The 144,179-nt window shown below is 44.5% G+C and overlaps 1 protein-coding gene, 1 long non-coding RNA gene and 1 pseudogene across 4 annotated transcripts; 1 reads left to right on the top strand and 2 right to left on the bottom strand.

Moving 5' to 3' along the window:
• The first annotated feature begins 17,881 nt into the window (after nucleotides 1–17,881).
• On the top strand, nucleotides 17,882–57,615 carry LOC148534441 (alpha-1,4-N-acetylglucosaminyltransferase-like). 3 transcript variants are annotated; one of them, XM_088466865.1, is made up of 3 exons: nucleotides 17,882–18,076; nucleotides 18,167–18,499; nucleotides 57,028–57,615. In XM_088466865.1, exons 1-3 carry the CDS (start codon nucleotides 17,906–17,908, stop codon nucleotides 57,613–57,615), a joined length of 1,092 nt encoding a protein of 363 aa, XP_088322991.1. In that variant the 5' UTR covers nucleotides 17,882–17,905. The 3 variants fall into 3 exon arrangements, with proteins under 3 accessions (XP_088322991.1, XP_088322990.1, XP_088322989.1); XM_088466864.1 differs by having other exon boundaries at nucleotides 17,906–18,082; XM_088466863.1 differs by having other exon boundaries at nucleotides 17,906–18,499.
• Nucleotides 28,902–73,439, bottom strand: LOC148534442 (uncharacterized). Its single transcript, XR_015877643.1, has 4 exons — nucleotides 73,391–73,439; nucleotides 59,247–59,656; nucleotides 57,335–57,483; nucleotides 28,902–29,687 (listed from the first exon to the last, which is right to left on the bottom strand). It is a non-coding gene; the product is annotated as an uncharacterized LOC148534442 (long non-coding RNA).
• LOC148534443 (N-alpha-acetyltransferase 40 pseudogene) lies at nucleotides 40,218–41,410 on the bottom strand (annotated as a pseudogene).
• Nucleotides 73,440–144,179: the final 70,740 nt, after the last annotated feature.

The raw sequence follows: 144,179 nt of genomic DNA on the forward strand, positions 1-144,179 counted from the left end.
AGTTTCCATTTAGTTTAATTAGTCACTAATACTCACCTTCTGAAGTGCTATCTTCTGCATCCAGCATCGGGACCCGGTCTCCTGGAGCAGTGCTGAGTATGTCGTTGTGTATGAGTAGCACACCCTTTGCCTCCCTGCAGCCCATGGAGCCTCCCAGCAGCCCCCAGGACTCCCACCAGTCTCCTTCCTCCCCAGTGAGAAGATGGATGCAGAGGCCACCGGGCATGGGGGTCTCTGAAAACCATGCAACCACTTCTTTTAATTGGATACCATGGGTATCGGGAGTGCGCATACTTGCTGTAATCCAAAATTGGGTGCAAGGTTTTTTCCTTGCTAAACCTCGCGCCCAATTGAATATGCCCCAAAGTATTTAGGTCTGTCAGGATCATTTTGGTCATAAGTAGTTGAGTGTAAATCAATGCTGCCAAAATGCACTTTTCAGTACTGCACATATGCAGCAAAAAGCAATATGTCTGAAGCTGCGTACAAACTAGACGAATAATATGGATGATTTTGATATCATTAAATGATATATCGTTCATAGTGTGCATGCACTGAATGAACAACGATGCATGCACCTGCTGGATGATAATGATATCCCTTATTGGCTGAACTTGCAGCTCAATCTGGGGATATTGTTAATGACAGCCTACTCACTGGTGCAAGATTCATGTTGATGATGGTGATAATAAACATGGACCATGTTTTCTCTGTTAAGTAAAAATATAATATAAAAGAAAATCAGCATGCCATCCTACTGCCCTTAAAAAAAACAACCACACTAGTGCACATCCTAGGCTGGTAGCAGCAAAATCAATGGACATAAACCATGAGCGTCTCATAAATATCCACTACCAGCAATAGGCTATGCCAGCCAGCAGGGAAATCCACAACGTGGTATGCCCTTGTCAAAATGCCAGCTAACCCTAAGCTGGTCAGCACAGAGGACCTCATTCAGAGTCGGTCGAAGCGGCCGCATGGTCGTACGGGAAAAGGGGCCGGATATGTAAATGATTCCCTCGCAAGTTGCGTCCCTAAGTTCGGATCGGTAGCTGGCCAACCAAGGGGAGGAAGCGGCCGGAATACAAAACAATACGCCCCCTTCTCATACGCATTACACATCATCTCCGGGCATATAAGGATTAATCGAGACCATCAGGAACCATCGGAACTTGTCGTAGAGCTTAAGGTTGACCATACCCTCTCTTAAGCTCTACGATCATGTCAGTGTAAAAACCTCCCATGTCACATGTGCCACGACGCTACTTTGTTAATTATGCACTCCCATAAACCATATGCACTCCCATAAAATGCCGTTTGCATAATTAGGCACGCCTGCGTTCAGATCTCCACTCCCCCGTTTTCAAGCAGCTTCCCCTGTTACCTCCCACGCCTCAATCTGTCACTCAAACTACCAACCTGGCTGTGTTCAAGGAGAGAGAAATTTCTGATCGTAGCGGCTAGTTTGCGCACACGCATTGTGGACTTTACGCATGCGCAGTATAGCGAACATTGGTGGCGTACGACCGTGCGGCCGCTTCGACCGACTCTGAATGAGGTCCAGAGTTCTTTCACCAGGGTGAATTGGGTCTGTGGTGGCCATTTTCCTAGTGTTTTGCAGAGGCGCAGTAGGGAAATCACTGGGAAAATGGCTGTCATGCCATTTCCCCGGTGACCTGCGCATGCACAGTAAACTCTGGGCTAGCACTAGAGTCTACTCTAATGCTTGGAGTCAGCTGCACTCAGTGCAATGCCAGCTGCAGGGTAGAGAGGAGGGGTCTAAAGAGAGACTGCACATGGGACCACTCCTCCCTTAATATGCCCCTGAGCCTGTAGATGTAGTTCTTATACCTGTGATCCACCAAGGGTTGGCTTGGGAAACAATTTATCTATTACTAATAGGTTAGTGAATTACTTCTTAAATCTGTCCCCTACCCAGGAATTGGACACATGTATTCTGAATGACACTTAACCATAAAATGCTAGTTTATTATACATAGAGATGTGTGCAGACTAGGGATGAGCGGGTTCGGATTTCAGAAATCCGAACCCCACGAGCCGCCCCCGATCCGAGCCGGGAACCGAGTCCGGCTCGGGTTTTCCCGTCTGACTCGGAACTGAAATCATGGCAAAACTTCATCATCCCGCCTTCCGGATCTCACGGGTTATGGATTCTATAAAAGATCCCCGCATTTCTCACTCCGGCTGTGGACAGTGAAGAGGGAGGGTGGGAGTTAGGGCTGGCAGGGCTGTGTTGTCCATAGGGGCTGTGTCCACTCCTCCAAAGTCCAAAGGGGCTGGCTGGACTGTGTTGTGCTGCTGTTGTCCATAGTGGCTGGCTGGGCTGTGTTGCGCAGTCAGTTGTCCATAGGGTCGGTGTCCACTCCAAAAGTCTATAGGGGCTGGCTGGGCTGTGTTGTGCTGCTGTTGTCCATAGGGGCTGGCTGGACTGTGTTGTGCTGCTGTTGTCCTTAGGGGCTGGCTGGGCTGTGTTGTGCTGCTGTTGTCCTTAGGGGCTGGCTGGACTGTGTTGTGCTGCTGTTGTCCATAGGGGCTGGCTGGGCTGTGTTGTGCAGTCAGTTGTCCATAGGGGCTGTGGGCCTGATTCAGACCCGCTCGTGAGCACTGAGCGCTCGCAAGCGGGTCGATGTTGCCCAAGTGCGCATGCGCACGACGGAGTCTGCTCCATGGTGCGCATGCGCGAGACCCGAATAATGACGGCCAAGCCGTCATTATGGGTCTCGCACCAAAGGGGGCATGCTGTCGATGGTGATTGACAGCACGCCCCCTTTGGTGGGTGTGCCGGGGGTGTGGCTGCCCAGACGGAGGCGTTCCCATGGGAACGCCTACCATCTGGGGCAGGCCCCACTGACATAAGAGCTGGCAAGGCTGTGTTGTTAAGTGCCCCATAAAGGCTGTAGTCCTAAAGGGGTACTCTAGTGTTGTCCTGGGGGTGATCTGTCCATCAGGGGTGCTCCACCCAAGTGCAAAAAAACATTTATTTCTGTGCTTGTGAATTGTGTACACTGTAGCTGCACGTGCATCAACAAAGGAGCAGTGCCAAGCGTGCGCCTGTGTCATAAGTAAAGGGCCGGCTGGTTCATCTCTTAAAGGGTGGTGTAACCCCCATAGTGCACTTCAAAAAAAAAATTCTTCTTTTCTGTGTTATGAATTGTGTGCGCTGTTGCCGCACGTGCATCAACAAAGGAGCAGCGCCAAACATGCGCCTTGTCATAAGTCTGTTAAAGGGTGGTGTAACCCCCAAAAGTGCACTTCAAAAAAAAATATTATTTTCTGTGTTTGTGAATTGTGTGCGCAGTAGCCACACGTGCATCATCAAAGGAGCAGCGCCAAGCGTGCGCCTGTGTCATAAGTAAAGGGCCGGCTGGCTCATCTCTTAAAGGGTGGTGTAACCCCCCAAAGTGCACTTAAAAAAAAATAAAAAATTCTTCTTTTCTGTGTTGTGAATTGTATGCGCTGTAGCCGCACGTGCATCAACAAAGGAGCAGCGCCAAGCATGTGCCTGTGTCATAAACCAAGGGCCGGCTGGCTTGGCTGTTAAAGGGTGGTGTAACCCCCAAAGTGCACTTCAAAAAAATTTTAAAATTTTTCTTTTCTGTGTTGTGAATTGTATGCACTGTAGCCGTACGTGCATCAACAAAGGAGCAGCACTAAGCATGCACCTGTGTCATAAATCAAGGGCCGGCTGGCTCGGCTGTTAAAGGGTGGTGTAACCCCCAAAGTGCGCTCCAAAAAAATAAAAAATAATTATTTTCTGTGTTTGTGTGCTCCTTAGCCACACGTATACATCAATATGACATAAATGGAGGACCAAACTTTGTGTGCGCTGTAGCCGCACGTGCATCAACAAAGAAGCAGCGCCAAACATGCACCTGTGTCATAAGTCTATTAAAGGGTGGTGTAACCCCCAAAGTGCACTCCAAAAAAATCACAAATTCTTCTTTTCTGTGTTTGTGTGCGCCTTAGCTGCACGTATATATCAATATAACATAAATTGAGGACCAAACTTTGTCCGATAAAATAAAATAGGGAAAGATCAATGCCCAATGACATAGTAGAGGGCATATAAAATCCCAAATGACAAAGTTCAGGAAAATGACCTTAAAAAAAAACCATTTAAATCATCTGAGGAGAAACGTAAACTTGCCAACATGCCATTTACGACATGGAGTGGCAAGGAACGACTAAGGTCTTTCCCTATGTTCATGACTAGTGATTCAGCTTCACATGACAATGGAAGCCCTCCTCCCGCTACAAAAATCAAACGAGTTAAGCTGGCAAAAACACAGCAAAGAACTGTGCATTCTAAGATGATATCACAAATCCCCAAGGAGAGTCCAAGTGTGGTGGCGGTTGCGATGCCTAACCTTCCCAACACTGGACAGGAAGAGGGGGCTCTTTCCACCATTTGCACGCCCTCTGCAAGTGCTGGAAGGAGCACCCACAGTCCACTTGCTGATATTCAAATTGAAGATGTCACTGTTGAAGTACAACAGGGTGAGGTTACAGGTGTAGCTGGTGCTGAGGAGGAAGTTGACGAGGATTTTGATGGTGTTGTGGTTTGTTTAAATCAGGCTCTGGGGGAGACAGTTGTTGTCTGTGGGATGAAAAAGCCCATCACGGTCATGCCTGGGCAGAAGACCAAACATTCCACCTCTTTGGTCTGGCAATATTTCTATCCAAATCCGGACAACAACTGTCTTGCCATATGTACCATATGTAAAGGTGAAATATGTAGGTGTAGGGACGCTAACCACCTAGGAACATCCTCCCTTATACGTCACCTGCAGCGCGTTCATAAAAGGTTACTGTCAAGTTCAGAAACTTTGGCTAAGACCGTAAGCAGTCCAGGGACACCTAAATACCTTTGTCGTGTTGTATCCAAGTGCCTGCAAACCACACCGTCAACTTCCTCCTCATCAACTTCCTCCTTTGTCAGGATCGGAAGTAGGACCTCATTCAGAGGCGGTCACAAGAAGCGATCTCTCTCTCTGAATGAGGGCGGGCGCTTCTTTTTTTTTTAGTGCGGCCTCCTGGTCGCAAGCTAAGCTGTGGATTACCACCCACAGCTTAGCTAGCGACCAGGGTGATGGTCGCGATGGTGATCACCATCAAGACCATCGGGGCTTGCGACCAGACCCTAAGGTTGGGTCTGAGCACTCGCAGCCCCAGGGAGCTTTCTGCTCTGATGGAGCAGGAAGCTCCCCACTGACATCACTGATGATGTCAGTGAGGCTGCCCACAAAACGGTAGGTGTTCCTTAAGGAACGCCTCCATTTTGGAATCCACCCCCCGGGCCGCCTACAAAAAGGGGTGAGCTGTCGATCAACATCGACAGCCACCCCTTTTGTAGCGAGCTCCAGAGCGAGAGAGTTTCTCTCTTGCTCCGGGGCTTGCACGCGCATAGTGCGGCCGCTGCGCGTGCGCATGTCTACCCATTGACCCAGTTGCAAGCACATTGGTGCTTGCGACCGGGTCTGAATGACCCCCGTAGTCCTGCAGGCCATGTGACTGGCATGACTGACTCTCCTATCTGGGATTCCTCCGGAGAATCCTGCATTGCAAAGCCTACTGCTGCCACTGCTGCTATTGCTGCTGGGAGTCGTTCATCATCCCAGAGAGGAAGTAGGAACCACTACTTTTACTAAACAATTGACCCTTCAACAGTCCTTAGCGAGGAGGGTGAAGTACGACAGCAGTCATCCTGAAGCAAAATGGATAACTGAGGTCTTGACTGCTATGTTGGTGTTAGACATGCATCCGGTATCCGCCATTAGTGCAGTGGGATTTAGACAATTGATGGAGGTAGTGTGTCCCCGGTACCAAATCCCATCTAGATTCCATTTCACTAGGCAGGTGATACCGAGACTGTACAGACACGGCAGAAAAAGTGTCCTCAGTTTCCTAAAAAATGCGGTTGTACCCAATGTCCACTTAACCACGGACATGTGGACAAGTGGAACAGGGCAGACTAAGGACTGTATGACTGTGACAGCCCACTGGGTAGATGTATCACCTTACGCAGCAACAACAGCAGCATCACCAGTAGCAACAGCTCAGAAACGTCAGCTTGTTCCAAGGCAGGCTACGCTGTGTATAACCGGTTTCAGTAAGAGGCACACCGCTGACAACGTCTTAGAGAAACTGAGGGAAATCATCGCCCAGTGGCTTACCCCACTTAGACTCTCCTGGGGATTTGTGAAATCTGACAATGCCACCAATATTGTGCGGGCATTACATCTGGGCAAATTCCAGCACGTCCCATGTTTTGCTCACACAATAAATTTGGTGGTGCAGAATATTCTGAAAAATGACAGTGGCGTGCAGGAGATGCTTTGGGTGGCCCTGAAAAATTTCTGCCCACTTTTGCCATTCAGCAACTGCGTGCCGAAGACTGGAGCGCCTGCAAACACTCTTGAACCTGCCCCGCCATCACTTGAAGCAAGAGGTTGTGACACAGTGGATTTCAACCCTCTATATGTTTCAGAGGATGGAGGAGCAGCAAAAGGCCATTCAAACCTATACAGTCAACATCAGTGGCAAACCAGCGCTGAGGAGTCTGGTGGGGCCAGATGCACCTGACTAGCAGTCAGTGGTGGCTCCAGATGTGGGGCTGCAGCACAGTCCAAAATTCAAATAGGGGAACCACACCAACTGCCAGTGAGTCCTGAGTGGCAATGTTTGTCAACGTATGAAAGGACAGTTGGTGCGGCTCCCATATTTGAATTTTGGACTGCACTGCAGCCCCACCACTAGCAGTATTTATACCAAGGTGTTCATTCCTACAGCTATTGCAGGAAAACTATTTAGCACAGTAGAATACTAACATTGATATAAATACCCAGCAGTATTTATTTGCTAAAACAAACTAAACTTGTTTTAGAAGATAGATGAGCAATGACATGTTTCAATTTATCTTCAGATTACTGTTTAATCATCCAGCCAACTAATACAATATCATTTTAAATAAAGTAGCTTAGGGGTAGTCTAGTGGCCCCTCTTTGCAGCAATTTATTTTTCACTTGAAATAAACAGCAATTATGGCATTTTTACAGGCTGATTAGTCAACGGAGGGGAGATATTTTCTTAGACTATTGCAGTTTTTTAAGAATTTAGGACCAGCATCTGCAGGACTACATATGGAGCACTTGAAATGATAAGTGTGCCTGCATGTTATTGGAGAATAAAGGCAAAGGAGGGGGTTTGCACCTAACTCAAGCGCAGTGGAGAATGATTTCTGTGTTGTGCAAGGTTCTCCAGCCCTTCGAACTTGCCACACGTGAAGTCAGTTCAGCACTGCCAGCTTGAGTCAGGTCATTCCCCTCATCAGGCTTTTGCAGAAGCAGCTGGAGAAAGTGAAGGAGGAGCTAAGACGGAGCGATTCCCCTCGGCATGTGGGACTTGTGGATGAAGCCCTCCATTCGCTTTGCCAGGATTCCAGGGTGGTCAATCTGTTGAAATCAGACCACTATATTTTGGACACCGCGCTTGATCCTAGGTTTAAAGCCTATGTGGTGTCTCTTTTTCTGGCCGACACAAGCCTGCAGAGGTGCAAAGACCTGCTGGTGAAAACACTGTCAGCTGAAGCATAATGTGACATGTCAACAGCTCCTTCTTCATTTTATCCCGCAACTGGGGCTGCCAGGAAACAACTTAAGTATCCTAAGCAACCTGCTGGGGGTGATGCAGGGCAGGCAGAACCAAGGTTGGACATCTGGTCCGGACTGAAGGACCTGGCAACAATTTCTGACATGTCTACTGTCACTGCATATGATACTGTCACCATTGACAGAATGGTGGAGGATTACATCGGTGACAGCATCCAAGTAAGCATGTCAGACAGTCCATACCTGTACTGGCAGTAAAAAGAGGCAACTTGGAGGCCCCTGTACAAACTGGCTCTATTTTACCTGAGTTTCCCCCCCTCCAGTGTGTACTCTGAAAGAGTGCTTAGTGTGGCCGGGAACCTTGTCAGCGAAAGGCATAGGAGGTTGCTTCCACAAAATGTGGAGAAGATGATGTTCATCAAAATGAATTATCAATTCTTCCAGGGAGACCAGCCTCCAGAACGTACAGAGGGACCTGTGGTGGTGGATTCCAGCAGGGGTGAATTAATACTCTGTGAGGATGAGGATGTACACAACACTGAAGAGGATGAGGAATCGGTGGATGAGTAGGATGAGGACGACATCTTGCCTACGTAGAGCCAATTGTGCAGGGACAGATTAATTGCCAGCTTGTTTTGTGGGGGCCCAAATGAACCAATCATTTCAGTCATAGTCGTGTGGCAGACCCTGGCACTGAAATGATTGGTTTGTTAAAGTGTGCATGTCCTGTTTATACAACATAAGGGTGGGTAAGAGGGCCCAAGGACAATTCCATCTTGCACCTCTTTTTTTTCTTTGCATTATGTACTCTTTGGGGCCTAGTTTTTCAAACTGCCATCCTGTCTGCCACTGCAGTATCACTCCTAGATGGTCCATGTGTTTGTGCCGCCCACTTGTGTCGCTTAGCATAGTTATACAGCTACCTCGGTGCAACCTTTTGGCCTAAAAACAATATTGTGAGGTGTGATGTGTTCTGAATAGACTGGAAATGTGGAAAGCAATGTTATTGAGGTTAAAAATAGCATAGGAACAGAAAAACCCACAAATTCTGTGATTTTAGCTGTTTTTATGCTTTTTACCAAAAAAATACAGACCCAAAACACGGAAGGGTGGTTTTGGCAAAACCAATCCAGATCCAAAACACAAAGAAAGATCCAGATCCAAAACTAAAACACAAAACACGAAAAGTGGCCGGTGCACACCCCTAGTGCAGACCCCATGCTTTAGTTTTGATCCTAAATCTACATTGTATTTGGTTTTGGTAAAACCACCCCCACAGTGTTTTGTTTTGGATCTCTTTAAAAAATTATAAAATCAGCTAAAATCATGCAATTTAGACCATATTTTGTTCCTACAATATTATTAACATCAATAATATTTATTTCTAGTCATTTCCAGTCAATTTTGACCACCTCACAGCTCACAGTATTATTTTCAGCAATATTGGCCAAAGGCTGCAACAAGCTGGCTGGCTAAACAAATTGACAGATCAGTGGCACAAACACATGGCAGGGTAAAAGAATATAACACATCTATGAAACAGTGACATAACAGTGGCAGACAGGATGGCATTTTAATAAGCTATACAACCCTATTAAATATTAATCAAGAACAAATAGCCTACAATTAAAAGTCTAGTAGAAAATATTACCAACACACCATCAACCAGCAAATCCGAAATCACAGGCCTCAGGCCAATACAGACGATTCAAGCCAGAGTAACAGAAGAGAAACAGGTTAGTGACAAGAAATTGATAATTAATAATTAATTAAGAGTTATAAATTAAACTAAGCAACAGAGCAGTGGCACAAGCACATGACATATTAAAAGAATACAGCACAAATATGAAATACAGTTGCACAGCAGTGGCATACAAAATGGCAGATTAAAAAATTATATTACCCTATAGAATGTTTTCATTAAACAAGAACTAATTACCTAAAATTAAAAGCCTATTAGAAAATATAATATACTAGCTGTAGTGCCTTGCATTACACAGGCAAATCAACGACCAAACATCATTACTACATATTAAATTGATAAGGGATTTTGTATGTTGACATCTGAGTGACGTTTAAAGAAACATTATGAAGAACATAAACAAAAGTAGTGTAGTTCACCACAGGCCAGTTTTGTAGACAACATTTAATGTTTTTCTTCTGGTCCTAATATATACAGATTGCCATTGCTTGAAACTCAAGAGAAAAGCAAGACGTCTAAGTGTATACCAGCCACTTTCAGAGCTTGGCCCTGTGATTTGCTGATGGACATTGCAAATGCTAGCTTCAGGGGGAATTGGAGACACTTAAATTGAAATGGTAAATCCCTAGGGATTATGGGAATCCTGGGTATGAGTACATTTTCTCCCTTTACCAATCCTGTCAAAATTGTAGCTCTGTTGATATTTTTTCTGAGACTTGTAATACATAATATCATACCGTTACATAGTTTGCACTCATTCTCCATCTTCTCGATGACTACTGTATTAGGAGCTAAGTGCTGTATTCAATGAAAGGATCATAGTGAAATGCAGCCTTTAGCATAGAAGCCCAGAGATGGTCAAAATGAATTATTATAGTCGGTGCATAATCGTCTGCTCTTGGGTCTCAGATGCTCGAAGCTTTATTTGTCACCTTGCTTGCCTGTGGACTCTCACTTGTGTTTGTGCAGAAGGTCCCACTGCAAGCAATTATTGCTGCTCTAGCCTTAGAGGATATTTTTTAACAAAGTGCTCTTACGTTGCCTGGCATTAATGTTGGAATAAAATGTGTGTGTGAAATTATTGAAATAACACTGGAGGCAAATTATACTGGAAAGTGTGCAGCATCCTCTGCTGGGGAAAGATAGTAATGCTATATTCTTGTAATGCTATATTCTTATTCTTTTCAGTGCTTATCAGTGGGAGTTATGGGAAAAATATAGCCTATGTTCTAATAAAGCCTCTAAAACTATTCTCATGCCAATTTTCAAGTCAATCAATTAAAAAGTTTGCTCGTGATTGAGCAACAAACATACATTTCATGTTTATATATTAGTTGGGATTACCAACACACTTCCCCAAAGCTGCAAATTCTGATGGTGCTGGTAAATTAGCTGCTAAATAGTTAAATTATTTTAATGCACTCCCAAAATTAATAAACAACCCTGGACTTATGAGGTTGGTCTGGTATTTTGAGATCCTCTCTTTCTGAGGAATTACAACACTGGACTAACAAGTTTGGAGCTGGTTAATGTTATGGCAGGGAGAATGCATGCTGTGTGTCTCCCTGCTACAATATTATCCCCCTGGCTGGTTCAGCCTGGTGCTGGTTACTGGAGAATTGGAGGAACCACACCGTTTTCCCCCCTATTTTTCATTACCAGATCAATCGTATAGGTCTGGGGCTGGTTACTGATTTCGGGGTTGACTCCACAATTTTTCAAATTGACCATGTATTCTATTACTTTTGCTACACAGTGTATGCAGATCTGTGCAGTGCTTTCATCTCACTCATAAAAGTGGAGCAACTTCAGGGAGGAATAGGTTCTACATTATGCAGACAAAAGTAATTGAACACTGACAGCAACTGGATCAATAAGATTTTATTGATGCCACCATGTACAGTGATTACTGCAGACACCCTTCTTGGCAAACTGTCAACAAATTCTTGCACAACAGCAGGTAGTATGTTTTGCCATTCCACCTTAAGTACAGTGATCAACTGTGACACTTAAGGTCTAGTCGGCCTAGACTGCACCCGTCACTCCAATTCATCCCAGAGGTTCTCAATGGGGTTAAGATCTGGACTCTGAGCTGACCAGTCCATCCAGGTTACCGAAGTTTCTGTATATCAGTCTAGCGTTGCCTGGAAATATGACAGGTGGCATTGTAGTCATGATAAAAACCATTTGTTGTTTCCATAGAATTGCAAGTGCATGGGCCTCCCTATGAAGTGTTCTTGTCGAAAACTCCACATTAGTGGCCATTTGGAACTCGTTTGCAATGGCATGCATGGTATGCATTTCGCTTGCGCGGGGATGTCTAATCACTTTTGTCTACATAGTATATAATGTAAAAGTAAACATGGAGAGATGTATTTGTAATCCAAAACACTTGAGATCCAACATTTATGGGATTATGCCTTGGTTTGACTCGGTACCCCCAAATTTGGGTGTGTTTGCTTTTCAGCAAAACCAAATCGCTCATCTCTAATTATTCAGCAATTCTTCTGGAAGTTAAAAGTTTCCAATGTTATTTCAGTAGAAGCAATAACATTAGTAAAACATACTGTATAAAGCCACACAAAGAATATAGTATTGGAAAAACAAAACTTAGCTATGAATTGTCTTATTGTTGCACTTGCTAAATTACCAAACATTCCAATAACTACCCTTAGACACACACCCAATTCTGCCTTGAGTATTCCAACTAATATTTCCCAAGGTTACTCCTCAATAATGCACTATGCTGTTCCTGCATGTGCTCTCAGTTGAGCTTATAGTTTTCAGTATCCATACCCTTTTCTTACATTAAACCAAATGAACGTACCAGAGACCTTATTGTTGAGTACTGCCTTGTCCCCCAAATCAGCTCTGCTATCCGCTAAGGTTCTTCTTCCAGAGAGCTGTCATTGCATCAGGTGGTAAGTTGGTCTCTGCAGTAAATTTTCCCTTATGTGACTAACTAGGAGGTGTTTCAGAAAGTGAGTGCACTGGAATGGCCATACATAGTGTTTGTTTCAAATTGGTCTAGTCATTCTTGCAAGTGGTGATCAGTTTACTGGTTTCAGCAGTGCCCAATAGTTTGGTTAGTTCAGTTACATGAGATTCCAGAGAGCAAATTTGTTTTTCTTCTTGCAATGATATCTCCTGGTTAGTCTGCTCTCTCTCTTTCTTCATTCATTTCTCCTTAGGGAACATGATTTCTAACTGTCTCTTTAAAGCTCTAAGCTTCTCTTGGAGTTCTTAATTTTGCTTCACTTTCTGATGCTTATGCAATTGTACCTCATCAACATTCACTCACAGATTAGCCCCATCCAATCTTTTTTTTTTGTTTTCTTGTTCCTGAAGAGTGGTGAGCCTTAAAATATGATGAACCATATATTTCTATGTGTTCGATTATATCTGCATGCTATTGTTCATCACTTCATCTACTGTATGCCTTAACAACTGTTAATGTTCTTTAAATAGCCATTCCATAATGTCCATCCTTCTCTGCTCTTTAATATCTGTGTCCCCTTCGTCCAACTTCAATTTCTGTTTACACCAATCCTTCTCCAGTTGTTTCAAAGCATCTTGAAGGGCCAATTTATTACCATAACTGTGGCACTATTTGTCCTCTTATTATCTATATTCTAAATTTCTCTACTAACATCTCTTCATGTCAACAGAAACAGAAGACTATTTTTCCCTTGGAACGGTCTCTTCCTGTTGGTAAACTGTTCTGTCTTCTGGTTCTTTACCAACTTACTGGAGGCAGTAGGTTTAGCTATTTTGTCCATGACACTTGAATTACTATCTTAATTGTTAAGTTTAAATCTCACTCCCTTGCCTTTGGATTTTTTTTCTCTTTTCCATCCCTACAAAGAAATCTTTAAACCCTCTTTCATCTGTTCCTCCTGGAGCACCTGGAATTAATTCCTCCCTTTGGTTCGGCACATCTTCTTCATCAAAATCTCACCCCCTCTTGCCTCCTTGTTCCTTATGGTCTCCCAATCCCCTAATTGTGGCCACTAGGGCAGTTAGGCTGCCTTTGTCTATGTTCTTTTGTTTCTTTTCCATAATGTGTAATGTCATAAAGTAGAGGCACCAATCAATTCTAATTAATGGTTGCTGACACCTGGATGGTAAACAGGCTCTGAGTGTGACTTGATCTCAGCAGTGCCTCCAACTATAACCACTGCTCACCTGAGTCTTAATAAGGAAGCTGAGACATGAAATCTTTTGAATAATAAAGCTGACTAGTGGCTCAACCCAAGCTATCTCTAGATGTTACCCTTATGCTTGTAATTTGGTTAGCTTGGTAAACCTTTTATCTATTACCATTAGGTTAGTAAATTATCTTTTAAATATGTCCCCTTCCTCAGTATTTGGACAGGTACTTTGAATGATACTGTACTTAATTGTAAATGTTATTATTATACAGCACATGTTATCGAAGTGAAAACAATATTATTAGTAAAACATATAAAGTCACAATAAAAATACAATATTGGAAATACAACTGACTGACTGTTGCAATCCTTAAATGACCAAAATTTTCTATATTCTCGATATTCCAATAACTACAGTACTTTTAGCCACTCACCCAATTCACTCTAAGAGGAGCCCTATTAATTAATGTACTTGAGTATGTTTGTTACCAAACTAAATGCATTGAATTATGCTATTTTATGGTTCCAGCTTTTTATTGGACATTCACGATAAAGACCTGGGTGAAACACTGTTTTATTTAAATGCTTTGTGTCATTCTTTTTATTATTGGGCCAAGACCTTCAATGGTGAATTAGAGTCCTGAGAGAGGACTATACCATAAGCTTTATTGGATTCAGATAAGCTTCACAAATTCTAAATTTAAGTATGCATAATTAGGGATGTGCAGGCTCGGATAGGTTCGAGTTTGCACATTGAGTTCGGATTTTTCCCTCCAAAAAAATGGAACTCAGAAATAGGCAAAACGTCATCTTGCATGGACGAACATCATCATTCCTGGACTTTTGTGCAGGAATGATGATGTTCTTCCATGCAAGATGACGTTTTGCCTCTTTCTGAGTTCCGTTTTTTTGGAGGGAAAAATCCGAACTCAACGTGCAAACTCGAACCTATCCGAGCCTGCACATCCCTATGCATAAAACTTACCTCAGAATTCACCTATCATTGTGTATTGAATTGCTACACTATGAGCTCGCTCATGTTCTGTTGTGTGTGTGCATACGTATGTATATGTGTGTGTGTATATTTACTGTATATATATATATATGCATATATATGTATATATATATATATTTATGTACATATTGAAACACACACATTATATATATGTATATATATATATATATATATATATATGACAAAAAGAAACAGGACGGCACTCCAGCGGTTGACAACCAATTACGCAGCTGAAGTGTCTGCTTTTTTGTATGGATGTAGAGAGCCGGAGTGCTGTCCTGTTTCTTTTTGTGTCTCTATTGTTATTGGGGAAAGGACCTGGCAACGCTGCCTACCATTCTGTGGAGTGCTGAGCATACACAATCTATATATCTATATATATATATATATATATATATATATATATATATATATATATATATATATATAAAAAGACAACCACTCTAAAGCATACAATAAGTTAGAGTGCTGGGATGTCACAATTCTGACACCAGCATAGTGCAAATGGCAGCACTCGGTGTCTTTATGCAAAATTCATCATATTTTGCATCAAGATGCTGAGTGCCACCATTTGTCCCATATATATATATATATATATATATATATATATATATATATATATATATGTACCAAGCTAATCTATTTCTGAGCCATTACCAGTCCATTGTCTCTGTAGTTATAGCTAGCTTTCTGTTTGGCCAAACAATCATGTAGTGAAGCCTGTTTAGACAGCACAGTGGCTGCTCAGAAGGATTTAGCTATTGTAGGTAAGCAGTATTACAAGATTATACAAAATCATTGGCATCACAAATTGATGGTAAGAGTCTGCCTTTTAATAGTTAAAATATTTTCAAAAGATTACACCTCAATAATAACCTATATAGCGTTCCTGTATTTTCTGTTAGTTGAGTTTATAGTTATTAGAAACCAGTTTATAGTTATTAGAAACCAGTATGTTAAGTGCTTAGATTAGTATTTTGATCATTCAATACTGATTTTATACTGTGCAGATATACTGATATACTGATTTTATACTGTTATAGTTAGCTTATCCTGCTAGACCAGCACCTCACCAAGAGAATCATTATTCACAGGTAACTCTTTTACTGACTGAAGTTCCATATTTTGAATTATTTCTGCTGAGAGTTTTCCACTGTATTTTATGTGATGCAGTAATTGTGAGGTTCAAAGACCTGCTTCATATTGATCTCTCTCAGTAGTGTGTTACATACTTAGCTATGTTGACACAGCCCTAGCAGCATCTCTAATCATCAGGTATGCAGTCATAGGATCATTCTTTCTAAAGATGAATAATCCATATTTGGCTGTACTCCACCCCCTCACCTCATCAATGCTGGACTCTCTGAAGGGCCCTAGGCCTGCCAGCTAACTGACCAGCCACAGGCCCCAAGCTTTTCCTGGCTCCTCCTTCAGTACAACCAGCTGACTAATGCAGACCTCCTCCGCTAACAAGGACCACAGTTCCAACTTTCACTCTTCTTGCCTCAGTGCATAGCTTCTCTTATGTTGTATTGAATGATAATAATAATAATAATAATAATAATAATAATAATAATAATAAAAATAATAATAATAATGTTGTCATGGCAGCCTCCTTCAAATCACCTCATAGCTGAACAAATAACAAACACCCCTATTTTAACCCCCATAGTGTTGACAGTAGCACAAATTGCAGTTAATTACATTTAAAAAATCACTAGAAATATATAAATAATCTTCAGAACATTCAGGACTAAATGTAGTATGGTATTAACCTACAGGTGGATTTTAAATCTGAAGACTGACACCTAAACCTTTTGGTACAGTATTCTTATTTGGCAACTTATTTATTGCTGAACTGCGATAACTGGTCATTTGCTCATAACCCTGTGATATTTCTCAATGTACAGCAGACTTTAAATGAACTATGTGACCATCTCACGGTCTGACATCTTGCTGCCACCAACTCCAAGGGGAGTGTAAAGTCTTTCCTTTAATAAGACCCCCTTCTAAATGCAAATTAATATTAGTACAGTGTGTCTTTCTGTTTTACATTATGTGCAGCAACTCAGTCTGACCCTAATTCTGATGCAAGTCCTGAAGCAGGCACATCTAGCGATTATTATTAGACTATGCATGCACCGGTAAAGCAATCATAGACTGTGCATGCACCACACCATGCATATGCACTGTGATGGAGTGTACAAGTGTGGTCAATTTACTCTGGGCATGGTCGCTTCTCTCTGTTCATGAAATAAGTGCTTCTGGGCAGCAACTGGGTGGTTGCCATATGGACACATGGAAAAGATATGCCTGATGGTAGTGTAATGTGAGTGTAGTGAGTGTGTAGCCTGGTGTCCATGCTTGTTTTATCATGAGCAAGCAGCTGGAACCGCTGTTTCAGGATGATTTTTTTTTCACCCAGCAAGGAGTGGGTTTAAGTGCTGGTACTAATAATGATAGCTGTGGATGGAAAAACTGCAGGCGGTGTGATGCATATGGATGAAGATGGACGGAAACTCATACAGATGGCAGGATACTTGTGGTAGCATAAGGTAGTAAATCTAGCTAGAAACAACGTCGGCATTGTGGCTACTTTGCATCTGACTCAGAATCAGAGCCCCTGTAGATAGAGCTATCTCAGCTAGGGCACCAAATCTAAAGTATAAAGGGATCGGTTTTAAGTTAGGTCTTGTAGCCTTGAAGGGGGAGGAATCTCCCTCTTTCCTGTAGGAGATCTCTGCCCACCCTTGCATATTTCTGCTTACTTGATGGTGGGCTGTCTTGAAGTTGATTTGGTTCTCTGGTTTGATTTTTGTATTTTTCAGGATTCAGGTTCTTCCATGATTGGTGGAAAAGCATTACTCTTCATTTGCAAAAGTTTATATTGTAGGACTGGGAAGCACCACCCCTTTGAAGCTAGGTAGGTGGTCCTGCTCTTGAGAGGGGATTTGGATCTGTTCATTAGGATCATTTTGTCTCACTCAGTGAGCAGGTATCATTTCCCAAAATCCAGCTCACATTTGGACTTATGTTATGTCCCTGTATTTTGTATCTCCTGTAACCTTGTGCTATGCGGACTGTCTGCAATGCTTTATCACCTTTATTCTAGTTTTTGCCATATCAATTACCTTTAACCACAAACTATGTTGTTGTGTCATTATTGTATTGGGGAGAAAGAAGGTCATTTCATATTATTAATTAAGCCAGAACTTGAAACTTCCCCAGGAAATCAGTCTATGCCTAGTTTTCTGGATTTGCAAATCAACCTGAATATACTGAACTTTGGTGGAAAGATTACAATTATTAATTTATATTAATTTCCGGGTTCAACCTACCATTACAAATATCAATAAATGTTAATAGAGTAATGTGCTTTCTCTTGCAGTCTGACAACCGTTTTACGACAATGTTAAAAGTGCTGAGGATATTGGTCTTCATGCTTCTCTTGGTAGTCCTTGCGTTCTTCTGCGGAATCACCTACAAAGAGAGTATTATTTCTTACATGTCTCTCTTCCCAGAAAGAAATATATTTAATGCTTTGAACTCAAAACTGTTGACAACTCAGGAGGATGACACCGTATATGTGCAGTTTACCAAAACAACCTCATCAAGTTCTGAAACATTAAGTGAACACAATGGTGCAAGCCAAGAAAACACCTATTTAGAGACCAGCAAAACCTCTTCAGATACAACAGAAAACATTCCCTCCTATCCTATAAATTCATCAGACATTTTAGAAGGTGGTGATAGTATTATATTTTTGGAGACATCGGATAGGATTCAACTCCCTCCATTGGTGTTATGTGCTATTGAATCTGCTGCTCATCTGTACAAGGACAGACCAGTGGTTTACTTCATGAAAGGACTGAATGACACTAACTCTAAAGAGACAGCAAAGGAATATTTCCCAACGCTGTCATCTTTTAACAATGTGTATTTCTTCCCTCTCAGAATGGACAATGTTTTTAGAGACACGCCACTTCTCTCCTGGTACAAAAAGGTATGTTATGTTACTTTCCAATTTATTTCCTCAAAGCATAGACCAAATAGACTATTTACTGTATATACCTGCACCTTTTTTTATGCAGCATACTATATTGCTTATCTGTCCAAAAAATACTCTACTGTGTTTGAGGCTGCTGCACCCAAGGATACCTCTTTCTTTTTTCCTAGTTATATATAAAATAAATTGTGTATTTCAAGAAGTGTGTGTTCAGTTCAGATGAGTGATGCAGTGTATACTGTTCTGTGTCTGGCGGTGTCCCTCTCTTAATCTGCACCCCAAAACAATTCTCACAAACACCTGTTCTTCCAAGTGCATGAAAACAATTGCCAGTGTTGTCTGTGTCTAAAAAAAAAGCCATTAATGCAAAAAAAATTGCATAGTATGTTATCCTTCCAGTGTAAGCGACGGTGTGTGCAGTAGTATGACCCCATCATCTGCACCCCAAAACAATTTTCACAAAGATGGCATGACAATGTCTCCTGCCCAAAATTATTGACATCTCTTCCATGACTCTACAGGATACAGTAAATATCAATAGAATGGTGGAGAATTATTTTAATAAAAATGTACAAATGAGCATGTCGCACAGTCCCTTTGAAGAATGAGAGGAAAAAAAAGGAATTTGGTGCTCCTTGTACAGATTAGCTTTGCTTTACTTAAGCTGCCCACCCTCCAATGTGTACTTGGAAAGAGTATTTAGCACAGCCTGGAACCTTGTGAGCAATCGGCATAGGAGGCTGCTTCATAAAAATGTGGAAAAACTGATGTTCATAAAAATGAACTACAAATTCTAAGCAAAAGAACTTTGCTGCCAATTACAAGAAAGTCCAGAGACTTATGTAATGGTAGATTCCTATGGGGATGAGCTAATATTGTGTGATGATCATATTAACAACACTGATGAAGGTGAGGATGAGGATGATAATGACATCTTCCCAATGTAGACATTATTAATAACACTGTTAATCACCTTAAACCCATTGGTAGCTTGTTTTGTGGGCGCCCAAACAAATTAAGCACTTCAGCCCCTGCCGCTGTAGTGCTTGGTTTGTTAATCTGTGAATGTCCTTTTTAATATACAACATAAGGGTGGGTGGGAGGTCCCAAGGTAGTTCCATCATGCACCACTTTTCATTATGAGCTTTGACAAGATTGTGTGTGTTTGACAGGCAGTGTACTGTACATTACTGTACTTTACTGGGGCATTCATTTTATTTTGTATCTTGGAGTGCCATCCATCACCTGCAACTTCTCAGCAGATACAGACTAGTATCATCAAATCATAAAACGCTGCCTTAAATTCTGAGGAATCACTGTCATTAGGATTTTGGGTGCTTGTTTTTTAGTAGTGTTTTTCTATTTCTATGATTTACATTTTTATAGTTAAATTATTAACAGTAATCAATCAATATTAATAATGAACTGTTTGATTGATTAATAATTAATTGACTGACTGATTAGTGTTAATAATTTAACTATAAAACAGTAAATCGTTTTGTTTTTTAGTACTGTTTTTATTTGATTTACTTTTTTATAGTTAAATTATTAACACTAATCAATCAATATTAATAATGAACTGATTGATTAGTGTTAATAATTTAACTATAAAAAAAGTAAATCAAAGAAAAAGAAAAACAGTACTAAAAAACAAAACAATTTACTGTTTTATAGTTAAATTATTAACACTAATCAGTCAGTAAATTAACTATTAATCAATCAATCTCATTTGGATTCTTATTTTTTTACAGTTTGTTCCATTTATCAATTCTTTATTTTAATGTATAATTATATAGTTATATTCTATAATCAATCAATCTCATTGTAATTTTTGTTTGTTAATGGTTTGCTCAATTTATTCAATTATTTTTAATTTATAGTTATATTCTGTAATCAATCAATCAATTAATCAATCAACTTCATTGGGTTTTGAAGTCTTTTTTTAAAGTCTTTTATTTTTCATTTCTCTGATTTACTTTTTTATAAGTCAATTATTTACACTAATCAATCAATTATTAAATTAATAAATAAATTAATTAATAAATCAATAAATCTCATTTGGATTCTTGTTTTTTAATAATTTGTGCCATTTATCAAATTATTTTCAATTGAAAGTTAAATTCTGTAATCAATCAATAATTTAATCAATTAATTATTAATTGGATCAATCAACCGAATTGTAATTTTGGATGCTTGTTTTGTAACAATGTGATTGTTTTTTATAAATGTATTTAATTTTTTTATAGTTAAATTATTAACACTAATCAATCAATCAATCAATGCTTTACCTGGCTTCCACTCCATAGTACTCCACCTCCATTTAACTGTGCTGCCCTCTGATAGTCAATAGATTGATTAATGAAAACAATCTATCTCATCATATACTTTATATTAAAATGCCATCCTCTCTGCCACTGCAGTGCCATTATGTATTTTAGATGTGCTTCTCTAAGTTGCCATGTTTTGTGCTGTTGGTATGTCACATAGATTAGTTAGTCACCTCGCTACAGCCTTTGGTCAATTTGGGTGAAAACTGAAAACAATATTGTGAGCTGTGAAGTGGTTCAAAATTGGCTAGAAATAAGTGGACATTAATGTTATTGAGGTAATTAAAACTGTAGGAGCTAAAACAGGCCCACATTACATGAGTTTAGCTGTTTTCATCCATGTTTTAAAGAAATCTGGATCCAAAAGCAAAACACATGATGGTAGTTTAGGCAAACTAAAATCAAAACCTTTGAGGGTGGTTTTGTAAAAACAAAAATCAAAATACAGGGGTAAACACATATCTTTAATCTATGTTAATAAAATCAAATGTCCTAACTGACTTATTCCCTGACTTATCAATGCCCAACCGAAACCCCTAGACCTAGAAACATGAAAATCAGGGAGTAAATGCCATCCACGTCGTAGGTACTGACTAAGCAGGAATTTTTTTAAATTCGACTCCTAAGGGGGTGAAAAGGGCTAAAATGTTTCCTCCCGCTGAGCAATGTACTCATTGACTGACTTATTGTGGCTGCAGCACAGTTCAATTTTCAAAAACGAACTGTCACTCCAAGTGCTGCCAAACATCACTGGCAGTTAGTGTGGCTCCACTATTTGAATAGTGAGGGAAGGGAATGTGTTACAACACAGGTTAGGGAGGGGAATGTGTTACTACAGAGGTGAGGGGGGAATGTGTTACTCCAGAGGTGAGGGATGGGAATAAGTTACTACAGGGGTGAGTAAGGATTATGTGTTACTACAGGTGTGAAGGAGGGATTGTATATCTACACAGGTGATGGAGGGGAATGCCGAATGTGTTACAATACAGGCAAGGGAGATGAATGTCTTACTACAGAGGTGAGCAAGGAAAATGTGTTACTACAGAGGTGAGGAAGTGGAATGTGTTAGTACACAGGTGAGGGAGGGTAATGTCTTAAAATAGCAGTGAGGGAGGTGATGCATTACTATAGAGGTGAAGGACTAATGTGTTACTGGAGTGGTGAGATGGAAATGGAAATATTTACCATCTTATCTAAGGTCTACCCTGGAGAATTCAGGTATATCAGATACTATAGTGGTATTCTAGGGGTGGTCAGTGTTGCAGTATTTGGGTGCTAAAATAAGGGTCACCATACAGCTTATCTGGGATAAAATTAACAAAATGATGCTTAATATAGTCAGCATACAGCCACATTCAGAGCTAGCACCTTCTAGAAAATAATAGCTAGAATCTGATTGGTTGCTATGGGTAACATCTCCAATTCTAAAAACTCTCACTTTAGTAACTGTACCCCTAAACGTCAAATTACAAAATCTGTCTTTAATACACACGTATACTGTATTTCTGCATCATCCCCACAGACAGTAACATAATATAGAGCTAATACATATAAAAGCTAAAAGGTGTACACAGTCACGACATGGCACAATGACAACTTCGGGGTGTATACCAATCAATCATAAGTGAAACAAAATCCGTTAGGATAGTCAGATGAAAGTACTGCCTAAAGAGTGTATCAAATAATCAAAAAAATAAACCATAATGCGGTTCGAACAGACAGGTTTCTCCTTGTTAAGGAGACCACTATGTTATTAAGCAGTTAATACCAATCGATCAAATCAAAGAATTCAAAGAAATCAAATAATTTGGGAAAAACAACTGGAATTCTATGTTTCAGGGCATCAAAGCTCAGCCAGGATTCCAGGATGTACAGTAGGTGCAAAAGAGGATTGTCCCACAGGGAAGTGATACAGTAAGTGATGGAATAGACGTAGAGAGAAAACCTGAGATTTACACGTCCCAGATTTTTGCTGAAAACCTTACAGGTGGGAGAGGTCTCAACAAGCCAGTCCCGGTACTCCTAGGACAGTGGTATCAAACTCATGCCCTTCAGCTTTTGTAGGACTACATATCCCAGCATCCCCTGTCACAGTTTTAGCATGTCCTAATAGCAAAACTGTGGCACTGCATGCTGGGATGTGTGGTTCCACTGCAGCTGGAGGGCCCGAGTTTGATACCACTGTCCTCTGAAGACCTCAGACCTTAGAAATAGAGGAGAGCCTCTATGTTCAGTCACGATAATGCGTAATGTAAGATAAAGCAAAGGAAGATACAATCTGGCAACTTGGGCCACCCGATGATATAGATTATTGTCAAGACAATACCCTACCTCTGATTCAAGTGGATAACCTACAGTAATTTGGGGATGCTTACTATTCTAGATGAATCTAGTAAAATGTCTCTGGAGACTAGAAAACACTGAGAATGGTACTTTAAAAGGGAGAATGGAACAAATACAGAAGGAAGAGAGGAGTTACATTTTAACTTTAATGATCCTGCCCAGCTACAAAATAATTGATATAAGGTATCTGGGAGTAGAGCTCTGATTGTATCTTGGTGAAAATATTAGGGAAGTTTTCACAGTATTCTGACTCACAGGAGGCAGTATAATAAATCCCGAAGTACTTAATTTTTTCCCTAACCACTTGAAATCAAATTGGATAGCAAGCTAACTTTGCTCTAGTGAGGGGATATTGAGTAGCATAGCTTCAGACTTTGCAAAGTTTATTTTGTAGCAACATAGATTGCCATAGAACATCATAATTTGAAAGAGGGAGAGGACAGAGATCCAAGGTTCAAGAAGAGTCAGCAATCTGTCATCAGCAAAGAACAGTAAACAAGAGACTCAATCACAAGGTCAAATTTAAAAGCAAAACAGCTTTACCAAGTGCCATTAGCTATAGAGATAATGTCAAAGGGAAATCCATTGATCATGATCCTAGCTGAGAAGTACGTACAGTATAAAGAGCTTCTACTCCCTGGAGAAAGCTGCCAGTTAAGCCAAAGTGGCGTAAGGTATGAGAAATGAATCGCCAGGAGATCCTGTCAAAACTTTTTTCAGCATTATGAGATAGTATAATTGCAGGGGATTTTCTAGAATTTATTATGTAGATCAGGTTAGTGGTGCATCTCCTGTTGTCTAGGGCCTATCTACCAGGTATAAAACCCACCTGGCCATAGTAAACCAGCATGGGTAAAACATTATTAAGTCTATTTTCTAATATTATGACAGGTAAATGGGGCAGTAGCTGGCATAGTTATAGATGTCCTTTCCCGTTTTAAGAATGATAGACATTCTGGTCTTCAGTGACTCTTGGAACCTAGCAACACCACCAGGGATAAAGTTAAAGTGAGTGTGGATCTGGGGGGCTAAAACATCAGTTAATTTTTTTAATTTGCTGCCATAAACCCATCAAGACCCAGATATATCTGAACTTTTATCACATTAATGGTTTCATCAGTTGAAATTTCATCATTAAAAAATTCCACAACTAGAGGGGGCAATTTAGAAAGATGTGCTTCATCTAGAAATGTGTTAATCAATGCCAATTGTGTTTGAGTGTCGAAGTCAGTTCTTGGTTGGGGAGATTATACAGTTTTTGATAAAGTGTTTTAAATTCAGACTGAATTGACATTGGGTTACAGTATATTTTACGTTTGCCTGTGAAGCCAAAACTAGTTACAGTAAGTGACTAATACAAATGTATAACAAATCCCCTTTTCACCCACTCACTCCACAGACATTTGAATCTCAATTTAACTGTATGGCTCAATTGTAACAAATGAGTCCTTTGAGAGATACAGTTTCACATGTTGCTATTAAGATATTGTCCATTGGTAATATAAGCTAAACATATTTTCTTTTTGTCTGTACTGGAATGTATTTTGGTAAATGCATTTATGTCTGTATTGAAACTTTCACAGAGGTTAATCTCCTGTGGAATTTGGGCTGTTGAATGCCATTAAATTACACTATAGTTCTCCACCCTATGCAAACACTATGATACAGCTTTCAGCACTTCCTTATTATAATGTGTAACAAACTCCTGCCATTTCCTTATTAACATGTAACACTTGTTAATGTAGCCATTAACAAGGAATGGCTTTCTACAAGAACTTAAATTAATGTACTAGTATCTCATATAAAACAATATTTACATGTCTTCAGCTTTATCCAACGTACAAAGGACTGATTTTTCCATGTGCACAATTATAAACCACACTAATCAATATAAGAATGAGAATAGTATGCTTGATTCAGATCCACACACAAATGCTATCGCAGCTGCAATATATCATGGATCGCAAATGCAAAAATATGCTAATGACTCACCCACCGACCAGTGCTTAGAGACGCCCACTAAGAGCATCTCACAACTGCCCCTCATGCACAAAACTGGAAACATTGAAAACATGGAATGTAGATCCTGTGGCTATCAGTTTTCTGAGAAAGTCTTTGGTGCTGCAGACACAGGGCCTGATTCAGAGCCGGACGCTCTGAACGAGCGCCCGCTCTGAATCAGGGCGTGTTTTTTTTTTTCCGTCCAGCCTTTTGGACGCTTGCATAGCTGTGGGTTACCACCCACAGCTTATGCGAGCGTCCATGATGATGGTCGCGATGGTCAAGACCATCGCGACCATCGGGCTTGCGACGAGACCCTGTGGTAGGCCGCAAGCCCTGGAGTGATTTTGGCTCTATCAGAGCCAAAATCACTCCCACTGACATCACTAGTGATGTCAGTGGGGCCGGACCCAGACGGTAGGTGTTCCCATAACGCATAGACCCATAACGACGGCTACCCCGTCGTTAGTCGGGTCTCGCGCATGTGCACGACGGAGATACCTCTGTCGTGCGCATGCGCACTAGGGCACCATCGACCCGCTTGCGAGCGCTCAGCGCTCGCGAGCGGGTCTGAATCAGGCCCACAGTGCGTCTCCAGACTCGCAGAGGATTCTCCTGCTGTGAGCAAGGACACAGAGGGTAATTTATGCATGCCCTGAAAACACTGTTTAAATGGTCAGAAACACCTGCATTTTTCGAACCACCCCCTTTACCTCTCCGAAACACTAACTACCTGTCACTTACTTTGCGAGTAAATCCTCGGTGTAAGCATAACCACAGGACAATCACTGTGGGTTAGCAATGCGGCTTTCACGCATGCGCAATGGCAATCGTTCAAACTGCGTAAATATCGGCATTGTGTGTGGATCTGAATCAAGCCCATTGAGAGTATCAGTTTTGTGGATGTATCTTCTGTGTTATTGCATTGCACATGTCCCAGATCTGCAACAAAAGGGAAAACAGGTGATCCTTTAGGTTGTAACATACTTGTCAACTCTCCCTGAATTTCAGGGAGACTCCCTGAAATAGAAGCAATCTCCCTGACTTCGTGAAGAGTCTAGCAATCACCGTGATTGTACCTTACACCCATTAAGAAGCTGTTATATAAAAATACAGAGATATATACATTCAAATGTTATTGGTTATAAGGCACAGTGGGCCTGATTCAGAGCCGCTCGTAAGTGGCCGCTTGTTGGCTCCGAGCGATGTTCGCACAACTGCGCATGCGTATGGGTCGTAATGCGCATGCACCAACCAGTCATTGCGGTTGGAAATCGAGCGCTCGCAAAATAGCGAGTGCCTGCTAATTTGAGTGACAGGATGAGGCGTTTGTGGGTGTTAACAGGGGAAGGTGCTTGAAAATGGGGAGTGGTGATCTGAACGCAGGCGTGCCAAACGGTCAAAACGGGCATTTAAAGGGTGTGCATAATTAACAAAGCAACGTCATCGACCACGTCACTTGGTTGTTTGTTAGCCTGAACTGTTCGCATAATTGCGGTAGGAAAATCCAACCACAAGCACTGCGAGCAGTTCAGACGCCTTTCGATGTACTCGATTAATCTAATAAATAGCGGAGATGACGTATGATGCGAGCGGCCAGGGTGCGTCTTTACAAAATAGCGAGTGCATGTTTCGTTCGCTCGCTCAGACATAGAGGCGTCAACAGACCGCAAAGAGCGAGCGCTCAATTTAAATAGCCGGCCCCTTTCTCTGAACGAGCGAGCGCAAATAGTGTCCGGCTCTGAATCAGGCCCAGTGATCCTAATGGCTACATGCATTTTCTGAAACATAGCAATGTGTTTTCATCAACAAGTAGATCTTTCTAACTGCTTTCGGGCTCATTTACATTTGGATGCAAATCAATTTAATTGCACACCTCTCAGATGTAGCAGTACACGATCACTTTATCGCTCGCTCAAAAGTAGGCAAGTATGGATTGTAAGCTCTCACGAGCAAGGTTTCCCTACCTCATGTGCTAGTCTTTAAAGTACACCATAATTTCCTCCCCACTGCAAACAAACTCAAGTCTGCGCTTGTATGCACTTAAAGTTATTCAATGATTCTAATAAAAATAATATCTCACAGCTGACAATATATCTAAGCAACACGTGTCATGATTCAATATATATATATATATATATATATATGTATATGGATCGCAGATGCAGGCTACGACCTGCCTCAAAAATAGCCTGCATATTTGCCACCACTCCCCCATAATCTCCCCTAAACGGTGCCCAACAGTCGATTACCTTGCATGAAAACCGAACTGTGCCATATGCACTATGCGACTCAGACACGTGCAAATTACTGATTATTACTCAACTGCATAAACATTGGAATAGCATATGTCATCGAGTCAGGCCCTAGATTCCTGTGCAGTTGCAAAAGCAGGATTTTGAAAGTGGGGTTTCCAAATCCTTGGTTACTGAACCAATGGAAAAACATCTAGCCACATATATATATATATATATATATATATATATATATAGAAACAGCTTACACAGGATTTAGGACCACTACAGTAAAATTTACCACTCAGCCTATGAAAAGACATGAATGCAGTTGGCAACTAAATACAGCCAGCATGATTTATTAAAGACCCCCTCCCCCCAGTAGTGCCCCTTATACAGTGCCCCCAGTAGTGCCCCCTTATACAGTGCCACCAGTACTGCCCCCTTATACAGTGTCCCAGTAGTTCCCCTTATGAAGTGCCCCTTATGCAGTGCCCCCAGTAGTGCCCCATACACAGTGCCTCCCTATATAGTGCCCAAAGTAGTGTTTCCCCTATGCAGTGCCCCTTATACAGTGCCCCCAGTAGTGTTCCCCATATGCAGTGCCCCCAGTAGTGTCCCTTATACAGTGCCCCCAGTAGTGCTCCTTATACAGTGCACCCTTATACAGTGCCCCCAGTAGTGTCTCTTATACAGTGCCCCTAGTAGTGTCCCTTATACAGTGCCCCTAGTAGTGTCCCTTATACAGTGCCCCCAGTAGTGATCCCCCTATGCAGTGCCCCCCAGTAGTGATCCTTATACAGTGCCTCTTATACAGTGCCCCCAGTAGTGTCTCTTATACAATGCCTCCAGTAGTGCCTCTTATACAGTACCCCAGTAGTGCCAGTGCTCCCAGTAGTGCTGCCCCTTATGCAGTGCCCCTAGTAGTGCCCCTTATACAGTGCCACAGTAGTGCCCCTGTGGGTATCAGATGTATATTTATACTTATCTTTTTCAATATGGGTGAGGATTCTGGATGTTGTTTAGCACATCCTCAATGTAGGTTGGATTCATCATGGATTTATGCAAATAAATATATAAATGAAAATAGTGAAAAAACTGAACAAAAACAGAGAATCAAATAGTCTCTTCCTCAACATATTTATGCATCTATGGAAGATATATTTAGGCATGCCCCCACTCACTGAGTAAAGAGAGGTGATTTTCCCATCAAGGTATCTTTCATTAGGACGAAAACTTAGAGCTCCTACAGATTAGTAGTATCTCTGATTTGTGAAGTCTAGTTGATATGTAGTGTGTTTTGCAGAGAAGGAGTACCTCACTTACACTAATAAACAGGTAATGAAGCTTGTAAAGGTATCTTTATACAGTAGGTCATTCATAATGATGCGTACCGATACTCACGAGTTATCATGGAGGAGGAAAACATGTAGCGGTATCTTTGAATTACAATTTCTGGAATACACTCCAATATTAATAAAAGAGCGGTGTTTTATTCACACAAAAGATATGTAACAATGGATTAATCAAAAGTTCAAATAGACTGAAGGGGTAGGCAACACTTAGGGAGATGCAGACCAATTAAGGAAAAATATATATGTAAAAAAAGTCCCGGGATTTGTATAAAAAACTTAAGTGGTCATACCTTTTCTCCAATAGTGTGTCTAAAAAGTCCCATCAGGTGGTAAGTTCACCGAGCCAATGCATTTTGAGTTGATTAACTCTTTATCAAGGCATGGAGGTAAAGCTGTTGATTGCATGTTTTATAGTAAAGACAGTAAGATCCAAAATGGAGGCACATCCGGTTCCGGGCTGCAGACTGGAAGTGTATAAGGAATGTAGATCGCAAGGCACAATGTATAGAAAGTTTGGTGTTGAAAAAACACACTGATCTGTGGCTTTAAACTTCTGGTGTGGCAAATAGTTTACTTTCACGCATGTAGTCCTCTAGGTTAAGACCACTCCTGGAAGTGAAAGTCCAAAACTGGAAGTGGTCATGATGTTGATAGGGTATCTGGGAACTGTAGTTTAATTTTTTGTTGTTGTTTATCTTCAGCATGTGTAGTTCTTTAAGTCGACGTCGCCACCGGAAACGGAAGTCCAAGACCGGATGTGATCATAATATCGGATAGTGCTCTGGGAATTGTAGTTTTTCACAGGTGGTCCATCGGACTTAAGGATGGTTCTCAAAATCGTTGGACATTTAAATAAAATTAATTGAAGGATATATTTAGCAGGGAAGATATTTGTCACTGGAGTAGGCACTAGGTAATTAGTCACCTAGGAAGAGAAAGAGGATTTTAAACCTACTATTTACATATATATGTGATTAAAATGTAAATGTATCTTTTTGAAATAATTTATAAACATACAGTAGTAAAATATAAAAATATAGAAATATGAGCCTCTTGTTTAGTGAACAGAAAATAGACAAACCCAACCTCTGCGTACTCCAATAACTACCACACTGAGAATGAGAGTCCTCAATCCAAAAGGAAACAGTCCAGTAGCTTATTATTCACAATGATCTTCTTTCGTTGGTACTTGTCAAAAAAAGAAAGAGAAAAAAAACAAAATGGTGTATGTAGTACATCAAAACCAGTCTCTAATATCAACTCTTCACAATCTACTGCTTCACATAAAATCCAAATTGGTGTATAAAGTGTCCGTACCGTACTCACAATATAGTGTTACGGTCGCCTCATATAAAGGTATATTTAGTGGATAAACCGGATCACCAATGTGTGTGATGTTATATGGTACCAAAAAAGATATGACATGAAAGGATGGGAATACCCCAACTCACACTGCAAGTTGATACATATGTATGTAAAGGTTTCCTTTGATTCTGCTAGTCCTGTGTGTGACACACCTTGAAAAAGACAGATCGTCGAAACGCATTGGTGGCAGCAGGACTTAGGGGTATCTCTCACCTTGGACTATGAGCAGCTTGCGGTGGACTAGTCCGGACCTATTTCCGACCTCAGGTTACTGCTATTTTTTCCATACATTGTCCTCGCTCAATGATTACCCAATACGTGTATGTTTTATGTGGAAAATAAATTCGTTTTATTTGTTTATTACTTGTGACGGAGGGTTTTTACTTTCACTTTATGGCATTACCCATCATGAGAGGAGGCAATATTTGGGTCCTAAATTGAAGAACAGGACTAGCAGAATCAAAAGAAACCTTTACATACATGTACCAACAGAAGAAGCTACTGGACTGTTTCCTTTTGGATTGAGGACTCTCATTCTCTTTGTGTTAGTTATTGGAGTGCACATAGGTTGGGTTTGTCTATTTTCTGTTCACTATTATCTATTTGGGGGTTGGTGATCCCTCCACTGACATCCCCCTTCCATTGCAGCACTTTGAGCGCTGTTGTCCACTGTTAGATATTGGTTTTATGAGCCTCTTGTTTAAACTGAAAGCATTATATATAAATAGAAGGCATAAAAGTAATTATCATCATCAATAATAATAATAATAATAATAATAATAATAATAATAATAATAGTGTATATAAAAAATATATTTAAAATATGTATAAAATATAAAAAATATAAATATATATATATATATATATATATATATATATCGGTAAACTGGGGGCACTCTCAGGACTTTCAATGGAAAGAAAAAACAGAGCTTAAGCCGATGAGTTAGCCGACGTTTCAATCTCTTTTATTAGAGATTTTTCTCAGGGTCAACCAAATATAAAATGCAATACAAATAAATAGACAAAACACTCACCCTCGTGCAGCAGCATCAGCGGCCAACGCCGGGAACGATGATGTCATCACGCGGCATCACACAGACGGAGCGTTCAGCGTACACAGTCACCGGGTGGCCTCTGGTTACCATAGTGACTAAACCCAACACCTTGAGACAAAGTTAAACATAGTAACATCACTTCAAACAACCGCAATAACTCGACTTACACCGCAGAATTAGGCAAAAAAAGTACATGCTTTTCGCATTAGACAGACTGGAGCTATCACACGCAAATATACTGGATGGAGAAAATTATTATCATACTAAATACATAGTGTCAACAAAGGGTAATTATCAGTATTTATCTAGAGATAAAACATACAGAGCACATCCTCAATCTATCATAAGAAAAACAATCTAAGAAAGTCTAAAAATGAAAATTATAATGGGAACATTATTAACTCACAGACTATACTTTCAAAGATATATCATGTATAGTACATATAACATATACTACCAGTAATTATGATAAACGGGGGGAGCCCTAGAAGCTGAATACCAGACTTTATAAGCAGACTATCTAAGCACAAGCATAGACTCATTACGTAAGATCACATGCACACAAAAAAAATATTTCCAAATCAAAGAAAACAAGAGAGATGTAAATTCTCATTAAGCCCAAAAGGGGCCACACTGTTCATCATGTGGATCCATCTAGCTTCTAGTTGGAGGAGTAATTTCTCTCTATCACCTCCTCTTGGAGATAATGGAACGTGGTCCACAATTTTATAGGACAAAGTAGCCAAGGAGTGGTGATTTTCTTTAAAATGATGTGCTACTGGTTGGTCCGAGTCCCGTCCACTTAGTGCCAGCCTAATAGCCAACCGATGCTGTGCTACTCTGTCTCAAAACTGACTGACTATCAAATATACCTGTTTCTGCTATCCTCTGTACCATCGATGTAGTCAATCTATATACGAACATTCCACACCAAGAAGGGTTAATAGCTGTGTCAGAATATTTGTCTTCCAAAGCCAACTATGCGGGCCCAAAGATATCTTTCTTTGTAGATCTTTTGGAATTGACATTAAGTAGAAATTATTTCTACTTAGATGGGAAATATTTTCTCCAGCTACAAGGCTGCAGCATGGGGTCTAATGTATCTCCCTCACTGGCCAATATCTTCATGCTGAAACTGGACAAACAACTATTTTTTGACAACCCCTCTTTTTTCCAACATCTACAATTATTTGTCCACTATATAGATGATATTTTTGTGATTTGGAAGGGCTCCTCAATTTATGCGCATTAGACGCATAGCGAGTGATGATTTGGATGCGGAATAACAGATGGAACGGATGTTACATAAGTTTCATGATAGAGGTTAGATCTTAAAAGAACTCTATAAATCCAAGCAGAAAGCAATGAGTTTGACACAAGATCAATGTCTACGGCATTCCTCCAAACAACAAAAGTCTAACAATATGATTTTTGTAAATACTTTTAACACAGTTAGCAATGACATCAATCATTCAATTAAGAAACACTGGCCTCTTATTACCAGCGATCCTAGTTTAAAATGTCTAAATGATGCGAGAGTATTACATGGTTATCGCAGAGGTCCTAACCTCAGAGATCACTTGGTGAAAAATGATGTCACAAATTTTTCTACTTCAGTAATAAAGAACTTTCTCTCAAAAAAAACGGGTTGCTACAGATGCTTAGGTTGCGTCACCTGTCGTTATATGGAGACTGGAAACTATATTTCTCATCCCTACTTTGGCCGCAAAATACAGATAAAATATGTATTAATGTGTACCAGCATTTTTGTAATTTATGTTATAAAGTGCCCTTGTGGCTTAACTTATGTTGGTAAGACAATCTGTTAGTGTCGAGACAGAGTAGCACAGCATTGGTCGGCTATTAGGCTGGCACTAAGTGGACGGGACTCGGACCAACCAGTAGCACGTCATTTTAAAGAAAATAACCACTCCTTGGCTACTTTGTCCTATAAAATTGTGGACCACGTTCCATTATCTCCAAGGGGAGGTGATAGAGAGAAATTACTCCTCCAACTAGAAGCTAGATGGATCCACATGATGAACAGTGTGGCCCCCTTTGGGCTTAATGAGAATTTACATCTCTCTTGTTTTCTTTGATTTGGAAATATTTTTTTTGTGTGCATGTGATCTTGCGTAATGAGTCTATGCTTATGCTTAGATAGTCTGCTTATAAAGTCTGGTATTCAGCTTCTAGGGCTCCCCCCATTTATCATAATTACTGGTAGTATATGTTATATGTACTATACATGATATATCTTTGAAAGTATAGTCTGTGAGTTAATAATGTTCCCATTATAATTTTCATTTTTAGACTTTCTTAGATTGTTTTTCTTATGATAGATTGAGGATGTGCTCTGTATGTTTTATCTCTAGATAAATACTGATAATTACCCTTTGTTGACACTATGTATTTAGTATGATAATAATTTTCTCCATCCAGTATATTTGCTTGTGATAGCTCCAGTCAGTCTAATGCGAAAAGCATGTACTTTTTTTGCCTAATTCTGCGGTGTAAGATGAGTTATTGCGGCTGTTTGAAGTGATGTTACTATGTTTAACTTGTCTCAAGGTGTTGGGTTTAGTCATTATGGTAACCAGAGGCCACCCGGTGACTGTGTACCCTGAACACTCCGTCTGTGTGACGCCGCGTGATGACGTCATCGTTCCCGGCGTTGGCCGCTGATGCTGCTGCACGAGGGTGAGTGTTTTGTCTATTTATATGTCTTGCATTTTATATTTGGTTGACCATGAGGAAATTCTCTAATAAAAGAGATTGAAACGTCAGATAACTCATCGGCTTAGGCTCTGTTTTTTCTTTCCATTGAAAGTTCTGAGAGTGCCACCATTTTACCGATATCTATCTTGGAGGATTTACAAATTCCCCAGGGGGGCATCAAGGCAAGGTTTGTGTGTTTTTTACATGTGGAGTGCCGGTTTTTTGGAACTATGTATATATATATATATATATATATATATAATACAAAGACAATTTTAGTTAAAAATCATGATTAAGACCTCTGGAATGGAGGGTTTTGAGATTAAACATGGTCCGCATCTCTGTTTTCCCAAGATTGGTTTCAATATTTTTGTCTTTCCAAGTGCCACTGATGTGTTGGATGCCTCAAAACCTCTTTAGATTGTGAGTTGAACAGTCATGAACTTGTTTGAAGTGGTTGGAAAGATAGTGAGTTTCTAAACCTTTTTTGATGTTCCTTAAATGTTCTGATATATGAAATTTCAAAGGTCTTGTAGTTCTTCCAGTATAAGATAAACCACATGAACATCCAACAAGATAAACCACATTAGGTGTGTGTTGAGTTATACCGCAGTGTAATATTATTCATATAAGTATTATGACTCTGTTGGTGAGAAATACTGCATTGTAATATATTCATAAAAAATATTGTGACATGATTAGGGATAGCGCAGTGTTTTAGTCATAAAATTTTTTGTGACACTGTAAGTGGTAGCGCAGTGTTTTATTCATAATAAATATTGTGACACTGTAAGTGGAAAAGCAGTGTAAAGTTTAACATGTATTATGACACTGCAAGTGGTAGTACAGTGTATCCATAAAAAATATTGTGACACTGTCAGTGGTAGCACAGTGTTTTATTCATAATAAATATAGTGACACTGTAAGTAAATGATATCGCAGTGTAATATTTAATATTTTTACAAGTTGACATGTGTGCTGTACCCCACTGTGTTCGTGTTTGTTGATATGGAGAAGGAACAGATGAGAGGAGAGCAGGAACCACATACTAGTGCTGGAGCTGCTGCCAGTGCCACCAGTCATGATGATACTAGTCCATCTATGTCATCTACTAAAGCCTATGCCCAAGGGCATACAGGGCTTAAGTCAGGGCATCTAAAATCAAAAAAGAAAAAAACAAAGGGAAATTTAACTGCAGAAAGAAATTAAATTGTCAATATGTCTTTCACCACATGAAGTGGCATGGAAAGGATAAGGCCTTTATTTATGACTAGCGGTTCTGCCCCTTATGGTGATGTAAGCCCTTCTCCCTGTAGATGTTTTCAAAAAAATGAAAATATTTGAGGCACAGGAACCAACTGTTATCTCAGAAATGTCACAAATCCTTGAGGAGAGTCTAAATGTGTCGGCAGGTGCCATGTGTGAGCCAGATCTTTCCAAAATTGTACTCGAAGAGGAGCCTCCTGCCACCACTTCTGCATCCTCTGCAAATGTGGGGATGAGTCATGCCTTGGCATAAAACAAAACAATCCACTTCCATGTGTGGAATCATTTCTACCCAAATCTGGACAACAATTGTCAAGTCATCTGTACCCATTGTCATGCCAGAGTAAGTAGAGGTAGGGACCTTAACCATCTAGAAACCTTGTCCCTGTTATGTCATCTACAGTGCATCATCAAAAATGTTTGCAAAAGTCAGAAACTTTTGCTAAAAAGTAACAACACGCAATCCAGGGTCAACTTGCTCCCTTCTCTGCTAGATCCAGGGACTTGGCATCTTCGCCACCAACACCTTTATCAACAGTATACTCAATCATGATAGGAACTAGTCATGAATCCAATTTGATAAGGCTAACTCAGTCCTCCCCTATCCTGGATTCTTCAGAAGAATCATAGAAAGCTGCTGCTGGGAGTGGATTTTTATCCCAGAAGGGGGCCAGGAAGACTACTAGTAGTAGTTAAAAAAAGCAATTGACTGTTAGACAATCCATTGCAAGGGGAGCAAGTATGATATCACCCAGTTGCACAGCAGATCACTGACACCATAACATCTATGCTGTGCTATGCTTGTGTGTCCATTATCCGCCATTAGTGCAATGGGTTTTAGACAGTTAATTCAGGTCCTGGTTTCCTGCTACCAAATCCCATCAAGGTTCCACTTCACTAGAAAAGCAATTCACAGCCTGTATAGAGATGTAATTAGTGTCCTGCAAAAGCCATTGTACCCACTATCCACTTAACCACAGACACGTGAACAAGTGGAACAGGGTAAACGCAAGATTACATGACTGTAACAGCCCACTGGGTGGGTGTGTTGCAATCAGAGGCACCGACAGCAGCAGCATCTTAGTAACATCAGCTCATTTAGAGGCAGGCTACTCTGTGTATCACCGGTTTCACTAAGAGGCATACCATTGAGAACCTCTTAGAAAAACTCAGATTAGTCATTGTAAAATGGCTTACCCCACTTGGACTCTCGTTGGTATTTGGGATTTCTGACAATGCCAGCAATATTGTGAGAGCATTACAGCTGGGTGAATTCCAACATGACAGGGGCGTGCAGGAGATGCTCTCTGTAGCCCACAAAATTTCTGGACATTTTCGCCATTCAGCAGGTGCATGTAGAAGATTGCAGCACCTGCAAGACATGTTGAATTTGTCCTCTCACCAGCTGAAGCAAGAGGTAGTTACAAGGTGGAACTCTACCCTTTATATGCTTCAGAGGATGGAGGAACAGCAAAAAGCCATCCAAAGCCAGTTCCTGTTGCTGAAGTGATTGGTTTGTTATACTGTGCATATCCTATACACAACCTAAGGGTGGGTGGAAGGGCCCAAGGACAATTCCATCTTGCTCCTCTTTTCTTTACATTATGTGCTGTTTGGGGCATTGCTGTCTGACATTTTTCATTTTATAGTTTATTAATGTCCAGAAATTGTTATGGCCACAGACAGCATCTCCTGTATGTCCCTTTCATTTAAAAAAAAAACAATTCTGAACCACCAAGTTGATGGGGTGGGCAGAACATGGTAGATTTTCAAATTTACCCAGTTTTATTAATTGCCCCCCCAACTGGTTGCCCCAGGACCCTGGTGCATGGGATACACTCTTATAAATAATGTTTCAGCTCAATAAACACTTGTCCCTTCTGTATGTAGGTGACTCTAAGCGGAATAACTGGATAATGTAGAGGTGGGTGTCATGAGAGATACCAGAAATATGATCAGCAACAAAGAGCATCTTCCGGCCAGGATGTGTGCAATAAAGTGCAAATATGTTTAATAAAAAATTATTTGTGTATATTGGTCACTCACATTACATACATATTTACATATTACATACAGTGCATAAAGCAGGCTGAAGTAACCTGAGGCATGCCACCTGTTGTTGACAAATAACTATCTGTAGGCCCAGCAAACATCACAGATGCTGGGAGTTCTAGTTCAGCCCGAGAGCTACAGGCTGCATTCCTCTGATGTAAACTTCAAGTATTAGTCCCATTATCCTTAACAACTTCCCTGAGCTCAAAGTAAGTGTCTTTATACAGTGTGTACTAGCAGCACCTCCACAAGCAAGGTCACCACAATTCTATTAGAAGTATAAAAAAACCACCTCCATATCAAAGATGTCTTTCATAAACCGAATAACTTGATCCTACATGTTACAAGTCGCAGTCACGACTTGTCTCCTTCAAGCAGATTACCCAGTCAGGATGGGATCTCTCCAGTTTCTTCTGCTGCTAGGCGATTGGCACACCTCAGGAAGTGATGTATCATCCTCAGTGCAGCTTGATTGGTCCATCCTCCTATTTGTACACACTGGACCTTTGCCGCCTCTCTGACTATAGTATTCCTGTGGGTTCTCTAAGCTCAGTGGCATGAGCAGTATCCTGTCGACTCTGCTGGAAGGATCTCCATCTCCTCGGTTTTGTCTCCCAGCTGTCTCCGGCTCTTGTGGCCTCTTCTACGGCTCCATAGCCACACCATCAACTCCCGTTCTGTGCTCCGGCTTTGTTATTCCACCTGCGGCTTCCTAGCCGCACTGGCAGTGACAGCCCCCCAAGCCGAATCAGCATTGTCGGCAGGTCAGTGGATGCTAATTTGTACACAACTTGTACACAAACTTGTACTCAAGTTTATGTATTGTCCATCAGGACTTTGGATGCTAATTTGTACCAACCTGTACATAAACTTGTACTCAAACCTATTAATTTTCCGTCAGGACTGTGGATGCTAATTTGTAAACAAACCTGTACACAAACGTGCACTCAAATTTATGTATTGTCCATCAGGACTTTGGATGCTAATTTGCACCAACCTGTACGTAAACTTGTACTCAAACCTATGTATTTTCTGTCAGGACTGTGGATGCTAATTTGTACACAAACCTGTACACAAACCTGCACTCAAACCTATGTATTGTCCGTCAGGACTTAGGATGCTAATTTGTACACAAACTTGTACACTAACTTTTACTCAAACCTATGTATTGTCCATCAGGACTTCGGACGTTAATTTGTACACAAACTTGTACACAAACTTGCACTTAAACCTATGTATTGTCTGTCAGGACTTTGGACGCTAATTTGTACACTAACTTGTACTGTACATAAACTTGTACTCAAAGCTTTGTACTATTCATCAGGACATTGTATCTAGTTCAGTGCTCAAGCCACAACATCGGCTCTCCAAACCAAATCAATTGTCAAACTCTTCAGTACGGATTCTAAGACACAACATCGTCTCTCAGAGCCAAATTAATTGTCAAACTCTTCAGTACGGATTCTAAGCCCCAACATCGGCTCTCAAAGCCAAATCAATTGACTAACTCTTCAGCATCGGCTCCAAGCTGCACCATCGGCTCTCAAAGCAAACTCAAATATCTTCGTCTCCTCAGCATGGGCTCCAAGCCACAACAACGGCTCTCATAGTCAAATCAATTATTTGACTCTTCAGTATGAGCCTCAAGTCACCTTTTCTATTCTTATAACCATACCACATTTACTACCAACAGAATCTTGTAGCAGCTTCTGGTCGCATCGATAGTGTATCACTTCCTGTTCTGGTTCTATTCTCATATCTACTATCCATGATTTAGTCTCCATTCCAACTGTTGCTCTCACCATTGTATCATTTTGCTCCTCCATGTGAATTGATACTACAGCGATTCCCAACCTCGGTCCCCAAAGCACACTAACAGTCCTGGTTTTTAGTTATATCCATGATTGTGCACAGATGGTTAAATCAAAATAACTGAGGTACTAATTTAGGCCCTCATTCAGAGCCGTTCGCTATTTGCATTCGTTCGTTCAAAATCAAGGGGTGGCTATTCAAATGATCCGTTCGCACATTGCAGTCTGTTCACACCTCTAAGTCTGAACGAGCGAGCAAAACATACGCTCGTTTATTTGTTAAAAACGCCCCTAGCCGCTCGCACCATATGTCACGTCCGCTATTTATTAGATTAATCGAGTACATCGAACAGGATATGAACTGCTCGCTATTCTTGGGGTTGGTTTTTTCAACCGCTATTTTGCGAGCAGTTCTGAGTTAAAAAAAACCAAGTGACGTGGTCAATGACGATGCTGTTTTAATTATGCACACCCATAAAACGCCCGTTTTGACCTTTAAGCACGCCTGCGTTCTGATCTCCACTCCCCGTTTTCAAGCACCTTCCCCTGTTACCACCCACATACGCCTCATTCTGTCACTCAAAATAGCAGGCACTCGCTATATTGCGTACAAACGATTTTCGCCTGCACTGACTGGTCCGCGCATGCGTACTAAAAACCGTACGCATGCGCAGATGTGCGAACATCGCTCGGAACGAGCGTACTGCCGCTAGCGAGTGGCTCTGAATCAGGGCCTTAGTCACTTGTGCTCAAGTATGGCTATCCCTAAAACCTGGACTGTTAGTGTGCCTTGAGGACCGTGGTTGGGAATCCCTGTGATACTACCTTGAGCTATAAGTCCAGGCGGCCGCCTAAGTACCGGTGAACGTATCCCAGTTCTAAGGGAACAACAGGTGGTTGTTATTGGCAGAAGATCTCGCTAGACTGGTTCTAGACTTGTCACATGGAGTAGGCATTGGATATCATAACACTCATAAAATTTATTTTTGGATTCAAACAAGAATTTATTTACTGTTAAAAGGACTTACGGTGGCATAAGTCACACACATGTGCAGTATTTAAACATCACTAAAAAAAAATAAACACTAGAAGAAATAGAGTAGAAAAAACCCAAAACAAAAGATATTGACAATCACTGTGTCCTCTTGAACCTCCTAGAATTTCCCATATGTCCATCCACCACCTTATTCAGCGGCAGCAGCCTGCACAATATGAATGGAGAGCGTCTCCAAACTTTTTACCTCATTCAGAGGTGGTCGTTAGTTGCAAGCGGTCGCTTGGGTTAACACCCACAGCTCTAGCGACCGACATGGGTGATGGTTGCGATGGTCAAGACCATCGCTACCATCAGGGCTTACGACCAGATCCTAAGGTTGGGTCTGGGCACTCGTAAGCCCCAGGAAGCTTCCTGCTCTCATCGAGCAGGAAGCTTCCACTGACATCAGCAAAGATGTCAGTGGGGCTGCCCCCAAACACCAAGCATTCTAGCAGGAATGCCTCAGTTTGGGCAGGCACGCCACCTGCCCGCCTCCCAAACAGGGCGAGCTGTCACTCACCATCGACAGCTCGCCCCATCTGCTGCGAGACCCCTAGCGACGGAGCGTCCATCGCTAGCCAGGTCTCACACATGTGCACGATGGAGCCGGCTCCATCGCGTGCATGCCCAGTGGGGCAACATCGAGTCGGTTGCGAGCGCTCAGCGCTTGCGACCGACTCTGAATGACCCCCTTTGTCTTGTGGCTCAGAATCTCATATGTGCAATCATCACTGCAGCACCCTGATACACTGGGAGAGGTCTCATCTATCTCAAACTGTAAAGTGCCTCTGAAGAAGTGGTATGTACCGTGATTTTGTTTGAACACTGTAAGGCCAACTTTCTTAATCTGTGTACTATTTGCCATCAATTGCAAGATTTGTACCAGGAATTTCCCCAATCCTTTCCTTGGGGAAATGGATCTCGAACTGCACCTCATAATAAAGGATCTCATCACCGCACAACACATCAAATCTGAAGTTCACACAAGCAACAGGCACAGAAAACTCATCTCTGGCAATAAGGCTCCAGGCACGTTCATCTGTCAGCTCTTCACACTATTCCCGTTCCTTACATCCACACTCACTCTGCTCATATAGCAGTTGCATATTTGTCTTTGTGAGTTCAAATATCCAGTCTAGAGTCTTCTGGTCTAAGTCTATTACTTTGCAGCACCCTATAGACAGATTCAACCCATTTCTGTCAAACTTCTTAAAGAATGGAAAGGCTCCTAAAGTGTCACCCCTCTGATTGGTTGCTTGCACCTTGGCACACACAACTGCCATTGCAGCACGTTCCTGTTGGAGTTTTTTTTTTTTTCTTTTACCCGTATAGACATTCTCCCCATGACGTAGATGAAGATGTAATACTCTGAAGCCCGGTTCGGTTTTTAAATAAATTAAAAACTAATCAATCTTTCCTTTGTCGAAGCCGGATGATTGGCTGAGACCAGATCTCAAGTTAATATCGGGCGATGCCATTTAACGTTGCCCCTGACGACGCCATCTTGCGTTGTCAGCATGAAACCATTGTGTGCGATGCTAATATGCTATTATTAGCATTGTGCGACTGCATTGCTACCGCATATTGTTAAAAGTCCTACCATACCCCATACGCACATTAAATCATGCAGTTGCGCTGTTCATTAAAACACTGCACTTAAAACGCAGCACGCATATTAGTGACTACAAGCAATATCCTTACACTTACACATACCAAAACTTATAAAAAGGTTCCCTAAGCATTAAGGTTAATATTAGAGGTTTTATACATTATCAAGTCTATTGTGAAATACATATATTTGGTATCTAAGGTTTAATACATGATAAGCAGACCATGTTTGGTGCCATTCTATACCACTGTTTATTTGCAGACTTCCGGTTCCATCGGCAAGGAAATCGCAACATGCGTTTGCAAGTTATGGATCATAGAGAGATAGGCATTGAAATGTACTCTGTAATGTAATGTTTATTAGCCAGTTTAGACTTGTTCTTCGGCGGGAAAACGCACACAAAGAGCTGTTGAAGGGCTGAACTATTACAATACAAACTGACCTATGAACTGTATCATAACAGATGAACCAGGAGGAAGAACCAATGGGATTATGCCAACTCGTTCTATTGTTTTGCCTATCTCTGCAAGGGTACATATGCAAGCTTTCTAGATCTGGTAGTTAGTCATCTTTCTTTCTGTTGGCGGAAGTTTCATAGTTGATGCCGGGAAATCTGGATCCAGAGCGCATGCGTATGTATCGACTTGTATTTTGTATAACCTTTGCGTTAATTGTGTTATAGATCAAGGCGTGAAACTATATGCTTTTATGTGAATAATATCCTTTTGTGCTTTGGAACCACAATCAAAGTCTGGAAAGCAATTACTTCTTGTGCGTACGCAATGCTAAAAAGCGACATTAAGGTATAAAGATTAATAGGAATTCATAGTTGGGGCTTCGTCGAGTGAAGCCAACCTACCACAATTCACAAGGTAACACATGTTTATCAGTCTCTCACCAAAGGGTAGAGGCGCCATACACAGGAAAGAATGCATTGCCTTCGAAAACCTGCTACCACTTGATGCTGAGAGACCGCTATCTGTTATTGTATGAGTTAAAGGAGCGCTGACTAGGATCTAGGGACAAGGAAGGAAGAGTTGTTTTCTTTCATTGTTAAAGTTCTGTGTTAGAGGGTAAGTCGCACAATAGCATATGCATATTTCCTGTATTGCTGCCACGTGTTGAAACGGTCATTGTATCTATAGCGTGATTGCTTGTTAAACCTCTGAATTATACTGTTATATTAAGGGAAAAAGGTTTTTATTTTCTGCGCAGAAAAGGTGTATGTAATCGAAACATGTGATTGCAAAGCGGAGGCTACAGTCTGGTTAAGCCTAAGGCCCTCATTCAGAGTCAATCACAAAAAGCGATTGCTCACTCTGAATGAGGGCGGGCACTTCTTGTTTTGAAGTGCTGCCTCCAGGTCGCAAGCTAAGCTGTGGGTTGCCACCCACAGCTTAGCTTGCGATCAGGGTGATGGTCGCTATGGTCATCACCATCACGACCATCCGGGCTTTCGACCAGACCCTAAGGTTGGGTCTGGGCACTCGTAAGCCCCAGGGAACGTTCTGCTCTGTTTGAGCAGGAAGTTCCCCACTGACATCATCAATGATGTCAGTGGGGCCGCCCCCAAACGGCAAGCGTTCCGACTGGAACGCCTCCATTTGGCTGGGCACGACCCCGACCCGCCAAGCAAATGGGGCGAGCTGTCACTCAACATCGACAGCTCGCCCCATCTGCTACGAGACCCCAAGCGACAGAGCATCCGTCGCTAGCCGTGTCTCACGCATGCGCACGACGGAGCCGGCTCCGTCGTGCGCAAGCTCTGTGGGGACCAATCGACCCAGTTGCGAGCGCATCGGCGCTTGTGACCAGGTCTGAATGAGACCCTAAGTGTGAAGTGGAGGCTACTGTCTGTTAAGCCTAATTGAAACTCGGTAGGTGCCCGACGGGGCCATACAAACTACTGAGCCAGTGTACAAAGCAGGTACATTGTGGTTATCAAGGAACTAAGGGGTTTCTTGGTCAGGCACCCATTAATCGCAAAGTCTATTGATCAGTTAGGTTCTTTGGGCAATGCGATCGAACCCCATTGTTATATAAACCGTGATTGTGAAGTGGGTTGTTGTGGGAGTGAAACTGCTGGCAAGGTTAGGAGTTACTGGAACCTCTAGATGCTACCAGTGGGAGTAAAGTCAAATTAGGAAGCAAGTGGTAAAGCTTGGAGTTAAATTCATCACAAGTAAAATAATTCGCTAAGCAGTTATTTTACTCCTTGTTTATGCACAATGAACAATCGCCTAGTGGGGAAAGTGGTGCATATCGGGAAGGAGCGAGCAGAGGAAGCTCGGGTTTAATATCATCGCATGTAGAATAATTTTCAATAGGTGGTTATTCTGCTCCTCGTTGTGCAAGCCAACTGTAACGCCAGGCGTGCTGACTGTGCATAACGGGAGGGAGTGCGTGAACGTAGCTCACTGAAAATCATTCACCAATCGAAATTCTCTAGAAATTGCTAAGCATTTTCTCAGATGGCTGTGAAGCAACCTCTAGTAATGGTCGATGATGTGCTGCTGATGGAAGGGCCAACTGGATTGGCCAAGTATGTTATGTTTAAAAAGTATGGTGCGTACTGCGACATATGGGTCAAAATGACCAAAAAATGTAGAACACCTTTTCCTAAGATTGGTAGCTTTGATTCGGAGGTTCTGAACAATGTCAGAGAAAATGGTAAAGTTTAATGATTGCTTGAAGTTGTGGCAGCATAAGGGAAACATGTGGCTTAGTGTTGTGCACGCGACGCAAACTAGCGTTGCATGCACGATGCAAGGGATTGCGCACGCAAATAGCATTGTGTGCGCGCATGCACAGTAAGGTAGCGTTGCAGAAGGTAATGTTAGTAGCGCACGCGCACCACCACTGCCCTATGCGGATGGGGGTGAAGGTACAGTCGATCTAAAAAATCATAAAAATTTAACAATCAACTTGAACCCTCTCCTAAGTAACTATAAGGAACATGTTTATGTTGCGGATGATGAACCGGTTGTGATGTCCGCTCTTTCCCATGTTACACAAATGTTAAATGTACCACCACAGCCAGCACAGGTAGCTGCCCCGCTAGTACCAGAAATGGAGGTAGCCCCACCAGTGCAGGAAGTATTAACACTCGCTGTAACAGTAGCAGAGATTGCTAATACCATACATAGTAGCAATAGGCTGAACCATCAAACAGGTAGTAAGGCCAAAGGTAGCAGTGTGGCAGGCATCCATCCTGTCCAGACAATAACTGTTCCCAATGGGAATCTGGATGCACATGGTGTAGTGGCCATAAGGAATGTAGCGATGCATTGCCCATGGACAAGAGCAGAACTACATTCCATAATGACAGATTTCCCTAGCCCTAGGAAAGAACTAGCAAAGTGCCAGAGATTTGTAAAGGATTTAGGTAATGCTCATAAACCAACCAATAAAGATTGGCGAGTGGTATTACAGGCTTGTCTTCCACACAATACTGACGTGAAAAAGTTTATCACGGCCTGTGTATTGGATGGAGATAGTCCCATAACTGATGAAGGTAATTAGGACAATATAACCCACATTGTCACCCAATTGGCTGTATTTTTTCCACTAATTGTTAACTGGAGTAAAATCTTCACGATTAAGCAGAAAGAGAGTGAGTCTGCAGCAGATTATTTCACCAGAGCACTGCAGACTATTACCCAATGCACAGGCATAGAGGATATAAAGGACAAGACCCATCACAGGGAAATGACCATAACGGTACTTATGGATTGTCTTAAAGATCCTCTAAAAGCCAGGGTTCAGACCTCACTTCCTGGTTGGAGAGGAGTTACAGTAGACACACTCAGGGAATCTGCAATTGAACATGACAAAAACATCTTTAGGAAGAGAGAAATGCAGAGCGAGAAACTAATGGCTGTTAGTATTCAAGCTCTGGAAGGAATGCAAATATCACCGCAGCACTCTTATCACACTCAGCCACAATACACTCATCCCATACAACCTCCAAACCCTTATCCCTATACACAACCACAATCTTTCCTCATTCCCCAACCCACACAACAACCTTTCACAACACGTCAACCATGAAGGTGTTATAGATGTAACAAGGATGGTCACATAAGTAAGTTCTGTAAGGATAGAAAGTGGGAAACGCCAAACCAGGGAACACTGACATACCCACATAAGCAGCAGTGAATGCTTTACTGGAAGTCAGGTCAACAGGGGATATTAGAGAAGAACCTGTAATGACGGTTGATGTAGCTGGTTCTAAACATTCTTTTCTTGTAGACACAGGGGCGACCAGATCAGTGATAAAATCTCCATCTAATTTACAGGTGACCAGCAAAACAGTACCAGCAATGGGTGTAACAAGTAAAGTGCAACATTATCCTTTAACCAAATCTACAGAGGTTACTATCGGTCCATTGCATACCAGGCATTCCTTTCTCCTGGCAGAAGCAGCCCCTACTAACCTACTGGGAAGGGATTTGTTATGTAAAATGGGATGTGTCATTTATTGTACCCCTGATGGTATATTTTTAGATATCCCAGAGAGAGTTGCGCACAAGCTGAGGGATATATTGGACACTCCACAAAGGTTAATGTTTCACTCTACTGTTCCAGATAAGAATCCATCTCAGGTAGAGCAGATGTTATCTCAAATACCAGGTTCACTTTGGACCAAAGATGGACAGGACACTGGATTGATGGCAAATGTAGCTCCTGTAATGGCAAATCTAAAAAGTGGTAGGCAAGCTCCAAAAATTCCCCAGTACCTATTAAAACCAGAAGTAGAGTTAGGAGTTTATCCCATAATTGAGCAGTTATTGCAACAGGGAATTTGAATCCGTATAGCAAGTGTAGCTAATAGTCCCATTTTTCCAGTGAAGAAGGCTGGGGGGAGGGGCTATAGATTAGTACAGGACCTTAGAGGGGTTAATAAGATAGTTGAGAGCCAATTTCCCGTAGTGCCAAATACAGCTGTCATTCTCATGCAAATCCCACCAACTGAAACCCATTTTACTGTAATTGACCTTTGTTCTGCATTCTTCTATGTCCCTCTTCATCCTGTCAGTACCTATTTGCATTTACATACAAGGGGGTACAATACACATGGACACAATTGCCCCAGGGCTTCATAGATAGCTCCAGTATCTTCTCCCAGGCCTTACACAACTGTTTACAATCTTTTCAACCTGCCAATGGATCTGTTCTAATACAATATGTGGATGATTTATTGTTGTGTTCCGATTCATTTATGTCATGTTTAAATGTTATTAAACTTTTATTGCTTCATCTCTCGCAAGCAGGACACAAGGTTGCTAAAGACAAATTACAACCATGCCAATCCAGGGTTAAATACTTAGGACACTGTCTAACCAAGGGATTATGACATCTGACTATTGACATAATCCAGGCCATACAGACCATGACACTGCCGCAGAACAAACAGCAAATCCGTACCTTCTTGGGAATGTGTGGATACTGCAGAATGTGGATCCCAGGTTTTTCTATTTTGGCTTTACCATTACAGGACTTAGGGCCTGATTCAGAGCCACTCGTAAACGGCCGCTCGTTCGTTCCGAGCGATGTTTGCCCAACTGCGCATGCATACGGATCGCAATACGCATGCACGGACCAGTCAGTGCGGCTGAAAATTGTTTGTTCGCTAAATAGTGAATGCCTGCTAATATGACAGGAGGAGGCGTATGTGGGTGGTAACAGGGGAAGGTGCTTGAAAACGAGGAGTGGAGATCAGAACGCAGGCGTGCTTAAAGGTCAAAACGGGTGTTTTATGGGTGTGCATAATTAATATAGCAGCGTCACTGACCACGTCACTGGGTTATTTCACAGTCAGAACTGCTCGCAAGTTTTTGGTAGGAAAAACCAACCACAAGAATAGCGAGCAGATCAAACGCTGGTCGATGTACTCGATTAATCTAATAAATAGCGGACATGACTTAGGATGCGAGCGGCCAGGGGTATAGTTATCAAAAAAATGACCGCAAGTTTTGTTAGCTCACTCAGACATAGAGGCGTGAACAGACCGCAAAGAGCGAACGGTTCATTTGAATAGCCGCCCCTTTTTTCTGAACGAACGACCGCAAATAGCGTCCGGCTCTGAATCAGGCCCTTAGTCTCTTCCTCATAGATCGATCATGTCATACACACAGAGGAAACAGAGCAGGCTTTCCTTAATCTTAAGGATAGTCTGACAAGAGCACCTGCATTGGGAATACCGGATTATGAAAAACCTTTTGATTTGTATTGTACGGAGTCCTCACACAAAAACATGGTAATACCAGTAGGCTCGTAGCATGCTACAGTGCACAATTGGACACTGTGGCAAGATCACTCCCAACGTGTTTAAGAAGTGTAGCAGCAACTGCTCTATTGGTCAGTAAGAGTGAGGATGTAGTATTAGGCCATGATATAATTGTTTATACACCACATGCTGTGTCTGCTTTGCTGAACTCTGACCAAACCAGAAATGTCTCCTCAGCTAGGTTCACAAATTGGGAACTAGCTCTAATAGCACCACATCACCCATAAACGGTGAAGTACATTAAACCCCAGCATCTTATCTACCATATGTGCCTCAGGATGCACAAAGGGCGGAGAGAGGTAAGTCGCTGGCGGAAGGTGAGTTTTGCAGGTATACTGATGCACATGATTATGGAATATTTAAATCAGACCTTTACTGCATGACCTGACATACTTGATACACCTTTAGAAAATATAGATGTGACATTTTACATGGATGGGAGTTGTCATAGACAAACTGACACTGGAGAGTTATGCACAGGTTATGCTGTTGTAAATTACAAAGACATCATAGAAGCCAAATCCCTAGGCCCACCTCACTCGGCCCAAGTGGCGGAGCTGGTGGCACTAAGGAGAGCTTGTGAATTAGCAAAAGGTAAATCTGCTAATATCTACAATGACTCTAGGTACGCCTTCAGGGTAGTACATGATTTTGGTGCTCTATGGCATCTAAGAAATTCTAGGACAGCAGCAGGCACACAGTCACACACTCAAAACATATAAAAGGACTATTGACAGCTATCCAAATGCCTAAGGCAGTGGCCATCATTAAATGTAAAGCCCATACATGTGAAGAAGATCCGGTGTCACTGGGCAATAACAGGGCAAACAAAGCTGCCAAATGGGCAGCAGGTTTAAGAGTAAACATGCCAATTAATCAAATGATGATGGTTTTCCAAATGATTGATATGCAGAAATTAATTCAGATGCAAAATTTGTGTTCCATTCAGGAAAAGGCAGTCTGAAGATCCAAGGGATGTGGGCAAGAGTCCTCTGGACTCTGGAGAGATGGACAAGGTAAGCCGGTGGCACCCAAGGCATATTACCCAAGCTTGGCTGAGGCAGTGCACGGTCTGACTCACCTGGGAAAGCAAGGTATGTGCAAGTTGGTGAGGGCATATTTGTGTACACCAGGTTTCTCTTCCCAAGCTGAAAAGAGGGCAATGTCCTGTTTGACATGCTTGAGGAAGAACGTTGGAAAAACAATACCAACTGAGCCATCCCACATTCCTCTGACAGACGGACCTTTTCAGGTAATACAAATTGATTTCATCCAATTACCACCCTGTAGGAATCTGAAGTATGTATTAGTTTGTACAGATGTGTTTTCTAATCGAGTTCAGGCATATACAGCTGCCACTAATACTGCTGTGTTTACTGCTAAAAAGATTGTTCAGGAGTTTGTATGCAGATACGGTATCCCTAGAATTATTGAAAGTGATAGGGGTACTCATTTCACTGGTAATGTCTTCCAGAACATGTGTAAGTTGATGGGTATTAATAGTAGACTTCACAAACCTTACCGACCGCAAGCCAGCACCAAGGTGGAGAGGATGAACGGTACTATTAAAAATAAACTGAGTAAGATCATGGCAGTAACTGGACTGGGAAGGCCAGAAGCCCTACCACTAGTCCTTCATAGCATCAGGACAACTCCCAGATCCCCTCTTAATCTGTCCCCCTTTGAAGTACTGTTTGGTAGACAACTTCATTTGATTATTAGTCCACAGGAAGATTTGAAATGTAACAAAGAGGTAACTGTAAGGTATCTTACAACAATGAGTAAACAGTTGAAGCAGCAACAGCAGAAACTGAAATTGTTGTCACATGATATGCCAGAAACAAACTAATGATGTTGAACCTGGAGAATTTGTTATGATCAGAAATTTCTTGCGTTCAGGTTGTTTGACAGATCTGTGGGAAGGTCCGCATCAAGTGTTGCTGACGAGTACAACTTCCTTGAAAGTGGCAGAGAGAGATACCTGGGTCCATTCCACTCACTGTAAGTAGGTCAACCAACCGGTGGAGAGACAAGACGGGGTCGAGGCAGATAATGTAGATAATGTAGACCTATCAATTGTGAGCCTGTTCCGGGAGGGTTAAAAGTTGCAATGAGACACCTGAGCTAAAGAAATTTGTAGATTACTGTCCCAGAAATGGAGTGGTGTGCTGAGGTTACGTTTGTGTCTTCTTCCAGAGTTTTCATCATCTTAGTTTGTTTCAGGATTTCTGGTTTCTGTGACGGAGGACAGATGACGGTGAGGGGAGCTGATGGTGATATTGATGGAATGGAGTTGGGAGAAGGAGTGCTAAACCAATCGGCGGAGTATCTGACCAAACCCAGTACAATAACTGTTAAGAGATCTGTTTATTTTGTAAACTCAGAGACAGTGTGAAGGTCTATAATATGAGGATTATTGTATGTGTGAGTTTTGTGGGTCCCTAGTCGATGAGAGAAGTATCCAACGGTGCCAGCCTCAGTATAACCCCCATTGGGGTAGGCATCCTTTAGAGGATTATCATACCATGGTGGGCAGAGTTTTAAACCAAACTGACTGTTGGGTGTGCTCTCACGTGCCTCAAGGACAACATAATGTAGGGTTAGTGCCATTCCCATTGAATATCTCTGAGGTTTTAGAATTGCGAAGAGAGGATGCACTGGATAGAAAATTTCTTATGTCCAAACCACCTCATTTTAAACTCCACCAGTACCAAGTAGATAGATCACTTTTTTGTTTGAACATCACCAACCCCAACAAACCAGGAATCTGGGAGATGACTGGGAATAACCAGATGATGACCTTCTCACTAAGAGCTTATAATGAACTTATAAATTTTGAACTTTTACGCACAATTAGACTAGGTGGAAGACACTTCCGGTATAAATATACACTGAGTTCCACCAAATAAATGGTTGGTAGGGTACCAGAAGGATATTGTGCCAAGGTATTACAACCAGAAACTTGTATGAGTCAAATGGGAGAACCTGAAATAGGATCACTTGCTAGGGAAATGTGTTTGACGATAATGATGTTTACTATGCCTTATGTACTCCCTGATGATGTGTATTTAATATGTGGAAGGAAAGCATATAAGTGGCTCTCTCCGAGTTCAGAAGGTTTATGCTACCTAGTAAGAGTAGTTCCAGAAGTTATGACCCTTACACATGGTGAAATGCTTGGTATCCATGAAAACACACCATCCCCATATCTTCATATGCACTATGAGCACCGTGACAAGAGAAACATGATACCTGGTGATGTACATAAAGCCACACAATTGATTAGTGAAACAACTGGCTTTCAAGTTTTAGTAGCATTGGATCCCACCAGGATCGCTTGGGGTACTCTAAATTTCAGGTATATTCAAGACCTTGCTAAATTAATAGATAATATCAACGAGATGTATGATGACAGGTTTAGGTATACAGGTAGGGAGTTACAAGCTTATAAGAAAGAACTTGTGCAACATAGGCTAGTGTTAAATTATTTAACATCTGTCACTGGGGGATACTGTGTGACTTTGGCCACCCAATTTGGTGTCAAGTGCTGCACATATATTACAAATAGCACTAGTGACCCCAAGGAGGTGATAGACTGGAAGATGGATGAAATTCTGCAGTTAAAATGGGAATTTCGGAAGAACCATAATGCTTCACTGATTGAAGTAGAGGAGAAGGTAGAAGAGTGGTTCACTTTGTTGAACCCTGTGAAATGGTTCTCTGGTCTAGGAGAATGGGTCCAGGAACTGGTTGCTACTGTGGGTAAGCTCCTGAGCCTTATACTGATTGTCATCTTAGTAATTGGTTTATGTGTCAGGTGTGTTCCTAATGTATTGAAGTGTGGAAGGTGCACAAGGGCGAACCAAGAAACCGAGATGATGGTGATGAGCAATAATATTATGGATACCAAGGTCAAGGAAGAACTGTATTACAACCCTGAACTAGAATGTACCATCAGATGATGTATAGATTTAGCCATGCATGAAATGTATTATTAAATGTTATCTTAAACATCCTATATAATGTAAGTCCCTATCCCCTTCAAGACTTCCGTTATATCTTTTCCATGATCTTCCAAGATCCGAGGTGTGTATAAGGGTAGTTTTAAGTCCCTCCTAGAGACACATTATTGATGGTTTAATGACCACATTGTGCCATCCCATAATATAACATTAAATAATATGTCATAGTGTAAAAAAAAAATAATTAAATTTAAGACCAGAGTGTGATAGCGTATTGTTTGCTATCAAAGGGTGGACTGCCAAAGCTGGATGATTGGCTGAGACCAGATCTCAAGTTAATAATCGGGCGACGCCAATTTATGTTGCCCCTGATGATGCCATCTTGCGCCAGTTTTTTTTTTTTTCTTTTACCCGTATAGACATTCTCCCCATGACGTAGATGAAGATGTAATACTCTGAAGCCCGGTTCGGTTTTTAAAAAAATTAAAAACTAATCAATCTTTCCTTTGTCGAAGCCGGATGATTGGCTGAGACCAGATCTCAAGTTAATATCGGGCGATGCCATTTAACGTTGCCCCTGACGACGCCATCTTGCCAGCATGAAACCATTGTGTGCGATGCTAATATGCTATTATTAGCATCGCGCGACTGCATTGATACAGCATATTGTTAAAAGTCCTACCATACCCCATACGCACATTAAATCATACATATAATATACAAGATCCTTACACTTACACATACCAAAACTTATAAAAAGGTTCCCTAAGCATTAAGGTTAATATTAGAGGTTTTATACGTTATCAAGTCTATTGTGAAATACATATATTTGGTATCTAAGGTTTAATACATGATAAGCAGACCATGTTTGGTGCCATTCTAAACCACTGTTTATTTGCAGACTTCCGGTTCCATCGGCAAGGAAATCGCAACATGCGTTTGCAAGTTATGGATCATAGAGAGATAGGCATTGAAATGTACTCTGTAATATAATGTTTATTAGCCAGTTTAGACTTGTTCTTTGGTGGGAAAGAACTGTTGGAGGGCTGAACTATTACAATACAAACTGACCTATGAACTGTATCATAACAGAAAACCAGAAGGAAGAACCATTGGGATTATGCCAACTCATTCTATTGTATTTCCTATCTCTGCAAGGGTACATATGCAAGCACTCTAGATCTGGTAGTTAGTCATCTTTCTTTCTGTTTGCGGAGATTTCATAGTTGATGCCAGGAAATCTGGATCCAGAGCGCATGCGTATGTAACGACTGTACCTTGTATTTTGTATAACCTTTGCGCTATTTGTGTTATTGATCAAGGCGTGAAACTATATGCTTTTATGTGAATAATATCTTTTTGTGCTTTGGAACCACAATCAAAGTCTGGAAAGCAATTATTTCTTGTGCATACGCAACACTGAATAGCGACATTAGGGTATAAAGATTAATAGGAATTCATACCTTCCTTTCCCTGTCTTCAGTCCATAAACATATTCCAACTCCCTTGGGCCTCTGACCTAGTTCTTGATTAATGAAAAAAATCTTGTTTTTTAAACTTCTTAGGGGTTGTATAGTTTATTAAACTGCCATCCTGTCTACCACTGCAGTGCCACTCTGTGCCATGTTGGAAGCTGAACTGCCACATGTTAGTGCTGGATACAACCTTATGGCCTAAATTGGATTCAATCAATATTGTGAGCTGTGAGGTGGTCAAAATTAACTGGAATTGACTGGAAATATATGTTATTGAGGTTAATAATATTGTAGGAACAAAAATAGGCCCAAATGTGCTTTTTGCTGTTTTTATGATTTTTTTAAAAAAATACAAAGCCAAAACCAAAACACGCAAGGACGGTTTTGCCAAAACCTAATCCAGATCCAAAGCACAAAGGAGATTCAGACCCAAAACCAAAACACGGGGTCGGCGCATACCCTTAGTAAATATGCACCTTTATTTGTTGCTAAGGACAGTATAGCAAGGCCAGAGCCACAGTGCAACTCCTAAAGGTGAGTAAATCACAGCATATAAGCTGTATAGAGCAGAAAATAGTTCCTACATGCTCTGCACAAATCTTTATATTATTTTACATGAAAAAGCAAGTCATAAAGAATCAAAGGAAAAACAACAGCAATGACACACGTATGATTCACATCTGGAAACCTGCTCTAAAGAATTTTGTGAATTTCAATTAAAAAGTATTTCAGAAACAGAACAGAATAGGTGATCCAGATTTGGACACAGTAGCAGTAGTGGCTGCTACTTTTGTCCACCGATATGCATACAAAGGCACTCTATCGGTGGCCAATTGACCACACCATCGGACATTGCACCTGCTTATGACAGGCACAGAATGTCCGAGGGACCATGTCCACCAGTGTCAGTGAAACTACATTATTAAATGCAGCCAATGACCCCAACATGCTTGCGACACCCCCAGTTACCCCCCTGAAATGCTGATCACAAATGCATCGGTAATATTGCTTTGTGTCCCCCAGCAGTCACCATCAGTACACATTCACAGTGCATCTCGGAGGCATGCACAGAGGGATGCTTTGCCTGCGTCTGACTCAGAACCACCCCCACAGTGTGCCTGAGTCAGTCACATGCCAATGTTCAGGGAGTTGAGCAATTATTTTCTACCTTGCGTGAGCTAAAATCCCTAAATACTTCTATGGTGCAGGTGTTACAGTGTGTATGCACAATGGCGCTGTTGCAAGAGATGCACGGTATCAAAATTATTTTGGAAAGTGCTGTGCATTCCTGGGCGGTGACTGGAAGGTGACTAAACAGATGCCCGGAGATGGTCCGTCTTATGGGCGTGTTATGGAAGTATCGCTGGCATGTCACTGAAGTGTTTGCCTACAAAGATGCTCCTTCGTTGAAATAGGAGATGATGCTCAGATCAAAAATCTGCACCTGCTATAGGGCTGGTGCAAGCTTCAATGGAGCGACCGATGGTGCTGTCTAAAGACGCAGCAGGTGGTATTACAGCATCTACAGATGCTGAAAGTGGGTGTCTCAGTCCTTACACAGATGTACACCCTGGAAGGATTGTACACCCTGGAAGGATTTGTAGCAGCATTTATCAAATGCGGCGCCGCAAAAAAGATGCAGCCAGGGCCGCGTCAGCATCCAGCTCTGAATTAGGCCCAGGAGGTGATTGTTCTGTCAATTTTATTACTTTGCATTAGAATAAACAATTTGCAACTGCCAATTGTCTAAAATGTCTAATATCTCATTGTTTATGCACCATGTCATAAGAAAAAAAATACATTATTCAGTAATAATCAATTTAACTATTTCCATCATATCACAGCATAGTGCACCATATCTAATGCCATTTGCCAGTTGTGACCGGGAGTGACCGTCACTATCGTCGTGCCCTTCAAAGGGAAAGTTTGTTGGTTTCACAAGAGATATTTACCCTAAAATGCACTCAGCTAGAAGACAATAAGGTTCATATATTAAGCTAAATGAAATGTCTAATCTCTTCCACATCCAAGGACATGTCAAAATAAGTTTTTAAGAAGTTAAAAAGTTCTCTGTATAAAAGTGCCCAAAGCCCACCCCTTGAAGCGGATTTATTACCAGAACAGGAAATTACATTTTTACATCTACGAAGAGAGTTGACAGTCCCCACTGCTAGCTGCACTCAGGAAGTAATGACCCAGCCCACCGGGATCCTCTCTTCAGAACAAAAAAGTTTTCTTTCTGCAAACATCACACATTGATGCCTTAAGTGAAGCACTTACCAGTACAAACAAGTGCAAATCCACAAAACTTATATATGACATCACATAGCAACATGCACAAATTGAATTTCCCTTGAGTTTTTGGTAAAATCCTCCAAAATAAGATCCATGGAAAAGGTGGTACAGAACGGGATGTAGTTATTAGGTCGACATGAACAATGTTCATGACGACATCACAATGTCCAGGGTTATGTTGTTGAAATTGTTGAAAGAATGACCCAATTAGGGAGAACTGTTCTGTTTTTCTTCCTTCTCGTGTATACTAAGCTTACTCCTGGGAGCACCATTCATTTTGTTTATAGTTGGTATCTATTTTGGATTCATATCTCTGTAATGTGGAGCTACATTGAATATTTGCATATTTGTTAAACAATTGTATTTACTGTATCATGCAATATCCTGTGCATTGTGACCTCATTCCCCCAAGTCCCCTTCTTCTGCACTACTTTGTTAAAATGTTGACAGGCAACATATCGACATTCTCAGAATGTCAACATTAGGGTTTGGCTGTGGAGTGGGAGGAGGTTGTGCAGAGCACTTAGGATGGGGCATGATGTTGATAGAGAGGGGCAGATAACTTGAAAGTGAGATGCTGAAAGGAAAGAGGCACAAGAGGGAGGTTGGGGTTAAGTTACAGTGGGGGGGTGAGGGTTTGGGGTGGGCAAGGTATGCTTACTGGAACGACGTGCCATCAGATGACTTCACCGGAAGTCACACTCACATGATCGTTGTGGCCAGGATAATGCCAATGGAGTCACTGCAACCGACGGGAGCAGGTAAGTCACACCTGGCCCATCAGAGACAACATGTCAACATTTCATCAGTGTCTACATTTTTATTTTTGCATGCTTATATGGACTTATCTTGCATTAAATATGCATATTAAATACACATTTTAAACTCCAGTGGGTGTGTTATGTTTATAATCTATATCTTTTCTAATATGCGTGTGTTTTCAATGCTTCGGATGTGCTTACATTTTGATCATGGAGAGTTTGATGACTATTTCCCATTTAGGTGGTTGCATTTTACTTTTTTGGGATGTCACTGTTTGAGTGCATGCGTATCATGGTTTCCAGTGTTTGGGGGGTGAGGGGTGGTGGTGGGGTGGGTTTTGGGTAAGGAGGAGGTAGGGTGGGACCTCTATAAAGTATATATTCTGTACCATGAGCATCCTGAATCTGTCCTTGGGTGAATAACTGAAGTAATTGATTGGAGTGGTTAATAGGATATATGTTTATTTATATGACCATAGTTACTATAATTACAAAGAATTGTAGAACAAAAGAAAAGTGTACTATATTGGTGAATGTTGAGACTTAATGTGTGTGTTCATTTTATTTGCAGGTCAATCCAGAAAAGGAGCCACACTGGGTCCATGTCAGTGCTGATGGCTGCAGGCTGGCTCTAATCTGGAAATATGGTGGCATTTATATGGACACTGATTTCATCTCCATTCGCGCAATTCCACATCAGAACTTTCTGGCTGCACAATCTTCTAAATATTCCAGCAATGGCGTCTTTGGATTCTCCTCCCACCATAATTTTACATGGAACAGTATGAACAAATTTGCACAGAATTATAATGCACAAATATGGGGTCACCAAGGACCAGGTCTCTTTACCCGTGTCCTGAACAAGTTCTGTGTCATACCTTCATTTCAGGGTCTAGAGGATATCACCTGTGGGAACATCTCTTTTGTGAATCCTCAGCGATTTTATCCTATTTCATACCCAGCTTGGAGACGGTATTACAAGGTGTGGAAAACATTGCCAACCTTCAATGATTCTTATGCGTTACACCTGTGGAATTACATGAATCATAACAATATAAAGATGGTTCCTGGCAGTAACACATTGGTGGAGCATCTCTACCTACAGTACTGTCCTTCTACATATGCTGCAATAATTATGAACCAAACCGCTACTTTTTAAGGAACTCACAAATAGCAGCTGTCAACTAAAATACAATATGTATGTTCATATCAATGAGGCAGCTTAGGGAAATGGAAATCACAGTATAGTTAACTAAAAAAAAATTTAAACATATCTCTCTCTCCCTCTCTCTCTCTCTCTCGTAATTTTACACTATAGTAATGTGATTTTTACATGTTTTTCCCCAAAATACAGTTCATTGAGCCTCAGGGCCTTATTCAGCAAGGAACGCAATTCTGCTTATACGCACGCAACTGCATTGCTAATATCAGCGGAGCTATTTATATTTGTGCATTCACATTGCGTATGCAGCCTGACATAAGGACCCCCACTTCCCCTTACTCACATCCGTATACTAGGGCAACATAGCAAAACAATCGGTAACATCGGACCCATGCACACAGTTAAGGAAGCCCAGACCTCACTCAGGAATTGCTAACTTCTGCGCACGATATGAGGTCTCAGGAGGCGTCAGGTAACACAGTGGCTAATTTATGCACGCCCATGCAACGGCATTGAAACGCACTGGCACGCCTGCGTTCACCTGACCATCCCCAATCAAAACCCACAAACAGCACTTCCTGTCAATCACTCTGCTCTGGGTCTGCGTAGCCAGTTCCCATCGCAATTGCTAGTTTGCGCACGCGCACTGCGATGCATACACATGCGCAGAGTGAATTAATCGACTGATTGCGAGCATATACGCAACTTCATTCCTTGCTGAATCAAGCCCTCAGTTGTTTCTTAATTAGGTTATGAGAGTAAGGGGGCATAGGGGATGTCTTTTGTCATGTGCCCCATTTCTACATCTCAGTGTTTTAACTACTGTATATGTTTTTTTTTATTTTGGGTCTGATTCTGAGGTGGGAGTAAAGTATAAAAGAGCAAGTAACTTTGCACCTTGGCAAAACTATGCTGCACTACTGGTGGGGTAGATTTGAAATGTGCAGAGAGATTTAGATATGAGAGGGGCTTCTCCAAACTGAAATCTAAATTGCAGTTTAAAAATATAGCTGTCCAGCATTTGTGGGCTACATATTAAAGCAGCCAATATTTACCATGCATAGCAACAAGATAGACACTGCACTATAAGGCCCCCATACATCAGAGATTGATTGTGTATAAAAATCTTTCCCTTTTTCAATAGATTGTGGCAATTCTGCAATCTGCAATCTATTGAAAAAGGGAAAGATTTTTATACACAATCAATTGCAAATTGCACGATTGCTGCAATCAATCTCTGATGTATGGGGGCCTTTACTTAGGGTGCTGTGGTGTGTTACTGAATAGAAACAGGTGTCTATACACAGCTGATTCAATTGATAAATAATTTTACTCATGAAATTAATGATAAAATAGACACAAAGTAATTGACATAAAAAAACAATCAAATAACATTAATAGACACCATGATACATATTGATAAAATGCAAAGCATGAACATACAATGTAGCAAATTATAAAAAGCAGCTAAATGAAAGTCAATATGAATCTGGGACAATAGTGTTGTTGGTAATTAATATGACTGATTGGACTTGATTCCTAATACGCGTGTCCAGTAAGCTTAACATGAGTGCACTTCATATATCCATGTGCTATAAAATTAAATGTAGCCTTCCTTAAATCGATACCTGTAGGTAGACAGACCCTTAATTGACTGTGCTGACGTCCCAGCACAGATACTTTTTTTGTTAGCCGCACTTGGGAGAGACAAGAGCGGGACCTCCGAGTGAGCCTCCGACTATTTCCGTAGATGCCGATATCCCCAGTCCCAATACTGGTGTCAGTGGCTGGTGCAGTAGTCCCACTCTGTTGCAGGTGTAGTAAAGGTAACAGGAAGTCTTGCCGCTGTGGGAAATCAGAGGGTACAGGACTCTGTAAGTGTGGAGCTACGCTGGCTGGATGTAGCGATCAGCTGGCTTCCAGGTTTCTCCGGGCAGGTAAGTAAATGGGTATCCGGCTACAGCAGGAGGATTGTTACAGCTGGTGACATCAACGCGTTTGGTCTCTAGATCATATAGACTTTTTCAAGACTAACAATCTGCAATAGATTGAAAAAGGGAAAGATTTTTATACACAATCGATTGCAAATTGCACGATTGCTGCAATCAATCTCTTATGTACAGTATGGGGGCCTTTAGTTATATTTCACCATTCGTTTTTTTGAAAAGAAATGTAGAGATATATATAAATATATATATATATATATATATATATATATATGATAAACAATAGATATTAAAAATAAAAATTTGAACTAACAATAAATAAAAAAAATTAAAATAAATATATATATATATATATATATATATATATATATATATAGTCCACAATAGGTACAGCGGCACTCAGGAGACTTCACAAAGAGCGTTTAATTATTTCGACGTTTCGGGATACGGAGACCCCGTCTTCAGGAACATACAGATAAATAACATACAATAACAGTGGTCTTAAATACCTGTGTCTGTGCTGAGTGAATGCAGCTGATCTGCCCACCTCCGGTAAACGGACCCCACACATCCGGTCGCGGCACCCGCGAACCGGAAGTGACGTCATCCACTGCCCGGAGGAAGATACAGTCACTTAATAGTGCAACAACTCTCCTATGTGTGAATAATTAATATACCATCAGCGCTAGCCAACAAATGGATAGCGCTATAAAGTGCTAATAATATGCTTGTGCAATGAAGTGAAAAATGGAAACAGTGAAACATAAGTGTTTGTTAATTGCTTGCACAAAGGTGGCCACGCTGCCATCTTGTGGCCCGACCACAAAAATGCAAGACAATAATACATTGTGTAACCATATGGAAATATGAAAATATTAAAAAAAGGACAAACATGTAATGACCATAAAAACATAATACACAAATCTACAACATTATATACTAATGATCACACCTGTAATATAAAAAAATATTGCATATAGAAATGCCACCTCTTGTCTGTTAGTGGACATCAATGGTAGCAATGATATAACAATATATATGTACATAAAGCACAAAGAGCACAAAAAAACCCCCCGCCTATATAGATCATAAGGCGACAAAAACAAATATATGTGCTAGTGTATCTGTATAATGGCTGGCGGGCTACATAAAGTAATCCTATAAACAACAAAAAGGATTAAAAGGATTAACTGCCCTATACATGACCCAAGCTGATACCTAATACACAATCCGCACCTTGCTAGAAACCAAGGAGACTCAGCATCATATCATAAAAAGTTATGTATCCCTAATGACTCATTATGGCCCCTAGGGACTACAGTATCCAAACGGAAAATCCATTTGGTTTCCCTTTGTAAAAGTTTTTTAGATCTATTGCCTCCCCTAATGGACACAGGGATATGGTCTATAATGCGATACCTCAATGTCGCCATACTGTGTTTTAAGTTGGCAAAATGGTGTGCCACCGGCTGTTCGCTTTGTCCCGACAATAGGGCCGCCCTAATAGCAGACCTGTGCTGAGCCATTCTCTCCTCGAACTGACGTTCTGTCTTGCCCACATGGGCAAGACAGAACATACACCACAAACCTGGAAGTACAACTCAGATTCCACTGTATTTTACATTTTTGGCCCGTGTACGGGTGGGAGATAAATTCTCCTGGAATCAAATAATTACATGTAGTGCACCCCAGGCAACGAAAGCAACCCTTCCTACGTTGCAAAAAACCAGTAGATTCATTGGTAGATGTTTTAAAACCAGTGATGTCAGTTTTGACCAACCAGTCCCTAATGCTTCTATTCCTTGTATAGCTCGGCATGATCTTAGATGAGTAAAGCATAGGTAATTCTGGGTCAGTAGAGACCAGTGGCCAAAATTTTTTTGCCACCTGGTTAGTATGCTTACTCTTGACACTATACTGATTAACCCATGGTATAACCTTGGTCAAAACTTTAGGTGCTTTGGGTGTCAATAGTTCATCCCTATTGAGTCTAACAGCTTTAGACCTTGCCTCCTGCAATAAATTCAGTGGGTAACCTCTCTGTAAAAACTTTTTTAACATGACATCTAATTGCCTCTCCCTTTCCTCAGGTTTACTATTCACTCTGCATACTCTCAAAAATTGAGAGTATGGGAGACCCCTCACCGTGGGGGATGGATGGAAGCTTTGATATTTAAGCAATGTGTTTCTATCTGTAGGTTTCGTGTACAATGAGGTGTGTAGCATGTTATTATCTACCTCTATCTTAATATCTAAAAAATTAAGCTGAGTGGTACTTTTGGTTACCGTGAATTTCACAGGGCTACAGGAATTATTGTGTACATCAATAAGAGCATCAAAACTTTGTTCGGAACCTGTCCAGAACAATATCAGGTCGTCTATGTATCTATAGTATAACAAAATGTTCTCAGAAATTTCTGTTCTACCAAAAAATAGATCGCATTCAACTTCCCACATGAACGAGTTTGCCAGGGAAGGGGCTACAGCAGAGCCCATTGCACATCCCGTGCGTTGATTGTAAAAGTGCCCATCGAACAAAAAATAATTATGCTCTAATGTAAACTGTAATAAAGATAGAAAAAAAATCAATATCAGGGCCCTCGTATTTAGGATTACCCACTAATAGTCTTTTAACAGCCTGCACACCCGCCACTTGCGGAATGCAGGTGTACAAGCTTGTAACATCAAGAGTAATAAGCAACATGTTATCTGGTACAGGGCCCAAGTCCACCAATTTCTTCAACAGAGCACTAGAGTCTCTAAGGTGCGTACTTGTGTCCTGTATACATTTTTGTAGATACGCATCTAAATAAATGGAAATGGGTTCACACAGAGAACCCCTGGCAGACACAATGGGTCTGCCAGGCGGTCTCTGTGCGTCCTTGTGGACTTTGGGAATCACGTAGAACACCGGAACCACCAGATAATCAACCAACAACTTGACCAATATTTCTCTAGACAATATTCCAGACAAGGCTGCAGCTTCAAGCATGTCATCCAAAGTTTTTTTATATGTATAGGTAGGATCCGTGTCCAGAATACAGTACGTATTAATATCAGACAAAAGTCTTAAACATTCTGCTCTATAGTCAATGGTGTCCCACACCACTATAGAGCCGCCCTTATCCGCAGAGCGTATTACAATGTCCTCGCGTTTACTCAATGATTTGAGGGCTTGTCTTTCTTCATATGTCAAATTTTGATGGACCCGTTCATGTTTAGCCTCCATCGCTGAATCCAGCATCCTACAAAATGCTTTAATGGAAGGATTGTTCGACGGAGGGTCAAACTTGGATCTATGTCCTATTTTCAATAGCTGGGAGGGGATTAAAGATTGTGTGGCCGTCAGGGGATTTTTACCAAAAAATTCCTTTAGTTTAAGAGACCGATGTAGTCGATAGTTGTCAATTTTACATTGGAACCTATCAGGAAGACAAGTAGGTATAAACGTGAGCCCTTTGCTCAGCACAGATCGTTCAGCTACCGATAGCTCCTTAGTTGACAGGTTAAATATTAATCCCTTTTGTTCCTCCGTAGCCTGGCTCCTTGCCTGCCTCGTGGATTGCCCACCCCTCCTCGTTGGTTTTGTCCCCGGGCGATGGCACCTGCCCGGGTGCTGACCCCTAAAGGGAGCTCCCTGCCCAATGTATTGGGGGGAAGGCTAACAAAATCATCAACTTCACTAGCAGACGTGCTAGAATAACCCCCTTGTTCTTTTTGCCTTCTAAAAAACGGAGTTTTCCCCTGCTTTTTATTAGTATTTGAGGTATTATTCAACCAGGGATATACTCGGTGGTGCATATAGTCTTGTTGGACTTTTTTAAGTTTTTCCTTTTTATATTTAAGTAAATCATTTTTATAAGCTTCCATTTGGTTATTTAATTTATCAAGCCATTTAACAGAGGAATCTTCCTTTAATTTGTCAAGAAATTCCTGTTCGAATTTATCAAGTTTATCCTTGGTGTCATTTAATTCACGTGTTGATTCTTCAATGACTAACAGGATTAAATCCATTGAGCATTTATTTAGTACAGCAATCCACTTCTTACAGAAGGGAATGCTGTACCGCCCAATAGTAGGAACGTTGTGAACTCTAAACCCCCGAGGGATCTGCTTATTCCTAAAATAGTCCGACAAAGTCCTGCCATGATACAAAAAATCGATTTGTCTCTTATGCAGTTTAAATAGCTCTCTGAATAATTCCTCATTGGAAGTATCCACACTAGTGTCGAACATGGGTTCCTTGAGCAGAATTTGATTAGCCTCTATATCTGAAAAACTAAAAGTCTCGTAGTGATCACACATAAGCATACTAGCAGCATCCTCCAAATCCTCCAGAACTTTAGCAGCCATTGCAATACAACAATAAAGTGCAAGTGTGCTTGTATCAATTTCAAAATATTATAATCCAGGAGTGGTCTCCGCCTCACTGAGGGCACCTGGAGCCAGACATTTACTCAGTTGGGGATTTATGGAGTGCCGGGTCTTTCTTGTGTATTTATATATATATATATATATATATATATATATATATATATATATATTAGGGGTGTGCACCGGCCACTTTTCGTGTTTTGGTTTTGGATCTGGATCTTTCTTCGTGTTTTGGATCTGGATTGGTTTTGCCAAAACCACCCTTCCGTGTTTTGGGTTCTGAGTTTTGTGTTTTGGATCTGTATTTTTTTTAAAAAAAGCATAAAAACAGCTAAAATCACAGAATTTGTTGGTTTCTCTGCTCCTATGCTATTATTAACCTCAATAACCTTAATTTCCACTCATTTCCAGTCTATTCTGAACACCTCACACCTCACAATAGTGTTTTTATGTCCAAAAGGTTGCACCGAGGTAGCTGGATGACTATGCTAAGCGACACGAGTGGGTGGCACAAACACGTGACCCATCTAAGAGTGACACTGCAGTGGCAGACAGGATGGCAGTTAGAAAAACTAGGCCCCAAACTGTACATAATGCAAAGAAAAAAAAGAAGTGCAAGATGGAATTGTCCTTGGGCCCTCCCACCCACCCTTATGTTGTATAAACAGGACATGCACACTTTAACAAATCAATCATTTCAGCGCCAGGGTCTGCCACACAACTGTGGCTGAAATGATTGGTTCGTTTGGGCCCCCACAAAACAAGCTGTCAATTAATGTGTCCCTGCACAAACTGGCTCTACGGAGGCAAGATGTCATCCTCATCCTCCTCATCCACCGATTCCTCACCCTCTTCAGTGTGTACATCCTCATCCTCACAAAGTATTAACTCGTCCCCACTTGAATCCACCACCACAGGTCCCTCTGTATCTTCTGGAGGCTGGTCTCCCTGGAAGAGCTGATAATTCATTTTGATGAACATCATCTACTCCACATTCTGTGGAAGCAACCTCCTACGCCTTTCGCTGATAAGGTTCCCGGCTGCACTAAACACTCTTTCGGAGTACACACTGGAGGGGGGCAACGCAGGTAAAATAGAGCCAGCTTGTACAGGGGCCTCCAAATTGCCTCTTTTTCCTGCCAGTACAGGTATGGACTGTCTGACATGCCTACTTGGATGCTGTCACCGATGTAATCCTCCACCATTCTGTCAATGGTGACAGTATCATATGCAGTGACAGTAGACATGTCAGAAATTGTTGCCAGGTCCTTCAGTCCGGACCAGATGTCCAAACTTGGTCCTGCCTGCCCTGCATCACCGCCAGCGGATTGCTTAGGATACCTAAGTTTTTTCCTGGCAACCCCAGTTGCAAGAGAAAATGAAGAAGGAGCCGTTGACGTGTCACGTTCCGCTTCAGCTGACAGTGTGTTCACCAGCAGGTCTTTGCACCTCTGCAGGCTTGTGTCGGCCGGAAAGAGAGACACCACATAGGCTTTAAACCTAGGATCAAGCACGGTGGCCAAAATGTAGTGGTCTGATTTCAACAGATTGACCACCCTGGAATCCTGGCAAAGCGAATGAAGGGCTTCATCCACAAGTCCCACATGCCGAGCGGAATCGCACCGTCTTAGCTCCTCCTTCACTTTCTCCAGCTGCTTCTGCAAAAGCCTGATGAGGGGAATGACCTGACTCAAGCTGGCTGTGTCTGAACTGACTTCACGTGTGGCAAGTTCGAAGGGCTGGAGAACCTTGCACAACACGGAAATCATTCTCCACTGCGCTTGAGTCAGGTGCATACCCCCTCCTTTGCCTATGTCATAGGTGGATGTATAGGCTTGTATGGCCTTTTGCTGCTCCTCCATCCTCTGAAGCATATAGAGGGTTGAGTTCCACCGCGTCACAACCTCTTGCTTCCGGTGATGGCGGGGCAGGTTCAAGAGTGTTTGCTGGCACTCCAGTCTTCGGCACGCAGTCGCTGAATGACGAAAGTGGCCAGAAATTTTTCGGGCCACCTAAAGCGTCTCCTGCACGCCCCTGTCGCTTTTCAGAAAATTCTGCACCACCAAGTTTATTGTGTGATCAAAACATGGGACGTGCTGGAATTTGCCCAGATGTAATGCCCGCACAATATTGGTGGCGTTGTCAGATATCACAAATCCCCAGGAGAGTCTAAGTGGGGTAAGCCACTGGGCGATGATTTCCCTCAGTTTCTCTAAGAGGTTGTCAGCGGTGTGCCTCTTACTGAAACCGTTGATACACAGCGTAGCCTGCCTTGTAACGAGCTGGCATTTCTGAGATGCTGCTACTAGTGATGCTGCTGCTGTTGCTGCGTAAGGTGATACATCTACCCAGTGGGCTGTCACAGTCATATAGTCCTTAGTCTGCCCTGTTCCACTTGTCCACATGTCCGTGGTTAAGTGGACATTGTGTACAACGGCATTTTTCAGGACACTGAGGACACTTTTTCTGACGTTTCTGTACAGTCTCGGTATCGCCTGCCTAGTGAAGTGGAATCTAGACGGGATTTGGAACCGGGGACACACTACCTCCATCAATTGTCTAAATCCCACTGCACTAATGGCGGATACCGGATGCACGTCTAACACCAACATAGCAGTCAAGGCCTCAGTTATACGTTTTGCTTCAGGATGACTGCTGTCGTACTTCATCCTCCTCGCTAAGGACTGTTGGAGGGTCAATTGTTTAGTAAAAGTAGTGGTGTTCCTACTTCCTCTCTGGGATGATGAACGACTCCCAGCAGCAGCAACAGCAGCAGCGGCAGCAGTAGGCGCAGCAATGCAGGATCCTCCAGAGGAATCCCGGATAGGAGAGTCAGTCATCATGGCCTGCAGGACTACTTCCGATCCTGACTAAGGAGGAAATTGACGAGGAGGGAGTTGACGGTGTGGTTTGCAGGCGCTTGGATACAACAGGACAACGGGATTTAGGTGTCCCTGGACTGCTTACGGTCTTAGCCAAAGTTTCTGAACTTGACAGTAACTTTTTATGAACGCGCTGCAGGTGCCGTATAAGGGAGGATGTTCCTAGGTGGTTGACGTCCCTACCCCTACTTATTTCACCTTTACATATGGTACATATGGCAAGACAGTTGTTGTCCGGATTTGGATAGAAATATTGCCAGACCAAAGAGGTGGAATGTTTGGTCTTCTGCCCAGGCATGACCGTGATGGGCTTTTTCATCCAACGGACAACAACTGTCTCCCCCGGAGCCTGATTTAAACAAACCACATCACCATCAGAATACTCCTCGCCAACTTCCTCCTCAGCGCCAGCTACACCAGTATCCTCATCCTGTTGTACTTCAACAGTGACATCTTCAATTTGCATATTAGCAAGTGGACTGTGGGTGCTCCTTTCAGCACTTGCAGGGGGCATGCAAATGGTGGAAAGAGCCACCTCTTCCCGTCCAGTGCTGGGAAGGTCAGGCATCGCAACCACCACCACACTTGGACTCTCCTTGGGGATTTGTGATATCTTCTTAGAAAGCACAGTTCTTCGCTGTGCTTTTGCCAGCTTAACTCTTTTGATTTTTTTAGTGGGAGGAGGGCTTCCATCGTCATGTGAAGCTGAACCACTAGTCATGAACATACTAGGGATCGACCTTAGCCGTTCCTTGCCACTCCGTGTCGTAAATGGCATATTGGCAAGTTTACGTTTCTCTTCAGCTGATTTCAATGTCTTTTTCAAGGTCATTTTCCTGAACTTTGCCATTTGGGATTGTATGTGCCCTCTACTATGACATTGGGCATCGGCCTTGGCAGACGACATTGATGGCATGTTATCGTCTATGTCATGACTAGTGGCAGCAGCTTCAGCACTAGGAGGAAGTGGTTCTTGATCTTTCTCTATTTTATTTTTATCGGAGAAAGTTTGGTCCTCCATTTATGTTATATCGATTTTATATATACGTGCGGCTAAACACAGAAAATAATTTTTTTTTTGGTTTGGACTGGAGTGTACTTTCGGGGGTTACAGCACCCTTTAACGGTCAAGCCAGCCGGCCCTTTACTTATGACACAGGCGCACGCTTGGCACTACTTTGTTGATGCACGTGCGGCTACTGCGCACACAATTCACAAACACAGAAAATAATTTTTTTTTTGGTTTGGACTGGAGTGTACTTTGGGGGTTACAGCACCCTTTAACGGTCAAGCCAGCTGGCCCTTTACTTATGACACAGGCGCACGCTTGGCACTACTTTGTTGATGCACGTGCGGCTACTGCGCACACAATTCACAAACACAGAAAATAATTTTTTTTTGGTTTGGACTGGAGTGTACTTTCGGGGGTTACAGCACCCTTTAACGGTCAAGCCAGCCGGCCCTTTACTTATGACACAGGCGCACGCTTGGCACTACTTTGTTGATGCACGTACGGCTACTGCGCACACAATTCACAAACACAGAAAATAATTTTTTTTTGGTTTGGACTGGAGTGTACTTTCGGGGGTTACAGCACCCTTTAACGGTCAAGCCAGCCGGCCCTTTACTTATGACACAGGCGCACGCTTGGCACTACTTTGTTGATGCACGTGCGGCTACTGCGCACACAATTCACAAACACAGAAAATATATTATTTTTTTAGCACTTGGGGGGAGCACCCCTGATGGACAGAGCACCCCCTGGACAACACTACAGCACCCCTTTAGGACTGGGACACTGCACAGGACTTTGGAGTGGACACAGCCCCTATGGAGAACTGACTGCACAACACAGTCCAGCCAGCCCCGATGGACTTTGAAGTAGTGGACACAGCCCCTATTAGCAACAGCAGCACAGCACAACACAGCCAGCCCCTATGGACTTTGAAGTAGTGGACAACAGCAGCACTACACTACACTACACAGCCCTAACTCCCACCCTCCCTCTTCACTGTCCACAGCCGAGTGAGAAAATGGCGCCGACGCGGGTATCTTATATAGGATCCAAAACCCGCGAGACTCGGAGGGCGGGATGATGACGTTTTGCCTCGATTTCAGATCCGAGTCAGGCGGGAAAAGTCGAGCCTGACTCGGATCGGACTCGGATCGGGGGGGCTCGGGGGGGTTCGGATTTCAGAAATCCGAACCCGCTCACCCCTAATATATATATCCCTCCAGTTTTGTAAGAACGGCACTCACAGAGAACAAAAAGTCAGCTTGTTGGGGTGCACAACTCAGGTCGCCTAGCGGAATCCATAGGCAGCCACACATAGATGCAAAGGAAGAGAGAGCACTCACTAATCTTTATGCAGTGGGCAGGCAACTTTAATAATTCACGATATCACATTAGACAATACGAAAAAAGTCGACGTTTCGGTCCACTCAGTGCCCTTTGTCAAGACCAGAATATCACATCCCAAATCGTCCAAGTAGCAAGTCCCACCACTAGAACAAATGAGTCTATATATACTCCAGAGGCCCCATAGATGGACACACCCCCAATTAAATAAATCAGACAACACCGCTATCCTGAGGTGCCCACAGGTAACCTTCACAAGCAATCATACAGCTGATAAATAAGCATTTACCTAGTAACCAATATCACACCACCACGAACATAGTCCGATGGAGCAAACTTCAAGATGTGCGGTCCATGTGTCTAAACAGCTCTCCGGCGTGCGTGTCACCAACTGGAACGCAAAGCGGAAGTGACCTCAAACCTGTATGGATCCCGAGTTAGCCAAACAAGCGCTGTGGCAAACTCATAGATCGCCAATCTAGAGACTATTTAGAATAGCCCCGTCAGACAGCGGAGGCAATTCAAACGAGACAACTTAGTCTCCTTTATACCAACAAACCTTAGACACTAATATGTAGCTAAATCCATCCCTAACTGTCGGCGCATCAGCCTAACAACAATCAGGATGCCACTAGTCGCTACTCTCATACTCGAGAGAAGCACCCATATTGCCATAGTAACCAGACCGCCCCCATCAATTTAAACCCAATATAAAATGCATAATACTCAAAACTCTTTAAATGAATATCAGCAAGATCAGGTGCAAATGCACCTAAATCGCAGTGCACATATAGAACCTACATACAAACAACAATAAAAATAAAAAACATTACACATTATAAACCAAAAGGAACACATGGGCACTGAACACACTTGCAAAAACTAATCCTAAACCTAATGTGTCACTTCAGTTGAGTGCCACTTGTTCATATGGTTCACTCCAACAGGAGAAGTACAAAAAAGAGACCATGAAAATTTTTTTTACCCCATGAGTCAAATGAAAATATTTAGAGGATTTATCTTATTAAGGCCCTCATTCAGAGCCGTACGCTCTGAGCAGAGCGCACGCTCTGAATGAGGTCCGGGCTCCATTTTCATGGAGCGTCCTCCTGGACGCTCGTATAGCTGTGGGTCACCACCCACAGGCTATACGAGCGTGCATTGTGATGGTCGCGATGGTCGAGACCATCGCGACCATCGAATTTGCGAGCCGGAGCCTAAGGTTGAGGTTTTCAACTGCAAGCTCCGGAGTGATTTTGGCTCTATCAGAGCCAAAATCACTCCCACTGACACCACTAGTGATGTCAGTGGGCCGGCTTCTGACGGGAGGCGTTCCCGTGGGAACGCCCCCGTCAGGGAGGCACGCCCCCGGCACGCCCACCAAAGGGGGCGTGCTGTCAATCAACATTGACAGCACGCCCCCTTTGATCGGACACAACGAGCGAAGGACTTTCCTTCGCTCGTCGCGTCTGGTGCATGCGCACGACGGAGCTCCCTCCGTCGTGCGCATGCTCAGTCCATAACATCTCACTTGCGAGCGGACAGCCGCTCGCGAGTGGGTCTGAATCAGGCCCTAAGTCCCTTAGGGGCCACAGTGTCCAATTGATGAATCCATCTTGCTTCACGCTTTAGGAGTTGTAAACCTCTATCCCCACCGCGAGCCAAAGGTGGAATCCAGTCTATAATCATGTATCTCAGGGTACTCAATTGATGATGTTCCTTTAAAATATGTAACGCCACTGGCTTATCTGTGGTACCTGTGGCATAAGCCAAACGTATAGAAGAGCGATGTTGCGTCATCCGCTCCTTAAATGTGCGTATCATTTTCCCCACATACATTAGCCCACAAGGGCATACGAGGAAATACACAACATGGTCCAAATTGCACGTCAATCGGTGCTTCAGATAAATTTTATGTCCATTTTGAGGATGGCAAAAAAATCGTCCAGCTATAAGGGATCTGCACGTCATGCATCCCAAATTATCTCTACTGGATTTGCTAGGACGTAAGTCAGGTCTAAGCAATGTGTCCTTTAGATTCCGGCCCCTGCTTACGCTTAGAAGCGGAGAGACTTGTTTCAAACTTTTGAACGCAGGGTCGAAAGTAATTAGCGGCCAATGTTTCTTAATTGATTTTTTCGTGGCCTTCAAATTAGTGTCACAACGTAATCCAAGTATAATCTTTTCAGAATTTTCACTTGGCGGCCTTTGTTGCCCTTTACCCACAATTGTTTTCGTTGATGGATAGAAGATAACCCCAAGTTAAAGGATAAAAAGAGAGGAATGATAATTAGGCCCATCCCCATCATCTTTTAATCGATACTCTATAAGAATATATATTGATTGATCATATTTAATTTATTTTAAGGGGCTAAGCACATACGACAGAAGAATATGTGGCGATGGTCGTCTGCTCATATGTCTAACGGTCATCTTACCGTGCATGCAAAAAAAAAAAAGAAGTTTTTGCACCCCTTACATTGCACCATGGTCGTTCAAGGTACACAGTTACTTGCTCTTTTTTGCTTTACTCCCAACTCAGAATCAGCCCCTTTATGTGCATTTTCATAACTATAAATGAGTCTAATTGACACTAGTGGTTGGCATCCAGTCACCACTAATGACGTGCAAAAAGGAAAACAGTTACATACAAAAACGTCATCATCTAAAGCGAGAAGTCCTCTTGTAATTTAAATCCCTTGAACTATATTAAAATATCTTGCCATGCCAAATAAAATCTAATTTATTCTATTGGCCACAAAACCAGGATCATTGCTACAGTTATCCCATATTCTGCAAGAAATGATTAACCTATTGTGTGTAACCATAAGAACATACATAATCAGGCAAATATTGCTGCATGACCATGCTAAATAATTTGAGGCATTGAGGACCTTATTCAGACCCGGTCGCAAGCGCTGCGCGCTCACAACCGGGTCTATGTTTTGGTCCTGCGCACGTGCAGCACTGCGCGTGTGCAAGCTCCGGAGCGAGAGAGGAACTCTCTCGCTCCGGAGCTCACTACAAAAGGGCCGGCTGTCGATGTTGAGGGCGGGGGGGGGGGGCTACACAAACGGAGGCGTTCCTGATGAAATGCTTGCCATTTTGTGGGCGGCCGCACTGACATCAGCAGTGATGTCAGTGGGGAGCTTCCAGCTCGATCAGAGCAGGAAGTTCCCTGGGGCTTGCAGTTGCCGAGACCCAACCTTAGGGTCTCGTCGCAAGCCCCGATGGTCGCGATGGTCTTGACCATCGCGACCATCACCCTGGTTGGTCGCTAAGCTGTGGGTGGTAACCCACAGCTTAGCTAGCGACCAGGAGGTCACACTAAAAAAAGAAGCGGCCACCCTCATTCAGAGAGAGTGATCGCTTCTTGCGACCGCCTCTGAATGAGGGCCAGAGTTTGAAAGTAACCCTCAATGGAAATAACAAAAACAATTGTCATTGAATCACCACTAAAAAGAAAATTAAGTTTACCTTAAATAAAAGAGCTTTAATTATATATAATGTAATATTCAAAAGTTTATCCTAAGCTTTTTTATCTTATTATAGATTGTATAGGGCAACTTAGCCACTTGCCTGTTGTGGTCGCATCGTTTACGACCACGCCAGGCTGTGCGTTGACTGACATGGTCTCAAATGATGTGATCTGAAATGCACAGTGGATGGCTGCCGAAATATAATCTTCTAGCAGTGGCCAATAGTAGATTGACCTCCCGAAACCTCTGCATCCCAGCACCATCACCCAGTGTCTGCCGTGCTGCCAATCACTGCTGGCAAGACCACCCACCCGGCGGCTGCTCAGAGGAGCAGCTGCTGGGCAAATCAATATTCTCGATGGTCGTAATGTTCTGAATATCGATAGTCTGATATATCAATGACTGATATAGTAAAAATCAATGTTAAAATTAAGTGTTTAAAAAAACCTAAAAATAATTATATATATATTGTAACACGACCGGATTAGGGGGTCCCTCTCGTGGGGTAGATGGACTCCCTCTTCACACACACAGTAGCCGGAAAAATAGTACACCAGTCTGAGGTCTCGTACTACCTGGTCGGTGCCAGTATTTATTGTGCAAAAAGGGAAACAAAACATAAAAGTAAACGCTAGCCCGTCTGAGCGCTAACTAGACAAGAGGTTCCCTCTCTACAGAAATAGTGGGGCCTACTGCCTCCACCATCAACACAAGCGTATGCACAAAACTTACAGATAGTTTTCACCAAGTGTCTCTGAGCCAGCCAGTCTGCTTGCTCTCCCAGGTATGAGACACTAGCTTACAATCACATACAGCCTATATCAACCAGTTCCAGGTGCAGACCCTAATGAGCCTGCTAACAGGCCTAGAAGGCCAAAACCTGGAGTGTCCTGTGGATGGAGCCCTCCCTCTCCTCACATCCACACCCCGAAGACCCAAACCGGCTTTTCAAAAAGCCGACACTCAAATCTGCTTCACTGCAGACTTTTCTCTTGGAGGTTTATAGAACACATAGGTCAAAAACCTAGGACAAATGTATCTACCGCTGACCACTTTACCAGTGTTCCTATCACATATCCCCCCTCTTTGTTTCGACCTGTGGGGCGGAACAACTGAAGCCCCCAAGCAATGAACGCGTGACAACGCATCTGCATTGGCCAGCTGGCTTCCTGGCCTGTGTTCTACCGAAAATGTAAAGGTTTGTAGCGCCAAGAACCATCTCGTTATTCTTGCATTACTGTCCTTGTTTTCTGACTTCCATTTCAGAGGGGCATGGTCAGTAATCAGTTTGAACTTTCTTCCCACCAAATATTACCTGAGAGTTTCTAACGCCCATTTTATGGCCAAAGCTTCCTTCTCCACTGTGGCATAGTTTCTCACATGTATATTAAATTTCCTGCTTAGGTAAAAAATAGGGTGTTCCTCACCCTCTTTGCTTTGGGACAGGACCGCTCCGATGCCTACACCTGATGCATCGGTTTCACCAGAACAGATTGGGTACATAAGGCTATTTTTAATTCTTGGAAAGCTTTCTCCGCTTCAGGACCCCATTCCACCATGATTTTTTGTTTGCCCTTGGTAAGGTCAGTAAGTGGGACCGCAATGGTGGCAAAACTGGATATGAACCTCCTATAGTATCCAGTGATCCCTAAGAAGGCTCTCACATGCTTCTTATTGAGGGGTCGTGGCCAGTTCTGTATTGCCTCAATCTTATTGAGTTGTGGTTTTATCAAACCCCTGCCAATGGTGTATCCCAGATATTTTACTTCCTCCATCCCTAGACAACACTTTTTCGGGTTGGCTGTCAAATGTGCCTTAATGATGGAGTCTAACACTGCTTGTACTCTGGGTAAGTGAGACTGCCAGTCAGGACTATGTATGGCCACATCATCCAGATAAGCCGCAGCATATCGTCTATGGGGTCTTAGAATCCTATCCATCATTCTTTGAAAGGTAGCAGGTGCCCCATGTAGCCCAAAGGGTAACATCTTGTAATGAAACAACTCTTCTGGTGCAGAAAAAGCTGTTTTTTTGGGGGCGTTTTTGGTTAATAACTCGTGCCAATACCCTTTGGTTAGGTCCAGTGTGGTTAAATATCTTACTGTCCCCAGCCTTTCAATTAGTTCATCCACCCTGGGAATCGGGTAGGCATTGAATTTTGAAACACTGTTCAGCTTTCGGAAGTCATTACAAAAATGCACACTCCCATCAGGCTTTGGAATCAGCACAATGGGACTGGACCACTCACTATGTGATTCTTCAATTACCCCCAATTCTAACATTTTTTTAATTTCCTTTGACACAGACTCTCTTTGGGCTTCGGGCAACCTATAGGGCTTTAGGTTAACTTTAACCCTCAGGTCAGTGACTATGTCATGTTTGATGACCATGATTTTTCTTGGCAGGTCAGAAAACAGTACCCTATTTCTGATCAAAAATTCCTTGATCTCCTGCTGTTGACTGGCTGACAGGGTTTTTGCCACTGTCACTTTGGGTACCATGGGACCTGGGTTTACTGGAGGGGCTTGGATGGCTAACAGTGCTGCTCTATCCTTTAGGTTAACATGATATATCTGTTCTGGTTTTCTTTTCCCAGGCTGGTAAACTTTATAGTTGACCTGTCCCACTTTTTCTAAGATCTCAAATGGCCCTTTCCACTTAGCCAACAGTTTACTTTCTACCGTGGGAACCAACACTCTGTCCCCAGGAGCAAAGTTTCTTAACCATGCATTGCTGTTATATACCCTTTGCTGTGCTAGTTGGCACTGTTCCAAGTGCTCCTTAACTATCGACACTACAGCGGCAATTCTCTCTTGCATTTGGGAAACATGTTCAATCACTGTTTTATAAGGACTGGACTGCCCTCCCCACATTTCCTTGGCAACGTTTAGTAACCCTCTTGGATGTCTCCCATATAACAAGTCGAAAGGTGAAAACCCGGTGGAGGATTGGGGAACCTCTCTTATGGCCAGCAGCAGATAAGGCAGCAAATAATCCCAATCTTTACCATCTTTGTCGACTACTTTCATTAACATATGTTTTAAGGTCTTGTTAAACCTCTTGACCAAACCATCGGTTTGGGGTGATAAACCGAGGTCCTTAACTGGTTAATCTTAAACAGGCGGCACAACTCCTTCATAACCTTTGACATGAACGGGGTACCCTGGTCAGTTAGTATCTCCTTAGGTATTCCCAACCTGCTAAAAACATGGACCAGCTCTCTAGCAATGGACTTGGTTGACGTATTGCGTAGCGGTATCGCTTCCTGGTATCTGGCAGTGTACTCCAGAATTACCAGAATATATTGATGTCCCCGGGCAGACATCAACAAGGGTCCCACCAAGTCCGTAGCTATTCTTTCAAATGGTACCTCTATAATTGGTAGTGGGACTAGAGTACTTTTTAAATGTGGTCTGGGAGCATGATACTGGCATTCAGGGCAGGAGGTGCAAAAGTCAGATACGTCTTTATGGACACCGGGCCAAAAAAACCTCTGCACAGTTCGCTCAGTGATTTTCTGTACCCCTAGGTGGCCTGCCGTTATATGACCATGGGTCAGATCTAACACAGTTCTCCTGTAAGCTTTGGGGACTATTAATTGTTCCACAATCTCTTTCCCTTTCTTAGTCATCTGATACAACAGATCCTGACACATTACCATGTGAGGATACATCAAGGGACTATCGGGATCTACGGGTTTACCATTGACCACCTTGACATTCTCCCTGGCTTTCACCAGAGTACGGTCATTTAACTGCTCTACGGCAAAGACCTCTCTTCTGACCTCTAAATCCGGCAGATGATCAATGGGCCCTACAACACTTGGCGAGCCACCATCATGCTCCGTATTCTCTAGTTCGCAATCATACTAGAAAATAGGAACATCTCTGACTCTGCCACTACATCAGTCACCCTTTCAGATGAGGCAGGGTGATTTACCACTGTGCAAAACTGGCTTTCCCACAACTTCCAGAAGTGAGCAAAGGGCCTGATTCAGAGCCGGACGCTCTGACCAGAGCGCTCGCTCTGAATCAGGACCCTCCTCCATTAAAATGGAGCGTCCTCCTGGATGCTCGTATAGCTGTGGGTCACCACCCACAGCATATACGAGCGTCCAAAAAGATGGTCGCGATGGTCTTGACCATCGCGACTATCGGACTTGCGAGGGAAACCCTGCGGTCGGGTTTCCCAGCCACAAGCCCTGGAGTGATTTTGGCTCTATCAGAGCCAAAATCACTCCCACTGACATCACTAGTGATGTCAGTGGCGCCGGCTTCAGATGGTAGGCGTTCCCATGGGAACACCTCCGTCTGGCAGGCACGCCCCCGGCACGCCCACCAAAGGGGGCGTGCTGTCAATCAACATCGACCGCACGCCCCCTTTGGTGCGAGACCCGGAGCAATGGGAAGCCCGTCGCTTGCCGGATATCGCGCATGCGCACGACGGAGCTCCCTCCGTCATGCGCATGCACAGTGGGGAACATCGACCCACTTGCGAGCATACTGCCGCTCGCGAGTGGGTCTGAATGACCCCCAAAGTCTCTTCCCAATATCACATCATACATTAAGCCCGGTACCAAACCCACAGAGACTACTGCGGAACCACATGGCGTCTCGATGTTCACTTAGGCAGTAATATAATACCGAGTATCCCCATGTATGCATGTCACACCAACAGTTTTTCTCTTATGCTTCAAAGGGTTCACCAGCTCACAAGTGTAACCAGGCTACCATGGTCTAAAAGAGCCTCTACTCGGTTGCCTTCCACAGTGAGTACACATGTGTTTATCTGTCTCAGCCTGCCGGTCAGCAGTACAGGCTAGCTGTGCAAAGATAGTCCCCCTGCGGTTGACAGAAGCAGTATCATATTGCATGGGGCTCAGAGGTAAGTGAACAATTAGCTGCTATATGGCTGAAGCCACCACATCGGAAACATTGAGTCACATTAATGTCTAGTCTTTTGTGGGGTAGGAACCTCCCAGGTCTGGTAGGCCTGTCTTCAGGTTCCCCACCCTCAGTCTTAGGCACATTCCACCGCCCAGCACCCTTCTCCCCAGGAACAGTCTTACCATTATTGACGGGAGTTCACCGGTGCGCCATCGGGGCTCAGTGGGGCAGACTCATCAACTCCTCAGCTGCCACGTACCTCTCCACCAGTTCGACCAACTGGTCTGCAGACTTAGGGTCGGCATGGCTCACCCACTTGTGCAAGGATGCAGTTAGGGATCGCAGATACCAGGCCATCACGTCTCGTTCGATGATTTGTGGTCCTATCAGCGTCTCGGGCTGTGGCCACTTGGTGGATAGATGGATGAGGTCGTGCATCTATGAGCATGGAGGTCTGTCCATTTGGAATTCCTAGCGGTGGACTCACTGGGCACGAACAAAGGTGGTGACTCCCAAGCGAGTTTGGAACTCCCGTTTTAATTTCACACAGTCCTTAGCATCGGCCAGGCATAAATCGTAATAGGCCTTTTGTGGCTCCCCAGGCAGGAAAGGTGCCACCAGACTAGTCCATTGCTCCTTGGGCCAATTCTCCCTTTCGGTTGTTCTCTCAAATGCGGTGAGATATGCCTCCACATCATTGCCCGAAGTCATCTTCTGTAGGAAGTGACTGGCTCGTATGGAGTGAGTGGTGGTGGGAGGACCAGTAGTAGCATCTCCAGGCTGGGCGACCAGGTGCTCTACCACCTCCTTAATAGCCTGGCGGGTTTCCTCGAGGGTGACTTGTTGCTGTGTTACGATCCTCTAGCAATTGCTAGGACCGAGATGGAGGTGTTGGAGATACGTGGCACATCGAAGAACAAATACAAGAAGTATAGTTAAATCATGGTAGTTTACTAAATAAATGATATGATGGACCAGTGAAAACATAACATGTCAATGGTGCAATAAGGAGCTGAAACCATAGGACAGTCAATAGAATATACTGTAGGTTTACAGTCCAAACTAAAGTTGTTAAATGGCCAGGAGGCCTAGTAGACAGCAATGCTTGAAACGTGGTGAAGAAACAGGATTGCTGGATTGCCTGGAGGGCCTAGTAGACAGCGATGCTTGAAACATGGTGTTGAAGCAGGATTGCTGTATGGCCAGGAGGGCCTAGTAGACAGCAGTGCTTGAAACGTGGTGTTGAAGCAGGATTGCTGTTTGGCCTGAAAGGCCTAGTAGACAGTGATGCTTGAAACGTGGTGTTGAAGCAGGATTGCTGTATGGCCTGAAGGGCCTAGTAGACAGCGTAGCAAGAAACGTGGTTTAGAAGCAGGATAGCTGTATGGCCTAGAGGGCTCAGTAGACAGCGATGCTTGAACCGTGGTATAGAAGCAGGACAGCTGTATGACCTGGAGGCTCTGTAGACAGCGATGCTTCAACTGTGGTATAGAAGCAGGATAGCTGTATAGCCTGCAGGGCTCTGAAGAAAGCGATGCTTGAACCGTGGTATAGAAGCAGGATAGCTGTATGGCCTGGAGGGCTTAGTAGACAGCGATGCTTGAACCGTGTTATAGAATCAGGATAGCTGTATGACCTGGAGGCTCTGTAGACAGCGATGCTTGAACCATGGTATAGAAGCAGGATAGCTGTATGGCCTGGAGGGCTCTGTAAACAGCGATGCTTGAACCGTGGAATAGAAGCAGGATAGCTGTATGGCCTGGAGGGCTCTGTAGACAGTGATGCTTGAACCGTGGAATAGAAGCAGGATAGCTGTATGGCCTGGAGGGCTCTGTAGACAGTGATGCTTGAACCGTGGTATAGAAGCAGGATAGCTGTATGGCCTGGAGGCTCTGTAGACAGCGATGCTTGAACCGTGGTATAGAAGCAGGATAGCTGTATGGCCTGGAGGGCCCTGGAGACAGCGTTGCTTGGACCCAGGGTACTTGGGTCACTTAAAAGAGCAGCTTGCATAACCAAAAGTTCCACATGAAAACTCTATAGCCGACAGGGCGGCGACAGTCCAGGAAGTTCGAATAGGATCAGCTGCCAATCAGGCAACACTAGGAGGAAACATGTGAAATCCTCTGATGTCTGGGTCTCCTAGCAACCGGCAACCTAGAAGCATGGTCAGGAGCAGGAGGAATACTGGCAGGAGACAAGTCCTGGAGACTTGCAACAGTACCCCCCCCCTTGACGCGGGGTTGAAGGACCCCCAGATCTAGGTTTATCAGGAAACTTCTGAAAGAAAAGTCTTTTCAGTCTGGGAGCATGGAGTGCATCTTACGAAACCCGGGAACGTTCCTCTTGGCTGTAAACCTTCCAATGAACCAAAAACTGTAATTTACCTCTGGAGAACTTGGAATCCAGAATTCTTTCAACAACAAATTCCTGTTGATCATGGACAGTCACTGGACCAGGTTTGGAACTAGGCTTACTGCCAAATCTCGTGGAAGAAAAAAACAGTTTGAGGAGAAAGCAATGAAAAGTGTTCTTAATACGTAAAGAATTGGGTAGCTGCAAATTGAAAGTGACGGGATTCACTTGAGCACTGATGCAAAAAGGCCCGATGAATCTAGGTCCCAATTTATGAGTAGGTTGGCGCAGCTTGATATTCTTAATAGAAAGCCAGACCAAATCTCTCTTTTTCAATAAACATGGTCTTCGATGCCTGTCAGCAATACTCTTAGGTGTAGACAACGGAAGAAGAAGACCAGGAGGAGCTGTCCGAGGAGTCTTATTATGGGCACAGACTTCACATGCTAACACAAACTCACGGACATCTTTGGCTAAGGATGGCCACCAGACAGAACGGGAGAGAATGTCCATAGTCTTAGTAATGCCTGGATGACCAAAGGCTTTTTTAGAATGAAAATCCAAAAGGACAGTTTTCCTAAGTCTCTCAGGAACAAAAAGAAGATGAGCAGGAACATTCAATGGAGCTTCAGATTGGTATCTCTGAAGTGTCTCAGCCAGAGTCCGGGTTAAGGCAAAATGAATGAAATTTTTAGGAATGATGGGTTCTTCAGAAACGGAGACTTGTTGGTCAGAGAAGAAACTTCTGGATAGAGCGTCAGCTTTAACATCTTTAGAACCCGGAACAAGATTGATGGCGCAATCATATGGTTGATGTGAAGGCAATGCATTAGCTTTTTGCTTAGAAAAACATCAGCAAAATCCAAATATTGAGGAGGAACGCTACAAGCGGACGAAACTTCAGGACATTGTAGCATCTGCACAGGGAGTTAAAGGCATGAGGACTGACATTCAGGACTCCATTTAATAATCTCCCAGAGGACCAGTCAATGGAAGGATTGTGTAATCTTAGCCACGGAAGGCCCAAAACAATTGGAACCAAAGGACTATGCATAAGAAAAAATGGAATGAGTTCAATATGTGAAACACCTACGGTAAGCCGAATAAGAGGTGTCTTAACCTTAAGAATTCCTTTAGGGATTAAGCCTCCATCCAGGCCACAAATTAAAATTTCTTGCTCTAATGGATTTGCAGGAATCTTTAACTTCTGAAAGAAAGCATAGTCCATAAAATTAACTGCTGCCCCACTATCCAAAAAAGCCTGTGTCTCAAACTCTTTATTAGCTGAATGAATGGATACAGGAACAAGTACTGAATTCTTGGAGGAAATTGAGGCTAAACCGAAGTGTAATCCCTTCAGTACACTTAGACCCTGCCTTTTTGTGAAAATCAAAGGACAGTCTTTTATGGAATGAGCCTTGTCTCCACAGTATAAACAGAGACTTTGTGAATGTCTTCTATGCCTTTCTCCCGGAGACAGACAAGAAGCTCCAATTTGCATAGGCTCCTCGCGATCCAGTGAAGGAGGCAACTTCTATAGAAGCAGGATAGCTGTATGGCCTGGAGGGCTCTGTAGACAGCGATGCTTGAACCGTGGTATAGAAGCAGGATAGTTGTATGGCCTGGAGGCTCTGTAGACAGCGATGCTTGAACCATGGTATAGAAGCAGGATAGCTGTATGGCCTGGAGGCTTTGTAGACAGCGATGCTTGAACCGTGGTATAGAAGCAGGATAGCTGTATGGCCTGGAGGGCCCTGGAGACAGCGTTGCTTGGACCCAGGGTACTTGGGTCACTTAAAATCCAGTGAACAGAATACACGCAGAATGTAGAAAATATAGCTGGAAGTCTGGATGCACAGAGAGCAGCTTGCATAAACAAAAGTTCCACATGAAAACTCTATAGCCGACAGAGCGGCGACAGTCCAGGAAGTTCAAATAGGATCAGCTGGCAGGAGACAAGTCCTGGACTGGACTTGTAACATGCTGCCTCTGGGCTGCCTCCAAGGACATCAGTTGGTAGCTTCCTGCTGAGCCCGGATAGCTTCCTGCTGAACTGTATTAGTCTCCTGCTGAGCTGCCGTAGCCTGAAGCAGGGCTTTTACAACGTCCTCCATTTTACCTCCAGGTGCTGGTTGGAAGCTGAACCTTGCCTATCTGAGCATTGGCTGACGCTACCTTCAGGGATTCAATAGTCACATGTCTGCCGCTTTAAATTTTAAAGGACAATTTTTCCTTGCTGCACATTCAGTGTGTGCGTGCCCGCATTCTCCACCAATTGTAACACGACCGGATTAGGGGTCCCTCTCCTGGGGTAGATGGACTCCCTCTTCACACACACAGTAGCCGGAAAAATAGTACAATAGTCTGAGGTCTCGTACTAGCTGGTCAGTACCAGTCTTTATTGTGCAAAAAGGAAAACAAAACATAAAAGTAAACCCTAGCCTGTATGGGCGCTAACTAGACAAGAGGTTCCCTCTCGACAGAAATAGTGAGGCCTACTGCCTCCACCATCAACACAAGCATATGCACAAAACTTACAGATAGTTTTCACCAAGTGTCTCTGAGCCAGCCAGTCTGCTTGCTCTCCCAGGTATGAGACACTAGCTTACAATCACACACAGCCTAGATCAGCCAGTTCCAGGTGCAGACCCTAATGAGCCTGCTAAGAGGCCAAGAAGGACAAAACCTGGAGTGGCCTGTGGATGGAGCCCTCCCTCACCTCACATCCACACCCCAAAGACTCAAACCAGCTTTTCAGAAAGCCGACACTCAAATCTGTTTCACTGCAGACTTTTCTCTTGGTTTTTTTTAGAACACATAGGTCAAAAACCTAGGACAAATGTATCTACCACTGACCACTTTACCAGTGTTCCTATCACAATATATATATATATATATATATATATATATATTTATATATATACACATATATATATATTTTATAAACAATCGTGTTGGATAAGTATTAAATAGATGTTCTTGATCTAATTCAATTATAAAAAAACCTGACAATTTCGAAGCGGTATTTGGAAAAACAAATTGCCAGTTAAGAGATAAATTTTTGTTTCAGTCATCCTTTAAGTATTTCCTTGTCCACTTCACAAGCAGACTAGTTGAACACACATCCTACATGTACAGTAAATATAAGTGGTAGGCAACTGACTTTAATATAAAATGTATGCTTTACATCAGGGGTGGCCAACCAGTCAGAGGCAAAGAGCCCAAAATATCTGTAGGAATATCAAAGAGCTGAGATCATGCACACGTCGAAGTCGCACGTACAAAGAGGGGCGCGGCCAGCTAGGTCATGCCCCTGGTTGGATGTTTGTAAGAGCATGTAAGAGCACATGCACACAATCACCGTGGAGGTAACTATTAAAGGGAAAGAAAAAACCAGAACAATATGAAAAACATTGAAAAAAACAGAACCACATAAAATACAACGAAAAAGCCACATACACAAATAATACACTGAAAAAGCCACATCCAAATAAAATACACTGAAACATCCACATCCACAAAGAATACATTGAAAAGAAAAAAAAACAGATTCACATAATACAATACAACCCCCCTTGTGTTACCAACCCCTCCAAGTGTCATTCCAGCCCTCCATGTGTCACTCCAGTCCCCCTCATGTGTCACTTCAGCATCCCCTCATGTGAAACTTCAGCCACTCATGTGTCACAACAGCAGCCCCTCCAAGTCACTCCAGCAGACCCTCATGTGCCATTCCAGGCCCCCCTCTCTCCCCAGGCCATTCCAGTCCAGTCATTTTCCCCCACACTCCCTCTCACTCCATGGGCAACTCCAGCACCCTCCACATGTCACACAGAAAATGCGAAAAAAAATAAAAATAAAAAACCCTCAGAGCCCTTACCCTGTTGCGACTGTCTGACATGTATATAGGCTCCGGCTTCTGCGACTGTGTCTTCCTTGTGGCTGCAGGTTCAGTCAAAAGTTGTGCTCCGCCTCCTGTTTGCAGCGTGACACCATGTCCCACATACATGCCTCTGGAGTGGATCAGACTACTGCAACAAAGGACGAGCCTCCTCTGAACAACTGCGTGCCTATTGGAGGAGGCAGTCAAGGGAGTCGGCAGGGGAGCCACATTAGAACAGCGCATGTGGCTCGAGAGACACAGTTTGGCCACCGCTGCTTTACATAATTAGAGATTCTGCCACCACTATCAACATAACCTCAGTCTTGACGTCAGTTTGTGATTTCAGTGACAATATGAAAATAAATCCGTGTTTATTGTGACACCAGAGCCACTGTGTTCAGTCTGTGACATCAGAGCCATTAGTGAGATAATCCACACTATGCTCAGTCTTGCCATCAGAGTTACTAGGGAGAAAACTACAGTAGAGCTGTGCTCAGTCTGTGACATCAGAATCAGTAATGAGATAACCTCACTGCTCAGTCTGTAAAATATGAGTCACCATAACTCCACTGTGCTCAATCTGTGACATCAGAGACACTAGCGAGATAACCCCATTTGAGCTCAGTCTGTGTTATTAAAGCCCAGGGGCTGGCTGGCAACTTTTAGCCTGAGGGGCAGGCACAAGTAAGTGGCCCATGTTTTTCACCAGCGCATTGCAGTAGGGAAAGACACATGATAATAGCCTCTGTAGGTAAAGCTGGTCTAATGTGGGTGTGCTTTAAATAGCCAATGAAATATATGAAAAATTGTTATGTCAAAGAGCTATTAACAAATACAGCGACCATCCCCATCCTGAACCAGAAACCATTCTAGATACCCCTACAAAATGCTCACAGTACTCTAGTTACGGATATACAGTACAATGCAGGAACCATTTAACTTACCAATATACAATACAAGGACTATTCCTCAATGACCGCCAGATCAGGGATCATCGTAGTGATGTGCCATATAATGCAGAGAGGTTCGCAGTGACCGACAGATCAGGGAGCGTCACAGTGATGTGCCATATAATGCAGAGAGGTTCGCAGTGACCGACAGATCAGGGAGCAGTGGAGTGATGTGCCATATAATGCAGAGAGGTTCGCAGTGACCGACAGATTAGGGAGCGTTGCAGTGATGTGCCATATAATGCAGAGAGGTTCGCAGTGACCGACAGATCAGGGAGCGTCGCAGTGATGTGCCATATAATGCAGAGAGTTTCGCAGTGACCGACAGATCAGGGAGCGTCACAGTGATGTGCCATATAATGCAGAGAGGTTCGCAGTGACCATCAGATCAGGGAGCGTCACAGTGATGTGCCATATAATGCAGAGAGGTTAGCAGTGACGATCAGAACAGGGAGCATCGCAGTGATGTGCCATATAATGCAGAGAGGTTAGCAGTGACGATCAGATCAGGGACTGTTGCAGTGATGTGCCATATAATGCAGAGAGGTTCGCAGTGACCGTCAGATCAGGGAGCGTTGCAGTGATGTGCCATATAATGCAGAGAGGTTCGCAGTGACCGTCAGATCAGGGAGCGTCGCAGTGATGTGCCATATAATGCAAAGGGATTCACAGTGACCAACAAATGAGGGAGCATTGTAGTGATGTGCCATAAATTGCAGAGAGGTTGGCAGTGACCGCCAAGTCATGGAGTGTCGCAGAGATGTGCCATATATTGCAGAAAGGTTAGCAGTGATCGCCAGATCAGGGAGCGTCGCAGTGATGTGCCATATAATGCAGAGAGGTTAGCAGTAGCCGATAGATCAGGGAGCATCGCAGTGGCTGCCAGATAATGCAGAGCATCCCAGTAATTGCCAGATAACGCAGAGACCCACGTATAACACAGATATTATAAATATCCCCAAACACAAAATAATAATACCCCCCATAAACACATATTATTACACCAACCCCAGCACAGACACTATTAAAACACCCCCCTCCCCCATAAAAAAAAAAGAAAAAAGCAACTACACGTCACCCCATTCAATAAGCATTCCACCCCCCTCAAATATAATTGAAAAATTTCATATCTCCACTGACACTTACTTGTCTGGAAGGATCTGTCTGGTCCCTGCGGAGCTCCAGGTACAGGAAGAGATACAAAAGACAAGAAAGATTTGAGAGGGGGCGGAGACTCGGGTGAGGGGGCAGGGTCTTTGGCAGGGACAGGAGGAGGTGGATTAAAATAGACAGTGTAGAAGAGGGGGCGGGGTCTCCTGGTAAGGGGCGGGGCCTTAGCCGTGGACAGGAAACAGTTGAGAACAGTGAGAGAGGGTAGAGGAGGGGGCGAGGTCTTGCACGGGACACTGACAGGATTAGATTCAGTAGCAGGGTGGAGACTTAGGGGTTTCAAGCAGGGAGGGACTGACACAGTCTCGTCTCAGACAGGAAGCAGCTAGTGTACCAATGCAGAGTGCACAGCCCCTGCTGCAGAGCGGACTCGGAAGGAGTGCTCAGTGTGCTGCTATACAAGCTGCATGGATGTGAAAGACAGCCGGGTAACAGGCAGAGGATGCTGCCCAGCCGCTTTGATGGTTCTATTGTCGGAGCGACTGCAGAGCACTTTCTGCCTGTCACCCAGCCATCAGTCCTGCATGTGCAGTGACACCGGCCCTCACTGAAGGAAAAGTGTACCGGCCCGGGGGGCATATAGCACCTTGCCCCCCAGCCCAGCCCGCCACTGTTAAAGCCAATAGAGAGTTTGCCCCACTTTGCTCTTTCTAGGTCTAAAGTGACTAGGAATATAAACCCTACTATGCGCAATCTTTTACGTACATCGGAATCACAGTGAAAATGACCTGACTGTGCTCATTCAGTGACATCAAAGTCACTAGTTATTAGGGGTGTGCACCAGCCACTTTTCGTGTTTTGTGTTTTGGTTTTGGATCTGGACCTTTCTTCGTGTTTTGGATCTGGATTGGTTTTGCCAAAACCACCCTTCCGTGTTTTGGGTTCTGGGTTTTGTGTTTTGGATTGTATCTTTTTGAAAAAAAGCATAGAAACAGCTAAAATCACAGAATTTGTGGGTTTTTCTGCTCCTATGCTATTATTAACCTCAATAACCTTAATTTCCACTCATTTCCAGTCTATTCTGAACACCTCACACCTCACAATAGTGTTTTTATGTCCAAAAGGTTGCACTGAGGTAGCTGGATGACTATGCTAAGCGACACAGTGGGCGGCACAAACACGTGGCCCATCTAGGAGTGACACTGCAGTGGCAGACAGGATGGCAGTTTGAAAAACGAGGCCGCAAACAGTACATAATGCCAAGAAAAAATAGAGGTGCAAGATGGAATTGTCCTTGGGCCCTCCCACCCACCCTTATGTTGTATAAACAGGACATGCACACTTTAACAAACCAGTCATTTCAGCGCCAGGGTCTGCCACACAACTGTGGCTGAAATGATTGGTTCGTTTGGGCCCCCACAAAACAAGCTGGCAATTAATCTGTCCCTGCACAAACTGGCTCTACGGAGGCAAGATGTCGTCCTCATCCTCCTCATCCACCGATTCCTCACCCTCTTCAGTGTTGTGTACATCCTCATCCTCACAGAGTATTAACTAGTCCCCACTGGAATCCACCACCACAGGTCCCTCTGTACGTTCTGGAGGCTGGTCTCCCTGGAAGAGTTGATAATTCATTTTTATGAACATGATCTTGTGGAAGCAACCTCCTACGCCTTTCGCTGACAAGGTTCCCGGCTGCACTAAACACTCTTTCAGAGTACACACTGGAGGGGGGGCAACACAGGTAAAATAGAGCCAGTTTGTACAGGGGCCTCCAAATTGCCTCTTTTTCCTGCCAGTACAGGTATGGACTGTCTGACATGCCTACTTGGATGCTGTCACCGATGTAATCCTCCACCATTCTGTCAATGGTGACAGTATCATATGTAGTGACAGTAGACATGTCAGAAATTGTTGCCAGGTCCTTCAGTCCAGACCAGATGTCCAAACTTGGTCCTGCCTGCCCTGCATCACCGCCAGCGGGTTGCTTAGGATACCTAAGTTTTTTCCTGGCAGCCCCAGTTGCGGGAGAAAATGAAGAAGGAGCTGTTGACGTGTCACGTTCCGCTTCAGCTGACAGTGTGTTCACCAGCAGGTCTTTGCACCTCTGCCGGCTTGTGTCGGCCAGAAAGAGAGACACCACATAGGCTTTAAACCTAGGATTGAGCAGGGTGGCCAAAATGTAGCGGTCTGATTTCAACAGATTGACCACCCTGGAATCCTGGCAAAGCGAATGAAGGGCTTCATCCACAAGTCCCACATGCCGAGCGGAATTGCTCCATCTTAGCTCCTCCTTCACTTTCTCCAGCTGCTTCTGCAAAAGCCTGATGAGGGGAATGACCTGACTCAAGCTGGCAGTGTCAGAACTGACTTCACGTGTGGCAAGTTCGAAGGGCTGGAGAACCTTGCACAACACGGAAATCATTCTCCACTGCACTTGAGTCAGGTGCATACCCCCTCCTTTGCCTATGTCATAGGTGGATGTATAGGCTTGAATGTCCTTTTGCTGCTCCTCCATCCTCTGAAGCATATAGAGGGTTGAGTTCCACCACGTCACAACCTCTTGCTTCAGGTGATGGCGGGGCAGGTTCAAGAGTGTTTGCTGGCGCTCCAGTCTTCAGCAAGCAGTCGCTGAATGGTGAAAGTGGAAAGAAATTTTCGGGCTACCCAAAGCGTCTCCTGCATGCCCCTGTCGCTTTTCAAAAAATTCTGCACCACCAAGTTTATTGTGTGAGCAAAACATGGGACGTGCTGGAATTTGCCCAGATGTAATGCCCGCACAATATTGGTGGCGTTGTCAGATATCACAAATCCCCAGGAGAGTCTAAGTGGGGTAAGCCACTGGGCGATGATTTCCCTCAGTTTCTCTAAGAGGTTGTCGGCGTTGTGCCTTTTACTGAAACCGTAGATACACAGCATAGCCTGCCTTGGAACGAGCTGGCGTTTCTGAGATGCTGCTACTGGTGACGCTGCTGCTGTTGCTGCGTAAGGTGATACATCTACCCAGTGGGCTGTTACAGTCATATAGTCCTTAGTCTGCCCTGTTCCACTTGTCCACATGTCCGTGGTTAAGTGGTCATTGGGTACAACGGCATTTTTCAGGACACTGAGGACACTTTTTCTGACGTTCCTGTACAGTCTTGGTATCGCCTGCCTAATGAAGTGGAATCTAGACGGGATTTGGAACCGGGGACACACTACCTCCATCAATTGTCTAAATCCCACTGCACTAATGGCGGATACCGGACGCACGTCTAACACCAACATAGCAGTCAAGGCCTCAGTTATACGTTTTGCTTCAGGATGTCTGCTGTCTAACTTCATCCTCCTCGCTAAGGACTGTTGGAGGGTCAATTGTTTAGTAAAAGTAGTGGTGTTCCTACTTCCTCTCTGAGATGATGAACGACTCCCAGCAGCAGCGACAGCAGCAGCGGCAGCAGGAGGCGTAGCAATGCAGGATCCTCCGGAGGAATCCCGGATAGGAGAGTCAGTCATGCCAGTGACATGGCCTGCAGGACTACTTCCGATCCTGACTAAGGAGGAAATTGACGAGGAGGGAGTTGACGGTGTGGTTTGCAGGCGCTTGGATACAACAGGACAACGGGATTTAGGTGTCCCTGGACTGCTTACGGTCTTAGCCAAAGTTTCTGAACTTGACAGTAACTTTTTATGAACGCGCTGCAGGTGCAGTATAAGGAAGGATGTTGCTAGGTGGTTAACGTCCCTACCCCTACTTATTCCACCTTTACATATGGTACATATGGCAAGATAGTTGTTGTCCGGATTTGGATAAAAATATTGCCAGACCAAAGAGGTGGAATGTTTGGTCTTCTGCCCAGGCATGACCGTGATGGGCTTTTTCATCCCACGGTCAACAACTGTCTCCCCCGGAGCCTGATTTAAACAAACCACATCACCATCAGAATCCTCCTTGCCAACTTCCTCCTCAGCGCCAGCTACACCAGTATCCTCATCCTGTTGTACTTCAACAGTGACATCTTCAATTTGCATATTAGCAAGTGGACTGTGGGTGCTTCTTTCAGCACTTGCAGGGGGCGTGCAAATGGTGGAAAGAGCCACCTCTTCCCGTCCAGTGCTGGGAAGGTCAGGCATCGCAACCACCACCACACTTGGACTCTCCTTGGGGATTTGTGATATCTTCTTAGAACGCACAGTTCTTCGCTGTGCTTTTGCCAGCTTAACTCGTTTGATTTTTTTAGTGGGAGGAGGGCTTCCATCGTCATGTGAAGCTGAACCACTAGTCATGAACATAGGGAAAGACCGTAGCCATTCCTTGCCACTCCGTGTCGTAAATGGCATATTGGCAAGTTTACATTTCTCTTCAGAAGATTTAAATGTTTTTTTCAAGGTCATTTTCCTGAACTTTATCATTTGGGATTGTATGTGCCCTCTACTATGACATTGGGCATCGGCCTTGGCAGACGACGTTGATGGCATGTTATCGTCTATGTCATGACTAGTGGCAGCAGCTTCAGCACTAGGAGGAAGTGGTTCTTGATCTTTCCCTATTTTTTTTTTATCGTATATTGATATATACGTGCAGCTAAGGCGCACACAAACACAGAAAATAATTTTTTATTTCTGTTGGAGACTAGTGCACTGAGCCAGCTGTACCTTTACTTATGGGACACAGGCGCACGCTTGGCGCTGCTCCTTCGTTGATGCACGTGCAGCCACAGTGCACACAATTCACAAACACAGAAAACATTTTTTTATTTTGTTTGGAGTGCCCTTTGGGGGTTACAGCACCCTTTAGCGGTCAATCCAGCTGGCCCTTTTTTTATGGGACACAGGCGCACGCTTGGCACTACTTTGTTGATTCACGTGCGGCTACTGCGCACACAATTCACAAACACAGAAAATATTTTTTTATTTTGTTTGGAGTGTACTTTGGGGGTTACAGCACCCTTTAACGGACAAGCCAGCCGGCCCTTTACTTATGACACAGGCGCATGCTTGGCACTACTTTGTTGATGCACGTGCGGCTACTGCGCACACAATTCACAAACACAGAAAATATTTTTTAATTTTGTTTTGAGTGTACTTTGGGGGTTACAGAACCCTTTAACGGACAAGCCAGCCGGCCTTTTACTTATGGGACACAGGCGCACGCTTGGCGCTGCTCCTTTGTTGATGCATGTGCAGCCACAGTGCACACAATTCACAAACACAGAAAAAATATATTTTTTTTAGCACTTGGGGGGAGCACCCCTGACAGACAGAGCACCCCCTGGACAACACTACAGCACCCCTTTAGGAGTGGAACACTGCACAGGACTTTGGAGTGGACACAGCCCCTATGGACAACTGACTGCACAACACAGTCCAGCCAGCCCCTATGGACTTTGAAGTAGTGGACACAGCCCCTATGGACAACAGCAGCACAGCGCAGCACAGCACAGCACAACACTACACTGCACTACACTACAACACTACACTACACTACACAGCCCAGCCAGCCCTAACTCCCACCTTCCCTCTTCACTGTCCACAGCCGAGTGAGAAAATGGCGCCGACGCGGGTACCTTATATAGGATCCAAAACCCGCGAGACCCGGAAGGCGGGATGATGACGTTTTGCCTCGATTTCAGATCCGAGTCAGGCGGGAAAAGTCGAGCCTGACTTGGATCGGCCTCGGATCGGGGGGGCTCGGGGCGGTTCGGATTTCAGAAATCCGAACCCGCTCACCCCTACTAGTTATATAACCACACTGTAAGTCTGTGTCACTTTAGAGGTGCTATTTTTATTTTGCCACTGTGCTCATTATGTGACATTTTACTTACTAATGAGATGACCTTGACTGTTCTCATTATGTGAAATCAAAAACATTAGGGAGATATAACTTCCACTGTGCTCTATCTGTTATATCAGAGTCACTAGGGAGATAACACCCACTGCACTATTTCTGTGACATCAGAGTTACTTAGGAGATAATCAAAACTGTGATCAGTCTGTGACATCAGAAAAAATAGGAAAATAATCTAAGCAAGGCCCGGAGTGATTTTGGCTCTATCAGAGCCAAAATCACTCCCACTGACATCACTAGTGATGTCAGTGGGGCCGGCTTCTGACGGTAGGCGTTCCCTTGGGAACGCCTCCGTCTGGGAGGCACGCCCACCAAAGGGGGCGTGCTGTCAATCAACATCGACAGCACGCCCCCTTTGATCAGACACAACGAGCGAAGGAAAGTGCTTCGCTCGTCGCGTCTCGCGCATGCGCACGACGGAGCTCCCTCCGTAGTGCTCATGCGCAGTGCACACCATCTACCCACTTGCGAGCGGACAGCCGCTCGCGAGTGGGTCTGATTCAGGACCTTAGTCTTTGACATCAGAGTCACTGGGGTGATAACCCCCACTGTGCACAGTCTGTGACATCAGAGCCAGTAGAGAAATAACCCCTACTGTGCACTGTCTGTGACATCAAAGCCAGTAGGGAAATAACCCCCACATAGCTCAGTCTGTGACATTTGAATCACTACAGTAGGTTAATTTTACTACTGTGCTCAGGCTGTAGTATTGTCAGCAGTTCGCTATTACACTGGATAGTCTGACTCCTGTTGTAGTCTTGAATCTTAGAAATGCTGAATATGCAATATCTAGAAGTATAAAATGTATATATATTTTTTTCTGTACACAACATCACAATCTCATGTGTGGCCCTCTCTGCTTTTGCATGCCTCCTCTTCTGAGTAGTTCTGATTGTTACTGCTGGCTTTTATGCACTGCAGTTTATTACTTCCTGCATGCAGTCACAGTGCTCATTGCTCACACTCCGCCTCTGCAATTATGTGGGAATAATTGGATTTAGGGCACTAGTGTACACTTGCCCAATTAAAATAATGTAAGCCAAGCTAAGGTCATGTGGAGGTGGGGTAATCACATATAAGTGGCATGAGGGGGCTTTGGCATAAAAAAAGTACATGAGTGGACTGATGGTATGTAAAGTGGCACGAGAGAGTCCTGATGGCACATAAAAGGCCATGGAGGGGCTCTGATGGCATATAAAAGGGAATGTGAAGAAGCAGTGATGGAATATAAGGGGCATGAGGGGGTTCTAGTTTCAAATGGTCTTAACCCTATTCTGATTTTGACCACACCACAACCTGGGTGCTCTGCTCTCAATGACCAACATATGACTGCTGCAAGTGATGAAGTGGGCCCAGATTGGTTTTTCATGGTTGAAGTGTTCACAATGAGCTCTAAATGGCTCACCATGATAGCTGCTCATTAGTTCACAGTGTATCTTCGCAGACTAACTTAGTCCAAAACCAAAAGGAACTGCAGATACTGGGAGCTCCTGCTGCTGATAAAGGGGCAAATGCAAGAAAGAGTTCTTATGTTCCATGGTATAGGACCTCCTGCTTTGCTGCTTATCTTTGCATAGTAGATAGAATTTCTGCCTGAATGTATTAATCTACCGATGCTTTGGTGCAATAAATCACCACTCCGGCGTTGTCATCACTTCCTGTATCGCATCGGCATTGGAATGATACGATATGTGCTGACCAGATGCAAATTACCCTGCCAGAAGGTTAGTTAAATTATGGCACATCTGTAAGTCACTCAGCATGGAGGCTAGCCATGTAAAACTGTAATTATCTTATGAGTATTTTAAATACAGTATGTTTCTTATCACTTTCCACTCTGTCTCCTAACACTGCTTAGTAAATAGTTGAGATGTGCGCCGACCACCATGTTTTGGTGTTGGTTTTGGATCTGGATCTCCCCTGGTTTTGGATCTGAATCTGGTTTTGTTTTTAGGTTTTGGTTTTGGATCTGTATTTTTTCCAAAAAATTATATAAACAGCTAAAACCACATAATTTTGTGCCTGTTTTTGTTCCTACAGTATTATTAACCTTAATAACAATCATTTCCAGGCATTTCCAGGCATTTTTAACCACCTCACAGCTCACAATATTGATTTCACTATTTTTCACCAATATAGGCCAAAGGCTGCAGCGAACTGACTGGCTAAAGTAAGCAACGGAGCAGCTGCACAAACGTACGGCAGTTTAAAAAAATATCAGACATCTATGAAACATTACCACACAGCAGTGGCAGACAGGATGGCAGTTTAATAAACTATAATAATGTCAGTCGGCACTGCCCCAAATTGTGCCACATGTAAAGGAAAGAGGTGCAAGATGGAATTGTCCCTCCCGCCCACTCTTATGTGGGATATTAAAAAAGACATGCACAGTTTAACAAACCAAGCACTTTAGCCACTAGGACTGACACTTTCGTGGCTGAACTCCTTGGTTTGTTTGGGCCCCACAAAACATTTTTTGGGAGGACCACCTTCAATTATTTAGGAGGAGGTTGATGATGAGGGTGTTGGTGGTGGAGATTGCATGTGCTGATCCAAACTGCTGGTAGCTGATACTGGACTGCTTGTTATTTATTTACAAATTATAATTTTTTTAAACGAATTGCATGAACTCGCTAAAAATGATGTAACAGGGAGGAGGTGCCTAGATGGTTAATGTCCCTTCCTCTGCTAACTTTGGCTTTACAAATGGAACAGATGCCTTCACAACTGTTGTCAGAATTTAGATTAAAATAATTCCACACCCAAGACATTGCTTTTCTGGCTTTCACGACTGGCTTTCTTTTTATCATTAGCAAGAACTGCTGCCACTGGTGGCTGATTTACGCAAACTACATCCTTATCATCAACATCCATATTAGCGTCAGATAGGACACAAATTTCCCCCTCATCCTCCTTTTGCACTTCCTCCACACTATCATTCTAATTTTTTATTATTTCACCATCTAATACTAGCACAGCCGTCATGGCGTCAGTGATCCACTGTGAAACTGGGTGACAGCTGTTATACTTGTTTTTTAAAATTACTTCCGATCATGAATGAGGATGTTGATGATGATGCAGGTGTTGGTGTTGGAGATTGAAGGCGCTTGGATCCCACAGAGAGGGAGCAGGTATGTGACACTGGACTTGTTACATTTTGAGTTTTGGAACTTGACGACATACACTTTGATACATACACTTTGATATTTGATGAATGCGCTCCAAGTGATGTAACAAGGAGGAGGTTCCTAGGTGGTTTAGGTCCCTCCTTCTACTCACTCTTGCTTGGCAACGGTCACATATGGCTTCACAACTATTGTCCGGATCGGGGTGGAAATAATTCCACTCGTGAGAAGTGGTTTTTTTTTACTTTTGTCCCGGCATGACAACAATGGGCTTTGGCTTTTTCAATCCATGGTCAACAGCTGTTGCATTACTTACACAAAGGACATCCTCGACATCAACATCCTCATCACCAACATCTTCATCATCAACATCCTCATCATCCTTAGTGCCTTCAACTACCAAAATATCCTCCTCCTCCATGTGCAATTCCACAGACGCATCCTCAATGACTACGTCTGCAAGATGTTGACTGCCATTCCCCACATTTACAGATGGCACACAAATGCTGGAACTTGGAGGATCCTCCAGTACACAAGTATTTAGGTCTGGCTCACACATGGCAACTGCGGACACACTTGCACTCTCCTCGGGGATTTGTGATTTAGATTTCTCAGGGCACACAGTTGTTTTTTCCGAAGGGCAATCAGAATCAGCAGTCTTCATAAAGAAAGGCCTTATCCTTTCCTAGCCACTTCATGTAGTGAAGGGCATAATGCCAATTTTTTCTTTATCTAAAGGCAAATTTCCTTTACTTTTTTTTTTCTTAACTTCAGTACAAGTAGCTTTACCATATCGATGGCGTGACTTAAGCCCAGGGGCATGGGCCTTCATAGAGGACGAGGAAGTTGATGGCCTTGCACTGCTGGCGGCAGCTACAACATGTGGTTCTTGGCCCTGCTCTCCTGTCATGTGACAGCCCTCCATATTTTCTGCGGTCTTTAAGCAGTGTCACAAGCACCAATAGTGTAGCCAAGGTGCGGTTACAAAATTCACACACGTGCAGTTGTGCACACACACAAAAATATTAGACATAAAAAAGACAATTGATTATTATTTTTTTTCAGTTCCAGCACTGATTGATCACGACTGGAGTCGGACAGCACTAGGTTGCAACTTGCATTGCTGGCTGGATCTTGTACAGTTAAGCCTAACACGCACGCACACACATGTAAAAGATAAAAAAAAAGACAATTGATTTTTATTTTTTTTCAGCTCCACAACTTGGGCCCAGAGCACAGATTGATGATGACTGGAGTCGGGCAGCACATGGTTGCATTGCCGACATGCTAGATCTTGTGCAGCTAAGCCTAACACGCACAGACACACAGACAATTATTTGAAAAAAAAGACAATATGTTTTTTATTTTTTTTCCAGCTCCAGAACTTGGGCCCAGAGCACAGATTGATGATGACTGGAGTCGGGCTGCACTAGGTTGTGTTGCCGACTTGCTAGATCTTGTTCGGTTAAGCCTAACATGCACATAGACAAATATATATTACACAAAAAAATAAATATTTTTATTTTTTGGGGGGTTCCAGAACTTGGGCCCAGATGGACACAGTAGACAGCACAGCAGACAGCACCAGCCCAGAATGGATCAGCAATAGTCCAGATGGACACAGCAGACAGCACATCAACACCAGCCCAGAATGGATCAGCACCAACCCAGGACACAGCAGACAGAACAGGACACAGCAGACAGAATAGCACATTACCTCTCCCTAGTCCTACACTACCCACCCTCCATGTTCAGTCTCCACAGCCGGAGTGAAATGGCGCCCACCGCGTCCCTTATATATATAGAGATGAAAGTTCGCGAGCCGAGAGATTTCATCTCTATGGTTTTGCCTCGATTTGAGAGATCCGAGTAAGGCAGGAACATCCGAGCCGGCTTGGATCCGACTCAGATCTAAAAATTTGGGTGGGTTCGGATCTCTGAAAACCGAACCTGCTCATCGCTAGTAAATAGACCCCATAGTAGTACTGGGAAATTCTAAGGGGTAAATATAGTGAGAGTTTTTAGAAGTGAGTTTTAAAATCGATGTTGCCCATAGCAACCAATCAGATTCTACTTAACATTTAACTAGCACCTTCTAGAAGATAATAGCTAGAATCTGATTGGTTGCTATGGGCAACATCACTTTTAAAACTCACTTCTAAAAACTCTAACTTTAGTAATTTTACACCTAAATCAGAAGAGTAAATAAACAAGAGCAGCTTTGGGACCATAGGCAAACACATTTTTAAATCAATTATACCTCAATTTAAAACAATATTACCTTATCCTGGAATAAAATCAGGTGGGTAATTGTAATCTATTATAGAAACAAAAGGAGACCCAGTAAATTGTAACTACATAGTTTTCAGGAGTGACAGTATGCAGACGGTAGGCCCAACATACTGTAGATGCTTTATATAATAACTGTTTATTGAATGGAGTGTATCATTGTCTTAATAAAGACTCCAGAATAATTCAAATAGTGTATTTTGTGGTACTTGACTTAATGGATACATATATAATTTTTTCTACTTCAGGGTCCATAGGGTATCCACAGGATACCTTGGGGTATAGGTGTGACGTCAGTCATCGAGCACCAAAGAGTTAAGCTTTCAGCCTCCCAGGATGCACTAGGTCCCCCTCCTATACCCCGCCCCCGAGCCAAGACACCTCAGTTTAGTTTGGTGCCCGGCCGGAGTCGGGTGCACCTGTCGGAGTGGGGGCTAGAAGAGCCCCTGAAGCTTTCTTCTATGCAGCTGTGGCTGCACATCTGGATGTACAGCATGGACAGTCAGTCCTGACGTCCATGCTGTCTTCCCTACACCCCCGCCGGTACCAGAATGCTGGTACCGATCCGGGGATGCTGGTGAGCATCTGGGGTCACAGCTAGCGGTGACCCCAGATGTTCCGGACCATGGCCGGATTCAAGGGGGACAAAGGTAAGCAGCGGGGTCCCGCGGTGGGTCCCCGCTGATCACATGGTCCTGAGTCCCCAGGCAGGGGGCTCCCTGGGGACTGGCTGCAGCGTGGAGCCAGGCGACTAACCTGCGCTTCCACTACCCCCCTGGGACAGCGGACCGCAGCAGAGCGGTAGCGCTGCGGCGTCCCAGGGGTTAAATGCATGCCAGGGGAGTGCGCCTTCCCTGTCTCACAGCCGGCACCTCCCCCGCTGCACACAGCCCTCTCTGCACGCTGCCGACTGGTCCTGTGGCAGCGCTCCTCCCCCAGGCCAGCCTCCTCTCTGCTCCTCGGCGGCCATCTTCCTCTGGATGCATGGTGAATGCTGCTGGAAGCCTGGACGGAAGCATCGTGGTCTGGGTCCCCCTGCATACCTCTCCTCCGATTTGGGTCAGGTCTGTGTATGCTGCGCTGTGTCCTACCAGGCCCTGTGTCTGCGTAGTTGATTGATCAGCGCTGTTAGTGCAGGAATTGATATTTCTTTGCATTGTATGTGACTGTGCTAGCGCTGCTGCCTGTAACTTTTCTTCTAAACTGTCAGCTTTATTACTATCCCTGTTCTTTCTGCTAAGCCCTTGCGGTGCGGTGCTGCAGGGTGGTCTCTCGCCTATTTGATATATAATTGGTGAGAGGGGTCACATACTTGGTGCCATCATGTCTGAAAGTGATTTTCCTCTCCGGCTACAGTGTACTACGTGTAAAGTACCGTTAGCGGAGGGGGAGGGCAGCGCGGAGGGCGTCTGCCAGCAGTGTTGTCCATGGCGCGGCCTCTTACGGTTACAGCACTTGTCGGATGTGTTGCAAGGGGAGTCTGTGATCCGGCCACATAAACGGCCGGTGGCGTCTCTGTCGGCTCCTTATGAGGATGACGAGGGGACGTCTGATGATGGGGAGATTCTGGATCCTTACGATCAGGAACCTCTCCATACTAAGGACGCTGACGCTAAGTCCAAGGTATATATTCCTGGACTTATTCGGGCGGTCCGCACAGCCTTGGTGATTGAGGACGAAGTTCCCCCAGCGGCTAAATCTAAGTACCCCCGTTTTAAAGATGTGAAGGGCGATGCCACAGTCTTTCCTCTTTCAGGTCAGTTAGTGGACCAGTTAGAGGAGGCATGGAAACAGCCTGGCAAAAGATACCAGCCACAGGTGGATTCTCACGTGACCCGTCTTGTCCGTAGTGCCACATTGCCGATACCATCCATGTCCTCCCTTAAGGATGCTACGGACCGCAAGGTGGAGATCTGCCTGAAGTCCGCTTATTCCCTTGCGGGGGTGGGCAGCACGACCGGCTATGGCCATTTGCTGGGTTGCCAGAGCGATGGAGCGCTGGGCGGATTAGAGGCATCTTTTGATTCCGACTGTCCGGCCGAACAGGCGGAGTTGATTGGTAATCTCCATAATTCGGCCACTTATATTAACGAGGCGGCCTTAGACATTAGTACTCTGGTGTCTAGAATTTCTTCAGCAGCGGTGGCTGCTCGTCGCACCTTGTGGCTGCGATCCAGGAAGGCGGATGCAGATTCCAAAAGGGGTCTGGAGGCATTGCCATTTACCGGAGAAGTTCTCTTCGGTCCGGATCTGGATAAGATTGTGGCCATACTGGCGGCAGCCAAATCGGCTTGTCTCCCGTCGGCCGCTGCTCCTTCTGGTTCTGGACCATCGTCCTTTCAGTCATCTAGGGCCCACGGCAGGCCCAAACCACAGTCTTTTCCTCGACAGGCTGGCCCTAAGAAATCGGCCAAGCCCCGGAAGCAGGCATGGAGTACCAGACGTCCGGCCCCCAAGCCAGATGACAAGCCTGCAGCCTGACGGTCCGGGCCTCCCTTTGGGGATCCCAAAGTGGGAGGCCACCTGCTGCAGTTCACCCAGTGTTGGTCGGTCACTACGACAGACACTTGGGTTCTCGAGGTGGTCTCCCACGGGTACGCCCTCTCCTTCCGGCACAGACCCCCGGCTCGATTCTTCACCACGGGTCTACCATCAGACCGGAACAAGGCTATGGAGCTGTGGAAGGTATTGCACACTATGCTCCAGGCTGGAGTTATAGTGCCTGTTCCATTCTCCCAGAGGGGCCAGGGTTTCTATTCAAATCTTTTTTTGATACAGAAGTCCAATGGGTCGTATCGTCCGATTCTCAACCTCAAAGCTCTCAACAGGTCTTTGCGGGTACCGAAGTTTCGGATGGAGACCCTACGGTCCATCATTCTGGCACTGGAACCTGGGGACTACATGGTGTCATTGGACATACAGGACGCTTACCTGCATGTCCCTATTCTTTTGCGCCATCAACAGTTCCTCAGGTTTGCAATCCGCAGCGACCACTTCCAATTTTGGGCGTTACCTTTTGGCCTGGCGACAGCACCACGTGTGTTCACCAAGGTGATGGCGGTCATGGCGGCTTCTCTGCGGCTGCAGGGAGTCCGCATGTTACCGTACTTGGACGACCTTTTATTGGTGGCAGGATCTCCAGAGCTCCTTCTACGCCACTTGGGCCTGACCATTGCGCTACTGCAACGGCACGGCTGGATAATCAACTGGCAGAAGTCCACTCTAATCCCGTCTCGGAGGATTCTGCACCTCGGAGCCTTATTGGACTCGGAACAGCAGAGGATCTTCGTGACGGAGGAAAAGATCTCTGCTTTACAGTCGAGGGTGTGCAGTTGTCTGCTCAGTCGCCGGGTGTCTCTACACTCGGCGATGAGGTTACTGGGCTCCATGGTGTCGGTGTTCGATATGGTGGAATATGCCCAGTTTCACTCCAGACCTCTGCAGCACCTGATTCTGTCCAAGTGGAACAGGCTGCCGCAGTCTCTGAAGTCCCAGACAATTGTGCTCACCCCGGAGGTTCGCCTGTCCCTTGCCTGGTGGTTACAGACGACCCATCTCAGCGGGGGACGTCCGTTCTGGGTTCCAAATTGGGTCCTGTTGACAACTGACGCCAGTCTTCTGGGCTGGGGAGCAGTTTCGGGTCCACACTTGTTCCAGGGCAGGTGGACGCCGACAGAAGCGGAGCTTCCAATCAATATCTTGGAACTCCGTGTGGTCTTCAATGCTCTCCAGCAGGCACATCGGGTTCTCCAGGGTCGCCCGGTACAGGTCCAGTCAGACAACGCTACCACCGTGGCCTACATAAACAGGCAAGGAGGAACCCGAAGTCGGGCGGCTCTCATGGAGGTCTCTCGGATCCTGGTATGGGCGGAGCGCAATCTTCCGGCCATATCAGCGGTCTTCATCCCGGGAGTGCTAAATTGGGAGGCGGACTTTCTAAGTCGCCAGGACGTTCATCCGGGGGAATGGTCCCTGCACCCGGACGTTTTTCAACTGCTGGTGGACAGATGGGGTCTTCCAGAGATCGACCTCATGGCGTTCCGGCACAACAACAAGTTGCCGGTGTACGGGTCTCACACAAGAGACGAAGGGGCGTCTCTGGTGGATGCTCTGTCCGTCCGGTGGACGTTCCGGTTCGCATACCTGTTCCCTCCGGTCTCCCTTCTTCCACGGGTAATCCGGAAATTCAAACAGGAAGGAGGGACGATCCTGTTGATAGCTCCCGCATGGCCCAGATGGCACTGGTTCTCAGACCTTCAGGGTCTGTCCGTGGACAGTCCTCTGCGGTTGCCGCTATGACCGGACCTTCTGTCTCAGGGTCCTTGCCTTCACCCGGACCTGACTCGGCTGTCTTTGACGGCGTGGCTGTTGAGACGACCATGCTGAGGTCCCGGGGGTTTTCCAGCTCTGTAGTGCGTACCATGTTGCGAGCTCGGAAACTGTCTTCCGCGAGGATATACCATCGCGTGTGGCATACGTTCTTCCAGTGGTGTCGACCGAGAGGTTATGCACCGCGGGAGTTTCGTCTGTCTCAGATTCTCGCCTTCCTACAAGCGGGACTAGATCATGGGCTTCGCCTTGCTTCTTTGAAGGTACAGGTTTCGGCCCTGTCTGGTTTCACCATAGGATTGCTACAATCCCTGATGTGCGCACCTTTATGCAAGGTGTTCTCCGCATTCAGCCGCCCTTTGTTCCACCTGTGGCGCCTTGGGATTTGGCTGTGATCCTGAGGGCTCTCCAAGGACCGCCGTTTGAACCACTGGGCTCAGTGGATCTTAAATGGTTGACAGCTAAGACTGTTTTCCTTCTGGCTATTGCTTCGGCCAGACGTGTTTCTGATTTAGGGGCTCTTTCTTGTAGACCCCCTTTCTTGGTTTTTCATGGGAACAGGGCAGTGCTCCGCACTCGACCCGAGTTTCTTCCCAAAGTTGTTTCCCATTTTCATGTTAACGAGGAAATCATTGTTCCGGCCTTTAACTCACCGGGTCTTTCCGTGGGTGAGGCCTCTTTGGATGTTGTGCGGGCCTTAAGGACTTATGTTGACCGCACTTCTTCGTTTAGGAAGTCGGACGCTTTGTTTGTCCTCTATGGCTTCCGTAAAAAGGGTTGGCAGCCTGGATCCATATGGCTATTTCTGAAGCTTATCTTCATGAAGGCCTACCGGTTCCTCCTTCTCTGAAGGCTCATTCCACTAGGTCCTTCGTGGGCAGCTCGACGTGGTGCCTCTGCAGTCCAGATCTGCAAGGCTGCTACGTGGTCCTCTGTCCATACCTTTGTGAGGTATTACAGGTTTGACACCTTCGCCTCTCAGGATGCTTCCTTCGGGCGGCGGATTCTCCTTTCTGCACAGGAGCATCCCCACCCTTAAAGGATACTGCTTTGGGACATCCCCAAGGTATCCTGTGGATACCCTATGGACCCTGAAGTAGAAAATATGAGATATGGTAAGAACTTACCCTTGTTATCTCTATTTCTACGAAGTCCATAGGGTTCCACAGGACTCCCGCCCTGTCGCACCTGTGCTGCAGATGGGCTTTCCTCTGGTCACCAGTTTTTCTGTCTCCGTCTGGTGAGAATGTGATTCTTGTGTGTGTCCAGATCTTTTTTCTCTCTCTTCCTTCTCCTCCTCCGGCCTATGGCTTGGTAACTAACTGAGGTGCCTTGGCTCGGAGGCGGGGTATAGGAGGGGGACATAGTGCATCCTGGGAGGCTGAAAGCTTAACTCTTTGATGCCCGATGACTGACGTCACACCTATACCCCAAGGTATCCTGTGGAACCCTATGGACTTCGTAGAAATAGAGATAACAAGGGTAAGTTCTTACCATATCTCATATTATTACTATACTGTGTGCTGCTGGTATCAGTTTATGCTGCATACAGCACTGGATTACCTGCCAACATCCTGCAAATTAGAACAAGCATTCTGAACATATTGTTAAAAAAAATCACACAGCCACATGTACCAAGTGAAGTGGATGGGTGGAGAAGATAGGAGAGAGAAGGGTATGTAGGTGGAGACAGGATGAGTGGAGTGGAAAAGGTTGTGTACAAGGGACAAAAAAGGAGAGGCAGGTCTTGAGATGAAATACACAATATGGACAAAAGTATATGGACGTCTGACCATTACACCATCAGGGACTGTAATGATATTGTATTCAAATACATATACTTCAATATGGAGTTTGTCCCCCTTTTACAGCTATAACAGCTTCCACTCTTCTTGGAAGGCTGTCCACAAGATTTTGGAGTGTTTCTGTGAGAATTTGTGCCCATTTATTTTGTATAGCATTTATGAGGTCAGGCACTGATGTTGGATGAGAAGCACTGTCTTGCAATCTCCATTTCAGTTCAACCCAAATGTGCTTGATGAGATTGAGGTCAGGGCTCTGTGTGGGCCAGGCAAGTTCTTCCACGCCAAACTTATCAAACCATTGGGTCTATGTACTAAGCAGTGATAAGTGACAGAGTGAAAAGTGATAAGTCTGTGATAAGTGCCAGCCAATCAGCTTCCAACTGTCATCTCACAGGCTGTGTTTGAAAAATTACAGTTGGGAGCTGATTGGCTGGCACTTATCACAGACTTATCACTTTTCACTCTGTCACTTATCACTGCTTAGTACATAGAACCCCATGTCTTTATAGTCCTTGCTTTGTGCACTTGGGCACAGTCATGTTGGAATAAAAAAGGGCCTTCCCCAAACTGTTGCCACAAATTTGGAAGCATAGCATTGTCCAAAATGTCTTGGTATGCATTAAGATTGCCCTTCACTGGAGATATGGGGCCTAACCCAAATCCTGAAAAACAGCCTCATATGTTTATCCCTCCTCCACCAAGCTTCAAAGATGGCACAATGCAGTCAGGCAGGTAACGTTCTCCTGGCATCCGCCAAACCCAGACTTGCCCATCTGACTTCCAAACAGAGAAGTGTGATTTGTCGCTCCACAGAACACGTTTCCACTGCTCCACAGTCCAGTGTCGTGTGCTTTATAACACTCCATCTGATGCTTGGCATTTGACTTGGTGATGTGAGGCTTGCATGTGTCTCAAGCTGCCATAATGTCTTGTTTGACATCAGTACTCCAGATGGCTCTCTCGCGCCTGTTGCTAGGAGACGAGGACGCCGGGCTGCTACTCTATGAGGTCCTCCTACCTCACTGCTCCATCGCCTCCTCCCTGCACCGATTGGATCTTCTTCCTTTTTCACCCCCGCTGGATCTCTGCTCTGATGCCGGCTATAGTGTTTAGTACATAGCTTCTGGCCCCTGTGAGCAGTTGATGTTTCTGTATGTCCCAGCTCCTCGTGTTTAGCATGTATCTCTACTGTTTGCTGTACTTCAGCAACTGTGTGGACTATCTGCTAGTAACACCACAGCAGTCTCTGGCACACTGCAGCCCCAGTGTGGACTTTCAGTAAGTATATCACAACAGTCTCTGCTGCACTGCAGCATCTTTGTGGACTATCTGCCAGTTACATCACCGCAGTCACAACCGCACTTCAGCGTCTGTGTGGACTAACTGCCAGTTACATCACAGCAGTCACAACCGCACTTCAGCGTCTGTGTGGTCTAACTGCCAGTTACATCACAGCAGTCACAACCGCACTTCAGCATCTGTGTGGACTAACTGCCAGTTACATCACAGCAGTCACAACCGCACTTCAGCGTCTGTGTGGACTAACTGCTAGTTACATTGGCAGCCACTGCCACACTCCAGTGTCTGTGTGGACTAACTGCCAGTTACATCACAGCAGTCACAACCGCACTTCAGCGTTTGTGTGGACTATCTGCTAGTTACATTGGCAGCCACTGCCACACTCCAGCATCTGTGTGGATTCCAAGATATCCCTCAGCCCTCAAGGCTACCACCAGCCAAGTATACCTCAGCTTCCAAGGCTGCAACCAGCCAAGTACACATCAGCCCACAAGGCTGCAACTAGCCAAGTACACATCAACCCACAAGGCTACAACCAACCAACTACACATCAGCCCTCAAGGCTGCCACTTGCCAAGTTTATATCAGCCCTCAAGGCTGCAACCTGGTCATCAGGCCATACTCCAGTCCTCAAAGCATCTTCATTAATTGACTTCTCAACAATCGATTCCTCAAAGCATATTTATTAATTGACTCCTCTAAGCTTCTTTATCAATCAATTCATACCTCTAATGATGCACTTTAATTCCTATTAAATTATTCTTCCTGTGAATCTTCCCAGTGATTCATAACAGCATGCAGCTGCTCGGCCATGGAAACCCATTCCATTAAGCTCCCACTGCATAGTTTTTGTACTTACATTAATGCCAGTGGATGTTTGGAACTCTTCAGCTATGGCATCAGCAGAGCATTGGTGACTTTTACACACCATGCGCCTTAGCAGTTGTTGATCCCGCTCTGTGATTTTATATGGTCTTCCGCTTCGTGGCTGAGATACTGTTATTCCAAAATGCTTCAACTTTCTAATAATATATATAATGATCTATTTTGTATCAGAAATGTTTGGAAATGGAGCCTGCATGGCAAGGTGGTTGATTTTATACACCTCTCACTAGGAGCGCCGAGATCCTGTGCCTGGCTCGTGGAGGGTGCATGGCCTAATTGTGGGAAGGCATGGCCATGCCCCATCAAAAGAAAACAAAATGTTAAGAAAATCATGTTTGCAGGGGCTGCACACTGGGGAGGGGGGCGCTCTGAGGCCCACAGGCATAGGAGACTGCTGCTGCGGTGCTGGCCTACTTAGGAGGTTGATTATCGATGGACCTGCAATCAGTGTTGCATCTTTGGATGCAGTTGCTTGGATTTGCATAGCCACCAGTGGGCGTCTCAACACAGATCCAGGTGACTGCAACATTTGCATATTTTCACACTGCAGCTGGGCACAAAAATGCAGCAGTGACGGTATTAGAATACATCTTTGAATTAGGCCCATAATTCAAGCATCTATAGAATTAGGGCCCAATTCAGCAAGGACCGCAATTGCAAAGCTGCACGCAATTGCAAAGCTGCGATCCTTGCAAATATGGTAATGCAGCAGGAGGCATCACGCCTCTTGCTGCATTATGTATCGAAGCTGTGTTGTCCAACGCAGCATTGAATACTCTGCGGACCATCGGCAGGCTGCTTGACCCATGGGGTCCGCAAGCCAGCCACCGCAGATTAGAGTAAGAGGCCAGGAAATCTCCGTCAGCCGACAGAGATCTTGGCCTATTTCCTCCCCCCCAATGGCGGTGACATGTCTATGTTTCAGGAAACGGAGGCCATCGCTGCCTCGCAGACCCTTTCTGCACATGCACAGAATAGGTCTGGCGCCAGCACAGATTCCCGAACAACAGGAATCTGCGTTCAGCAGTGCACTGCTGCCTTAGGCCCTTAATTCACCAAAATACTACCTCTTAGGTCCTTTTTTGTGAATTCTCGGCTGTAAAAATAACATGTGGTAAGTTTTGGCTAATAGGAAAAAAAAAAAGATCTAGCTTGAGGTTGATTTTATGTTGATTTAATGTTGATTTGAGGTCAATTTATGGTCAGTATTAGGTCAAAATTTACTAACTTTAGTACACCAAAATCGGCCAACATCAACGTTGATTTAAACATGACACATAAAATCGATGGATAGTAAATGATCGATTTGGATGCACAAACATGACATTGATGTTTGTCGGTTTTAGATAAATTTAAAGATGACCAAATTTGACCTTTAGTAAATTTAGCCCCAGGGCCACAGGTTTCCACACTGTCCAAAATCTGGGGCTGCTCGCAAAACAACGGCACCTTTTATCTCTATGCTGAAGAGCTGTCCTGTCCTCTCTATGCCACACCTAACATGGGCAGTCCCTTTCTCTAATCATGTGATACAGGGGGAGATGTATAAAACCTGATTCAGACCCGCTCGCTAGATGCGGCCGCTCGCTCCCAGTGTATGGAAATTCAGCTAAGTGACGTCACGGCAGGCGCTCGCACGGCAAGGCATAAGCACGCCCACTATTTCTTGGCGAGTGATCACTTTGTGTTTTCAGACACCCACCAGCCTGTCTTTGGCCGCCCACAGGAAGTATATACAACCATCGGTACATCAGGTTCCATCGGATCTGACCGCAGCACTTGTGGTTGACTGTACCCTACCGCATGCACTGCGAGCACTTCAGTGTATAATTGAACCAGGTGACGTGTACTATGCCGCTGCCGGTAAATTATGCACGCCTCTGAAACGGTGTTTAAACAGTCAGGCACGCCCGCGTCCACAACTCCACTCCCCCGTTACTACTGCCCTGCCCATGTTACCAGCCACAAACGGCCTCTCCTGTCACTCTTTCCACTGGGTTGTCTTTGCAGGGTGAGCGAGCGCATCCGGATCGCTCGTAGTAGTTTACGCACGTGCACTGCGAACTATACGCATGTGCACATTTGCAAACATCGCCAGCAATGAGCGGCCGCTTGCTAGCGAGCAGGTCTGAATCAGGTCCAAAGTACAAACCAATCAGCCCTTAACTGTCATTTTTCAAACACAGCCTTTAAAATAAAAATTAGAAGCTGATTGGTTGGTACTATGGACCTTATTCAGAGTTGGTCGCGAGCGCTGAGCACTCGCAACTGACTCGATGTTGGTCCACAGGGCATGCGCACGACGGAGACGGCTCCGTCGTGCGCATGCGTGAGAACGCGCTAACGACAGGTGATCCGTTGTTAGCGGGCTCGAAGCAGACGGAGCGAGCTGTCGATGTTGATTGACAGCTCGCTCCGTTTGCTGGGCGGGCAGGGGGCATGCCTGCCCAAACGGAGGCGTTCCCGTTGGAACGCTAGCCATTTGGGGGCGGCCCCACTGACATCACCAGTGATGTCAGTGGGGAGCTTCCTGCTGAAACACAGCAGGAAGCTCCCTGGGGCTTAAGGTTGACGAGACCCTACCCTAGGGTCTCGTCATAAGCCCCGATGGTCGCGATGGTCTTGACCATCGCAACCATCTCCCTTAGCGGTTGTTAGAGCTGTGGGTGTTAACCCACAGCCTAACGACCGACATGGAGACAGCCGTTCAGGGTGCAAGCAGCCGCCCTGTTTCTGAGCGACCGCTTGCATCCTACGACCGCCTCTGAATGAGGCCCTAAATCTCTTTCCACTTTATGGGCAGGATATATAATGCTGCTGTTAGCATGCATTATGCCGGTATGCATCAAAGAATGCGCAAAGGACGGCATTCTCGGTAAGAGCGGTCCTATGCAAATGAGGAACTTCCAGGTCTATATCACTCAGAGGTCCATCTGGCGTCCTTCTGCGTATGTGCAGAGGGATGCACACGCCACGGGGGTGCTGGGAAGAATTCAATTGGATCCCTCTAACAGCATTCTCCCGATAGAAGCCCAATGGCTTCTATAGGGTAACGCCATCTGAAAATGACGTTCCCACCTCATCTAAGCCCCAAAATGCTTGGTGCATATGAGAAATGCAGTCAAACCCGCATTTATCCCTTTGCGGCATCCTGCCCTACCTCTATCCAAAGTCACTAATAGGCTGGGATTCTGGTTCTCAGTCTACTAGTAATTGCGAGCTGTCACCTCAGAGGATCAAATGCATAGACTCCTGCTCTTCTTTGCGCCACTTTTTATGTCAGAGTAGGTTTGTGATGTGGGTTAGGTGATTACTAGTACAATTGCGGGCATGGTAAAGATGAATTGTGAAAAACCAGTGTCAGATTGAGGACCATGTATGTCTGGAGATTAAATTTATAAACAACAAATTGTGTGCTACCTTCTACCCCCTTAATCTCCATCCCCTCTTCACCTATATATTAGGGGTGAGCGGGTTCGGATTTCTGAAATCCGAACCCCCCCGAACCCCCCCGATCCGAGTCCGATCCGAATCAGGCTCGACTTTTCCCGCCTGACTCGGATCTGAAATCGAGGCAAAACGTCATCATCCCGCCTTCCGGGTCTCGCGGGTTTTGGATCCTATATAAGGTACCCGCGTCGGCGCCATTTTCTCACTCGGCTGTGGACAGTGAAGAGGGAGGGTGGGAGATAGGGCTGTGTAGTGTAGTGTAGTGTAGTGCTGCTGTTGTCCACTACTTCAAAGTCCATAGGGGCTGGCTGTGTTGTGCTGTGCTGCTGTTGTTAATAGGGGCTGTGTCCACTACTTCAAAGTCCATAGGGGCTGGCTGGACTGTGTCAGTTCTCCATAGGGGCTGTGTCCACTCCAAAGTCCTGTGCAGTGTCCCAGTCCTAAAGGAGTGCTGTAGTGTTGTCCATGGGGTGCTCTGTCCATCAGGGGTGCTCCCCCCAAGTGCTAAAAAAATAATATATTTTCTGTGTTTGTGAATTGTGTGCGCAGTAGCCGCACGTGCATCAACAAAGTAGTGCCAAGCGTGCGCCTGTGTCATAAGTAAAGGGCCGGCTGGCTTGACCGTTAAAGGGTGCTGTAACCCCGAAAGTACACTCCAGTCCAAACCAAAAAAAAATAATTTTCTGTGTTTGTGAATTGTGTGCGCAGTAGCCGCACGTGCATCAACAAAGTAGTGCCAAGCGTGCGCCTGTGTCATAAGTAAAGGGCCGGCTGGCTTGACCGTTAAGGGTGCTGTAACCCCCGAAAGTACACTCCAGTCCAAACCAAAAAAAAAATTATTTTCTGTGTTTGTGAATTGTGTGCGCAGTAGCCGCACGTGCATCAACAAAGTAGTGCCAAGCGTGTGCCTGTGTCATAAGTAAAGGGACGGCTGGCTTGACCGTTAAGGGTGCTGTAACCCCCGAAAGTACACTCCAGTCCAAACCAAAAAAAAAATTATTTTCTGTGTTTGTGAATTGTGTGCGCAGTAGCCGCACGTGCATCAACAAAGTAGTGCCAAGCGTGCGCCTGTGTCATAAGTAAAGGGCCGGCTGGCTTGACCGTTAAAGGGTGCTGTAACCCTCAAAGTACACTCCAGTCCAAACCAAAAAAAAAATTATTTTCTGTGTTTGTGAATTGTGTGCGCAGTAGCCGCACGTGCATCAACAAAGTAGTGCCAAGCGTGCGCCTGTGTCATAAGTAAAGGGCCAGCTGGCTTGACCGTTAAGGGTGCTGTAACCCCCGAAAGTACACTCCAGTCCAAACCAAAAAAAAAATTATTTTCTGTGTTTGTGAATTGTGTGCGCAGTCGCCGCACGTGCATCAACAAAGTAGTGCCAAGCGTGCGCCTGTGTCATAAGTAAAGGGCCGGCTGGCTTGACCGTTAAGGGTGCTGTAACCCCCGAAAGTACACTCCAGTCCAAACCAAAAAAAAAATTATTTTCTGTGTTTGTGAATTGTGTGCGCAGTAGCCGCACGTGCATCAACAAAGTAGTGCCAAGCGTGCGCCTGTGTCATAAGTAAAGGGCCGGCTGGCTTGACCGTTAAAGGGTGCTGTAACCCCCAAAGTACACTCCAGTCCAAACCAAAAAAAAAATTATTTTCTGTGTTTGTGAATTGTGTGCGCAGTCGCCGCACGTGCATCAACAAAGTAGTGCCAAGCGTGCGCCTGTGTCATAAGTAAAGGGCCGGCTGGCTTGACCGTTAAAGGGTGCTGTAACCCCCGAAAGTACACTCCAGTCCAAACCAAAAAAAATTTATTTTCTGTGTTTGTGAATTGTGTGCGCAGTAGCCGCACGTGCATCAACAAAGTAGTGCCAAGCGTGCGCCTGTGTCATAAGTAAAGGGCCGGCTGGCTTGACCGTTAAGGGTGCTGTAACCCCCGAGAGTACACTCCAGTCCAAACCAAAAAAAAAATTATTTTCTGTGTTTGTGAATTGTGTGCACAGTAGCCGCACGTGCATCAACAAAGTAGTGCCAAGCGTGCGCCTGTGTCATAAGTAAAGGGCCGGCTGGCTTGACCGTTAAGGGTTCTGTAACCCCCGAAAGTACACTCCAGTCCAAACCAAAAAAAAAATTATTTTCTGTGTTTGTGAATTGTGTGCGCAGTAGCCGTACGTGCATCAACAAAGTAGTGCCAAGCGTGCGCCTGTGTCATAAGTAAAGGGCCGGCTGGCTTGACCGTTAAAGGGTGCTGTAACCCTCAAAGTACACTCCAGTCCAAACCAAAAAAAAAATTATTTTCTGTGTTTGTGAATTGTGTGCGCAGTAGCCGCACGTGCATCAACAAAGTAGTGCCAAGCGTGCGCCTGTGTCATAAGTAAAGGGCCAGCTGGCTTGACCGTTAAGGGTGCTGTAACCCCCGAAAGTACACTCCAGTCCAAACCAAAAAAAAAATTATTTTCTGTGTTTGTGAATTGTGTGCGCAGTCGCCGCACGTGCATCAACAAAGTAGTGCCAAGCGTGCGCCTGTGTCATAAGTAAAGGGCCGGCTGGCTTGACCGTTAAGGGTGCTGTAACCCCCGAAAGTACACTCCAGTCCAAACCAAAAAAAAAATTATTTTCTGTGTTTGTGAATTGTGTGCGCAGTAGCCGCACGTGCATCAACAAAGTAGTGCCAAGCGTGCGCCTGTGTCATAAGTAAAGGGCCGGCTGGCTTGACCGTTAAAGGGTGCTGTAACCCCCAAAGTACACTCCAGTCCAAACCAAAAAAAAAATTATTTTCTGTGTTTGTGAATTGTGTGCGCAGTCGCCGCACGTGCATCAACAAAGTAGTGCCAAGCGTGCGCCTGTGTCATAAGTAAAGGGCCGGCTGGCTTGACCGTTAAAGGGTGCTGTAACCCCCGAAAGTACACTCCAGTCCAAACCAAAAAAAATTTATTTTCTGTGTTTGTGAATTGTGTGCGCAGTAGCCGCACGTGCATCAACAAAGTAGTGCCAAGCGTGCGCCTGTGACATAAGTAAAGGGCCGGCTGGCTTGACCGTTAAGGGTGCTGTAACCCCCGAGAGTACACTCCAGTCCAAACCAAAAAAAAAATTATTTTCTGTGTTTGTGAATTGTGTGCACAGTAGCCGCACGTGCATCAACAAAGTAGTGCCAAGCGTGCGCCTGTGTCATAAGTAAAGGGCCGGCTGGCTTGACCGTTAAGGGTTCTGTAACCCCCGAAAGTACACTCCAGTCCAAACCAAAAAAAAAAATATTTTCTGTGTTTGTGAATTGTGTGCGCAGTAGCCGCACGTGCATCAACAAAGTAGTGCCAAGCGTGCGCCTGTGTCATAAGTAAAGGGCCGGCTGGCTTGACCGTTAAGGGTGCTGTAACCCCCGAAAGTACACTCCAGTCCAAACCAAAAAACAAATTATATTCTGTGTTTGTGAATTGTGTGCGCAGTAGCCGCACGTGCATCAACAAAGTAGTGCCAAGCGTGCGCCTGTATCATAAGTAAAGGGCCGGCTGGCTTGACCGTTAAGGGTGCTGTAACCCCCGAAAGTACACTCCAGTCCAAACCAAAAAAAAAAATATTTTCTGTGTTTGTGAATTGTGTGTGCAGTAGCCGCACGTGCATCAACAAAGTAGTGCCAAGCGTGCGCCTGTGTCATAAGTAAAGGGCCGGCTGGCTTGACCGTTAAGGGTGCTGTAACCCCCGAGAGTACACTCCAGTCCAAACCAAAAAAAAAATTATTTTCTGTGTTTGTGAATTGTGTGCGCAGTAGCTGCACGTGCATCAACAAAGTAGTGCCAAGCGTGCGCCTGTATCATAAGTAAAGGGCTGACTGGCTTGACCGTTAAGGGTGCTGTAACCCCCGAAAGTACACTCCAGTCCAAACCAAAAAAAAAATTATTTTCTGTGTTTGTGAATTGTGTGCGCAGTAGCCGCACGTGCATCAACAAAGTAGTGCCAAGCGTGCGCCTGTGTCATAAGTAAAGGGCTGGCTGGCTTGACCCTTAAGGGTGCTGTAACCCCCGAAAGTACACTCCAGTCCAAACCAAAAAAAAAATTATTTTCTGTGTTTGTGAATTGTGTGCGCAGTCGCCGCACGTGCATCAACAAAGTAGTGCCAAGCGTGCGCCTGTGTCATAAGTAAAGGGCCGGCTGGCTTGACCGTTAAAGGGTGCTGTAACCCCCAAAAGTACACTCCAGTCCAAACCAAAAAAAAAAATATTTTCTGTGTTTGTGAATTGTATGCGCAGTAGCCGCACGTGCATCAACAAAGTAGTGCCAAGCGTGCGCCTGTGTCATAAGTAAAGGGCCGGCTGGCTTGACCGTTAAAGGGTGCTGTAACCCCTGAAAGTACACTCCAGTCCAAACCAAAAAAAAAATTATTTTCTGTGTTTCGCCGCACGTATATATCAAATCGATATAACATAAATAGAGGATCAAACTTTCTCCGATAAAAATAAAATAGAGAAAGATCAAGAACCACTTCCTCCTAGTGCTGAAGCTGCTGCCACTAGTCATGACATAGACGATAACATGCCATCAATGTCGTCTGCCAAGGCCGATGCCCAATGTCATAGTAGAGGGCACATACAATCCCAAATGGCAAAGTTCAGGAAAAAGACCTTGAAAAAGACATTGAAATCAGCTGAAGAGAAACGTAAACTTGCCAATATGCCATTTACGACACGGAGTGGCAAGGAACGGCTAAGGTCGATCCCTAGTATGTTCATGACTAGTGGTTCAGCTTCACATGACGATGGAAGCCCTCCTCCCACTAAAAAAATCAAAAGAGTTAAGCTGGCAAAAGCACAGCGAAGAACTGTGCTTTCTAAGAAGATATCACAAATCCCCAAGGAGAGTCCAAGTGTGGTGGTGGTTGCGATGCCTGACCTTCCCAGCACTGGATGGGAAGAGGTGGCTCTTTCCACCATTTGCACGCCCCCTGCAAGTGCTGAAAGGAGCACCCACAGTCCACTTGCTGATATGCAAATTGAAGATGTCACTGTTGAAGTACAACAGGATGAGGATACTGGTGTAGCTGGCGCTGAGGAGGAAGTTGGCGAGGAGGATTCTGATGGTGATGTGGTTTGTTTAAATCAGGCTCCGGGGGAGACAGTTGTTGTCCGTGGGATGAAAAAGCCCATCACGGTCATGCCTGGGCAGAAGACCAAACATTCCACCTCTTTGGTCTGGCAATATTTCTATCCAAATCCGGACAACAACTGTCTTGCCATATGTACCATATGTAAAGGTGAAATAAGTAGGGGTAGGGACGTCAACCACCTAGGAACATCCTCCCTTATACGGCACCTGCAGCGCGTTCATAAAAAGTTACTGTCAAGTTCAGAAACTTTGGCTAAGACCGTAAGCAGTCCAGGGACACCTAAATCCCGTTGTCCTGTTGTATCCAAGCGCCTGCAAACCACACCGTCAACTCCCTCCTCGTCAATTTCCTCCTTAGTCAGGATCGGAAGTAGTCCTGCAGGCCATGTCACTGGCATGACTGACTCTCCTATCTGGGATTCCTCTGGAGGATCCTGCATTGCTACGCCTACTGCTGCCGCTGCTGCTGTTGCTGCTGCTGGGAGTCGTTCATCATCCCAGAGAGGAAGAAGGAACACCACTACTTTTACTAAACAATTGACCCTCCAACAGTCCTTAGCGAGGAGGATGAAGTACGACAGCAGTCATCCTGAAGCAAAACGTATAACTGAGGCCTTGACTGCTATGTTGGTGTTAGACGTGCGTCCGGTATCCGCCATTAGTGCAGTGGGATTTAGACAATTGATGGAGGTAGTGTGTCCCCGGTTCCAAATCCCGTCTAGATTCCACTTCACTAGGCAGGCGATACCGAGACTGTACAGAAACGTTAGAAAAAGTGTCCTCAGTGTCCTGAAAAATGCCATTGTACACAATGTCCACTTAACCACGGACATGTGGACAAGTGGAACAGGGCAGACTAAGGACTATATGACTGTGACAGCCCACTGGGTAGATGTATCACCTTACGCAGCAACAGCAGCAGCGTCACCAGTAGCAGCATCTCAGAAACGCCAGCTCGTTACAAGGCAGGCTACGCTGTTTATCACCGGTTTCAGTAAGAGGCACACCGCCGACAACCTCTTAGAGAAACTGAGGGAAATCATCGCCCAGTGGCTTACCCCACTTAGACTCTCCTGGGGATTTGTGATATCTGACAACGCCACCAATATTGTGCGGGCATTACATCTGGGCAAATTCCAGCACGTCCCATGTTTTGCTCACACAATAAACTTGGTGGTGCACAATTTTCTGAAAAGCGACAGGGGCGTGCAGGAGACGCTTTGGGTGGCCCGAAAAATTTCTGGCCACTTTCGCCATTCAGCGACTGCGTGCCGAAGACTGGAGCGCCAGCAAACACTCTTGAACCTGCCCCGCCATCACCTGAAGCAAGAGGTTGTGACGCGGTGGAACTCAACCCTCTATATGCTTCAGAGGATGGAGGAGCAGCAAAAGGCCATACAAGCCTATACATCCACCTATGACATAGGCAAAGGAGGGGGTATGCACCTGACTCAAGCGCAGTGGAGAATGATTTCCGTGTTGTGCAAGGTTCTCCAGCCCTTCGAACTTGCCACACGTGAAGTCAGTTCAGACACAGCCAGCTTGAGTCAGGTCATTCCCCTCATCAGGCTTTTGCAGAAGCAGCTGGAGAAAGTGAAGGAGGAGCTAAGACGGAGCGATTCCGCTCGGCATGTGGGACTTGTGGATGAAGCCCTTCATTCGCTTTGCCAGGATTCCAGGGTGGTCAATCTGTTGAAATCAGACCACTACATTTTGGCCACCGTGCTTGATCCTAGGTTTAAAGCCTATGTGGTGTCTCTCTTTCCGGCCGACACAAGCCTGCAGAGGTGCAAAGACCTGCTGGTGAACACACTGTCAGCTGAAGCGGAACGTGACACGTCAACGGCTCCTTCTTCATTTTCTCCCGCAACTGGGGCTGCCAGGAAAAAACTTAGGTATCCTAAGCAACCCGCTGGCGGTGATGCAGGGCAGGCAGGACCAAGTTTGGACATCTGGTCCGGACTGAAGGACCTGGCAACAATTTCTGACATGTCTACTGTCACTGCATATGATACTGTCACCATTGACAGAATGGTGGAGGATTACATCGGTGACAGCATCCAAGTAGGCATGTCAGACAGTCCATACCTGTACTGGCTGGAAAAAGAGGCAATTTGGAGGCCCCTGTACAAGCTGGCTCTATTTTACCTGAGTTGCCCCCCCTCCAGTGTGTACTCCAAAAGAGTGTTTAGTGCAGCCGGGAACCTTGTCAGCGAAAGGCGTAGGAGGTTGCTTCCACAGAATGTGGAGAAGATGATGTTCATCAAAATGAATTACCAGCTCTTCCAGGGAGACCAGCCTCCAGAAGGTACAGAGGGACCTGTGGTGGTGGATTCAAGTGGGGACGAGTTAATACTTTGTGAGGATGAGGATGTACACACTGAAGAGGGTGAGGAATCGGTGGATGAGGAGGATGAGGATGACATCTTGCCTCCGTAGAGCCAGTTTGTGCAGGGACACATTAATTGCCAGCTTGTTTTGTGGGGGCCCAAACGAACCAATCATTTCAGCCACAGTTGTGTGGCAGACCCTGGTGCTGAAATGATTGATTTGTTAAAGTGTGCATGTCCTGTTTATACAACATAAGGGTGGGTGGGAGGGCCCAAGGACAATTCCATCTTGCACTTCTTTTTTTTCTTTGCATTATGTACAGTTTGGGGCCTAGTTTTTCTAACTGCCATCCTGTCTGCCACTGCAGTGTCACTCCTAGATGGGTCACGTGTTTGTGCCGCCCACTCGTGTCGCTTAGCATAGTCATCCAGCTACCTCGGTGCAACCTTTTGGACATGAAAACACTATTGTGAGGTGTGAGGTGTTCAGAATAGACTGGAAATGAGTGGAAATTAAGGTTATTGAGGTTAATAATAGCATAGGAGCAGAGAAACCAACAAATTCTGTGATTTTAGCTGTTTTTATGCTTTTTTTAAAAAAAATACAGATCCAAAACACAAAACCCAGAACCCAAAACACGGAAGAGTGGTTTTGGCAAAACCAATCCAGATCCAAAACACGAAGAAAGATCCAGATCCAAAACCAAAACACAAAACACGAAAAGTGGCCGGTGCACACCCCTACTATATATATGCTTCCATCCCCACAAACACATTTTGGTAGGCCCGTAGTAAGGCACATATCGCAACACCTTTGTACAGGCACAGGTGTAAGTATATGGGAAAGATTTCTGGACTGCACAACCTGACTATATATATTATGGGAGGTGCTACCTGATGAGACTAATTGCAGGCATAGAAACAGACAAATCTCAGGTGCACAACTCCAAATAATTAATAATATATATAAATGCAATAAAATTTTGCAATCAATAGAGCTTTTAGCATAATCATGGCCAAGGTTATGGGCCTACCCACCATATCCAGGTAACCTCTTTCGGGTAGGTCCCTAACATACTAGGGTTCAAATCCAGAGCGCAGGACCCCCCAAAACTGGCCCAGCCAAACCGCCCCAGGGCACCACCATAGTAAGAAAAGTGCAGTGTAAAGAGATAGATGTGTCTGTTACAGGTGTAAGTATTCCTGCCTGTACTACACTATCTTACCCACCACCAACCAAAATACCTCTCACCCATAAATCATTGTTGTATACAGAAATTCTTAACCACATATCTTTGCTGCAGTCATGCTGAAAAGCTCCTCTCGGCACGCCAGGTCCTACGAGACTCTGCTGGCGCTGATTGTCCTTTTGCGTCTTTTGTTTTGCCTAAAATACTTCGAAGTCGCAATGTGATGTGACTAGGAAACACCAGCAAACTGTGATAATTCATTGGATTGAGTCCCGGAATCTGTATACAAAGTGCTACAATGTGGCAGCCGCAGCTTTTTCCATTCCAAGTTCCGTTGTGCTTCTGTTACTCTTGGTAGAGGTTACTAGGATGACTTAATCATATGTTATGTATAGGATAAATTGATAATAATTATATATAAAGTCATATACTGTACAGTGTGAACTGAAAATACGTTTTTGTTTGGCCAAAAATGCAATATGTGACACGTGCATATCTGTGGGCACCATAGTCTGTATATGAACTGTAACCCCCCCCTTTACCTCTAAAGCAGTGGTTCCTAAACATTTTTGAATCCCTAGAGTATCAGCAATGTTTTCACGACCCCCCCCTAAGCCAAAAGTTTGTTATTGAGAAATTCAGAAAAAATGTAGTAAAGTAGTAAAGTAAAATAAATTGTTCTTACCTGTCATCCTTAGATTCAGTTATGTGGTAGTGGACAGGTTTGCACTTCTGTTTGTCCTCATATTTACATTACATTGACCATAAATAATTTGATTTGGTGCTAGACCACCATCCTGAGGCACCCCTGCAAGTGTCCCAAGGTACCCCAATGTTCCACGGCGCACAGTTTTGGGAACCACTGCTCTAAAGGGACTCAGTTACCAATTATCTTGGTATATAGAATGTCCCCACATTTAACCTCCAGTTAAGTGGTATACCTTTTTAAATTATGTATCTTTTTGTAAAGCATCCTGAAACCATTCAGATGTGGGGTTGCTTCTCGGCCAAGGGAGTGGGCTCACTCACAATTTTGCCTAAGAGCGCAGCCATGAATAAAGAATGGTACCAAAACATCCTCCAAGAGTAACTTCTCCCAACCATCCAAGAACAGTTTGGTGATGAACAATGCCTTTCCAGCATGATGGAGCACCTTGCCATAAGGCAAAAGTGCTAAGTGGCTCGGGGAACAAGACATCGAAATTTTGGATCCATGGCCAGGAAACTCCCCAGACCTTAATCCCATTGAGAACTTGTGGTCAATCCTCAAGAGGCGGATGGACAAACAAAAACCCACAAATTCTGACAGTATGTGGCCCAGAAGTTGATTGACAGCATGCCAGGGTGAATTGCAGAGGTCTTGAAAAAAAAGGGTCAACACTGCAAATATTGACTCTTTGCATACAGTTAATGTAATTGTCAATAAAAGCCTTTGACACTTATGAAATGCTTGTAATTTTACTTCAGTATACCATAGTAACATCTGAGAAAAAGGTTTAAAAACATAGAAGCATCACACGCATCGCGGCAATGATGTAGATAGCTACATCTGTATATATATATATATATATATATATATATATATATATAGTATAAATATATATATATGTATATATATATATATTTTGTAACTACGGTACTTTTGATCTACACCTCTAACCCACCAATACCAACCCATCTATGGACTGGCACCAGTAAACACAAAATAAACTGCTATATGCACTTTATTGTATCATGTTAGTGAATGTCTGATTAATTGTATTAAGTAAAATGACTGTTTCGTTAAGCAGTTTGTTTGTGAAATCTGCTTTAAGAAATAAAACTTACCATCGGATGAACCGTACCCAGAATTTGGTGTAAGTGGTGACTTAAGGTGCATACACATGGTACGATCTGTACCACCAACGACTTGAAAGATATCTTCAAAAGATATCTTTCAAAGGTATCTTTCATAGATATCGTTCATAGATCGTTCAAAGATCTTTCAAAGATATCTTTCAGTAAAGTCATCCTGCCACATCTCTGAACAGGCAAATTTGATGATATCGTCCAGATTGGCCTGCATGTACGGACGATCATAGATATTGTTATCGTTCATGCGGGAATGCGCATCGTTGGTCGTTCACTGAATAAAAAAGTACAGATATGAACGATATATCGTTGAACGATATCGTTATTGTTCATATCGTAACGATATATCGTCCCGTGTGTATGCAGCTTAATATATATATACACAAGGACAAGTGTCATATAGCTGTCAAAGTATAATTGCCTTCACTCCTACATTGTAAGAGGGTGGAAGCCCTGATATAAAAAGGTACACCGCTTAACTGGAGGATAAATGTGGGGACATTCTATACACCAAGGTAATTGGTAACCTAGAGTCCCTGTAGAGGTTAAAGGGGGTTTACACTTCATATACAGACTAAGGTGCACATAGATATGCAAGTTTCGCATATTGCTTTTTCGGCCAAATAAAAACGCATTTTCGGCAAAAAAAGATGCCCGCGCTAGCAGAGCAGCACGTGACCTGGCGTATTAAGGTTAGATGAATGAGGACACGTCTGTACCATCACTCAAACACTGAAATACCCCTCATTCACTATCGCTCCCCGACCCATAACACAGCCACTGAAATACCTTTCACTCAACACCACACCCTAACTTCTTATTTCACCATCTGTAATTCCTCTAACCACTCCCTGACTTTGTGACTGATGAACTGAAATACCTCTCAATCCAGTGGTCAAAGTGGGAATTTTGAAATGGGGGTATGGAAAACCCAAGGTTGTACTTATGCGCGCCGAAAAAGAAGGCATGACCACTCAAAAAGGGATGTGTCCTTAAGACACACCCCTTTTTCATAAGTGTAGTGTACCACACCGTAGTACCCTTTATACGCCCCTTATACATTATGCCGCACAATTTGTAGTGCCCATTATACAATGCCCACAGTAGTGCACCTTATGCAATGCCCATAGTTTTAATGCCCCTATACAATTCCCACAGTATTAGTACCCCTTATTTAATGACAGTTTTAGTGCCCCTTATAGAATGCCCACAATAGTAGTGCCCCCAATGCAATGCCCACTGTCTTCTGTGTCCATTTTTTGTTCTCAAATCCCTCTTCTATGTCCACTTATGTTCTCTCCCCTCCTCCTGTGTCCATTATTATGTTCTCAACTCCCCCCTGCCCATTATTGTGTTCTCTCACCCTTGACACATGGCTTGCAGGTTTAAGTTCCATCTTGGGACCCTTAGGGCCAGTTGGAGTGGGAGCGTAGGTGAAGCTATGAGACTTGAGATGTAGTCTGCTCATGGAGTGGATATAGACTAGAAGCTGAAAGCTTAGACATTCGTGGCACTCCCAACAACTTGGGGAGGCACTCTGAACTGGAATCTGCTCAAGGATACAGAACTGTAAAACCCAAAAGAGAGAGCCTTGAATCCGAGAATTCATCCCCATCACCTGGACACAGGAGGTATAGTGTCAGGCATCAGGCTTAACCTTGGGGTCGTGCTGCTCTGTGTTAGTGGGGGGCCCGGCCTGGCGGTGCTCAAAGTGTGCTGTTGGTGAGTTCCCTGCATGGTGGTTGGAGCTTTGGCGGCATTCCCATCCTGCTCTCGACACTTGGCGTGGCTGTGATGGCTCCTGCTCAGTGAGGTGCGTTGCTTGCAGGTTGTTGGTGTGGTGGTTGTCTTAGGGGACTCGGGGCTCTGAGGCATCCCTGCCCAGCCCTGGACACTGAGCACCACCATATTGGTCCCAGTCAGCTGACCACTAAGTCTCCAATGCTAGCCAGGCAGGTGTCAACCTGACCACGTCAGACAATCTCTGTGCATCACAGGGTATATATTCCTGGCCCTGACAGCATTCAACAGCCTCAGCTTTACTTCTCCTTGGCTCCAGCTCCCATGCTAGTTGTGTTAGATGTTCTGATGAATCCTATTCCAGCTCCAGTCTATATTTCAAGCTCAACTCCATTCCAGCATCATTGTGAACTCTCACTCTGGTCCCATTCTGGCTCCTGTCTATATTTCAAATTTAACTCCATTCCAGCATCATTGTTAACACTCAACCCAGTCCCATTCCGGCTCCAGTTTATATTTCAAGTTCAACTCCATTCCAGCATCATTGTGAACTCTCAGTCCGGTTCCATTCCGGCTCCAGTCTATATTTCAAGTTCAACTCCATTCCAGCGTTATTGTTAACTTTCAGTCCGGGCCCATTCTGTCTCCAATCTATATTTCAAGTTCAACTCCTTTCCAGCGTTATTGTGAACCCTCAGTCCGACTCCATTCCGGCTCTATTGCTACTCCAAGTCGGTTTCCTTTCTGGCTCCATTGCTAACCCTAAGTCCGGTTCACTCTGGTTCTATTGTGTGTTCTAAGCTCAGTCCCAAGCTGATCATATAGGGCTGACTTTATTAGTATTCCTATACTGTCAAGCTGCCTACCATATTATCTTTTACTTCTATGAGGAATAGTTACATACAACCATATTTACTCAAAACCTCCCAAACGATCCTTGAGCTGATATCCAGCTCTATGCTGGGCAAACCAGAGTCCCCATTCTTGACATAAAGGCTGTAACCCACCACTAAGAACTCAGAACTTACCGTACCCGGGATGCAACCGCAGTAGGTGGTAATAGCCCGTGCAGACCAGGGAGGCAGAGTAATAGCAAGTTGCTGACACAGGATTGCTGTTAGGTAATAGGAGTCCATTCAGCAGGATACATATGGAATTGTGTAGGTCCAGACACCAAGGCACAAAATTAACAATAGAAATAGCATCGGAATGACTGAAACCTGTGGACCAAAAACTATCTCAGGAAGAGGTTGCTCTGGCAAAGTGCTGTACTCCTAAAGGGATTTAAATAAGCAGTAGTGCGAGTCCACAGGCTACCCGGATCATGTGAGCGTGGCTGCAGCACAGGGATTAGACTGGTGAGTCACATGGAGAAATCCAACATGGCCGCACCCATGCAGCTGGCTTATTTGTTTACACATGTGCTGTGTAGAGTGGGGTTCACTGCTGAGACATTGGAGATGTCCAGAGTGCATTGATGTGGCAGCACCAGGTATGGTAAGTGGGGCTAAGACCCGAATTCATGACACCCCTCCTCTGCATCTATTATTGTGTTCTTTCCCTTCTTTGTGTGCTTTATTACGTCATCTCCCTCTCATCTGGGTCCATTATTGTGTTTTCTCCCCCTCCTCTGTGTCCATTGTTGTGTTTCTCCCATGATTTATGTCCATTATTGTGTTCTCTCCACCTCTTCTGTGTCTATTGAAGAGTTCTAACCCTCCTTTGTGTCCATTATTCTATCATGGGTGGGGAGTCAAGAAGGGTTGTTATAAATAACAGGGGTCAAATTATTAATAAGGATGATGTGTGACTAAAAAATAATTATGTGCAATTATTAACTGGAGTGGGGGAACATTATTCAAATTATTGTGGTGATCAAAGCAATGTACAGATTATGTGCATACTGTACCATTAATGCTACCTTAATTTAGAGGTGTGCACAGACCCCCGTGTTTTGGTTTTGGTTCTAAATCATTGTCATGTTTTGGTTTTGGTAAAATCACCTTCAAGTGTTTTGATTTTGCTTTTGGTTTTGGATCTGGATTTCTTTAAAAATTTATAAAACAGCAAAAATCAGGAAATTTTGACCTGTTTTTGTTCCTATAGTATTATTAACATTAACAACATTTATTTCCAGACATTTCCAGTCAATTTGACCACTTCACAGCTCACAATACTGTTTTTAACAATATTGTCCAAAGACTGGCGAGCTGGCTGGCTAAACTAATTGACAGAGCTGTGCTACAAACACATGACAGCTTAAAAGAAAATACAGTAGCCCATATATGAAAAACAATTGTAAGTAAGTGCAGTTCACTTCATGTTAACTTCTAACAAACATACAGAAGAAGCGTCAGCGTGAATGGTGCATCTTGGAGGGTTCTCGCTGTGCATTTACGGGACACCCACTAGCTGCACGGTAATGCACCGCTCCCCAAGCAGACACTCTTTCCTGTTCACCCAGTGAACAGCCAGGTACCTGTCTTTCTTCTCTCCCTTCTAGCGAGCAGAGTGAGCAGATGTTTGAAACAAATATGTGACTCTGCAATCCTGCAGCCCTCAGAGTCAGTGTTTATCACTACTGCCACTTATGCAGCTTACTCCTTTCTTTCTTCATATCACTGTATACAAGGGTTCTACCGCTCACCTCTCACCAATACTATTCAGTATATGGTAGACAGCAGCACAGTCCCATGAATTATACTGTGTGTGTTACTTTATATATCATCTTTTCTGCATTTATTATTTCTATGTATTTTCCCTATGGGTACTCTCATTGAATAGTATCATAATAGGGTCCTGCAATAATTCTTATCAGGTCTCTTTTCCTTTGATACTACACAACAGCAGATGCCGAATGCACTTATTCTTATCCCTGGGTGTATAGGCAGTACGCTCACGTATCATTCTCTGCATGATACAATTATATGCAGCAGCTGCTTCCTTTACACAGGGTTGGACTGGCCCACATGGGTACAGGGGAATCCCCCGGTGGGCCCCACTGCCTGAGGGCCCACCCCCTCCTTTAGGGATCAGGTTCAAGACTGTTCACTTGAGCTATGCATTATACATATGTTGCATTATACTGCACAGTACTATGGTGTATTTTCTACAATGCATTTCTGCTAGTAATCTGGTACATTATCATGCATGCACCAGCAGTATTTACTATATGTACATTTTTAAGGAGCGCAATCTATGCACTCTCTAATGGTTAGCCAAGCCTCTTTGGAGGCTGGCCACATCCCCTCTGGAGGCTGGCCACAGCCTTAAGTATGGGCCCTTATCACTGCATTCCCTCGGTGGGCCCTTCATGCCCCTGTCCAACACTGCCTTTACACATTTGGTAGGTAGTAGACTTTTTTCCATTCTACAGGTCCATATTACAGCATTAATGGATAATATCGCTCCATGTGAAACAGACTGAGGGCCTGATTCAGAGCCGCTCATAAGCGGGCACTCGTTCGCTCCGAGCGATGTTCGCACATCTGCGCATGCGTATTGGTCGTAATGCGCATGCGCCAACCAGTCATTGCGGTCGGAAATCGTGCACTCGTAAAACATACGAGGGCCTGCTAATTTGAGTGACAGAATGAGGCGTTTGTGGGTGGTAACAGGGGAAGGTGCTTGAAATCGGGGAGTGGAGATCCGAACGCAGGCGTGACAAACGGTCAAAACGGGCGTTTAATGGGTGTGCATAATTAACAAAGAAGCGTCATCGACCACGTCACTTGGTTGCCTTTTAGCCTGAACTGCTCGCAGTGATTGCGGGAAGTAAAACCTACCACAAGCACTGCGAGCAGTTCAGACGCCTTTCGATGTACTCGATTAATCTAATAAATAGCGGAGATGACATATGATGCGAACGGCCAAGGGGCGTCTTTACAAAATAGCGAGCGCATGTTTCAGACGCTCGCTCAGACATAGAGGCGCCCACAGACAGCAAAGAGCGAGCGATCAATTTAAATATCCGGCCCCTTTTTCTGAACGAGCGTCCGCAAATAGGGGAGGTGGGGATGCGCACTACAGGGGCTTACTGGGGGCATTACAGGGGCATTACTGGGGTCACTACAGGGGGCTTACTACTCTGGGCACTACGAGGCCTTACTACTGGGGGCCCTACAGGGGGCTTACTACTGGAGGCATTACAGGCAGCTTACTACTGGGGCATTACAGGGGGCTTACTACTGGGGGCATTACTGGGGGTACTGCAGGGGGCTTACTACTGGGGTCACTACAGGGGCTTTCTACAGGGGGCATTACTGGGGGCACACTACTGGGGTCACTACAGGGGCTTACTACTGGGGGCACTACAGGGGCTTACTACTGGGGGCACTACAGGGGCCCTTAATACTGGGGGTACTTCAAGGACCATTAGTACTGGGGCACTGCAGGGAGCATTACTACTTGGGGCACTAAAAGGGCACTACAGGGGTCCTTACTACCGGGGGCACTGCATAGGGGGACAACTATTGGAGGTACTGCATAGGGGGACCATTACTGGGGGGCACTATATTGGCGGGCACTGCATAGGGGGACCTCTACAGAGGGCACTGCACAGGGGGACCTCTACTGGGGGAACTGCATAGTGGGGCGGTGGCAGCTGGGGCCGGCATAGGTGCTGGGGGGTGGTTAATTTTAATTTGGGGGAGGCACCAACATTTATCTTGCCTCCGGGCACCTGGGATGAAGTTACGCCAGTGTATTCAATAAAAATAAATTTTTATTATTATACTTTAATTTTGAGTGCCCCCAAACAATGAGGGTTTATTTTCTCTAATGTTGTACTAATGTATATTATCAGTCTCTGGGGGGCACCTTCTCCAATGATACTGTATCTCCCCTATTTTGGCTTTATTTCAAGTTAATAGTGTGGATTAGGGGTGAGCGGGTTCGGATTTCTGAAATCCGAACCCCCCCGAGCCCCCCCGATCCGAGTCCGATCCGAGTCAGGCTCGACTTTTCCCGCCTGACTCGGATCTGACATCGAGGCAAAACGTCATCATCCCGCCTTCCGAGTCTCGCGGGTTTTGGATCCTATATAAGGTACCCGCGTCGGCGCCATTTTCTCACTCGGCTGTGGACAGTGAAGAGGGAGGGTGGGAGTTAGTGCTGTGTAGTGTAGTGTAGTGTAGTGCTGCTGTTGTCCACTACTTCAAAGTCCATAGGGGCTGGCTGTGTTGTGCTGTGCTGCTGTTGTTAATAGGGGCTGTGTCCACTACTTCAAAGTCCATAGGGGCTGGCTGGACTGTGTTGTGCAGTCAGTTCTCCATAGGGGCTGTGTCCACTCCAAAGTCCTGTGCAGTGTCCCAGTCCTAAAGGGGTGCTGTAGTGTTGTCCAGGGGGTGCTCTGTCCATCAGGGGTGCTCCCCCCAAGTGCTAAAAAAATAATATATTTTCTGTGTTTGTGAATTGTGTGCGCAGTAGCCGCACGTGCATCAACAAAGTAGTGCCAAGCGTGCGCCTGTGTCATAAGTAAAGGGCCGGCTGGCTTGACCGTTAAGGGTGCTGTAACCCCCGAAAGTACACTCCAGTCCAAACCAAAAAAAAAATTATTTTCTGTGTTTGTGAATTGTGTGCGCAGTAGCCGCACGTGCATCAACAAAGTAGTGCCAAGCGTGCGCCTGTGTCATAAGTAAAGGGCCGGCTGGCTTGACCGTTAAGGGTGCTGTAACCCCCGAAAGTACACTCCAGTCCAAACCAAAAAAAAAATTATTTTCTGTGTTTGTGAATTGTGTGCGCAGTAGCCGCACGTGCATCAACAAAGTAGTGCCAAGCGTGCGCCTGTGTCATAAGTAAAGGGCCGGCTGGCTTGACCGTTAAGGGTGCTGTAACCCCCGAAAGTACACTCCAGTCCAAACCTAAAAAAAAATTATTTTCTGTGTTTGTGAATTGTGTGCGCAGTAGCCGCACGTGCATCAACAAAGTAGTGCCAAGCGTGCGCCTGTGTCATAAGTAAAGGGCCGGCTGGCTTGACCGTTAAAGGGTGCTGTAACCCCCGAAAGTACACTCCAGTCCAAACCAAAAAAAAATTATTTTCTGTGTTTGTGAATTGTGTGCGCAGTAGCCGCACGTGCATCAACAAAGTAGTGCCAAGCGTGCGCCTGTGTCATAAGTAAAGGGCCGGCTGGCTTGACCGTTAAGGGTGCTGTAACCCCCGAAAGTACACTCCAGTCCAAACCTAAAAAAAAATAATTTTCTGTGTTTGTGAATTGTGTGCGCAGTAGCCGCACGTGCATCAACAAAGTAGTGCCAAGAGTGCCCCTGTGTCATAAGTAAAGGGCCGGCTGGCTTGACCGTTAAAGGGTGCTGTAACCCCCGAAAGTACACTCCAGTCCAAACCAAAAAAAAATTATTTTCTGTGTTTGTGAATTGTGTGCGCAGTAGCCGCACGTGCATCAACAAAGTAGTGCCAAGCGTGCGCCTGTGTCATAAGTAAAGGGCCGGCTGGCTTGACCGTTAAAGGGTGCTGTAACCCCTGAAAGTACACTCCAGTCCAAACCAAAAAAAAATTATTTTCTGTGTTTGTGAATTGTGTGCGCAGTAGCCGCACGTGCATCAACAAAGTAGTGTCAAGCGTTCGCCTGTGTCATAAGTAAAGGGCCGGCTGGCTTGACCGTTTAGGGTGCTGTAACCCCCGAAAGTACACTCCAGTCCAAACCAAAAAAAAAATTATTTTCTGTGTTTGTGAATTGTGTGCGCAGTAGCCGCACGTGCATCAACAAAGTAGTGCCAAGCGTGCGCCTGTGTCATAAGTAAAGGGCCGGCTGGCTTGACCGTTAAGGGTGCTGTAACCCCCGAAAGTACACTCCAGTCCAAACCAAAAAAAAAATTATTTTCTGTGTTTGTGAATTGTGTGCGCAGTAGCCGCACGTGCATCAACAAAGTAGTGCCAAGCGTGCGCCTGTGTCATAAGTAAAGGGCCGGCTGGCTTGACCGTTAAGGGTGCTGTAACCCCCGAAAGTACACTCCAGTCCAAACCTAAAAAAAAATTATTTTCTGTGTTTGTGAATTGTGTGCGCAGTAGCCGCACGTGCATCAACAAAGTAGTGCCAAGCGTGCGCCTGTGTCATAAGTAAAGGGCCGGCTGGCTTGACCGTTAAAGGGTGCTGTAACCCCCGAAAGTACACTCCAGTCCAAACCAAAAAAAAATTATTTTCTGTGTTTGTGAATTGTGTGCGCAGTAGCCGCACGTGCATCAACAAAGTAGTGCCAAGCGTGCGCCTGTGTCATAAGTAAAGGGCCGGCTGGCTTGACCGTTAAGGGTGCTGTAACCCCCGAAAGTACACTCCAGTCCAAACCTAAAAAAAAATTATTTTCTGTGTTTGTGAATTGTGTGCGCAGTAGCCGCACGTGCATCAACAAAGTAGTGCCAAGAGTGCCCCTGTGTCATAAGTAAAGGGCCGGCTGGCTTGACCGTTAAAGGGTGCTGTAACCCCCGAAAGTACACTCCAGTCCAAACCAAAAAAAAATTATTTTCTGTGTTTGTGAATTGTGTGCGCAGTAGCCGCACGTGCATCAACAAAGTAGTGCCAAGCGTGCGCCTGTGTCATAAGTAAAGGGCCGGCTGGCTTGACCGTTAAAGGGTGCTGTAACCCCTGAAAGTACACTCCAGTCCAAACCAAAAAAAAATTATTTTCTGTGTTTGTGAATTGTGTGCGCAGTAGCCGCACGTGCATCAACAAAGTAGTGTCAAGCGTGCGCCTGTGTCATAAGTAAAGGGCCGGCTGGCTTGACCGTTAAGGGTGCTGTAACCCCCGAAAGTACACTCCAGTCCAAACCAAAAAAAAAATTATTTTCTGTGTTTGTGAATTGTGTGCGCAGTAGCCGCACGTGCATCAACAAAGTAGTGCCAAGCGTGCGCCTGTGTCATAAGTAAAGGGCCGGCTAGCTTGACCGTTAAGGGTGCTGTAACCCCCGAAAGTACACTCCAGTCCAAACCAAAAAAAAAATTATTTTCTGTGTTTGTGAATTGTGTGCGCAGTAGCCGCACGTGCATCAACAAAGTAGTGCCAAGCGTGCGCCTGTGTCATAAGTAAAGGGCCGGCTGGCTTGACCGTTAAGGGTGCTGTAACCCCCGAAAGTACACTCCAGTCCAAACCAAAAAAAAAATTATTTTCTGTGTTTGTGAATTGTGTGCGCAGTAGCCGCACGTGCATCAACAAAGTAGTGCCAAGCGTGCGCCTGTGTCATAAGTAAAGGGCCGGCTGGCTTGACCGTTAAGGGTGCTGTAACCCCCGAAAGTACACTCCAGTCCAAACCTAAAAAAAAATAATTTTCTGTGTTTGTGAATTGTGTGCGCAGTAGCCGCACGTGCATCAACAAAGTAGTGCCAAGCGTGCGCCTGTGTCATAAGTAAAGGGCCGGCTGGCTTGACCGTTAAAGGGTGCTGTAACCCCCGAAAGTACACTCCAGTCCAAACCAAAAAAAAATTATTTTCTGTGTTTGTGAATTGTGTGCGCAGTAGCCGCACGTGCATCAACAAAGTAGTGCCAAGCGTGCGCCTGTGTCATAAGTAAAGGGCCGGCTGGCTTGACCGTTAAGGGTGCTGTAACCCCCGAAAGTACACTCCAGTCCAAACCTAAAAAAAAATTATTTTCTGTGTTTGTGAATTGTGTGCGCAGTAGCCGCACGTGCATCAACAAAGTAGTGCCAAGAGTGCCCCTGTGTCATAAGTAAAGGGCCGGCTGGCTTGACCGTTAAAGGGTGCTGTAACCCCCGAAAGTACACTCCAGTCCAAACCAAAAAAAAATTATTTTCTGTGTTTGTGAATTGTGTGCGCAGTAGCCGCACGTGCATCAACAAAGTAGTGCCAAGCGTGCGCCTGTGTCATAAGTAAAGGGCCGGCTGGCTTGACCGTTAAAGGGTGCTGTAAACCCTGAAAGTACACTCCAGTCCAAACCAAAAAAAAATTATTTTCTGTGTTTGTGAATTGTGGGCGCAGTAGCCGCACGTGCATCAACAAAGTAGTGCCAAGCGTGCGCCTGTGTCATAAGTAAAGGGCCGGCTGGCTTGACCGTTAAGGGTGCTGTAACCCCCGAAAGTACACTCCAGTCCAAACCAAAAAAAAATTATTTTCTGTGTTTGTGAATTGTGTGCGCAGTAGCCGCACGTGCATCAACAAAGTAGTGCCAAGCGTGCGCCTGTGTCATAAGTAAAGGGCCGGCTGGCTTGACCGTTAAAGGGTGCTGTAACCCCCAAAGTATACTCCAGTCCAAACCAAAAAAAAATTATTTTCTGTGTTTGTGAATTGTGTGCGCAGTAGCCGCACGTGCATCAACAAAGTAGTGCCAAGAGTGCGCCTGTGTCATAAGTAAAGGGCCGGCTGGCTTGACCGTTAAAGGGTGCTGTAACCCACAAAGTACACTCCAGTCCGAACCAAAAAAAAATTTATTTTCTGTGTTTAGCCGCACGTATATATCAAATCGATATAACATAAATGGAGGACCAAACTTTCTCCGATAAAAATAAAATAGAGAAAGATCAAGAACCACTTCCTCCTAGTGCTGAAGCTGCTGCCACTAGTCATGACATAGACGATAACATGCCATCAACGTCGTCTGCCAAGGCCGATGCCCAATGTCATAGTAGAGGGCACATACAATCCCAAATGGCAAAGTTCAGGAAAATGACCTTGAAAAAGACATTTAAATCAGCTGAAGAGAAACGTAAACTTGCCAATATGCCATTTACGACACGGAGTGGCAAGGAACGGCTAAGGTCGATCCCTAGTATGTTCATGACTAGTGGTTCAGCTTCACATGACGATGGAAGCACTCCTCCCACTAAAAAAATCAAAAGAGTTAAGCTGGCAAAAGCACAGCGAAGAACTGTGCTTTCTAAGAAGATATCACAAATCCCCAAAGAGAGTCCAAGTGTGGTGGTGGTTGCGATGCCTGACCTTCCCAGCACTGGACGGGAAGAGGTGGCTCTTTCCACCATTTGCACGCCCCCTGCAAGTGCTGAAAGGAGCACCCACAGTCCACTTGCTGATATGCAAATTGAAGATGTCACTGTTGAAGTACAACAGGATGAGGATACTGGTGTAGCTGGCGCTGAGGAGGAAGTTGGCGAGGAGGATTCTGATGGTGATGTGGTTTGTTTAAATCAGGCTCCGGGGGAGACAGTTGTTGTCCGTGGGATGAAAAAGCCCATCACGGTCATGCCTGGGCAGAAGACCAAACATTCCACCTCTTTGGTCTGGCAATATTTCTATCCAAATCCGGACAACAACTGTCTTGCCATATGTACCATATGTAAAGGTGAAATAAGTAGGGGTAGGGACGTCAACCACCTAGGAACATCCTCCCTTATACGGCACCTGCAGCGCGTTCATAAAAAGTTACTGTCAAGTTCAGAAACTTTGGCTCAGACCGTAAGCAGTCCAGGGACACCTAAATCCCGTTGTCCTGTTGTATCCAAGCGCCTGCAAACCACACCGTCAACTCCCTCCTCGTCAATTTCCTCCTTAGTCAGGATCGGAAGTAGTCCTGCAGGCCATATCACTGGCATGACTGACTCTCCTATCCGGGATTCCTCCGGAGGATCCTGCATTGCTACGCCTACTGCTGCCGCTGCTGCTGTTGCTGCTGCTGCTGGGAGTCGTTCATCATCCCAGAGAGGAAGTAGGAACACCACTACTTTTACTAAACAATTGACCCTCCAACAGTCCTTAGCGAGGAGGATGAAGTACGACAGCAGTCATCCTGAAGCAAAACGTATAACTGAGGCCTTGACTGCTATGTTGGTGTTAGACGTGCGTCCGGTATCCGCCATTAGTGCAGTGGGATTTAGACAATTGATGGAGGTAGTGTGTCCCCGGTTCCAAATCCCGTCTAGATTCCACTTCACTAGGCAGGCGATACCGAGACTGTACAGAAACGTCAGAAAAAGTGTCCTCAGTGTCCTGAAAAATGCCGTTGTACACAATGTCCACTTAACCACGGACATGTGGACAAGTGGAACAGGGCAGACTAAGGACTATATGACTGTGACAGCCCACTGGGTAGATGTATCACCTTACGCAGCAACAGCAGCAGCGTCACCAGTAGCAGCATCTCAGAAACGCCAGCTCGTTACAAGGCAGGCTACGCTGTGTATCACCGGTTTCAGTAAGAGGCACACCGCCGACAACCTCTTAGAGAAACTGAGGGAAATCATCGCCCAGTGGCTTACCCCACTTAGACTCTCCTGGGGATTTGTGATATCTGACAACGCCACCAATATTGTGCGGGCATTACATCTGGGCAAATTCCAGCACGTCCCATGTTTTGCTCACACAATAAACTTGGTGGTGCAGAATTTTCTGAAAAGCGACAGGGGCGTGCAGGAGACGCTTTGGGTGGCCCGAAAAATTTCTGGCCACTTTCGCCATTCAGCGACTGCGTGCCGAAGACTGGAGCGCCAGCAAACACTCTTGAACCTGCCCCGCCATCACCTGAAGCAAGAGGTTGTGACGCGGTGGAACTCAACCCTCTATATGCTTCAGAGGATGGAGGAGCAGCAAAAGGCCATACAAGCCTATACATCCACCTATGACATAGGCAAAGGAGGGGGTATGCACCTGACTCAAGCGCAGTGGAGAATGATTTCCGTGTTGTGCAAGGTTCTTCAGCCCTTCGAACTTGCCACACGTGAAGTCAGTTCAGACACTGCCAGCTTGAGTCAGGTCATTCCCCTCATCAGGCTTTTGCAGAAGCAGCTGGAGAAAGTGAAGGAGGAGCTAAGACGGAGCGATTCCGCTCGGCATGTGGGACTTGTGGATGAAGCCCTTCATTCGCTTTGCCAGGATTCCAGGGTGGTCAATCTGTTGAAATCAGACCACTACATTTTGGCCACCGTGCTCGATCCTAGGTTTAAAGCCTATGTGGTGTCTCTCTTTCCGGCCGACACAAGCCTGCAGAGGTGCAAAGACCTGCTGGTGAACACACTGTCAGCTGAAGCGGAACGTGACACGTCAACGGCTCCTTCTTCATTTTCTCCCGCAACTGGGGCTGCCAGGAAAAAACTTAGGTATCCTAAGCAACCCGCTGGCGGTGATGCAGGGCAGGCAGGACCAAGTTTGGACATCTGGTCCGGACTGAAGGACCTGGCAACAATTTCTGACATGTCTACTGTCACTGCATATGATACTGTCACCATTGACAGAATGGTGGAGGATTACATCGGTGACAGCATCCAAGTAGGCATGTCAGACAGTCCATACCTGTACTGGCAGGAAAAAGAGGCAATTTGGAGGCCCCTGTACAAACTGGCTCTATTTTACCTGAGTTGCCCCCCCTCCAGTGTGTACTCCGAAAGAGTGTTTAGTGCAGCCGGGAACCTTGTCAGCGAAAGGCGTAGGAGGTTGCTTCCACAGAATGTGGAGAAGATGATGTTCATCAAAATGAATTATCAGCTCTTCCAGGGAGACCAGCCTCCAGAAGGTACAGAGGGACCTGTGGTGGTGGATTCAAGTGGGGACGAGTTAATACTTTGTGAGGATGAGGATGTACACACTGAAGAGGGTGAGGAATCGGTGGATGAGGAGGATGAGGATGACATCTTGCCTCCGTAGAGCCAGTTTGTGCAGGGACACATTAATTGCCAGCTTGTTTTGTGGGGGCCCAAACGAACCAATCATTTCAGCCACAGTTGTGTGGCAGACCCTGGCGCTGAAATGATTGATTTGTTAAAGTGTGCATGTCCTGTTTATACAACATAAGGGTGGGTGGGAGGGCCCAAGGACAATTCCATCTTGCACCTCTTTTTTTCTTTGCATTATGTACAGTTTGGGGCCTAGTTTTTCTAACTGCCATCCTGCCTGCCACTGCAGTGTCACTCCTAGATGGGTCACGTGTTTGTGCCGCCCACTCGTGTCGCTTAGCATAGTCATCCAGCTACCTCGGTGCAACCTTTTGGACATAAAAACACTATTGTGAGGTGTGAGGTGTTCAGAATAGACTGGAAATGAGTGGAAATTTAGGTTATTGAGGTTAATAATAGCATAGGAGCAGAAAAACCTACAAATTCTGTGATTTTAGCTGTTTTTATGCTTTTTTTCAAAAAAATACAGATCCAAAACACAAAACCCAGAACCCAAAACACGGAAGGGTGGTTTTGGCAAAACCAATCCAGATCCAAAACACGAAGAAAGATCCAGATCCAAAACCAAAACACAAAACACGAAAAGTGGCCGGTGCACACCCCTAGTGTGGATATTATACTTATTGCATTATTTTGCTACCTAGTGCACAAGTTCTTCTCCCCATTTCCCCCTTCCTTGGTAAAACATACAGAAGAGCTTGTTTACACTGGATTGAAAGGTGCTAAGTAGTGTCTGACAATCAAGCACAGGGCCTGATTCAGCAGTGGACACAAATGCAATCGCACTGCAATTGCTTAAGGAGGATCGTAGTTGCTAAAACATGCTAATGTCTGCCAAAGCACAGCCCACATAAAAATGCCCACTGCGCCTACTCATATCCGTCCAATGCATACTTGCCAACATTCAGTTCCCTCCTTCTAGGAGGGAGCTGAATGCCTGTATACAGCGGGGGGCGTGGCCGGGCAATGACTCCGTACTGGGGCGGGGCCAGGGACGTGACAGCTGGCGCAAAATGTGTCATCGCCCCCCCCCCTGCTCTGGAGTTGGGGCAGACAGCAGCCGGGAGGCATGCCTGCCTTTCCCGGGGGTCAGGAGCGGTACCCAATATTCCCAAATCGGGAGGGTAGGCAAGCCTGGTCCAATGTCGCACTCCTGCGTAACATTGGTACCATCAACGCAAATCAGCAGTCACGCGGCATCTATGGCAGGTCTGACTAGGTCTGACCAGATCGAAACACGGAAGCTCTCCTCACACAGAGAGGTCTCATGCTGCAAATGCAATCACTATTTCTAACTTATGCAGTCCCATGAAACGGCATTGAAATGGTCAGACACGCCTGAGTTTACTTAACCACCCCCCCGTTACCCCCTCAAATGCTGACCACATGACAGTGACTTTGCGAGTGGATCCTCTGTGCATACAAAATTGCAATGCAATTGCGACACGTGCGTAGTGCGACTTACATGCACGCGCAATGGCAAATAAACGCTCCAACTGTGTTAAAATATTGGTGTTGCTCTATCAGGCCCATAGACAGTGACAAAGTTGCCTGCAATTTTTTACACACTTCTCACCCGATCCATCTACCTATAATTCTATGATGATGATTAAATAGTATTGCAGCATGAACTACAGCCCACACTCTCTCCATACACTCTCCTGTGTGAAATGGCACCTGAAAAAATGAGGGAGGGACTTACATGCAATCCAAAACATGTGAGATCTGTTTTAGACATCCGAGATCCGAACTTGAGGGAAAAGACCTGAGTCAGGACTCGGTTCTACTCGGAACCCTAAGGTCCAGATATGTTCGATTTTCAAAAAAAACGAACCTCTCATCTCTACTTTAATGTACAGTCTCTTTATTTAGAGTGCAAATGTTTCACACAGTGTTATGTAGGCAATGATTACAGAAGAGCAGCTATGTACAGTATATTGTACAAAGCAAAATAAATTCATAGCGCTTAATCCAAAAAACAAATGTGCACCAACGCTCTCAGCATCAGAGGGGCAGCCCCACTTCCAAATCCTCACTGTGTCTAGGTAAATATTATACATTCATTTATTACCAGTCTCGATAAATGCATTTTATCATTTGATGCACGCTAAGACCTCTTTATGATTCCTTTTTTGTATGGTGAATTGATAAATTTCTATGGTTTATGCCAAAACTGGCTCTGATAAGCACTTATTATATTGATTTTTGGTACGAGTCCACATCACACATGTTTATATTTTAGATGTCACATTGATATATAAGGTGACAGTTATGCAAATAAACATAAATAAAAATACAGGTCAACGATTATTTATCTGCATACCAGAAATTCAATAATATGGTGCTCTATAATTAGGTTTCCTCTAGGTGTTATAGTCATTTCTCCCAAATAATATTATTCATTCCAAATGTAATAGTGCCTCAAAGTTGAAAAGAACAAAAACAGTGTAGTTCAGTATGTTCAAAACTAGCTATAGATTGGGTGAAATGATCTTAGGGCCTCATTTAGCAAGGAATGCAGTTACTTATATGCACGCAATTGTTGCGTACTGTGCATGCATCTCAGTGTGCATTCGCAAACTAGCCACTGCGACCGGGACAGCGATCGCAGAGGATATGCAGACCAATGGCCGAGTAATTGACAGGAAGTGCCGTTTGTGGGTGGTGACAGGGGGGGGGGGTGAGTCGGAAGAACGCAGGCGTGCCACTGCGTTTCAACGCCGGTGCCGGGGCGTGCATAAATTATCCACTGCAACTCCAGAGGCCGTCTGAAGCCTCATAACGTGCGCTGAAGTAAGCAATTCCTGAGTAAGGTCAGTGCTACATTAACTATCCAATGTTACCGATTGTTTCTCTATGTTGGCCAAGTATACGGATGTAAGGGGAAGTGGGCGTCCTTATGTCAGGCTGCGATCGCAATGCGAATGCAAACATTTAAATGTCACTGCTGATTTTAGCAACTGCATTGCGTGCGTATAAGCAGAATAGCGATCCGTAGTGAATCAGACCCTAAGTATCTCAATCATGCATAAATAAGCCCTAATAAATCATTCTTTGGGCATTCCAAAAATAGCTGTGCATAAGGATGATGACACCTCCAGATTTATGTAACATCCAATGTACTCCTAGATTTAATTGAATTCTCAATAGTGTAATATTGCAGAGAAATTATTTTACATTTATTTAGAATCACATAACAGTTTTGTCTGGGCAGGAAAACCTTTTATTGGGTCCAGTGGTACCAATGGTAGGTGTCCCCTTGTACGCTAGGTCCTCGACGTGTTTCTTCTGTAAGAAAATTCCTTTTCAGGAGGCCTCCATTTGCATTACATTACTTTGAGGAATAAGCAGTGTATAATGTGAACACATCTGTTTTATGATATGCATTTTAATATATATATATACTGTATATGGGTAATTAGAACAAAATAGAAAAATAAAAAAATTAAAAACAAATGTTTTAAAACTTTCTTTGCAATGAAAAAAACTTTATAATTTTTTTCTTCTCACCATTTTATTTGCTATGTTTTGTTTCCACTTTGAAGTTGCAAACTGGGATTAAACTAATGTGTCTTCTCTTCTGCATATGTGGAGGTCCTGAGGAGTGACAATGAATGATGCTGTCATTTTGCTATTTTAGCACTCTAACTGTGCCTCAAATACTGTTGTCACTTTAGCTGTTGACAAATGGGGGGATCCAAAGGGGGGGATTGCCATCGGTGCAGTCGACCTCCCCCCCCATGCAGCACAGCTGCAGCGGCACATTATGCAGGAAGAGAGAGGAGACTGCTGCTGCTCAGCGTCTGCAGTCTCTCTGGATCCTCCACCTCCCAGAACACAGCAATGTTTGCTTGGCTGGGCAGGGAGTTTGCTACTGAGGAGCAGCAGTCTTTTATCTCTCCCTGCATGGTATGTCACTGTGGCTGCAATGCAGTGACGTGCAGTGAGGTAAATGACTGGGGAGGCACTGGCTAGTATCAGAGACAGATTTACAGATACATATATGATTATGAACCCGAGAGTTCATGTAGGCATTATACAAGGGTGCAGCAGTCAGGGTTGGCTCCAGGCACGTTCGACCAGTGTGGTTGAACAGGGGCGCCACCCCATAGAGGTTGCACCCCTCCCAACTATCCTGATTTCAGCAGGACAGTCACGTTTTTCCGGCGGTTGGGCAACGCATCGCCGCAGCTCTGTAGCGGTGCCGGACCCCAGAGAAGCTGAAGGGATGCTGTGCGGCATCCATTCAGTGCAGGGAGAGGGTTTGGGGCAGCCCAGCTACTGAAGGATTGCGGAGTGCTGGGCTTACCCCCAGCCTGATGTTAAACAGGAGCGTGCCATACGGACATGCCCCCAAATACGTCACAAAGAGTGTGTGGTCTATGGTAATTAGGTCACGCCCCTTCGCCACATGCAAGGTTACCGTGCGCCACAGTCTGTACCTTGCACAGGCCGCCGCAGCATCTGGAGGCGGCACTGGCAGCAGTATAGTGTATATAGTGCTGGAAATTTGGTGCGTTTTGATCAAGGATGTGCAGAAAAGGTTGTCAGGGGAGGCAGTACCTCACCTGCCATACACTTTTTACTCCAGAATTTTGACTATAAAAATGATTAGAATAATACAAAGAGGATATATATATAATATTTTCTTTATTTTTTTTCTTATAATTTTTATAGTCAAAACTTTAGAATATACCTAAGTATGACAGGAAAGGCTCTCCCTCACCTCACCACACATCACTACTGCAATGCTATGCAGCAACCAAGGGTAGTGGGCAGGTGAGAAGTGTTACAGGGGGCGGGGCAATCACACTAATTGCTCCTTCCCCTGGATCCAACAATGGCTGTTCCCTAGTCTAAACCACTATCAACTTTGATGCTGTGGAGTTCTGCAATGATTTGGGAGGTGATCCATGTAGTGGAGGTGCATAGATCCACCAGATTATGGTTTGTGTGGGCCCCAGATCAAATAACTATCAAGAAATCAATGAAGGGAAAGGAAAGAAAACTCTTTGTTGAGGGCACAAACTTTTATAAGTTTGTGCCCCCAACAAAGAGTTTTCTTTCCTTTCCCTTCATTGATACTATTAGGGGTATTCAATATAGGAGCGAAAAGTCCGTGCTGGACTTTTCGCTCCACATCGGAGATTTACCTGGGATAAAGTATCGGGTGCGCGCCCGCTTTACCCCCTTATTCAATATAAAACCTACGAAAACGGGAAGGTGCGAAGTGAGATCTGCGTAAAAAAAATGACATTTTCCTGGAATAAATTGTAGGACCCCCCTAAAGTTGTAAAAACATGGGGGATCACTATGGGTACCCCGTTTTAGCCTGCAAATGAAAGTCTGGGATTTAAATAGCCGCAGCAGGTGTTTTTTTTCCGACATTGAAGAAGTGTTGCAGAAGAGCACTTATGTTACTTTTTTTGTTTTTTTAAGTGGTCCCATCAAATTTGGGGTACATGAAAATGGGTACTATCATATTTTTATGTCCCTAAAGTAAGTTTTTAAAAATTCCGCAACTAGGCACCTGCCGCTATTAATCTATTCTAGAATACACCTGCCGCATACTTGCAGAATAGCCCTGAACCTATTTCCCTAGATTTAAACACTTTTTTCCCATTTTTTTTTTACCCCAATATTTAAATACATTTTTTGGGGTGTCCCTATTTTTTTTTTCAACTTTTTTTTACACAGTTATTTTTAAAATGTCATTCCCAGGGGTGCAGGCTATTTTTTTTAAGCCTGCACCCCTAAACCCCAAGTTTGCACTTTTTTTCGCCACCTATTCAGTGGTGAAAAGTTATCCCCGTTTTTTTCAAAGACTTTTCGAACCTGCGAAAAGTCTTTGAAATTGAATACGGTATAAAACCAAAACCTCCGAAAATGACATCATAAGTGCGAAAACATCGCAAAAACGGAGTTTTCGCTCCATATTGAATACCCCTATATATATCTTACTCTAGGGGAGCACCGCCAACTTTATTTGTTGATGGCATTTCTGATTATATAATTATTTCTTCTGAATGTAATAATTTTTTGCTCTCTTGTCATACAACTTCAGACATTGGCTGTGTACAATTGTTTCCAAAGTTGTGCGGAGACATTTCTCCCCTTTTTTGACTACAACTATCAAGAAATGTAAGTTAATATTTCAACCCTTAAAATATATTTTCTATTTTCTTTTTGAAACTGTAATTTGTTAAAAATAAATAATTGGGACAATAAAGTGAATCACCCTGTGAACTAAGGACCTCATTCAGACCCCCTCGATAGCGCTGTGCACTCGCAAGCAGTCCGGTGGTTTGTGTACGCGCATGCTTCGTTCTGTGCGTGCGCGAACTACTCTATGCGATCGTAGCCCGCTCGCTCGCCTAGCAAATTCAGCCCAGTGAAATGAGTGACAGGAGAGGCGATTTGTGGGTGGTAACAGGGCAAGCCACTAATAACGGGGGTGTGGAGGTGCGAACGCAGGCGTGCCTCGGTGTTTCAACGCCGTTTTTAAGGCGTGCATAATTAACAGGCAGCGTCATAGTACACGTCACATGCCTGTTTTTTACACCGAAGTCCTCGCAGTGCTTGCGGCTGGGTAAGGCAACCACAAGCGCTGCGTTAGCTTACGATGGTCCTCGATGTACCAATGTTTTAATACACTTCCTGGAGATGACGTGCGCTAGTGGGTGTCTCAACATATACGCTAATGGGTGTCTGCATACACAGAGTGATCGCTCGCACAGCCAAAGTGGGTGTGCTTATGCCTTGGCGAGTGATCGCTTCCCATGTCGTTACTTTGACAAATTTGCATACGCTGGATGCGAGCGATCGCATCTAGCGAGCGGGTCTGAATCAGGTCCTAAGTTACAAAGGAACAATCAAAATCTATAACCTATACAGATTGAGGGCCTGATTCAGGGGTGCATGTTTTTGCAGCCATGATGTCGCAAACGGTGGTAATATGCGAATGCTAGTTTCAGCCTTCCCCTTGTGTACTAACGAGAGTGCAAGCCCTGAGATGCACACTCAATGCCCATGGGCTGTTCAACTGCACCATTGGTCCTAAACAATTGAGAATCCCTGCACCATCACGAGCACCATCGAGCCTTGAACCATATGGGATGCACAGTGTCTCCTTCTAAACTCGTTATAAAATAAACATGGCCTCTATGGCTGCAGCTCTGCGACTGAGAACGCAGCCGTGTGCACTGACACTACTGTAACATTCCCATAACATGCCTCTGAGACTGACTTTCTTTGCACACCCTTCTGGGCACCTCCCAGTCACTACCCAGGAATGCCCATGGTTTTGCCTCACCATATCTATTGCCAGCGATCCCGAATGTAATAGTGAACACTCAGTGACACGCATGTGCAGTATGGGCTATCCGTGTTTTTCTTGCATGCACAGTAACAAATAATCATTCAACATTGGCATCACATTCAGTTTGCATCCACCTTTGAATCAGGCTGAGACTGTCATGTACCTTATATGTGTCAGGTGAATAGAACAAACATCACAAAAGATCAGTCTTCAGCACCTCCCTACGGAAAGTTCAAAGATACTTTGCATGAGTAAATGTGTCACTTTGTTAGCGCAAAGGCTAATAACACGAACACATTTTCTCAAACTATTCATGGGCTATATCAACAATGAGAATACACAATGACAAATTGTGCTCATTGGTTTCTAGTTGTAATCAAAAGCTGTTTGCAGAAACCTAATGGCACAGAAAACTTATATAAATGGCTTCAATAGTACTTTTACATAAATTACATGACCCTGACCCGTAACTGACATTAATGGATCACACTTAGATTCACAGGAGGACGTTAATGCAATACACCTGCATTTGCTCACGGATCGCAGTTGCTTTAATATGCTAATGCTTTCCAATGCACACCTGAGCATAGTGACGCCCACTGCTGCCTTCTCATATCCATCTGACGGCATGCAACAATGTAAACATCGGTAACAATGACGCACATCAGACAGCCACGCAGCTTATACAGTAAGTCAAGTCTGATCAGCCTCAAGCACTGCAGGTCTCCTGCTATGCAGAGAGCTCTCATGCTGCGCAGGAGAACACAATGACTAATTTATGAACGCCCATGTGCACAAACGCACTTAAGTCCAATTCTAAATCCTCCACAAAAGCTGCATTGAGACAGATTTAAAAGAGCAAAAATGGTTGTGCACCTAGCAGGTAGTTTGTATAGTTTATCGGTAAATTCTCACATTGGTCGAGTCGGTCGAGGTTTTATCTTTAAAATGGGAAAACATCTAGATGAGAGTTTACTGTAAATCGCGAGAGTTTTTTAGGTTTTACTCTCTCTCTCCCTCTGTCCTTCTCTCCCTTAGTTCCATATCTACACTCATCAAAGAAAATGGCTGTATAATTTCTTATAATCCCACTCTTGTCTACAATTCTTCACATTTATCCTGCTGGAACAGTTATAGACGCTGATGAATGTTCTTTACTATATGCAGGACTAGTTGCCCCCTTGTGGGATGAAGTGAAGTAATCTGATTTAGTAGCTGATAAAAATATACCCTTGGATCCTTGAACCTTAAGATGGGTACACACTGTACAATGTGTGACCCAACGATGGTGCAATTTAACAATACATCATGTGTGCCGTACACACTGCATGATCTGGTGTACAGTGGCGCCACATGTTATATGCTGCATTGAACTGCGCAGCATCATTCATTGCATTGTCCCATCTGAACGACTGCCATGAACAGGCACACAGTCTATATGATATGTACAATATAGTTACTTAATCTGACATATCTTTTCATCACCTAAATGTGAATCTACCAAAGCCTCTAAAGAGAATTTCTGTCCATGACCACCCTCAAAAATCATATTTGGTTCAATGAATGCACCTATCAACTTCAAAGATGATACATTTTGCAAGTGCGAACTCAATGGCTCTCTGCTGAAGGGTAAGATTCCCTTTCATCTTTTACAATTAATAAGAATGAACCAAGTGACTGATGAGGGTCTCCACTCAGAGTAAACCCTTAACCTTATTAATTCTCTGTTAACCACTTAACTGATTTTTTTTAACTATTTTTTTTCCAAAAAACGCTCAGAAATTTTCAGGTTTTTTTTAAGACTGAATTAGGTCAAGAACATCTAATTAAAACTTTATGTAATATTTTTTTTATTTTTTTTTTAAACATAAAAATACCTATTTGCATGGTATATTGTAGTGATGGCCATCAATGGCTGTACCATCGATGGCAAATGATTTTAAACTATCGCTAGAAAGCAATCAATGGTTTAGCCATAGAGCTCTGCACATTAGGGATGGCCTTCGGTGGGGTGTCTTACCATCGATGGCACAAAAACCATCTATAGTGAATCATTGATGGTTTGCACCCCTTGATGGCCACCGCTGCTGGGGGAGCACCAATCAAAAATGGGATGGGGTTAGCGTCCAACAGGGAGTGGGGAAAAGCTCTGTCCCATTAAAAAAACAGCTATCGGCTCCCACTCATCTATCGATGGTGGAGAACCATTGGCTCTCTGTCATCGATGGCAAAACCATCAACCATCTACAGTTAACAAATAATGATTGCTAACTATCGATGGCCATCCCTACCACACATAGGTGGACTGTGGTCATCAGGCTGCCATCGATGGAAGAATAAAAAGAAAACATATTAGGGGTGGCCATCGATAGTTACCATTGATAGGCCCATCAGTGATTACGATCGATGGCACACAAATCTTCTATGGTGAACCATCAATGGTTTGCACCCCCTCAATGGTGACCTCTTCTACAGGCACGCAGTGCTGCGGGTTAATTAAAAATGCAGGTGGGGCTTAGTGGATGCCGGGGGCAGGAAAACAAAAAACATTGGCTCCTGCTCATCAAATGTAGTTCACATTGCCCAGCAACCATCGATATTTTGCAAACCTCAATGGTCGATGGTCGATGGCCATCCCTGACCCACATTTTTCTGTGCACAGAGGGGGACAGGTGGGCAATGTGACTGTTCCTGTCTGCAGCTGCCGGGTGCTCAGAAGGGGGGAGTCGGCAGGCAGTGTCACTGTTCCCGGTGGCTGCTCCTCTATGAAGCCGCCGAGTGTTAGGAGGGGGGCGGGTAGGCAGTGTTATTGTTCCCGGCGGCTGTACCTCTATGCAGCCGCCGGATGTTAGGAGGGCAAACATTTAAGGAAAAGGGGCATCTTCGGTCCTCAACTGTAAAGCACTGCTGTTGCCATAGTGATGGCTTGGACATTCCTATTTTATTGACTTACCACGAGGAGGGTGAGAACGTGTGGGTGCCATACCAGGAATCTGATTTTTTCAAATGTTTTCAATTTTTGATGGTCCAGATAAAAACATTGGCCCTCATTCAGAGCCGTTCGCTATTTGCGTTCGTTCGTTCAAAAACAAGGGGTGGCTATTCAAATGATCCGTTCGCACATTGCAGTCTGTTCACACCTCTAAGTCTGAACGAGCGAGCAAAACATACGCTCGTTTATTTGTAAAAAACGCCCCCTGGCCGCTCGCACCATACGTCATGTCCGCTA

This window comes from Taudactylus pleione, unplaced genomic scaffold (assembly GCF_031769625.1).
Source record: "Taudactylus pleione unplaced genomic scaffold, aTauple2 ptg000066l, whole genome shotgun sequence".
NCBI classification, from domain to species: Eukaryota; Metazoa; Chordata; class Amphibia; order Anura; family Myobatrachidae; genus Taudactylus; species Taudactylus pleione.

What these genes read in the sequence shown, in the direction of transcription:
- LOC148534441 (XM_088466863.1), top strand. Translation starts at nt 17,906, where the DNA reads ATGTTAAAAGTGCTGAGGATATTGGTCTTCATGCTTCTCTTGGTAGTC. An exon ending in TTCTCTCCTGGTACAAAAAG is followed by an intron (nt 18,500 to 57,027) that starts GTATGTTATGTT and finishes TTTTATTTGCAG; the next exon opens with GTCAATCCAGAAAAGGAGCC.